Source organism: Bacillus rossius (assembly GCF_032445375.1).
Source record: "Bacillus rossius redtenbacheri isolate Brsri chromosome 9 unlocalized genomic scaffold, Brsri_v3 Brsri_v3_scf9_2, whole genome shotgun sequence".
Classification (NCBI taxonomy): domain Eukaryota; kingdom Metazoa; phylum Arthropoda; class Insecta; order Phasmatodea; family Bacillidae; genus Bacillus; species Bacillus rossius.
The window spans coordinates 13,458,524-13,602,702 of NW_026962013.1; the positions used below are offsets into that span (position 1 = coordinate 13,458,524).

Below are 144,179 nucleotides of genomic sequence, written 5' to 3' on the forward strand. Positions count from 1 at the left end.
GAGGGATGGTGGAGGCGGGATTGTCTTTATTTCTTTCAGGAAATTGCAATTATGTACCTTTAAAGATTTTGATCATGGAAGAGTCAGGGAAAATTTTTCCCACGGGTTTTTGTGTGGATCTCGTGAATGAAGATGTAATCTTATCGCGCGTGATGTCGACTAGACGTTGTTGCAGTTCACTCGAGCGAAGTGTTCCGAGAGGGGAGTGGGTGGGGGGGGGGGGGGGAACGGTTGTGAAACTGCCGTCAGTAGGTCGCGGTGACTCTGAGGTCGTGTCTTCAGCTCTTATTTATAGCGCCGGTTTGATGGGGCCGCTCCGCAACTCGGATCGCGGTAGGTTTGTCCAAGAAGTCGGCGCGTCTATTTAAAGCGGCCCTTTGAGGAAGGCGGCGCGGGTATATGCTCGCGGTCTGTCTCTCTCTCTCTGGGCCGGCACTTCCCTGCTCCCGACTGCGCATGCGCGCGGCGGGGGAAGGCGCACGCACCTCGCGCACCCTTCAGGCGGGTACGGGACGGTCAGTCGTCGACCGGCTGGCTCCCTGTTCCGAGCGGCGTCTCTGCTCTTCCTGTCGTCTCGGTCCCGAGCCAGTTCGTGAGCATGGCTGACAAAGCTCCCAGGAACAAAGGTACTTATCTGCGCCGCGTTCTACCACACCTGCTTGTGATTCATGCTTGCGCGATCCTTGTTTTACTCTTCCAGTTATCGTAACCCTTTTAGTCGCAATTTGTTAATTCCTCAGAGAGATATATATATTTAAACAAATTATATTTTGGATAATGTAGTAATATCTAATATTCTTAAGCTTTAATTATAATATAAATTTATTATATACAAAACTCATTTATTTCATTTTCTTAAAATCATGAATTTGAAAAGACAATTTTTTTTTTTACAATTTGCCTTCTTTAAATAATAAATAAAAAAATCTCCCCATTTTTTACTAGAGTGTATATTCGTGTACGTTATCTTCGCGAGGTTTAAAAACACTTGTACCCCACCAGAATAACAGCTGGAGGTTTCAACAATGCTCTTCATGAACGAGGATCTCGTCCCATGATCTCCGGATGCTGTGCAGAGAGAGTCTTGTGCGTGCGAGAGGGTTGAGAGATATGACCTTCCGTGACCCCTGCCCACCCCCCCATATTCCACCCCTCCCTGTCGCGCGCTCCCCCTCCCTTCTCCATCCGGCGTCCTTCGAGTCACCTTCGCGAATCGGGCGAGGCAACGGTTTTTTTTTAAGGGAGAAGGTTTGCGGTCGTCGTTCACCGATAATTTTCGAACGAACTAGTCCTTGGAAGTTGTTCACAAAACAAATTTTTTAAATAAAATTTCTACCATTTGCAAGACGAATTCTCTTTAAAAATATTTCCTACGCGTTCTCATTAAACGATTTATTTATCGTTTAGTTTTTCATAAGAGTGTCTAAGATTAAATACTTGGTTTATTGACACTTATTTTATACTCGATAAATTGTGCACTTGACACCAAAACTTATGTTGAAATTCTTTTGAAACGACAAGTCTTTGCTTTCCTACAGTGGTTCGTGGATTTAACTTCACATAAAGTTAAAATAACCAACTAAACCTGGGGGTCGTAGTTTTATTCAGAAACAAACGTTTTATCTTTGAATATTGTTTACCTGCCAACTACTCTAACCTCATGAATTCTATTTTCCACTATATATGTTGCACACATTTTCAAACACGTGCATGTATTTGGTTATGACTGTTTTATATTTGTTTAATCCACAGCTATGTAAATTCCTTTGAAATCTGGATCGCCTGCCAGTGCTCTATTTCAGCGCAACGAAGCGGTATCTTATCGGCTATTGTGTCCTCTCGTGTGGAACAGTAGATATGACGCAAGCGAGGTGCAACGCATTGTTGCAACTTCACCAGCTATTTACCTGTTATGTAGTTCTCCTTGCATTCACCAGCGCACGCGTGGATTTCTTCACGGGGGATGGAGGTGAAAGACCGTGTGTGGGGGAGATAACTGCAGTCCTGAATAGTATAAACCATATAATTCTAAGCAAAAGTGAGGAGAAAATGGATATTTTAACAGTAGAGTTAAGCATAAATGAATTATGTTGTAACATAAAAGACATTAAACACAGTTTTTTTCTTTTAATTTTAACTTCCGATACTTCCATGTAGATAACAATTGACTGTATCTAAGAATTTCAACGAACATGAATCAAAACTGATATAAGCTACCCCCTAAACACAGTCCTCTGTATCTATCCTCGGGCCGCTGTAACTATAAGACCGTCGAAGTATCTCATTCTGGAAGTGAGAGGGGTAAGGGGTAATGTCCCCCCATAATACGTTAGTGCCCGGTAGCCTTGGCGAAAGCTGAGTTAAACCCACATCTGGCACAATGTCTCGCAGGAGTCGTAGGAAGTCCACGACTTACGGTGGACATGGCACTATTTTTGGCCAGGAATCTGTCGCGGTTAATTTATTTCTAACCAAATGTTCAAATAATCAAGGGAAGAAAGGTTTCAAAATGTAAAAATGTCAACAAATAAATGATTTAAAGCTGCACTGAAAAGAAATTTTTAATTATTGACGTGTCATCATCTAAATCCAGGGGTTTAGTATTTTTTTCCAAGTATTTTTCGCTTTTATCGGAGCAGTTTTTCATTATATAGTTTGACCTTACGCTCTACAATTCGAATGATTCTATAGTCGACGTAGCTGCTTCGGCAGAGAATTCTAGCGGTGGATGCAAAAACTACGTGTGATTCGCGCCAATAAATGTTATTGAAAAAAAACTTTTTCGTATGTTTATCACGCTCGGCGTTATTTTTATAGAATTCTACGTTAAATTTTGTGTCCGAGTTTCGTATTATAAGTTTATTTGCAAAATGAGAACGTTTAATTCGCTCGTTAACGAGGTTAGATGTTCGCCCACCATTGGCGAGAACTGAAAGAGACGCGCTCACACTTCTTATTCGGTAACTTGCTTGAATCTTCTTTGTGGTTTTGTCAAAGCATAAATTTTCGTGTAATCATCTGTTCGAATAGTAAAGTATACTTTGGAATTTATGCCGCACCAAATCGCCATCTTCAAACGAAAAAAAAAAAAAATGGAGCGGTTTTCTAAATAAGCTCATATGATTCTACTGTATGCTTTTTTATTTGATACCGCTGTCACGACAATAGTGGAAATCGCGTGAAAATTTGTTTTCTTTTCTTGTGAATACCTTATCTCGCAGCTGTTCTGAGTTTGAGTGAAGCTGTTTCAGACGGGCAATGGTTCGAGGAAATGCACGTAATGTGGTCCTTCGAGTTTTCTGGGAAGCCATCCAACACCTACCTGTTGGACGAGCTCTCTCCGCCTGGAGAACGGGCTGATGCAACCACGTGAGCTGGCGTGCTAGGCGGGTTGCGGTCAGGACAGTGCTTGTAGACGATCCATTCATTCCTTGTCATTGCCGTTATTTGAGGTCCTGTTTTGTAATTTTAATACGACAGCTCTTTTGCGTTTTATATATCGTCTCGAATTTCTCAATATATATTTATTCACCTATATATTATCTAATAGCGCTAAAAAAAAGTCATGCAAGTGTTCTTAAGGGCCCCGCTTACGTAAGTACATATACGGTACGTACAGAGCTTCAGAAAAAAAAAACACGCGATTTCAAAAGTGATCATGATAGCCGAGTGGGGTTTCTTCACAAAGAGTATTTAAAAATATTCTGAGGGCGGGTGAGTATATCTGTTTCCGTATTTCGATTTTAAACTGTGTTTTTAGAAGTGAAAATGTTTAAAACGCGTGTTTTCAGAATAATTTTAGGCATGAAAAATCCGTTATAGATTCTTGAAAGTACTCAAGGGACTTGCAATACAGCTTTATCTTAATTTATTCGCCATTTAATGTTATGGTTACCATTCATATGTCACGGTTGTCCTATACACGACGAGAAGACTGCGCGTCAGTTCAGAACCTTGCGCTTAGAGGCGATACCGCGCTAGAAGCACCAGCGAGCGTCGCACTTATCTCCCCGGATCACCAACCCAATTGAACCTCTGGCTGGGCGGGCTCCTGAAGTAAATACTGATGAGAATATTTGTGACCCAACAACGATTGCAAAAAATCGAAATAAAATTTCAGGAAAATCCCTAAATAAATTATTGTAATGATAATAAAATGAAAACGTGTTAGATGATACCTCAATTTTTTGCCACGCTGTATTCACCTCGTAAGTTCGAAATGATACCCCGTCAATTAGGCCTGGCACTACAGTGCTGCTCGAAGCGTACGTAACGGTTTTCATAAACTATCGTACAGAACACCTATTCCGCCAATTACAGGTCAACTGCTTACAGTGATTGATGAAATATATTGTATTTACGTACATATATGCATTTAATGAAATTTTCATCTCGACGCTGGCGATGTCACATAATATAGCTGTGCCACCAAACTGCTCGTGTATACATACATATTCCATCGCGACAGAAAGTGCTGTTCACCGTCGTGATAGCTACACATGAACTGGTTAGAAAATACAGCAAATTTACGGACTTGCAAAAGAATAAATTACCTTAAACAAACGAATAGTTCTTCGTAATTCCAGATAACACCGAGTTCCAACAGACAAGTGCAAGGTAGACGGGCGTTCTTGCTTCTTGACTAAACAAGTATTTTAATTTTTTTTTTTTGACGTGACAACGTCTAATAAATCGATGAACGCCGGCTGCAAGTACGAAAAAGTGTCCCGTTACGCACATTGACCCGTTACGCTGTGTCCCGTTACGCTCATTGTACGCTTGCGCCGCATCTATCTCTCTTCCACTCGATTGGAACCACCATCGATTTGCCTTTTTCGAGGCACATTAAACTTGAAACTCCCATTCGTTTCCTACTTTTCCTATCATCGTCCTATCCTCAACAGAATAACACAGATTGGAAGAAGTTAAATAGCAAATATGTATAAAAGTTATAGTTAAAATAATCTCTTCGTTAAAGTAATAAACATATTTGAATTAATGAGTGCAAATAAAAGTAAATTTATCAATTAAAATGTAGATTTCATTTCACTCCTTTGTATCCATACAAAATAGTGATAATTCAATAAAAACGATTCAATTTTATTCATGAAAGTATGCAATCATTTCATCAATGTTTTATGACGTTGTCACGTTAAACTATCGTCCGTAAACCGACTTTACAGACAACCAATTTTTTTTATGGTATACCGATATTATTCTTGTAGAGTGAAATAATTGTCCGTTATTTCACGAAGATAACCGTACATCAACGAAAATCCCTGGATAATTTGTAATCTTTGTAATCAGCGTTCTTCGTAACATTAAAGTGAAAATTAGTTGATGTTTAAAATTGTAACCGTGTCAACTATCGGGCGCGTTATTTCGAAGGTGGAACTTGGTCCGTCTGGGACACGATACCGCGGACCTCATGCGCGCGCAGTCGAACGAAATGGAACTGTTTGTCGAGTCTCGGCGGCGTCTCGGGAGCTGACCCGCCCGGGTCGACGACAGGACACTCGTCACACTTGTCACACTTGTCACAGTTGTAACAGTCGTCACGCGGCCGGCGAGAGTGCTTCTCAACTGGGCGTGACCCAGTTACTCGCGGTTACTCGCGGTTACTCGCAGCTGCGACGAGACGTCTGCCCTGAAGAGGCACTGTTCCGTCTGGCCTTTGAATATATACACTGTAAAAGAAGTCGCCAGCCCAGGTTAAAATTTCTAATACGGTTTTGAGGTAGTTGGTTAATTCACGGCCGCAATCGCCACACATCTCTAGGGCATCGACTTGTGGTGGTCCCTAGCGGACAAGTGTCGAACTCTTCAAACACCCCTTCCCCCTCCCGTTGAACGACCTCGAGCTGCAGTGAATGATGGGTGGGGGGTGCGGGGAATGACAGCGGGCGACAGTGCTGCACTCTAACGTGTAAATAACAACTAAGACGATACAGGGCGTTACGGCAGCGCACTGCAGCGGTGAAGTTCCCAAGCTGCTCATCATACGCTCCTGAAAAACGTAGAGTAAATCCTATCCACTCGCGACTTCTATACAGTATATATATTCAAAGGTCTGGCCCAGGCCTAGTGACGGTGCTAGACTTTGTGGAGAAGCGCAGTGGCGGATCCAAGGACCAGGGACCAATGCCCCCCCCCCCCCCCCCCCCCCCGAAAAACCAGTTGTCTGCTACATTAACATTGCCGACAAAAATGATTTTTTTCTGAAACCAATAAAATATATTTTAATATAATGAATGCATTTATTTTAGAATCATAAAATCACGTATGAGTAGATTAAATACAAATTTAGTAATTTTAAGACATTTTTTTCTCTGGCTTCTCTGATATCCTAGAGTGCCCCCCTCCGAGGTGAACCTCTGGATCCGCCACTGGGTGAAGGGGGGTTATGAAATAGTCCCCCCAGAATAAGACTACATATTTGAAAGAAAGAAAAAAAAACTCTTCCACCTTTTCCTAACATTTCTTCTTCGTTTTATTTTAACTACGCCTTTTAAATATTTCACATTCAAATATTAATCTATAATCATCATCTATAAGTTAAACTGTGCTGAAAAACGTAAATGAATTTTATGCTAAAGGTCATCGTAATTGAGCGGACTTTGAACAACAGCTAAAGAGACATAAAAATTGAGACACGGGTCTATTTAGACCTTTTCCATTTAAAATTGGTTGCAAAGGATTTGCATAACGTATGTTTGTTTTATGAGTAAATGCATTTTGGGTGTTAAGGCACCAACTGGTTGGTTAGTATGATTTCAAAACAGTATAAGAAATTTTGTAGGCTTGCAAGCTAAAACGAACGTAATAATGTTATTCCCTTTTAAATCATAGTAACGTATAACTATTATATTATAAAATATACCACTATTAGACAATTATATTTTTTTCATAGCCATAAACTATAACATCGTCTAGACTGTACATGCACAATGATTCACATTCAAGGTTTGATAAACCCCATGTATAATTTACATATTGATTACCCAAACAAAGAATCAAAACTTATTTTTAAGCCAACCTGAAACTTAAATCCGATTATGGTATTGCTAATTTATATTAAGAAATGTTTATATTCATATTAAAATTAGAATGGATTGGATGTATATTTTATAAATAAAAAGGGTTAATGAAAAAAATTACAGCACAGATGCTGTGGTATCCATGTTCCACACTGGATAGGAGCTACAAAATTCTTATCTGTAAAAAACAAAAAACCTATTCTTCACAAATACTTTTGTAACAGGGGTATTTTTAACTTCACGCGTAATTAACCGTTTTGACGTTCGCCTGTGCAGTGACGCAACAGAGCCTCCATTTTCATCACATCGAAGTTCCGAAGAACAACAAACTCTCAGATCTCCGTCGGAATTATTGTGATCCCGCCGGCAAAGGAGGTGGCGGAGTTATTACGACAGTTTGTCACTTCATTCCGATACTTTATAAATTCCGCCAGCGAGTGTCCAAGTATAGAGTTTAGCAAATCTCTCTGTCGGAATCAAGCCGTTCCGACGGCGTCAGGAGCCAAAGGCGGATCCAGAATGGTCAGGTGTGGGCCAAACTAAATTTTCGAATACAATTTTCGTACATTTAGAATTGAAATATTTAGTTGGTTTTATTTGTAGTTCACAAACGCAGTGTTATCTGTAGCACTGCAGCAAAATAACACTTAAGTAAGTTTGGAGAAACTATGGTAAGGAATTAGGAGAAAATTAAATATATATGTATGTATTCCGGGTTCAGGAGAAGTAATGTATAAGCTATTATCAGGCAAACAAACCAGTGAAAATTCACTCTATTTATGAAGCCACTAATTTTGTGGTGTGTAATACAATGAGTTTTTGCATCTCCTACTCCTTTATTTATTACATGGCGGTTTATTACAAAACATCATTAAGTATTTTCGCATCGTTTAAACTGGTATTGCGCCACCAAGGAGATAACTTAATATAACCAAAAAAACGTATTAACTATTGTATGAAAACCTCTATTCCGATTTTTTTATTTGCTGGTAGTTATGGGCCCGTCCAACAGATAGCGACACGTGTCGCGTGAAACATGGTTTCAGTTTCCGCTGTAAGAGTCGCACTTCTTTATTTCCCTCCTTGTTCTGTGCCCGCCTAGCAGCAGCGGGAACACGGGGCGAGATAAGGCACGCGACCGCACGCAGAGTCCCCGCCACTTCCCGGCGGCGACTACCCACCACATCGCCGTGTTCCGAAGACGGCATCACGACAGCTCCCCGCACAGCGCCGCGGACAAAATACAGTTGTGTCCATAAAATAATGTCCCAGTTTCAATGGTATATCATAACAGTTTAATTTAGACTATTTGCAACAAACCATACATCAAATTGAAGGTAAACTAACCTAGTTTTTCCTTACAAATGTTCAATATGTGTACCTTTTAGTTATACGGCACACAACCCACCTAAAGTCCAATTCTTCCCACACGTTGGTTAATACGTCTTCAATTCTGTGTCTCAACTCCAAAAAACCAGGTAGCGGCGGAACGTAGACACGATCTTTGATAAAACAACCCGAAAGAGGAAAGAAAAAAAAAATTCGCATGGCGTTACGTTAGGTGAACGTGGAGGCCAGCGGAAAAAGAGCGCTTGTCATCGCTATCATCAGCGGAAGTTTCTGCCACGTGAAAGATTGCAATTAAAACTTCAAACGAAACGCACGTTGAACTGAGATTACGGATCCACCCTTAGCAAATTGCAGAACACAAAACCGCTTTACGCGCAGGAGTAGCCATTTTGCGTAGGTGGCGCTGTATGCTAGAAAACAACAAATATCTAAAACTGCTTGAGTTGCTTTTTAATTGTGACCTTGAACCAACACACTACAACGCTTACAGTTGATACTATTAAAATTTATAACCGGTGCATTCTTTTATGGACCTAAGTACACAACTTTTTTTGTGTACGAAATAGTTCAATTATAACACATACTCAAACTTTATTTTAAAATTAGTAATGTACAAAATGTTTGAATATCTAACATTTGTATAACTCAGGGACATGGCAACTATTCTGATTTGCCGGTGAGGGGAGAAGAACAAATTGTGATATAATTGAATAGTGTTTTTAGTGGGATTACGTTTACTTACCGGTGAATTACCCCCCCCCCCCCCCCCCTTTTTTTTTTGTGAAGTGAAACTTCTTTACAGCCTGTAGGGTAAGTTGAGATCAGAGTGTAACGATATACATCAACAACTGTACGACTACTTTCAGGTAATATTACATGAACATTTCTGTTCCTTTTACAAAAAAAAAATACTGGGTAAGTATTTGAAATTTAACAGTCGTGAAATGAATCCATGAATTTTTCCGGGCTCTAATTAGGAAGTAATTTTTTTAAGGCTTGTTGCAATTGTGAAAATCCGGTGTGAACCTGTATTGTACAAGTGATTTATTGACGCGTGAAGTTTCACGTCCAATGCGCGTGAGGGGCACATGCCGGTTTATTAAAGTGGCTTACTCAAATAATCAACTTCCGGTGTCCACAGATTTTCAATTCAATTCCTAGGCTGTGCGTGTAACTTGAGTGGAAGTATTTTAAAGCTGCTGCTGCTTCTTATCCAACATAACTTTCCCAACTCTTTTTCTCAGATATGTTTGAAGATGAACCTTTGGTGGTATGGCAGGGCTTTTTTCTAATTCCGGAGTAAGTAATTCTTGTATTTGCAGCGAGCTTCCGAGAGAACGAAGTTGCGTTCGTTGGGCTGGTCACGTCTGCCAGCTGTTCCAGAGGCGGGAGTGTGTGACCCCCCCCCCCCCCCCTCAACTTTCTGACCGAATACCCGTCCCCCTCCTTTGGCGTGTCTGGATCCGCCGACCAATGGGCGCCGGCCGGCGGCTCCGTGGTGACGTCATTGTGACGTATCCTCGCGTGCGCGCGCACCGCGCCGCCTCCCCTCCGCCCCCTTCACACACACACACATACATGCATAACCGCGTCAATGACATGCAGCTCAGCTGTTGGTGGCGGTGTCAAACGGCACAGCCTGGTCTGTGGAGGAGAGGGAGGGGGCAGGCTCAGGTAGTGGCGAACCTTAAATTTTTTTATTTACCTTTCTTTGCAAGAAAAAATGGGAGGGATAAAATCAGAGAATTTTATTTCGGTCTGGAAACTTTAATAAATAAATATTAATGCGAGTGTTACCAGACCTTATTTGCACCCAACGAAATCAAATAACTTAATGAAGAATTGTGTGTCTTATCATTACGACTAGTCAAGTAAGATGCAAACTACACCATAATTAAATAATAATAATAATAATTTCACTTCAACGATACGGGGTTCACGTCCTCAAGAAATAGTACAATCAAATTCACCTGTCCTATATTCTTTATCAAACCTGTTAGCTCGACAGGACATAAAATAGTAGCAACCAAGTTTTTTTTTTTTACGTTGTTACCGACTTAACTCACAGACACAAGCGTGTGCCAGAAAAACCGTGGGGGGGGGGGGATTCAAACAAGAGTCGCAACAAATGCACTAGGCCATAGCCGTTTATAAAAAAATATTTAATTAGTGGTTCAAGTTAGTTCTTATGCCTGATCAAACTATAAAATGTAATACAAATCCATATTGCAAGTTAACGTAGGCCTATTGAAGTCTATAGGGTGAATTATTTACAGAAATATAAACATGATTTTGTTAATGGCTACACATGTTAATAACTGTCCTAACATCCTCACACTCACAATCTCTTGAATCTAATTCTCTGGGAAAACCAATAAACAGAAACGTCCTTTAAAATTTGTATAGTAGTAACTCTAATAACAGTTGCGGACGCAGAAGGGGGATTGTAGGGGGTTAATATGGGGGATAATATATTTTCACTCTTCCCCCCACCTTCGAAGTTGGGAAATTTTTTTGAAAATACCAGTTAAGGCAGTATGTTATATTGGGTGATGCAAGGTGAACTTTTACAACACTTGAAATTTGAACTGTTTTAGAGTCAATAGCAATGTAAGTTTTTTTTTTAAATTCACGTGCTAATTTTTTTTTAAATTTATCCCCTTCCCAAAAAACTTCTTTATCCGCTACTGTCTAACAACATAGCGCGGTATTTTATAACTTTGTAGTTTACTGTGTAGTGTAGGCCCATTGTCTTCTGCGAGGGCGAAGGCATACACAGTTACAATACTTGTAAGTGGAAGAAGCTGGTTGCGGAATCGAACCACTGACCTCCAGATCGTTGGGAAGGGAGGCGTGTGTGTTAGAAGCGGCTCGTACTTTGCGTAACCACCGCATGTAGTTGCGCCCGCTGTCTCCCGAGGCAACTACAGTTACCGTTGCGTCAGACGCTGGAGTGACTCGACAGCGAACACGCGCTGTTTGTGGTATTGATTAAATTCCCCCCTCATTTTTTGAAGATGATTTTAGCTTTGAATATATATATTCAAAGATTTTAGCGACTTTGCCTTATGCAAAATGTCTGTGGAAAAAGGTGTGTGTGTGTGTGTGTGTGTGTGTGTGTGTGTGGGAGAGAGAGAGAGAGAAAGAGAGAAAGAGAGAAAGAGAGAGAGAGAGAGAGAAAGAGAGAAAGAGAGAGAGAAAGAGAGAGAGATTGAGCGAGAGAAAGAGAGAGAGAGAGAGAGAGAGAGGCTGCCTTACAAATTAACTTAAAGCCCGGAAAAATTCATGGATTAATTTCGCAACAGGTGAGATTTCAAATACCTACCCTGTAATTTTTTTTGTAAATGGAACGGAAATATGTAAAATTAGAGATATTTGTAAATTTGTACATTTACACGAAAACAATTGTATCGCTTAAAAATAGTCCTTGCAATATTATTACCCGGCCATTCATGATTTTTGTTGTCCCAGCACCGCCAATAGTTAAAAGTTATTTATCCCTGCATAGATTTCCAGTATTAACAGCGCACATTATTAAGCATAACGAAGCAAAATAAAATAATTGAATATTCTATTACCTTTTCGTGTTTTTTTTTTTTTTAAATTATTCTTGAATGAAACATGATAAAAATATAAAATTATGCGCCATTTTCGTAAGTGAATCGTAGGTTTCTCCGGAAGAGAGGTCTGGCGTCCCGGAATTCCGACACGACCGTCGCGCCGCCTGTGACGACATAGCGGGAAACACTCTCGACTGGTTTTCCTTCTTTGTCTTTTTCTCCTGAAAGCCGGCCGGTGGACGTGCGCAGGCACACGCGCGCATTCTCTCGGGCACCAGGCGAAGCAGCCGCGTTTCCCCGGCCCTCGCTCAGCTGTCTTCGAAATAACTCTTAAATACGCATTTTACTGTCAAGTGTAGTTTAATTTAAAGCCAAATTATATCCTGGTTGCGATAACAGTGTATATATATATATAATATATATATAAATATATATAAATGGTTTACGTGAACTAGAAAAGATCTTGTAAAACAACAAAAGTTTCAGACACATTCCTGTAACGTTGCAAAAAAATTTCAATGTTTCAACAATATCATAAAACTTTTTTTAAATGTATTTAAAAAACATTGAGTTCTGTGTAAGATTTTACACCGCGCGGTTTGGAACAAAAGCTTAACTTCCAGTTAATAGAACACCGCTTTTATTAAATCAAACATTACAATGATTTTTTTTCTATACTAGATATTTTAGTTACGGGAACCAGCAACGTATAAAATCTCATGGCTAGTTACCAACTATTAAAAATAGTTTAAATAAAATACCGAACGGGCACTTTCTTGCTATATACATTTCCGTAAATAAAAACTGGCTAACTAATTATCATATTTGAATTTAGTAAATTATTAACAGCGTTCAGTCTTTTTACAAATTACGTTTTAACTTAAATATATTTTTAAAACTCGTCGCGTTTAGTTTTATAATACAGTAACGTGATAATGTGCCAACGTAATCACACGTGCTTCACATATTATGTGCAGTGCGCGCGTAGCCCGTCGGGATGATGCAAGTAAGCATACGTATTGGGAGCGGCCGGCTTTGACCTTCGCTACCTCCTCGCCTCTCATGGCAGCCTGGTACCACCGCCGGCGCCTGAGGCTGCGCGAGTTGAAAGTAGTGATGGGTCGTTCGTTAACGATTCGTTCAAAAAGAACGAATCTTTGAGAGAACGAAATCTTGCGATTCGTTCGCGATGTAAAGAACCGGCTCTTTGAGAGCCGGTACCTTGAAAGATTCGGTAGAACGAAAATGCGGAGAGAACGAGAGAACCAACCGGCTCTTTGAGAGCCGGTACCTTGAAAGATTCGGAAGAACGAAAACGCGGAGAGAACGAGAGAACGAGATGAGAGAACCGGCCACGCGCCCGGTCTGATTCGTTCGTGAAATGATTCATGACGTCAGGAGTCTGAAGAATTAGTAATCACAGCGTGAGCATGTTCATAAGAGCAAACGATAACTGATCAAATAAAATAGGGTAACATGAAAAGTATCTATACCTGAAAATGTCAACTGTTAAGTAGTGGTTTAAAATTGCGTTTTCACATTCACATACACAAATTTGGGGGGAAAAAAACATGAATTAAAAATAACAGGGAAAGTAACTACAAATGTTCACACTTACCATTTAGGTGTTAATTAATGTACCTACTTCATTTTTCTCTCTTCATACTGAATCGCAGTAGTAGTATTCAATTTTTGTCTTTTTTTCTCTAAATGTGTTGGTCTACATGTAAACACTTTACTCTCTCTAGAGTGTAAATAGCCTGTATATTAATATTTGTAACTTAAAAAGTAATACAATATAAATAATCTTGTTTCATATACGCAACTGTGATTCACTGGCTACGAAAAGCAATGTTCAAGTACTAGCTATAATAGTGCGATTACAAATTAAAGTTAAGAAAGATCACTTTCGTACCTAACATTCTTAGATTTAATGCTCCCGTATTATATAGAATCACTGCATGAAGCATTTGCAGCGATCAACAGTCAATAATTTTATAACAGTCAGTATACAACTAGACGTTTGAAATTTCATTTACCCATGCAGAGTAGATAAAGATAACCACCCACGCGATCCAGCCTCCTCTCGTTATCGGGTCACGCGATAACGAGGGGAGGCTGGAAGCAAACACGTAGCCAATACTCTAAAGGATGAACGAGTTACGACACCTGATAAAAGAGCCAGATCCTATTCACAGAAAAGAACGAAATGACCGAGATGAACGAATCGTTCTGAACGAATCTTTCACGGAACTGATCCGAAAGTACCGGTTCGGTCAAAAGAACCGTTCTGCCCATCACTAGTTGAAAGGAGGCGTGGCGTGCTCGTTCAAAGCCCGTGTGTGTGTGCTCGTTGCGGGGCCGCCCGCCTCGCCCACCTCTCCGCGCTCGCTTCACGCTCGTTGCAGGGCCGTCCTGCCCGCCTCACCACGAGCCACTTACTACTTCTCCAGGCGTCGTCCTAAAATACCCCATTGCCCGCCCAATAGTCGACGCCGAGTGTGCGAGTTCAGTCAAGTGGAGCAGTGACGATTTCGTAGCGCCGCCGACGACAATGACGAGACAGGGACATCGCCTGGTGCAGCAAGGAGGGAGCACGTATGTTCCAGAAACAAACCGGCCTTCCTGGCTTGCAGGTAAACAAACCATTTTAAAACTTTCACGTGTGTTTCGCACTTGGCGCCGAGTGTTCATCTTGTACTTCCCGTTAAGCGTGCGTTAGTTACACTGGACGAGTTCAACGTGCCAAAATTTTCGTACGGTGTTTGCACGTGACGTCACAAGCTCATGGAGAGTAGATTATACCGGGCGAGTGTAACTCGTTTAGGGCCCGTCTACTGTACAAATTGTTTCCGGCGGACACTGATCGCTGATTGGTTTATGCGACCCTCTTACGTCATGGATGGTGTGGTCCGAATACATTGATCAACTTGAAGTTTTTGTCCCAATCTGTGTCCTTTGGTAGCATATAAGAACACTCGTGATATTTGCCGTTTCCGGTTTTTTTTTTTTTTTTTAGGTAAACAGAAAGGAACACACATTGTGAAAGAAAGCCAATAAGACCCGAGGGAATTATTAATTAGTGCTGTCCCTTTCCGACCGGCGCTTTTCAAAGGCCATACACACGAATTCATTGTTGCAGTGTGATTAAAATTAATTTATTAGCATTTACTTTTGCCTTACCGAGTAACTTAATATTATTTAGGTATAACTAATTACTATTTAGCTACCACAAATTTCACTCAATTACAATACATCAAAACAAAACAAACGCAATCGGAAAATCACATATTTTGGCGCTCTATATTTACTGCAGATAGGGCAGTTTTTCGTGACGTCTTTCACATTAAAATAAAGACTCTGATCGCTCACAGGTTCGGACCAGTTGAGCGGCGTTACTCTTTCATAGGAACTCAGCCCGAAAGTTATATTTTCATTCTTGAATAATATTTCACTCTAGATATTTTAATTTATTTAAAATTGTTAGTTTGAAGATAAAGGAACAATTCTGATTTCATTATTCATAATATATATATATAATTAATTTTTTTATATACGATGTTGTCTGTGCAACAAAGAACCGCACGTACCGCACGAATGAAAAAAAAAAGAGTTCTCATATTTGGAATGTTTCATTCGATTTATTTACCGTTAATGGATCAATAATCGATCTTTCGAATAACGAGCCTTGGCCTACTCGCAGGGCTTTTTCTACGGCGTGCTCGCGTTGACGACGGAAGTCAGCTGTGACGGAACCTCTTCCCTGGCGTTGTTGATAAGAGGAGCAGGGGACGGTGGGCGCAGGTTGTCTCGACACCGCCGCTGAGGGCGATAAGATTATAATATAGCAACGGTCTGGCAAAAAAAAAAATCACTCATAAAATATAGAGAATTTTTTTTTCTGTGAGTGGTGGGTCCACAAAAACGCGAACCACGCGATGCAACAGCAAAATATCTCAATATTGAGAACATGCGTTTCTTAACAGCGCAGCGTGACAAACAGAAACAAACCAACAACTAAGTATCTAAGTGCTCCATGCTATTGCGTTCGCACTACATATAGGCTACGTCAGTTATCAATGTGTGCAAGTTTGTTGATAAACTGCTTAAAAAAAATATTTCTGAACAATTTAAAAAAAATGTTGCAAACTAATATGGTAAAAAAAAATGGACATTGTAGTTATAATGCGCCAGTTTAGCCATCATTGGGAAACAAAATTCTAACGCTCATACATCTGTAACATCACCCCAGCGACACGGTGGAAATAAGAAGAAAAAAATATCGTAGCCTAATTTATGTCGCTTTTGCGAATTTTTTCAGCGCGCACGTCACAGCTGTGTGGAACATGATTGGTACAGAAAAATTATTTTTAGACGCTCTATTGTGATTCCAGAGTGAGACTCTGGAACAATGAAGCGATAAGGGCGAAACTAGCACGCGCATCGCCTGTGCAGCGAGACAATTACCTAGTGTGCAGATCGCATGTGACGTAATACCAACATAAAAACATATGTGAACTGTCCAGCCGCACCACACTCCTTGAACACTCGACCACTGCACACTTCAGCAAATATTTTGTACACTTTTGATTGCGCAAAGGCAAATCTCAGTGATACGCAAATCTTTTCCAGGGAAATATGTTTCGGGAAGGTTTGGCCTCGAACGCAGAGGTGGGGTCGAAGGAGGTTGAATAATCCCTTCACTTTTTTTTTCTGATCGCAAGTGACACAGAATTAATTTACATTTTCTGCAAAAAAAAAATTCGAGTCGAATTAGAAAAATAAATTGGAAGCTATATGATCCAGGCGTAAGAAACTCCAATAGTGCTCACAGTGCTACAGTACTTTTGACTTAAAGTAATACTGCTAACACAACATAAATTCTGGTAACATTTGAATTCAGGTTGAAACGAAAAGTAAATGCAATAACACGATATTAGGCTTGGAATATGTTCGCGACAGCATTTAAGCAGCACATGAACAGCACAGCACAGAAGTTGGACCCAAATTTACGTCTGTCAAAATTTTAAGATTTTTTTTTTTGCTTAAATACAAGCATTTAATTTCACAGTGTTGTTTTCAACGACTTGGAACGATTAACTACGGAGCAATGCCTCGCAGAAAATTATCATATTCAGATTACTTTTTTCCCTTGAAATGTACATATCGAAACAATCGTTATCTACTCGATACCACTTTCTATAACGTTGAACAGAAATGGGCGCACACCAGGTATCACTGTTACTGTTTTTTCCTTGGGTGTGCTGTTTCCCAATGTAGCAGTTGCTATCTGTCCGTTGAAATTAAATGTTCGGGCGTTTGTTGTTGCGAATGTAGCCCGAGCCGATATTTAAGGCAAGTGCTTAGTCTTAACACGGGATGCTCACTGACAGACAAAAGTTTATATTTATATTATGCCATAATCGTGAATCTCGTCATACTTTATGGTAACGCAAGTAGTTCGTTTATTATATCATTCGGTAGGTGTTGATATGATATTGCTCTTTTTTTTTTTTAGTCTGGTGTGTTTTTTGGTGCAGCCAGAAAAATTAAAAAAAAAATCTTTAAACACAAACGAATTCAGTACCGTGGCATAAATTAGCTTTACGGTAATTGTTCCTTATAGCGTATCCAGTTATAATTGAACAAAGATGTATTAAAATATAAATGCGTTTGTGATGCAAAGCTGTATAATTACCATAGTATGTTTCACTTTGAACATACGTACAAAACTTCGAGGAACATTGGTCTGTGTAACATATCAAACTGTTTTTAACGTAAAGAAATAATTAAAACAAAGTAGGGAGTAGAATGTGTTTGTGATGCCAAACGGTGCCATAACCAATATATTTTTGTTTTTGAAAATATGAATGATATAAATTGGATACGCAATTAGGAACAATTGCCCTACAAAACGATGCCCCTGTAAAATAAATCTTGTTCTGTTTAGTCAGTGAACTACGGAGCGAGGGTGTGAGGTTACCTTGGCCCTCGGCATGTATGAGCACTTGTATGAGCCCGCTGGGTATTAGGCCACGCCATCTTTGATTTTTACATATTTTCTATATAATTCTAATTTTGAACTATTTATATATATACCAATTTTTTTGCATGTCAAGGCATAAATCATATCTAATTTTGTACTATTTATACAAATTTTTGGCATTTAAGGCATAAATCATATCTCCCAGAACTTCTTTACCTCGTAGCAACCACACATTTACAGCTCTAGTCTGTTAACGCCGCGCACGCGAGCGACTACAACCATAGGCGTGCGCACGGTAGGTGCCACAGGTGCCTTGGCACCACCATTAGGGTTAACGTTATTTTATTTTTTACAAGCAGAAATAATGCATACTTACAAAAAACTTTATTATTTCAAAAATATATATATATATGTTTTCCAATCGTGTCGAGTTACAGATATGGGCTTGTGGTGAAAGTGAGCAAAGCCCTGCAAAATCCTAAAATAGACCTTTGTCAAGCAGTTGAAGATGTTGAAAGCCTGGCTCTTGCCTTGGTAGAAATGAGAAACAACGAAGAAGAATTTGAGGACATTTTCACCAAAACTAAGGAAATGTCTAACTTACTGGATGTTCAAACCCTACAGTTCGAAAAAGAAAAGTCTCAGTCATCTTAGAAGGCATTGTCAGTTCGTGCTCTACTACTGCCTTCTACGCAGAAACCAAAAACGATGATTTGAAACTGTTTACATTTCATCCGGTTTTGGACAGTCTAGTTCAAGGTATCAACTCTAGGTTTGCACAAGAAACCAAGAAAGTGATCTCTGCCACAGGAAAACTAATGGGGTTAAATTTGGGTCCTTACAAGTTAAAACGGTTATTACGTTTTAAACGGCCGCGCCGCTGTGACGTCAGGTGGGCTCAAGTTACACGGTGGTTGGTAGTCGCGCATGCGCAAGGTGATGGCAGCGCCACTGGTGATGGCAGCGCCACTAGCGGTGGTGAGCGGCGAGGACTGTTAAGGTGGCAGAAGAGAGACCGTGTGGTCAGGCGGGAGACGTTACGCGACGTGCTGGAAGTCTCGGCGAGCACACAGTGAAGTGCTAAGAGACTTGGAGGGGACAGCAATCGAGGGTCCCTCGGGCAGCAGAAACGTAACCGTTCGACAAGGAAGCTTGCAAAGGGGTGACCGGCTCTTCAGTGACCCGGCTATGAATAGTGTAGTAGAACGAGATGCTGCCGATTGGGCTGCGCTGGCGCCGTCCATCCATGGTGGTGGTCAGATTGGGGTGACCAAGAGGATGACGTCTCCATCAGCTGCAACGGCCGCAACGTTCCGCAACGTTTCGCAGGAAAACTAAACGGACGCGTCGGACAATAAGGTGGGAGAAAACTATCTAATAAAACTTTTAGGACGGAGCATTTCCCAGAGGCTTTTCAAAAGAGTAAACTATTGTTAACTTGTTGTACCAGTGTAATCGCGTACTATCAGTTCCATCAACGTAACTATAATAAAATTCTGGAGGATAAATGAAATTATTTTTTTTATTAAGTCGTTAAGTTCACCTAGGGGGCTTAAAGTGTGAAAGTAGTGACTTTGAAGTTCTCTCAAAACAGTTCAGAGTGAATGCTACGGAAATAGAAGCAGAAGTGAAGCTTTTGAAGACAAAGAGAGATATGGACACCGACTTTCCACCTAAAACTGTTTCTGACTGGATTGATTGGCTGTCAAAGTTTCAGCGAAGTTCAACCTACAAAAGCTTCAGTGCAGTAATGAATACATTTGCAACAATGCCTGTAACTAGCTGTACAAGCGAAATAACTTTTTCAAAGCTTACTATCATAAAATCAAAGCTTAGGTCTACAATGCACCAGGAACGCTTGAAAAACCTGATGATTCCATTTGTGGAGCAAAAACTGGCTGCTTGTGCAAACACAATTTGACGAATTTAAAAATATTGTTCCGTTTCATGGACGAATGGCCCTTTAGTAACACAGAGTATTATGTTCAGCAGATTTCCCTAAGGTTTTTTTATTTTTAGTTCTGGACTTGTAAACTTGTTTTCAAAAGAAATTTTGAACAATATTGTACCTAAACATATACTACTACTTAAAATACATTATACTCGATGACTTATATGCAGTCGCCGACAAAACATTGTTGTTGTATTCCAAAAGTTAAAACATTTGCCCACTCTTATTTGTGTATTTTTAATTTTTAATATATTTCAGGTATGTTAAAAAAACTCCCTTGATTTGTTGATTTTAAAACTTAACATTTGAGAATGTTTTTTCTAGCATTTAATTGGGCGTCTTCAGAAAACATGTAAGTACGGTTTTTCAAAGCCACCAGCATGAATTCTGTGCAAACAATTTGTGCAATTTACTTTATGGCTCAAAAAAAGCTTAAAACTGTAAATAGTTTAGTAGTTTTCCTGGCGATTATAACGTTCAAAGCCATAATTTGTCATAAAAAATGTTAAAATTTTTACACATGTGTATTTAATGTTTTTGTTCGGAAACACCTTAAATAGCACCATTCTGCGCTTTAAAATCCAAATTTTTTCGGGAGAGGACCCCCGGACACCCCGCTTTAGGCTCGAGGTCCGTGAATGATAGGGCTGTTGTGTAATCTGGCACCACCACTACTGAAGTCCTGCGCACGCCTATGACTAAAACTGTCATGATAGTTACACCAGTTCACAAGTGTTGACCTCAACAAGTAGTCAAAGCTAAAGCCTATGACATGTCAAAAAAACAACAACACGGAAGCTTTATTCCAAACGGTATCAAAATATTTTAAATTGTAAGACGTAGAACCTAATCCCTCTTAATAATCTGTACATGTGTGACGTAAAACGCTATCGAAAAAACTCACTTTTAAGTTTAGGTTACGAAAGGGAAATGTGGACCACACCGGATTGTTAAACGTAAAATTTGCACGATTAGGAGCATGAAGTTGCGTATTATAAACTAAATATGTATTGTAATGTGTGAGAAAACTGTTGAAAATATGTAGCGAACTTACACAGATTTACGCCAAGCAGACTTCTGTGTACCTTGAACGTGGCCCCTCGCTGCGCAGACTTGTAATAGCTGACAAGAAGCTGGTTTTCTGCATTGGGAACATTTTTGGCCTTGCGCCATCTGCTCCTAGTCGACTTACCTTGAGCTTCGTAGTTGACAGTTTATCGCATGCGTGTAGATGATGTAACAGGAGGCGCATAGGGTTGCGACCAGAGAATCTCATTACAACAAATTAAAAAGGTTTTTTTTATACTTAATGAGAATTTTTTTTAAATGTGAATATCAAGAGTATATTCCGTTCAGTGATCGTTGAGACGTAAAGTTTGACACCGCTCTCTATACCTGCTGAACACCAAATTACTCAAATTTACAACCTTGAACATTCTGCATTTTCGTCTCTCATCCCAAAAAATAGATTTAATTTTTGTAATATTAATATCGGATTCTTTACCTATGCGGTTGTTAATATTACAGTAAGAATACGTTGTGTGTATAGATAAATTGTGTTCGTCTGTGCTGCAAGTTTTTATTATGCATTATGATTCTTTTTACTGACTGTATATTTCTTCTGAGGAATTCCCTGTGCTCTAGGCATGTAACATTTTTGTCATCAGCTTATTCTTCGCGTTTTTGTGATTTCATCGTTCTTGTCCATTATTGATGGTTTTTTTCTATGACATAGTGTAAACCAGCAATTGAAATTGTTTTAAATCCATCTTCACCATTGAAAATAATTTTTCATAGAAAATAAAATACATTAGTCTTCTATGTATGCAAAGTATAGTTTCAATTTTCTTTTCTTTCTTATACAAATCTACAGTTTTTCTCCGATTTTGAAGAAATTTTGCACACTCGACTTTCGAAACACAAGGAAGGTCACTGTCTAGGTGAGATTTCGAGAGCACCATCCCATAAATCAGAATTCAATTACGCTTGATGAAATTTCGTCGTTGCATTGTTGATACTTTCTTCTTCATCTCCATGACTACGAGCTTATGCAACGACAGTGGCGCACCCACGAGGGAAGGGCATTTATAATGAGCAGCGCGAGTGTGTTCTGTCCGCAGACTGCCATGGTGGGGACTCCAGCTAGTAAATAACACATTTTTGTTTCGGTTTCGTGAGTTGGTGGGTAAACCCCATTTTCTCAGCGACGGACCCAGGCTTCACTGTTGGGAGGGGTGATGACCGGGTGAGGTTTAGGGCGCTGAGTTAAATGGGAAAACCGAAATTTAATTTAAAAAAATTGGTTCTCTGTAAAGTCGGTTTACGGACGATAGTTTAACGTGATTACGTCATAACAAAACATTGATGAAATTATTGCATATTTTTATGAATAAAATTGAATCTTTTTATTGAATAATTATCACTATTTTTTTATGGATACAAAGAAGGAGTGAAATGAAATCTACAATTTAATTGATAAATTTGCTTTTATTTGCACTCATTAATTCAAATATGTTTATTACTTTAACGAAGAGATTATTTTAACTATAACTTTTATGCATGTTTGCTATTTAACTTCTTCCAATCTGCGTTATTCTGTTAAGGATAGGACGATGATAGGAAAAGTAGGAAACGAATGGGAGTGTGTTCCAATCGAGTGGAAGAGAGAAAGATGCGGCGCAAGCGTACAATGAGCGTAACGGGACACAGCGTAACTGGACAATGTGCGTTACGGGACACTTTTTCGTGCGTGCAGCCGGCGTTCATCGATTTATTAGAGGTTGTCACGTCAAAAAACACTGAAAAGGCCAAAACAGTCACAGCAGCGGTGAAAAAATAATTCAACGACGAACAGTTTTTGGAATTTATTTCGCTTTATGCGGAGCGTGCGGACCACGTGTGTTATCTGGAGATGGTGTCATCGCCAAATCGCTCCTACCAGCAAGGCAGAGGCCTCGCAGGCACCAGCAGGGTAGCTCGTCCTGTCACGTGCTCCCGGCGAGACGCGGCGCGCAAGCCAACACTCCCGGGACGACAGACCTTACCAGGAGGCAGTGTGACGAGCTCGACGACTTGTTCTGTGGAGCGCCTCTTCTTGAGACTGCAGTGCGCATTTTATATCTGCCGTTAGCGCCGTCCTTGTCTCGGGGCGACTGAAATACTGCCCCTTGGAAGGGCAGCCCTTCAGGATTTTTCTGACAGTGGTTAGTTTGTAAAGCGACTGGAAGGCAGGCCTTCCAGTATCTTAAAATGTGTCTATTTTCGTAATTTTATAATACTAAATTGTTGCCCCTTGGAAGGGCAGCCCTTCAGGAATTTTCTGACAGTGGTTAGTTTGTAAGTGACCTAACCTAACCTAACCTAAACTAACCACTGTCAGAAAAATCCTGAAGGGCTGCCCTTCCAAGGGGCAACAATTCAGATAACCTTTCAAAAACACCACTGTTAAAGATATCCTGATGGGCTGCCCTTCCAAGGGGCAACAATTCAGCCCCTCCCCCCTTGTCCCGGTGTGCTCTCCTGCCAGACAACACGCCACGGAGCGTGGTACTGGACAACGCAACAACACGGACGCGCACGAGAAACCCAGCCGTGTGACGGAACACACGGCACGAAACAACGATAACAGGACAGACGAACACTTCCCAGAGACGAAGCAGTTGCTACATTTGGGAAACCTGAGACCCGTCCCCGGGCACAGACATGCCGTCCAAGGGCGAGTGACTCGGAAAGGTCGCAAGTACACGGCCTGAACTATGTACTTGGGTGCGCCTACCTGGAGTCGTGTCAATTTTTATTTTCCTAACCTAACTGAAACTAAGTGTATTTGTTTGGGAAGGGGTCTTGTGATAGGTGAGACTCCCAGGTCGAAGCCTATACTACTGATAATGCTGGGTTTCAGCCAGGCATCATGTGCTTTGTTCGGGGGTTGCCCAGCTGTAGGTAGAATTGATGCCATTACCAGATACCGGAAAAATTCGCGGATTCATTTCGTGATAGGCTGAAATTCAAACACGTGTACAATTCTGCTGGTTCTGAAATTGGCTCGCGGTTTAAACTGGAGCTCTCTTGGGCCAATGAGAGACCATCGACCAAAGAAGCGTCGAATCACAAGCTATAGCCAGTGGAGACGACTCACAATTCGGTAACCAATGGAACACGCGTGTTTACTTGAGAAGTGCAGAGGATAATGGAGGCTATCCAAGAGGTTATTTAATCCGCGAATTTTTTTTCCGGTCCCTAGCCATGACTAAACTCCCTTATCCTAGGTCTAGACTAGGCCCAGGTGAAACCTGGGCTCAGTCACGCGAGCATCAAGCAGGCAGGTTCAGCACAGGACAAGGAGGGATGGCCCAAACCCGGGTCGTGTCGGGGCGCCGGTGGTATGTCCTGACCTCCGCCGCTTGTCCGCAGGCCTGCTGCCCATGAGGTACGTGTTCGCCGTGCTGGGCTCCGTGCTGTTCGCCATCCTGTACGGCTACAAGTCCAACCTGAGCGTGGCCATCGTGGCCATGGTGAACCACACGGCCATAAGGCGCGCCGCCGCCCAGCACGCCGGCCCCGGCGCCAATAACGAGAGCCGGCCGCTGCAGGGCGTCTGCGACTTCGAGGAGGAGGCGGAGGTGTTGGAGGTGCGTGATCCTTGCCAGGGCCGGTTCAAGGTCAATTGGCGCCCTAGGCGAAAAACCTTAATGCACCCCCCCCCCCCCCCCCGGGCGGACACCCCAAAAAAAATTTCCTTGCCTCAAAATACATCACGTAAGCCCTAAGACTTTGTTAACAATCAAATTTAAGCAGGCTTGTGTCTTTTTTTACTTTTTTACTTATTGCGAATCACGAACAGGTCACCGTGGACTTTAAATAATTACTTATATCAATATAAACATTCCAAACAAAATATACAAAAAATATGGCACAAAGCGCCTCAAGCTTTTTTCTCATTTATACTAGTATTGCTTATATACTATTGTCATAAATTAAATTTTAAAATTATTTTTTACTTTTTAGTTTGATAATCTTTAAAAGCATGTTTCTTTAGTTTTTTAAACTATATTTATTACGTGTATCATTATAATAGTTACAGCTTACATATCCAAAAACACACTAAAATAAAAGTGAGACATCGATAAACTGAAATATACATTTGCGACAAAATAACTTTAAGAGATAACAAGTTTCAATTTTTTTATATATACATTTAGTTTGTGCCGATTAAAAAAAAATATTTTCAGTATACACACATATGTTGTAAATGTTCGCATGATTAACATTAACGTAATGTATGCAGTATGGACTAAAACAAGTATAATTACTATGTACTTATATACTATGGAAATTGAGCAGGACTTGGGATATTGATTTTGCCGCAGTACACTAAGTAAACTAAACGAAGAATACCTCAAGTAATCCTTTCCCGCCGTCACCGTGTACCAAAACATACTTTACCCATTTATTGTTCACATGCAGTGTTAGTTTCCCTCTGCTACAATATATTCCATCAACTGTTGCATTTGTACTTGTGTAATAGATTTTCCCACCAGATAGTTACTGAACGTTATTTTCGAGCTGTGAAAGAGTGGTCATTATTATGAACACTCAAAAGTACCTACATACAATTATTATGGACACTTGCGTAACTTTTTATTGCTATTAATAGGTGTTAAAATTATTTGACTCAAAATTACGATTTCCCTAAAATGAAAAAAAAAAAAAATTATAGCCTTAGAATATATTTTCACCAATTAAACAGTACACAGTACACAGACGAGTGTTTCTAGAATGTGTGTGTGGTGAGGCAAACTAGAGAATATATAAATTTTTTGATTGTAGTAATTTTCAAACCTTCGTAGATAAATAGAGGCAAGATTATATATATGGTAATTAATGATAAAACCTAAAACCTAAATAACTGCGAAATTAAGTCAATACACTGCCAAACACCAAAATGGAAGTCTGTAACACCTCATAACATCGAAATGCAGCAAAATTCACCTCAGTTACGCCATTTAAGCTATTAAAATATAAAGTTAATTTCAAAGCTGATACCATACAAACATGGGTAAAAGCCTACAGTGAAACATCACAAGGAAATGTATAAAAATTATTATTTTGGGCTTTTAACATTGCATACATATTTTTTTGATTATATCATCTTTTATTTTCAGTTCTTTGTTTAACTTTCACCAGTAGATGTAGCATTGTTTTATGTCAATATTTTGTGTCTTGCCACAAATCGTTGAAGCATTTTTTCAGTGTAAGTATGCTATATATGTACTTATTACATTTTATTTAATTTTAATGACTATAAAGACGATATCCGCAATTTTTAATGAGTAAATTAGCTTCTTTAAAACACCATTAAAAAATATGGTTCTATAGATAATACTCGGTAAATAGCTATTGAGAAAATTTGAGAAGAAACAAAAAAAAAACTTTACAAGAGAGCTAGCGTGATAAACATGCAGGAAAAAAACCCTCATATAATAGTTAATTCGAATTTACTTTAAAAAATACTTAAAAAAAAAAAAATACCAAAATAACTTCGCTACTGATCATCATGAGGTACAGTGCCTGAGGACTCTTTCGTAACTGGGCTGCATGCCACAGCGGGCGTAAACAAAAGAACCTCTAGCTGCGACTACAAATTACGAGCAGCCATTTGGTGCGCGGCCCCATCAGACCCGACATAACGTACTTCTCGACGGGTTGCGCGACGCGCCAGAGCTCCTGTGTTGGCCGAATGCCCGCCGAGACGACGACAACGGTAAACTGCTGGCTGAGTGACCGCGCGTCTCCAGTCTCCGGACTTGATCTCCGTGATGTAGGCACATTCGCGTCCGCGCCTATTTCCGGACTCTTGGCACGGAGTGAAGTGGGCTAGGTCAACAGCATACTTGTCTTTGCTATTATCTTTGAAAGATTTGTGCAGTGGGAGTGCATGACTTGATGTAAGCTTTTGGACATACGCCATTGCTAAGCACTTTTTCTGTAGAAGAAAACTAAAAAAATACCCAAAAGACAAAAACACAAATTAAGCAAAAAAAAATGTTGTTGTGGTGTTTATATCCTGTTGACAACAGCATTTTTTTTGCTTAATTTGTCTTTTTGTCTTTTGGGTATTTTTTAGTTTTCTTCTACAGAAAAAAGTGCTTAGCAATGGCGTATGTCCAAAAGCTTACATCAAGACTTGTCTCTGCGTCAACCAATACTTGATGGGGCACCGACCCCCGTAGTGCAGTTCACAAGTTATGAAAGCCACAACCCGAACCGTTCCGAAATTTGACCGAAGTAAAAGGCTCGGTCAGTGTAATAAAAATAAGCACGTTCTACAAGGCACGCAAAAGGAAACTATCTCCTGGAACATGTAACTATCGCGTCTCTGCTTCTTCCACAACGAATGGATCCGTAACAATTAGCTCGCTGACGATCATATTCATTTGTTCTCATGTTATTCATGTTCGCTAATAAACTTGTAATACATAACACGGACACGAAATTGAAAGTAGAACTCCATAAAATAATGCCGAGCGAGATATAGTCACCAGTAAAATATTGTGTTTTCAAGTACATCCCAAAATTTCTAGACGCGAATCACACACGTACTTATTGCGTCCGCTTCCAGAATTGTAAACGTTGCTTTCCGCCATATCCTGCAGATGGCAGCACAAACAAACGTTAAACTTTTATAAACGGCTCAAATAAAAGCTTAAAGACTTTTAAAAATCCTAAACCCCGGCTTTGTACCTGATTTTGTACAAGGAATATTACGTATTAAAATACTGCCCATTTTGTTAAAATTCACCTAACAGTAAATACTATAACGTTTTTGCGCACGTTAGATGTTATACTTCTAAATATGGCATTACTAAAATATAAATCTGAAACATTTTAGAACACAATTTATAACACTAAGTATATGTTTCCATATTCGTTTCTGCTTAAACAACAGAAATTAGTTTGTAAATGATTATTACTATCAAACCTTAACCTTATTGAACTGATTCAACATTATATATTATAATGTTATTAAAAAAATTGGTTGTCTGTAAAGTCGGTTTACGGACGATAGTTAAACGTGACAACGTCATAACAAAACATTGATGAAATGATTGCATGCTTTTATGAATAAAATTGAATCATTTTTATTTTAATAATAAAAGAATAAATACTTGAAATTATACTAATAATCAGATTTTTAAAATGTAAGAATAATTAACCTTTATTGCCGAAATTGTTGTTGTAATAAGCAATGATAACCACATTTTTTCACATCACTTTATAAACAGTCGACGAAACACTTCACGTGTCGTGCATAGATAGCGCGATTCGTTCGGTTCGCGTCCGTCACCATAGATAGCAGCACCGTAAGGGAATAATATTATTTCGTTTTTATAATACGATTTAATAACAAATACGCATCCCAAATACACCAAACGTATTTATAATGTGTTACAATATTTTTTAAAACATTGTGCAAAATATCCCGGGTGTAATTTGAATTATTATGTGTAACTGTAAAACACCATTGTTCGTTAAAAACGTATTTGAATATTCAACATTACTTTTAAATAACCGTACCGATTGTGCTGAAAATCGGTGGACGATCGTTAAATTACATAATATTAATAATTCAAACGACGAAAACATGATTGAAAAGTCAAATCGATTGACAGATCCGTAGTGGGACATCCGTAGTGGGACATCCGTAGTGGGACAATGTGCGTTATGGGACACTTTTTCGTGCGTGCAGCCGGCGTTCATCGATTTATTAGACGTCAAGTCAAAAAGAAAATAATTCTAGTGACGAGACACGAACCACGTGCCTTGAAGTTAACAAGCACACGCTCTATTGCTGTGCTACCGAGCCCATGGATATATTGCAAGGAGTATATTATGTATTATAATAATTGTAATTCCAGTTTTCTTAGGCATTTTATAACTTGAGATTTCTGTTACACTGACTATTTTAGTTTACCAAATATATTCCGGGGTAGTTTCATTATTGGCACACCAACACGTTCGATATCTCCTAATGTTAACGAAAGTTACTGTATACGGGTTAATGTTGTGATCTTCGTTCGTTGACTTCCGTTCCATTTTCACGAAATTACTCCTACTAAGTGCAGTATACCGAGAGATACGATTTTTACATAATCTCTTCCCCTGAATATATAATTGTAAGCCTTTATTCGTTAAATTTTACCAATTGACAGGGGATGTCGGGCCATGACGTTGTGGATTTATAAATAAAGAAGGTGTCGAGTGGGCTGTTTCCCGAGCTGCCCGCTGCTAGCGCTCTGGTCGTCACGCGGCCGGGGTCACGTGTTGACGTGTCAGGAGCACGCGCCGCGCTGGCCGGCTCCCAGCTGGCGTCTGGCGCTACGCCCCTGGTCGCATCGCATCTGGAGGGGGACGCACCACAACGCTAAATACACTTAACGCCGAAAAATGTCATTGCAGGACTGCCACAAAAGTTAGGTTAGGTTACACTAGGTTAGGTTACACTAGGTTAGGTTACACTAGGTTAGGTTACACTAGGTTAGGTTACACTAGGTTAGGTTACACTAGGTTAGGTTACACTAGGTTAGGTTACACTAGGTTAGGTTACACTAGGTTAGGTTACACTAGGTTAGGTTACACTAGGTTAGGTTACACTAGGTTAGGTTACACTAGGTTAGGTTACACTAGGTTAGGTTACACTAGGTTAGGTTACACTAGGTTAGGTTACACTAGGTTAGGTTACACTAGGTTAGGTTAGACTAGGTTAGGTTAGACTAGGTTAGGTTAGACTAGGTTAGGTTAGACTAGGTTAGGTTAGACTAGGTTAGGTTAGACTAGGTTAGGTTAGACTAGGTTAGGTTAGACTAGGTTAGGTTAGACTAGGTTAGGTTACACTAGGTTAGGTTACACTAGGTTAGGTTACACTAGGTTAGGTTACACTTGGTTAGGTTACACTTGGTTAGGTTAGGCTAGGTTAGTTTAGGTTAGGTTAGGCTATATCACGCTAGGTTAGGTTAGGTAAGGTAAGGATAGGTTTGATTGTGGTATTTCGGCGTTAAGGTACATTTAAGAAACACACACAAATTAATCCAGTTGTTATTTCGGCGTTGTGGTACTTAGCAGTTTTCTAGCTGTCGGCGTTGTGGTTAATTTTGACATTCGGCATTATGGTATTTCGGCGTTGTGGTAACGACCCCATCTGGAGCAGCGTCACTCGCAAGGCAGGGAGCGAGGAAGATAGAGAGGTCGCGACTCGAACATACAACTAACGCTCTTATGTTATTTGGAACATCAGAGATCTGTGTTTATTCTGTGTCTGTGCGGTATTTAGAGGTAAACCGTCCACCTGGAGTCGTTTAACTTTTCAAACGTAAATGTTTGCCAATCTTGATTTTTTTTTGCGGTCGTTCTTTACTAGGAATATTTACTCCATTGCGTTTAAGATTATTTATTTTTCTACATGGATCAACCAAAACATGTTAAAAATTCTTATTTTTCTTTTGGTTCAAATATTTAAAAAAATATTAACTGCGTGGTCACAAAAGTTTGAGCGATGAAAATAATAACCTCAGTTTCTATTGCAAAAAAATACTATTACAAAGCACACACAAGATTTTAATTTGCTTATTTCATTACAACCAATATTTTTTTACATTGATAAAAATTATTCCAAAGCATAATATTATTTCCCCATATCAATAAGCTACACATATAATCCACCATTAAATAAATTTTGAACTAAGGATGTTTGTAAAATTAATTTATTTATTTAAGTTATTAGGTTGAAGACATTTTAATGTTTTCATTATATTTAAAACTTAATTTTTGATGATGACATTTCTCAAACGCACTGTTTAGTGGCCCTATTCAACCTGTCCCGCTGCGCCCCCAGGCCGCTGGCGTTTTTTATTTGTATTTTCCTTTTTTCTCAGTTTGCTGTGACAAATATGGACATTAATGGGAAAATGAAGAAATACATTTGTATTAGTATGTATGCTATTTCAAGTGCTGGTCAATACCTTACGATTTCAAGTCAGTGTTCATGATTTCATTTTAGAAAAACTTTAAAAAATATTTTATTGGCTAATGATGACGCGATTTCACAGGAATTTGATCGTTGGAACTTACAAAATCAACCGGAGTCTAATTTCTCAGGAAAATAATAATTCAAATTTACTTAAAAGAAATTAGAAAATCATTTCCGCAATTTAAGTTCCAGTTTGGCTTAAAAATGTTGTTTTAAAGATCAAATTTTTCATATTTCGTTAGGGATGTTTATTACATATCCTCCTTATTCGGCCACCAAACACCGTGAACCCCGCGTCTTGCATAGAGCATTGTGCACGCAGGTCTGTCTCACGTAACTTCGTCTCAAACCAGTATCATTCGCAAAGCGACACATTATTTTTTTTTTTTTACCACACAAAGGTTTTTACGCACACCGTTGATAGAGCAACAATGGCGTAGAATGAATCTTAGATCATGGACCGCGATATTTGAGTCAAGAGACGTGACATAGGCGTGCGCACGGTAGGTGCCACAGGTGCCTTGGCACCACCATTAGGGTTAAAGTTATTTGTTTTTTTACAAGCACAAATAATACATACTTACAAAAAATCGTATTATTTCCAAAAAAAAAAAAATACGTTTTCCAATCGTGTCGAGTTACAGATATGTGCTCATAACACTATCAGTATATCAATTATCAATCGAACCAACTATACACACGGAAACAAGCCAGGTGCAATTACTTGTGTTGTACACGCGGGCCGCGGCTACGAAACTTCTAAAATGTAAATACTTCTCCTAGTTCTCCTCGAATTACATAGAATGCGCGCTCGGTGTCCACTGTTCACTCCACTCGGCAGGCGCACGGAATAATAGCCGCCGTCCACCAGGGTTTATTTTAAAAAAAAGAGAGAGAGTTTAGTTAGTTAAAAAGATATGCTTACTCGATGACTTATATGCAGTTGCCGATAAAACATTTTTGTTGTATTCCAAAAGTTAAAACTTTTGCCCACTCTTATTTGTGTATATTTAATATTTTAGGTATGTTACAAAAACTCCTTTCATTTGTTGATTTTAAAACTTAACATTTGAGAATGTTTTTTCTAGCATTTATTTGGCGTCTTCAGAAAACATATAAGTACGGTTTTTCAAAGCCACCAGCATGAATTCCGTGCAAACAATTTGTGCAATTTACTTTATGGCTCAACAAAGCTTAAAACTGTAAATAGTTTAGTAGTTTTCCTGGTGATTATAACGTTCAAAGCCATAATTTGTCATAAAAAATGTTAAAATTTTTACACATGTGTATTTAAAGTTTTTGTTCGGAAACACCTTAAATAGCACCATTATGCGCTTTCAAATCCAAATTTTTCCGGGGGAGGGCCCCCGGACCCCCCGCTTTAGGCTCGGGGTCTGTGAATGACAGGGCTGTTGTGTAATCTGGCACCACCACTACTGAAGTCCTGCGCACGCCTATGAGACATGACTCGGTCTGCAGCTGCTGGTGAGCATGTTGTCTGTACAGTTCAGCGATTGTTGATTTCTTACGCGAGGTGATTCACTGGTTTCCTCGCTCACATATATATTTACCCTGTTAGCTTTTTATATGAAATTCTCGAATTTTATACAATCCATGATTGATTTTCAAAGTATTCATTCTAACTTTTAATGAAACAATAAGAATTATTATTTTTTTTAATTACATCTTTTAGAAAGGAGGAAAGTATAACCGTATTCAACTTTACTCGCTGTCATGTCAAAAAGCTCTAGGTAATCAGTTAAGGTATCAGTAGATTTTAATAAAAACGCAGGCATACATTACTTTGATAGCTCAATGTTTATGCAGGGCACGAACTTAATTGAGTTTGGAATTTTTCTTTGATTCGTATTATGGCTTTAGACAACAACACTGTGTCAATGCTGTGATATAATTTTCATCACTGGAGCCGAACAAATTATCAGGGCTAGTCTTTTACAGGAGGCTGCGTGGAACTCGTTTGGAGAAAAAAAAATTATTTGAAGTTACGGAGTTCTTCGAGTGTGTGATGGTTTGGTGCTGTACACCTCTTAGAGCTCCATACAAGAAGGAATAACGTGGCGTTGAAACTTGAGAATTGGGTGGTTTTGTGCCACATCTTCTGACCACGTGTAAATTTGAAACTTGTGAACACACAGTGAACAATACGATGTTTGGCGAAGCTCAAGCTGTATTTTATTGTAAGCTTCGGGAATGAAACGTATAACGTAAATATCAAGGGCGTCGCCAAGGGTAGGGGGGATAGGGGGGGGGGGGGTAGTTGGCCCTAGATATTCAAAGAAAAAATGTAGCCAAATGCAAAAAAATACAAACTTTTCCCACAACTTGCCCCCCCCCCCCCCCTCCCCTAGGCCATCGGCTGGCGACGCCCTTGGTGAATGTTACCCTCGGAGGAACCTTGTTCTGATGGATGGCTGGATGGTTGTGGCGAGAGGTGGCTCGCTCGAAGCTCGGAGCTGTAAGGGTGCGGCGCGCGTGTGTCGCAGGACGGGCCGTTCGACTGGAACGAGCCCGTGCAGGGCCTGATCCTGGGCTCGTACTTCTGGGGCTACCTGGTGAGCCAGCTGCCCGCGGGGAGGATGGCGGAGCGCTTCAGCGCCAAGTGGGTGCTGTTCGCCTCGGCGCTGCTCAACATCGCGGGCTGCCTGCTCATCCCGCCGCTGTCCTACCTGCACTACTCGGGCCTGCTGCTGCTGCGCGTCGTGCAGGGCATTGGCGGGGTGAGCGCTACCGACCACTACCGACCACTACCGACCACTACCGACCACTACCGACCACTACCGACCACTACCGACCACTACCGACCACTACCGACCACTACCGACCACTACCGACCACTACCGACCACTACCGACCACTACCGACCACTACCGACCACTACCGACCACTACCGACCACTACCAACCACTACCGACCACTACCGACCACTACCCACCGGTTACCTAACAATATCTTCATTTAAAAAAAAGGGGGTTAGTAGTAAGTAATAGGGCATACTGGCCCTGGCTTCTGGCTGTGGTGCCGTGTGCCGACCGCCATCTTGGATTGTGACGTCTCGGCGGCCATCTTGGATGACCGTGACCGTGACCGTGACCAAAGTAAGACTTTTCGCTGTCTCAAAAGGATTTAATTGAAACATTTTGCTGTAAAAAGTTACAAAAATTTACGGGCAGCAAGGTTATCCTTAATTATTTCATTGAATTTATTTTAAGACAGCCACGTGTGTTTGCGGTGGTTGTATGAACTTCGTTCGATTGTACACAATCCTGACACTTAATGTTCCGTCGTAAATACTTAATCTATTATTTTCAAAATATATCAATTGTCCAGTTTCTGGTTCAAAGACTGCAAAGCACTTTTCAGTCCATTATAATTTCAACTTATTTTGTATTGATGAACCTGCAGCTAAAGTTCATTGGCTGAATTCATACTAACTCTCGAAGTATTTCCAAGTTTGATAATTTTACAATAAACGTAAACGCGCGTTGAAAAACAAATCTTTCTCAATAGAATGTTGCCGTAATGCCGTAGCAAATGACTCGCAATGTTTCAGGGCCTTTCGTTCCCAGCCATGCACGTGATGATTGCGAAGTGGGCTCCACCCCAGGAGCGCAGTGTCGTCTCTGCGATTGTTTATGCAGGTAAGAGCGTCTTAACGAACGTAGTCAGTAATATAATAATGCAAATGCACTATCTCAGTAACTACGCAATTCACCATACAGACGAATAACCGTATTGAAGGATTGATGACCAGCAATGACTAACCTTAATTCATTGTCTTTTTTGGCTCATCGAGAATTGTACGAGGCCATTCGCCCATCCTTGCCTCTTTATTTATGAGTCGTCTCTTCCCCAACACGAACATTTATTCTTCCCCCCCCCCCCCCCCCCATATTTTTTTCATGTGTTAACTCAAATTGTCTACTTTGTGTGGCAACCTAGCTCAATCTTAGAAGATACTCGCACGTTATTATTTATTACTCTAGCATACGATATAGAATTTGTAATTTTACTCAGTGTTAACACACAATTAAATTTATTTATGAATTATTTTTTGTCGTGGATTTAGCGAGCACGACATAGGGGTAACCTATGCTCAGCCATAGGATGTTTAATGTTCGTGGAACAGCTTGGCTCGTGATCTGACACATCTCTGTATAATCCCTTTCAGCAGGCGTGGCCTCGAATCAGAAGTCAAATAAGGTTGACGACTCTGGCCACGATAGCCTCCGATCCACGAAGGTCCGTAGCACAAATGAGAAACACTTTGGGGTTCAACGGGTCGAATTTTTGCAGGCAACAAGGGCGTACAACTACATAGGGGCCATGCCCCCTCCCCCGCCCCCCTAAATCAATTCATTAACCAGCCATTTTTATGTCCAATAAAACGTCTTAAATCAGCTTAAAATGACAGTGTGGCCCAATTTATGGCCACTGAGATTAGGCCAAATTAGAGAGTAGCCTTCGATGTAATTATTTATTAGGACATAATATCATAACCAGTGATATTGCAATGGTCTATCTTCCATAAATGGCACATTTTATTTAAGAATTACGGGTTTTTGAAGAAAAAAACACTTAAATATCCTCAGATATCCTCAAATAAAGCATTTTAAAACATATTTTAAAAACTGTTCCGGGTTATGGGAAACCCCCCCCCCCCTTACCCGGCATTATTGGTGGAGGGGGGTGGGTAGTATTCCATACTACTACCCTACCCCCTCAGAGCACCAGAAACAAGCATATAAAAACTCGTAGCTTCCTTCAGTATCCCATTTCCATAAATTCTGGCTACGCCCATGCGTTGGAACGTTGGACTCACATTCTCGAGAAGACAGTTTCCAATCATGGTCCATCCATCCTGATCACCCCAGACAAGCTGACTTGTGCAGTGGTCATCGCTCTCCAAAGACCAAAGACCTCGCCGTCGACGGAGAGTAACGCCAGGGATGTTGTCGCAGGCATGGCGCTGGGCACGGTGATATCCCTGCTGATGACGGGGGCCATCAGCGCGGCGCTCAACTGGGAGGCAGTGTTCTACATCATGGGCAGCCTGTCCCTCGTGTGGTGCGTGCTGTGGGCGTGGCTGATGGACGACAGCCCCGAGACCTCGCGCTTCATCGGCGAGGAGGAGCGCAACCACATCACCAAGTCTCTGGGCGAGAACGTGGCGTCGGAGCACTCGGTAAGTATTACCAAGGAACAACTTCTTGCTACCTGGTAATGAGCACTCGCTGGCACTCTCCCACGCACCACTCGACATGAGACCTCAGTAGTTCTCCCATACACCACTGGACATGAGCATGCAGTAGCACTTTCGTACACCACTGTAGAACTCCAATGCACCACTGGACATTACCACCCAGTGGAACTCCAATGCACTACTGGACGTGATCTCTTTAAGATGTTTATTTTCGGGTGTTCTCACCACCAGGGACGTGATCAGAGGGAGGCAGATGGGTCTTGTTCCCCGGGAGCAGCATTTGGGGTATAGTAAATTTTACGATGGATATTTACTTTAATAACATAGTGTTATAACACAAAAAAAAAATTGGACAGATGAACTGAATTATTTATTTATTGAAAGATACATACATGCATATCGTCAAATATTTAAAAACTGGTATTTCACTTGTATTATCCAACTTGCGATGCATTAAAAATGAAATGACTGCAATTAAATATATTTATTTACCTTCTAAGTTGAACACAAAATATTTGGAACAGTGGTTTTAATATGTGGTGGCGATATGAGATTTTGTCGGGAAAGGTTTTGGTTTGGTTGGTTTGAAAAAAAGTGCCAAGATTTTTTGCCCCTGGTGAAATTTAGTGAGTTACATTCCTGTGCACCAGGGTGACTCATGTTCGAATTGAATCCAGATATTTTTTTTTTTTCACAGACGGGAAATGTAGCAGAAGTTACCATAAGCCTCTAACTATACACTCTCTCAATGCTTCATTCTCATCTCATCACCACTCACCATGTCTAATGACCCCGATGTTGAAGACACAACAGGCTCTGGTTCATTCCCTCATTGCCGTGTGCTGTGGCGGTTCCACTCCTCAAGTTGTGTACTTAATGGACTGTTTTCACTTACAGAAAATTCACACATGTTAGACGATGGGAAATTAAATGCATCTTTTCCATGATCGAAGGAAAATTCACATAACAAATGCGAAATCCCATGAAGTAAACAGCAAAAGATTCGAGAAGTCACATACATGCCTATAGTGCCCATTTGTGGTGCCAACGAGCTGGGCTTCAAAATTATGGTTAATGTTTTTTTTATCGTGCAATATATATTGTTTTCGCTTTTAAAAAAATCTTAAATCACCCACTCTTTAATAAACAATCTTACCACTGCACCCCTGTGAAACTACCGCTATATATAGTTTATGTGTGTTACACCTAAAATTGATGTAACATAACCTAAGTATACTATCTACATTTAAGCACATTTGTTTTATTCCCACTTAACTTTTTACTACAGTATGTTCGGAGCTATGGTACTCTGTCACTCCTATTGTTGGCTCTTTTAATAATAATAACAACAATAATAACAATGAAGCGAGTGTTTTTTTTACTTTCTCGTAAGTCATTCTGATGAGCGTTGCTGATGAAGAGTGCTCGCTAATGTTGAATGTGTTTTGTTTTTCAGTCGCTGCCAGTTCCCTGGCGCAGTATCTTCACGTCCATGCCCTTCCTCGCCATCCTGGTGGCTCACTTCTGCAGCAACTTCGGCTGGTACATGCTGCTCATAGAGCTGCCCACCTACATGAACACCATCCTCAAGTTCAAGATAAATGCCGTGAGTGACAATAACCAAAAAAAAAAAATGGTTGTCTGTAAAGTCGGTTTACGGACGATAGTTTAACGTGACAACGTCATAACAAAACATTGATGAAATGATTGCATACTTTTATGAATAAAATTGAATCATTTTTATATGTGCCTCGAAAAAGTCGAATCGATGGTTGTTCCAATCGAGTGGAAGAGAGATATATGCGGCGCAAGCGTACAATGAGCGTAACGGGACACAGCGTAACGGGACAATGTGCGTAACGGGACACTTTTTTCGTGCGTGCAGCTGGCGTTCATCGATTTATTAGACGTCACGTCAAAAAAAAGTTGCATGAAATTTCTTTTGAAAATTGGAAGCGTGCCCTGGTGGGTGAATCCACGCAATATGAAAATTTTACTTGGTTTATATTTATTTTTATTTTTTTGCAATGAATTATACTAGTTGTATATTGTAAACAATTATAATTCAAACTTTATCACTTAATGTTTGGGAACACTGAAAAATTTAAATTTTCATTTGGGTAAACAGTGTTCCACTCATGACACTGGAAATAATCTACAACTCCTCAAAAATTCCCCATTTGTTTCTTGTTTCCATCTGATTAGAAAGTAAACATTCTGAAAATAATTATAAAAAAAATATTAACATTAGTAACTCTATTTTAGCTTCGCAGAATAATATCATTAAAATTAAGTGTGAATAAATTGTAGTAAATCATCTGCCACGTGTAACATCTGGTATCTCCCACCCTTTTATTATAGGGAATAAAGTAATAATTACTATAGCAATGATTAATTGCTTTATACTACGCTCTAATGGGATTATTACATTCAAAAATCCTCCTATTGATACATGTATTTAATCCAGGATATAAAATTAAAAAAAAAAAAAAAATTCCACTGTCTCCACAAGTGATGGATGGCATCAGATATGTATCAATGTCTTGCAACTTTAGAACTGTAAAAAAATAATAACAGTTTTATTCTTATTTTAGCTTTGTATTCGATATGAATTTTTGTCGATGAAGTTACGGAATACAAGCTTTTCTGCAAATTATAAAAAAAAAATATTTTGCGGCAGATATAAAAATGAATGTACACGTTCATTGGTTATCCTCCCCGAAGTTTGGAAAAAGTTTTTTTAAATATCAGTGAAAACGGAATGTGCAAGGCGAGCTGTTACAACACATGCAACTGCAACTGCAACTGTGTGAGAAGCCGCGTCGCCTATGGCTACTTCTTCTGTAGGTCCCATTTTCAGTGTTTTACTGTCTATAGTATGTAAGTTTGTTTGAATACACATGTTTAAATTAAGATTTTTTTTTCTTCAAATCCTCCTCAAATCGAAGAGAGAGAAAATTCCTGTATCTGCCACTATACACACCCATTCTCTTAATGTCTTCTTTATAAGTATTCTACCTGTTAGATGTGTAATTACAGAAGCATAAATGAGGAAGTGTGCAAAAAAACCTCATGGAAACATTACTGCCGTACATTGTTTGGGCCACTGCCAGCCACTGTCCACACAAGCCATGTGGCCATAGAGAGTGTCCTCGCCTGCCGTTCCAAGGCTGTTGCTACAAGTGGTGTGTGTGTGTGTGTGCGCCCGACAGAACGCGCTGCTGTCGTCCATGCCATTCCTGGTCATGTGGTTCTTCAGCATCGCGCTGAGCAAGTGCCTGGACGTGGCGCGCGAGAAGAAGTACATAAGCACCACCGCCGCCAGGAAGATCGCCACTGGCTTCGGTACGTCCTGTCCGACCCGAACACCTTCCCGTTTGTCCGCCAAGGCTAATTGCATGAGGGTCGGTCTCTCACGCCATGTCCATCTCGTCATTACTTTTATTTAGGGGGGCTATTACTGACATTTCAACTCGATACCTTACTTGCATTCACTCAAGAGATGATTATCACGAAGACTGCGTGCCTTTTTACTCCCATTTTACACTGTGTGAATATCTGTTTGAAAATATTTGTGCAGAACAAAAAATGTACTGGAGGTATAGAGTTGAAATATCATGGAATCCCCTTAAATAAAAGCAAGGACGAATAAACGAAAGAAAAAAAACCAAAATGGCGTGTGAGACCGAGCCTTAAGATGGGTTCAGCTCACTATATAATAATGATCCTCAGGCAAAGGGGCTTTACATTTCATCCCCTTCAAGTTCTCCTCTGTGCTGTGCATTAACTTAAGTTCAGCGTAACCAAGTAGGCCGAATCATCAACCATGTGCTGCAACCAACAAACTTGTCTTTATCAGCTTCTGATCCATTACTTACGTTTTTGTTTTAACCATTTTTTTAATCGTGGTCTTCGTATTTGTACTGTTTACGAGTGCCTTTTGCATAGCTAGTGTTTCCTGGCACAAGCACAAACAATGGTGGGCCTAGCTTCGAATTTTAATTTGATTGGAAATGGTTGGTAAGAGTAAGAAGGGTTCATAACCGGGAGGTTTTGGGTTGTGAGGAATACCTCCCAGTGAAATTTCTGACATCTTGGAAAGTCAACCAAAAGTATGGAGTATATTATTTTTTTGTTACATTTCCATCAGCCCTTCCATCCACAGGACAGTCACAGGGCACAAGGCAGGTTGTGATGGCTGTTGAACCGTCGTCGTCGTCTGTGCAGTAATTGACGGCCCGTGCTTGTTCGTGCTGCAGCCTCGCTGGTGCCGTGCGCGTGTCTGGTCGGGGTCAGCTTCGCGGGCTGCGACAGGACCGCCGCGGTGGCCCTCATGACCGTAGGCACCATGACCCTCGGCGGGATGTTCTCTGGCTTCCTGTCCAACCACATCGACATCGCGCCCAACTTCGCAGGTGAGAGAGACGTGAATGTACCTCTGACGAGATATCGGATGTGAGAGAGGCGTGAATGTACCTCTGACGAGATATCGGACGTGAGAGAGGCGTGAATGTCCCTCTGACAAGATGTCGGACGTGAGAGAGACGCGGGTGTACCTCAGACTAGATGTCGGACGTGAGAGAGGCGTGAATGTCCCTCTGACAAGATGTCGGACGTGAGAGAGACGCGGGTGTACCTCTGACTAGATGTCGGACGTGAGAGAGACGCGGGTGTACCTCTGACTAGATGTCGGACGTGAGAGAGGCATGAATGTGCCTTTGACGAGATGTCGGACGTGAGAGAGGCGTGAATGTCCCTCTGACAAGATATCGGACGTGAGAGAGAGGCGTGAATGTCCCTCTGACAAGATATCGGACGTGAGAGAGGCGTGAATGTCCCTCTGACAAGATATCGGACGTGAGAGAGACGCGGGTGTACCTCTGACTAGATGTCGGACGTGAGAGAGGCGTGAATGTGCCTCTGACGAGATGTCGGAGGTGAGAGAGGCGTGAATGTGCCTCTGACGAGATGTCGGACGTGAGAGAGGCGTGAATGTGCCTCTGACGAGATGTCGGACGTGAGAGAGGCGTGAATGTCCCTCTGACAAGATATCGGACGTGAGAGAGGCGTGAATGTCCCTCTGACAAGATATCGGACGTGAGAGAGGCGTGAATGTCCCTCTGACAAGATATCGGACGTCAGAGAGACGCGGGTGTACCTCTGACTAGATGTCCATCTTCTCGGCGACACGGTTCACTTACCCGGTTGCACAGGTGACAGGAACCTGCGCAGTATCTACTCGAGTCTTAAGACACTCGCGATTCCAAGACACACGAGATGTTCCACATCCTCCTCGATCGTATCGATATCCCAAGCAATATTGTGCTCTGAAACCGCTTAACGTTTCAGCAATTCATTGACACAGGCCTTTCAATCGAAGTAATAGTTATACAAATGTGCCGCATGGGTGACAAAAACTTATACAGTATTACACTCGACTCTAAATACACCCTCGATTCTAAGACACGCGAGATGTTCTCTTGTTTCCTCTCTTGCCACAGTGACACCATACAAAATTTCACAGGCAATCCTTGCGCTCTGAAGCTGCTTAACTTTTAAGCAATGTGTTTAGTTGTCTTGGGTAGTACCTACACACAGTCATCGGAATTTCAATTCGAAGTAATAGTTTTAAAAATGTACCACGTAGTTGACAGGGACTTATAAATATAGTAAATACTCAACTCAGACGCTGTGAATTTTGTGGCGCACCTATATTTTTGTCATTAGTATTAAGTACGATACTATTTAGTATTCGTGTTTAGTACTTTTTTTTATTTAAATGCTTGAAATATTGCATTTAATGATTTTGTTTTCTTCCCAACAGGAACTCTTATTGGTATCACTAACACGGTAGCAACAATTCCTGGTTTTCTGGTACCAGTGCTGGTTGGACAACTCACTCATGGAAACGTAAGTAGATGCCTGGAGGAAATAACATTGTTATTCAGTAATGCACCTGCATGATAAAACTGAACAATAAGGTTCTCAATGGAGTACTTAACTGGAGGTTCCCAGTTGTGACAAACCTAGCGATGAGAAACCTGCATAGGGTCTTTCTGTTGTCTGACTTATGAGTTTATCCCCTTCCCGTCCCCTTCTTAACCATCTTGTACCCCAATCCTGAGCGTTGCACCTTTCGTTTTCGTTCAGCTCAGATGAGTCGTCTTACTCTACCAGCTGTAAATAAATCAGTGAATCTTAGTTTTTTTTTTCTCGCGAGGGTCTCTCGTATATTGAAGTATGACCTCCAACCCAGACGCCAAAGATGCTGATCAGTAGTTGCGGGATGTGTAAAGAAATGTTTGTCTGCTGTCAAGTATAAAAGAGAATGCTTCCCTGATCATCATAATATAACTGACTCCATACTGAGGTATGCAATGTTCTGAGTGCCTAGTTCGTAAGATGTGATCATTTTCCTTCTTCCCCAGAGGTTAGGTACTGACTGGTAGCTGAGTGGGCGGTGAGTGTAGCCAGCCACCACTAGGAGCGTCAGAGTCCCTGCTTAAACAAATCCAGTATGGATTAAACATGTGGTGGACACTTTCCTGCCCCGCCCAACTCTTCATCCAGACCATCCTCTGATTCCTGTATTCTCCTGCACTTTTAAAGCATGCCCATTGCATCCCAGGTTTTACCTGGGCCATACTTGACATAGTTTTAATATAGATTTAAGATAGGGGAGTTAGTCGTGGCTTCAATAACTGCCATTGTTGGCCAATCCCCGAACAAGAACTCGATTCATGCGACCCTCTCTCGGCATGGCTAATCCCCAACACGACTAGGCGTAAAGGCTTCACCTAGGTCCCTCCATAACGTGGAACCCTCCTACAAATTCACACAGTTGTGGTTAGGTCAGGGAAATAAATCATGATTACGGTGTCCGCAGCAAACGATCGGCCAGTGGAGGATCATCTTCTTGATAACGGCCGGGCTGTTCCTGGCGGAGGCCGTGTTCTACACGGTGTTCGGGTCGGGCGTGGTGCAGCCGTGGAACAACCCAAACAACCCCGAGGTCGCCGCGGCGAACGGCAAGAAGGGCGAAGCTAGCGACGAGCGAGAGCGCGCAAGCCCGTAGACGAGTGACGCGCGCAGAGACTGGTGTCGCCACCTGCGCGGCGGATGTGTGTAGCTTGAGCAGTGACACTTTGTTTGTTGTGCCTGTGGGTTTTACGCGCGTGCAGTTTTTTCTCTGCCGAAATACAGAATTGCTTCCATAAAGGGCTACATCTGCACTATATGATTTGCTGTAAAATGTTATTTATAATATTTTTTTACTAATTGCTTTATCTTGTAAGTTTTTTTCAGATTTTAGAAGAAAAATATTTATAAATGTTTTTAAATAAGATGTTTTTAAATAAGATGTTTTTACATTGATAAAATGTAATATGATGTGTTAATGTATGTGTGGTATGGTATCTCAGTTTTTTGACATTTGAGTAAAAAACTATACATAATTACAACTAGATGAATAAAATTTATTGATATGTGTTACATAAATATTTGAAGCTTTTCTTTGCATTATAATGTACCTACCCTTTTGACTACGTAATGGTATGTCTCATCAACAGGCATAAGCAGTAGTTTACGCAGAATTTCCATGCGTATGCGCCGGGGCATACGGAAGAGGCATTTTTGCAAGTTACATAAAATATTATTAGGTTTATCAGGTGAGTTTTAAAGCAGCTGACAGCTAAAAATAAGACTGAACATTTTTTTATAGTGTAGCTTTATGTTTTGTATTCTATGCAGAAATTGTTTTTGGTATATGAGTGAAAAGGTAAAAATCATCCTATTTAGTTAAGCTCATCACTGACTTAATAATAGCGTAACGCTGTAGGCTTATATAATTTTCATTGCTCTTTGCTAACTTGTTCCTAGCATTGCTGCCGAGTCTGTGGCGCAAAGGTAATATTTTGACATTTTGGTGTTGGGTAAGCTATTTTCCTGCACATCATCGGTGTGTTAATTATCTTAATTGAATGATTCTGTGTGATAGTTGATTTGTATAATTTTGGATGTGAATTATTGTTTTTGACCATTATCTTCCCATATACATGACCATTATCATTCCATATGTATGACCATTATCTTCCCTTATGTCGTTCTTCGTTTGAATGATTGTCATAAAGTAGATTAATGGTCTTTCCTTGTTTTTGTTATCACTTTTATATACAATGAAATATGAAATACATATTTTATTGTTCAATATATCTTCACACTACCAACTGTATGTGGCTTTGTCACGATCAAGAGTTGCAAGGCAAGTGAAAGTGTATATTGAATCAATCAGAAGCAAAGAAGATTATTGAATCACCAAAGTTAATTAATATTAATATATAAAAATATATTAAAATAAATTGAATTTTCAATAAATATTTCGTGTATATTAAATTAAAGTGTTTGTTATATTCATCATTTTTCAACGGGTGCCTTACGCGCCATACAGCTAAATAAAATGATGAAGGAATTAAATATTACATTCAAATTTAATGAAATTTTTTTTAAGTTATACTTCGTTTGATGCATTCTAGAAATGTGAAGAGAGTGAATTTTTATGATGCGCGTGCAGCATGCAAAAAAATTGACAGGATGAAAACAGGCTACATACAAATTATACATAAGTGAGGTTTGTCGTCGTCCCTCCAAAGGCCATAAACCCGGCCTCCACCCGCCAGTACTAAACCCCGCTAACGGAACGCACCCCTAGCACATTTCACGTGAGTCAAGCGAGCCGCCGACGCCGGTGAGTGCCTTTCCAGATTACGTCCATATGCCAACACCACCAAACAGTTCTCACGCATCATAAATTGCTATGATTAATTAAGTGATTTTTAATTAACAGAACAACCCATAATAGTGAAAGTGCGTCGTAGGGGTGCAGCGGTTTTCCCCGTGGGAAACCGCAATTAATAAACGTCCGGAACGTCCCTTGCGGCTTTCCGCCAATAATTAACCACAGTGTTAACCAACCCAATTTACCCCCCTGTTTTTACTTGCAAATAGCCACCGGAGTAGTCAACAAGTGACAGACAGTCTCCAGCTTGACTTTTTATTTTCAAATATAATTGATCTAAATTTTGTTATGTATTATTATTATAATAGGCCTTCCGCCAACTAATTCAGACAGATGCTATTAAGATACGAGAGTCCTATAAATAATAATGACTAATTATGATTATAAAATTGCAATAACGGCACATTAGAAAGTTTGGCGTGTCATGACTCTTCCTCCCCTCCCAAGCCGGCACAAAGCGGCAGTAGAGTTTTACTCACGGGCCGGGGCGGACGTGTGATCCCGCAGGGAGACTTCAACTTTTGTGATCCTGATTCGTCATTCTGGTAACTATTATCATTCACTAAAACCTCTTTCCTCTCCCCGTGTGCCCCCATGCCCTTTTCCGGTGCAGGTCTTTACCCGGCCGCATTAATTTTTGCTCGTCGCGGAACAACGGTTCGCGACGCAGTCACCTTAGGCCCGTTGCACACACAGCGGATTTTTCCGAGCGGATCTTTTACCGTCGCCGCCGTTCCACTAGTAGCCCACTGTAGTACATTGGAGCTTGCACATTCGACGGAAAAAAAAAAACGATCGGTAAGTCTAACGTCAGCGTTAGCTGTGCAGCCGCCCGGTGCCACTGGAGCCGACGGAAGTTTTACCGTCGCTTCGAAGTAGTGGCCTACGTGATCAAATGCACGTTTGCACACACAGCGGATTATACCGCTCTTGTTTTGGGCAGTATGATTTTAACTCTCCTGCATGCACCGTACTGTTTCTGTTTCCGCATCGCGTATCCTCTCCCCCGTGTGTTTTGTTATAATGAGTGACGAAATTGATAATAAAATCCTTATTTCATTAGTGGAAGCAAAGTCTGTGCTATGGGATAAAACTCTAGACATTTTTAAGGACCGAAACGCCACGAAAATCGCTTGACATGCTGTGTGTGTGGAATTACGAAGTGATTTCGACCAGATGCCAGAAAATGAAAGAAACAATTTTGGTAAGTCAAGTCCATATTCCTTCTATAATTCAATTCACTAATAATTTGTGCCATTCTATCATTTTGGAATGGAATGGAATATATTTAATTGTAAAAAAGTGAAGTTATTATTTTACCTTTTTTATTGAAAATATTACATTACATTATTCAAAAATTTCACAAATTAAACACAGCGTGACAAGAAAAATGTTTAAACAATTTACACTTTGGACATCTGTCAGGAAATCCTTCCTACACTTGAAACAAAATATTTACAGAGAATGTTTCTCACATTGTTAGCTATCAGGCCTCCTCTTATCGTGTTCTCTCCTGGTATTTCTTCCATCCCTACAATTGAGGTTGCATCCTCAACTATGTAACCATCTCTATCCCTAACATAATTGTGAAGAACAATGCAGGCTTTAACAATATCATTAGCTAATTGTGGTTGAACATTTAAAGGTCGATGGAATATTCTCCATTTATTGCTGAGAATACCAAAAGCACACACTATGTACCTTCTTGCTCGACATAATCGATAGTTAAAGATTCTCTTTTCCTCTGTTAAATGTTTCCCAGCATATGGCCTTAACAGGTGTTTGTGTAGTCCAAATGCTGCAACACCAACAAAAAAATATGGCACTTTCGGACTTCCTGTACCTGGTAGGCACTTCTCATCAGGTAACATTTTTGAACTGCTTTCTATTGATTTCCACAGCTGAGTCTGTTTGAAAATTGACGAGTCACAGTCCTTACCATAACTACCAACATGCACAAAAATAAATCGGTACTTACTATCTGCAATGCCCATCAACACAATTGAATTATAGTCTTTATAGTTAAAATACATGGATCCACTTTCTATTGCACTCACGATGCGGACGTGTTTTCCATCGACGGCCCAATACAATGAGGAAAGTTTGCTATTTGTTCGAAACCGTCTGCTACTGATTCCCACATTTGTTTTGTAGGGGATGGTATGCACTCACTTTTCATGTCCCTCCACACTGCTTGACAAACATCTCTAACTAACACTCTTGCTGTTGAGATTCCTACTCTGAAGGAATAATGAAGATCGATGAAAGTACATCCACTTGCTAGATACCTGAAAAACGCACAAAAAATCATCACAAAAGCATAGTTTATATTATTTAAGAAGACATACATTTACTATAAATAAATTAGAGTGTTTTTTCTTTGTTACTTCCGAAAGTAAAAAAGCCTGGAATTCGTTTATGAATTTTAACCTAATAGAAACATTAGTAGTTTCTGCACATGCGCAAACAAATGTCACTCAAATTTTGCTAGGTACCAAACTATTCTGTACAACAGAGAAAGTAATTTATTTTATTTTTGCTTTTTCCCCAGGAAAGGAAGTGATGAAGCGTTGGAAACATCTACGTGACGCTTTTGCCAAGGCCGAGAAGAATATTAAAGAAAACAAAATCACTGGTTCCGGAGCTACCAAAAAAAGAAAATACGTATTTAATAACTAACTTCAGTTCCTGAAGAAAATATACACGAATGCGGAATTACAGCAACATAAGAATCCCCTCCTCCTTGTCAACCACGGGAAAAAAACAACAAAAAAAGATGGATGAAGTAGATTTGAAAATTTTGAAGATTTTAGAGAAAAAAGAACAACCTGACCACCAAAGGTCCTTCTTTAATAGTCTACTTCACCACACACAAACTTTCAATAACAATGAGTGGCTTCAATTCCAAGTGGAGGTTCATCGCCTGATTTCCAATATTAAAAATCAAAACTTTGCCACGCCTTACTATCAGGGATGCTCTACGCAACACTTTTCTCACCAGCAGCATCATATCCGCCCACCACACTATGATCCCCAACCTCAGACATTTCCACAGCCAACTCAGCCACATTTTTCTATGAACCCACAATATTCCCATCCTCCACAAGTGCCACCTTACGTTCCATCATTAATTCCCCAACAAGACGAACCACCTAAACCACCATGCCAGCTGAGACAAACATCTCGAACTAGCACAGATCTGGCTCCCTACCCATCACAACAGCACAAACCACAAGCCTCAGCAGCTGAACATTTTGCCGAGTTCGTTGGCGATGAAGATTGTGGAAGATGTTCTACACCAAGTTCACTTTCTTCAAATACAATGGACATACATTTCTAATTGTAAATTGATGTACGTTTATATAATTTATACTTACATATTTATTCTTTATATTATACTGTATTTTTTATTACAACAGTTTATACAATCACTGGCACAGATTTTTTATATTATATTACCCCGTATTATTATTTTTAACTTTCACATTTAAGAGTTATTTTCACTTACCTTAGTGTTATAGCCAGCATTTCTACTGGTTGAATAGTTTCTCATTTTTGTATTTCTGCGCTGAATTGTATATTTTAACCGACCATGTAGTTCGTCAAAGGAAGTGATTGACATCCTGAAATAGTTGAAGAATTTCTTGTCATCTTTCCTCAACTCATCGAACAATGTGTAGAATGCGCCAACCTCATTTCTTCGTTCATTAATTGGATGAACCCAAAAAAGTCGAAATTTTCTTCGTCTTCTCATTTGACGACGGAATAACAACAATGCTAGGAGCTGCTCTTGGTTCATTTCAGACTACACAACTGAACTGAAATTAGTTCCAGAACTACAACTGCTGGTACCGACGTATTTTTTTCCGTCCATTGCCGGCGGTGAAATATCCGACCATTAGCGACGGTAAAATATCCGACCATAAGCGACGGTGGGGTGTCCGCTCGGATAAATCCGCTGTGTGTGCAACGGGCCTTACGGTCCGGGCCGACTCCCGCGAACAGAACTTCACGTAATTCGTCGAGCATACGCCTGCCGACTGCAAGCTTAAAGACTTTGGCCCTTAATATTATCTTCGTGGGCCCGCGACTCACACAGGTGAGCCCGGGCACGAATCTATCTACAGATCATCGCGGGAGCGGCCGTTCATCCACCCGAACTCTCCGTCGACCCACAAACCAATGTAGGGATCTTGTTTGCAAGTGCCGCAACGTAACATCCACGTAATACGTAATTAGTTATCAGTGCGAGTGTATGTAGTGCCAACGTATTTTTTGTCCAGTAGAACTGTGTAACTTGTGCCCCCATCCACACTATGTGAGATGCGAGATTAAAAAACCAGCACCTAAAAACCGTTTCTTTATTTCGCAAGCGCCTCCTGAGCAATAAGAAAACAGTCCTCTATAGTGTTTAGGGCCAGTGTTTATTAGGAGTAGGGACTCCCTCCCACCATCAACAGCCGTCGATCCTAGTGGAACACGCAGGGGCAAAAACCCACGACCACCTCGGTTAATCCTCGAATTTACCTGGCGCCCGTCGGAGATTTCCTTTAGAGCCACTGAGAACCACTAGGACCGCCCCGGGTCTCGATCCCGAGACCGCGGGTGACGGCAGGTTATGTTATACTTCTGTAGGCATGTTATAAAAAAAAATGACAGTGAAGTTTTACGATGCGCGCGCAGCATGCAACGAATAATTGTTAAGATGAAAACAAAATTACATACAAATAAAAATATATTGCTTTTAAGTCATATACTTATTTTAGTGGATGATATTGAATACTGGTCCATATAATTAAAAAAAAAAATATTGTGAATATTAGTGATAGAAATGATTTTATATAAATACACTTGAAAAAATTTATTAACATGAGGTTCCCGTAAGTATTATTTATTTTCATTAAAATTTTTAAGTTGTTACATTATTATTTAAATTCAGTATGTTTATTGATTTTCATTAATAATTAAAATTTATCTAATAAATTTAACTAAATTTAGTGATTTAATTTTATGCACAGATTTATATTAATATTTAATGAGTATTGATATTTTTAATTTGATTAATTTTAAACTTTACCAACCGTATTTATAGTATCACTCCAGTCCTTTTTATTATTTTATTTCTGTTATTTGCTTGCAGAATTAACTAAATTTATTTATATTTTTTAATCAGGCGTAAAAGCCATGAAGCATGGAATGGCGCACCCACAAGAAAGGACAGTGGCGTACCACGAGCAGCAGTGGTGGACGTAACTAGCTTAGCAGTCGGTCGCTGACTTATCACACACAGTTAATTAGAATAAACATTTAGAATATCGATTTATTTTCATTGTTAATTTAAATTTATTTAGATTATTTTACTAAATTAAACAATTTTTTACTACATGTCATATTTTAAGAATTTCTTTTGCCAATGTGCAGCATTGTTCACATCGTGCGCCATCGAATAACTAATTGGATTTACTTAATTTAAGCATAAAGCAATTAAAATACCGGTTGCTTATATCTCCATTCACACAACTTCTGTGAGGGCATAACACCGGAACTGTTACACCATTTTGGAAACACGCATTTTCTTGTTTTGTCGTAAGATAAAAATTTATTGGATATGATAACCGTCATATTGGAAAGAGAAAATTTCCGGTCATTGCCTAGCAAAGGTCCGGTTTGTTTGGCTTTTATTTTCGTTAGCACATGCTCCATTTGGACTCTTCCAATATCTTTGGAGACAACAAGCTATTTTTGTTTTCTAATGCGATATGTATTTTTAACTTAACCACAAAACAAGGTAGCTATAACATACAACGAAGATTATTTACGTTAAAAGTTACAGTAATTGCTGCGATTTACTGTTCTATTTTGAATATATCATATTTCTTAATGAAAAAATAATCATATTGAATGTGTATAGTTGGTACAAAGTTTATTTGATTATATCAATACTATGAACAACAGAAATTAAATCATTAAATCCACGCTTCTAAATTCAAGCAAAATGCTTTTCGGTAAGTTAACCTGTTTGAAAATGCAACTTCACTAATTTTTATACTATCAAACTTAATTTTCCTATTATTATTTTTTCTTTTCAACCCTGCAAATAATCTAATTTGCATTTTATTGTAATTTATACACACGAATGAAACCAACCATACATCTATGCTTAATTCTGTTTAAATACACGTTATTTTCTGCATTTCCAGCGGTCATAAAAGCAGTGTTAATTTTTTTAACTACCCATTCGGTTTTACATTAGTTATGTAAGCCTAGTGAAAATGCTTAGTCATGCAAGTAACGCTATAAAGTTGAGTTGGATTTTTAAAATTTATAATTATAATTTATTGTGAGCTAGAAGTAAGTATACACCCCTTTTGACGCATAACTTACGTAACTACCGTAATTATGTCCCAGTTGAGAACCGTAACTTAAGTATCGTGGCATGGAAGGAAGTAAGGAGAAACTATAATGTTATGAATGTCTTAAATCACATGAGTGAAATATTTAGTCTCGTTTTTGCAAAGTTACATGTTTAATCGATGTACCGTGTTATTCGTCATAACGTAATATTGTTCATTAGAATCGAACTAAACAAGCTGAGTAAACTGTAGTCAGCCTGAATCTCAGGCTTTACAGACAGATATGTCCAAATAAATACTGGAATGTGACACAATCAAAGGAAATTGGTGAAGGAATCCAACATGGACTATGGTAAGAAAATATCTTAACATTTTCCTGGAGAGATTTCAGGGAAAACATGGAAAACCGAAATGACAGTTGCTCGATCGGAATTCGAACCCAGGCATCTGAATGTGAGGCCAATGTTTTTAACCTGTACCTACTCTTTAACTCGCACGGTTTTTGCAAGGTTGCATGTTCGTATCGTTCGAGTATGTAAGAACAGGGAAAAACTTCTAACGAGAACGTAGTTTAAAACCAACCATTTAATCATCAGCCATATAAACAGTAAGTTTATATCTTCGCGTAAAATGAGTCTGACCTGGGCCTTATTTCACAACATTTACAAGACTTAGTACTTTAAAAGTGAAGCTTGGTAATAAAAGTAGAGAATGCACCAAATAAATTAACAATGTCTTCCTAAATTTCCACCAATACTGAAATTTTTCTTTCGTTAATAATACTATAGGGTGGCAAATTTTACGTGCAACTTGCATGGCCGTCGTCAAGAGAGATTGACAAGGGCGCCAAAATCCCCGGGGTCCGGTAGAGTTTCAAAAAATATATATAATGCTTGAATTAATTCTGATACTATGGAATTACAAGCTTATTGTTAATATAATTCACAGGAAACCTTACATATAAGCGATACATGCAGATCACTTTTGCAAGTATGTACACGGTAACGCTTACAGTACATATTTACATTATATTTTAAACCGAGGCGCTCGAAAGGTTGTACATGAAGTAATACGGAGGGGGATCGACCAATTTTTTTTTGCCCCCGGGCCTTTGGTTTCTTTCGACGGTCTCGGCATCTTGTAACAATTCAAGCAAACAATTGTGTACTTATCGTTCAGGTACGTTGACGATGCTAAATTGTACAGGCTAAAAGTTAGATCAGTTCTTTAGTATAGTTAACCAAAATTTACAAGTAGGTACTTGTAAATCTATCACTGTCAAATCGTAACTTATGAACTTTAAAATTTAAACATTGTGAAATAGTCCCCTGGTGGGCAACAAGCAAACTTCGTACGGGCCCTTCCTGCGGGAACACTAGGTGGTCGCAATCAATCACCGATCTGAGTGTATCACAATATAACATCATAGTTTCTAGAGAAAATGTGGGATACATGTTAAGTGAAGGAAGTGGTTTTGAGTCGCTCAGTTACGCACGTAGGCTTCAGGGCAATGTGATCCCCAGGGTTTCAAAACACTCGAACACCGAGACTCTATGCTCGTAAATTCATTCACGTCATGGCATTGGGATTGAAAACCTTGACCTCCCCAGTCAACACGAGTTCAGCGCCTCAGCAATAACGGCACCGAGGACCCATAAAGCAGCTTGTAACTTTGATGGGAACTGCTGCCTCTTTGTATAGATTCAGCAGCTGATGTCTTTTGACTAGAGCTCCTTTGCTTCCCGAGTCTACTGGGGACCGCTGATGACTTTGTCTGATTCGGAGGCGTCGTGATTTCGGACACTGTGATAATGGCAGGAGTAAAAGAGTTCTGGCCCGTTTAGCTGAGATCTGGTGTTCCCCAGATGGCTCGACACTCAGTGCTGGCAGCAGCGAAGGGGAGTGTGGCTCAACTGCTCCGCTGGACTGTCCCGTGTGCCGACAGGGGTGCTGCCCATACGGTACGTGTTCGCCGTGCTGGGCTCTATCCTGTTCTCCATCCTGTACGGCTACAAGTCCAACATGAGCGTCGCCATCGTGGCCATGGTGAACCACACGGCGATCGGACACGACAGCAGACGTTCCGAAGACGGAGGCCCGCCGCTGGAGGGAGTCTGCGATTTCGAAGCTTCGGCTGAAGCTCTGAAGGTGTGCGCCATGGCGCGTCCCCACTCGTCTATAACATTCGGCATTTTTTCGGTCAGGGTTCACTTTCGGTCAAGAATGTCTTAAAATATAGACGCGACTTGTCCTCGATTTGTTTTCAGTCGGGAAAGGTGTGATACATATATGATATGAACTTTGAAAAGTTGTGGGCAGGAATTGTCATCGGAAGAGTCGATTCCAAATGCATGTATTAGCTAAAATGCACTTTAGCTATAAAGTCATTTCCTGGTGAAAAAGGGGTGAAAATGATAATGCTGATTTGATTTAACTTTTTTTTTAACAGTGCTAGTGCATGTTTATTTTACGTACCTATATTTCAAAGAAATCTGGTCATCAGTTTAAACTTAGGGTAGGGTGGGGCTATTTGAGTACCCTAACATAAAAATCAAAAATTTTACATCTTAAATCGATTTTAAAAATTAATTTTTGCTAAACATTGTAGGGGAAGGTGGGCGAATTCTGCGCAGCGGGTATTACTGCGCAGTGAGATTTCTCGGAATTGACGTACACTGCGTCGGTCTGTATAATGCTGCCACACGGCGGTGACACTGAGGACTTAGTGCAAGGAAGGAGACGCCATTGTGTGAGTTAGTTGGGTTACGACAACAGTGTGTAGGTTCAGATCGAAATTGTTGTTATTTTCGGTGAAGAATAAACAAAGGTATGGTACAATAGTCGTGTGTTTCTAGTAGTAAATTATATTTGCAACAATAGTTGACCATATATTCTTCCTGTTGAGCACTATAATAACTTTAACTGATCACTTTAAATTTATATTATTGCGAGCCTTAAATATGTTTGTGCTTGGGGTAATTCTGCGCGGAGATGTAGTGTAATAATGCGAAAGTGCGCAGAATTGCCCTCAATGTTTTCTATTGATAAGGCTTAGCTTTATTTGTTTCAGGTAAATAGTGCGTGTTTTAGGTTCCCAATGCATTTAAATATTGCTTTCAATTAATGTAAATGTACTTTTTAGTGATTTAATGACATGTCTTTCATACAACACGCTGATCCCATTCTGTTGATCCTGGACAATCACTCTAGCCACATTTCAGTTATAATCTAAAACTTTTGTAGGGAAAACGGCATCGTCCTTTTATCTCTGCCACCCCATACAACTCACAGACTTCAACCTCTTGATTTAATGTTCTTCAGTCCGCTAAAAGCAGCCTTCTACAGAGATTATTCTCATTTTTTGAAATCAAAAAGTAGGCTTACTTCCCAAAATGAAGCAGGCAGGAAAATAACCCAGTATGAACTCACCGAATTGTTTAACCGAGCATATTTAAAAGTTGCAACTATGGAAAAGGGGATGTCTGGATTTTCAGCAGCTGGGATTTCACCCATTAACCCTGATAAGCATTTGAACATGGAGTTTGAAGCCTGTGGTAAAGAAACTGAAATCGAAGTCGGCTAGGCTGAAGAGAACGAAGAGCAGAATAACACAAACAGAAGCGAAAGAACAAGGGATGCTGGACCTAGTCAGATACCTACAAAAGTGGCAAAAATTTCAGACATGTCATCTTCCGATGAAAGTGATGGTGTTCATGTAACTTTTATCTGTACACCTAGCCAGACAGGAAAAGAACGCAGGTCTACGGAAGGAAATGTCCAACAAGTGAAGGTGGCAGACATTTCACCTTTGCCTGATCCCTCAAAGAATGCTGCATCCCTTAGCACAAATAAATCAAAAGAGCCTAAATCAAGAAAACAAAAGTCAGAAGTCTTAACTGGAACACCTATGAAAGAAAAACTTGAAGAGATTGAGAAAGAAAGAGAAAATAATAAAAGGAAGAAGGAAGCTAAAATCCAAACAAGTAGTAGGTCTAGGCCTAACAAAGCAGACAAGAAAAACAGGAAGCTAACACGCAAAAGATGCAAGAGACAACTAACGTTATCAGAAAGTGAGTCTGAGACCGAATTAATCAACGAGAAGGATTTGTGTAATGACAGCAATAATGATAACATTGAGCCTTTGAATCTAGATGTGTGTTCAATTTGTGACGAATTTGGCCGCGATAATGAATTGTGGTACAGGTATGTGAAGTGTGGTGGGTGGACACATGAAGAATGTAGGGGCTGGGATTCACCAACAGACTACAAATGCGATTTTATGTGTCAAAGAATAACAAAATGTGTGTCACCTTAGTTTTTAATTATTTTTTTAACATCAATGATAAGGTAACTCAAACTTATTAGTGATGTTTTTATGTCTTGTATTAAAAATACTAACCCAAATATTCCATTTCGGAGACTTTATTGTTATAATCAACTCGTGTGTTTCTTGTGTCTATTTGATTGTTTAATATTTGGTGGTAATTGAATTTATTTTCGTTTATTTGAATCATCCAATTTTAAAACATTACTATCAATATGTTAGTTAACTTTGATCTGTTTGGTGTTTTAGTTTAAAATAATTAATTATGCACTAATATTTGTTTTTTTTTCCCTTCATATTTTATTGGTTAGGTCTATAATTAGTGATGCGCACAATTACCCATTATACAGCGCAGAATTACCCGACTGGGTGTGGTAATACTGCGCAGTGCAGCATTTCATTTCAAAATTTATATGATTTTTGGTTATTATGTTAGCGCTTCGAATCATTACAATGAATGAAGATTATGATACAAACAAACACCCTTAAAAAAACATTTCACCTGAATACATTATTTACGTATCTTAGATACGTCCCAAGTTAAGTGCGCAGAATTCGCCCACCTTCCCCTAATTGCACTTATTGAATTACACGTATCTCAGTTATAGAAGTCGTATCTATCAAAATGCATACTACAGAAATAAAAGTCAAACCCATTGTAAAATATGTCAATAATAGAATATGTGGGGCTATTTGGGTTTCGCAAGGAGCTATTTGAGTCGTTGAAATTATATTTAATTATGGAGTAAATGAGCTGTTAAATAATATAAATTGTGCTTCGAGGTTATCTGCAAGTCCCTTTAGGCAATCTTTCGCGTACAAATGTTTCCTACTAAATAAAATGTCCACTAATACCATGTTTGAAAAGTAAACAGAAACACGAGTTTCCATAGGCATTAAATGCATTTCCCACAAACAAACATTTTCTGACCGACAGCTCCAACACAAACTTCATGATACCAGCGAGCACATTGCTGACAAGCTATCCAGTCACCTTTCTTCAGCGATTCCAAGGAGTTATAACGTAGGCTACAAAAACTACACGGTGTGTTATCAGTTCCTTCGCAGTGCATTGATACTTCGTTTGGATCATCCTCAGAAGTTGAATTTGTAGATATTTCACGTAAATCTTCAGCTGGACAGTGAACACTTCTTGCACTGGAATTTTTCTTTAGTTTCTTGCATGGTTGTCCTTTCAATAGTTTTATTTGCCTCTTTTCTCTACAGTCAGAAATATTATCTTTTTATGTCAAAAGTCGAGATTTTTGTTTTCTGCTTCCTTGTTTTTTGTTACTATTTGTTTTAACTGGCGTTGAGAGAATCTGTGAAAAATCTGGAGACTTTGAAGACAACTGCTTAGTGGTTAAAGTTACAGTAGATATCTCGAAGGAATCACGATCTTTTTGTGTAGAAGCATATTCTCCAGAAAGTGGAGTCGATGGAATAGAGCTCTCTAGCTCAGGTGGTTCTTGCTGTGTGTAGAATAGTGTCGATGGTAAAAATTTCTCTTCAAGGACTATTTCAGGATTGTATGGATGTATTCTTGTGCATTGAAAACCTTTTTCTGCAAGAGCTGGCATTGCAGTTCTGAGCCAGGCCTTTTAGAACAGTTTCCCAAAATTGAACTTGCTGATTTTTCCACCTGGATGACTATGGATATACTGCGTGGCTTCAGCATGATAGTGTGTATTGAGAGTCTTAAACACAGTTCTGTCCATGGGTTGAAGCACATGAGTTGTGTGTGGGGGCAGACAAGGTTCAATGTCATTTTGTTCACAAAACTCCAAGAATTCGAGGGAGCAGTGAGAAGAATGTCCATCCATCACCAGAAGACATTTTCCGGGAACCCTAAAAACATTAAAATGTTTTAACCAAAAGAGAAATATTTCCTCGTTTATATATCCAGACTCCGACATTTTAACTACCATTACTGATGGCATGTGCTCGTTATACTCTTGTCGGAAACGAACACCCTTAAATATCACCATTGGTGGAATATACTGACCACTTGCACTGCATGCTGCAACTATTGTAACATTTTCCCCATGTTATAATCTGGTGATAGATGTTACTTCTCTTTTCCCTTTTGGAGCTACAACTTTGACTGGTCTATTGTTCATAGGTAGGCCACTTTCGTCAACATTATAAATGTTCTGAGGTTTACAGTTGACTCCAATTTTAAGAGTTAGTTTGAAGCAAAGAATAAAAGTCATTAACCGCACCTTTATTCACCCCTGCAGCACGAGACTTTGAAAGTCCTTCGGGTTTTCTCAACGATAATTCAGGATGTCTTTTCAAAAATGAAAGGAACCAATCTTTCCCTGCGATTCCAGATTCTCCCCATGGATGTTTTATACTATTTGACACAACATACTTGTAAACAGCACGACACACTCCTTTAGAATCACATCCTAATCCTCGGTGGGATAAGTTTATCAGTCTCAAAACAAGTTCCTTCTCTTTTTCGTCACTTAACACTGTTGGGTGGCCAATTTTTTTTCTTTCTTGAAAGATATTCTTGGAGGTGATGCTCACTGTGCGATTGTCGAAGTCTTTCTGTATACACACTTCTCCTCAAAGTTTCATATGGTATGCTGAAATGAACTGCTGCTGCTCTCACGCTTAAACGGCACTCCAAGACAGCTTTGGATGCTAAATTAAGCTGCTCACTTGTCCACTTTAAATATGCACCAGTCCTTTTGTAAGTGCGAACCATCTGAAAAAAAGTGAGATAAAATTACATAATATGGTGTGCAACAAAACTTTTTCATATAAATGTAATGTAATATAATAAATATTAGCAAAAACCATCTTTACATTTAATAAATATATACTTGGTATCACAACAATCACTTTTGTGTTGACCCAAATAGCCCCATTGTTGACCCAAATAGCCCCAGAAAAACTACTCAAATAGCCCCAATTACTTTAAATCACAAAATTAGCAAAAATACTAAATTCATTAAAAATAATTCTTGCTGTGAATATACTAAGAGACTCACAAATTCTTCTTCTTTCGTTTGACATATAACACTTACGATAAAGTTTCACGTTACACTTGGATATTACTATTTCCCCGGGTATTAAAGTTAGAGTTTAATATTTCAAGACAGTGGGACGATTACCTTGCGCCGTTCGCCGCCCGTCCGTACACAAAATATCACATCACGTCCGCACACAACATGTCCGTCTGCTCAGCACAACCTTCTCGCTTCTGAAGTCCAGTCCGTGCCGATGATGCGCGGAGTTATTGCGCAGTAGCCGAAAGTCTTATTTCGACTCAAATAGCCCCACGACCCAAATAGCCCCACCCTACCCTACTATTGATGCAATAAATCTCTACGTTCAGTAATATTAATTTTTATTATAATCTTATTGAATTCTAAGTTTTAAGGAGCGTATTTGAGCCCGCACTCCTTGACATGGCATCAACATAGTCGCGACAATATTCACAATGAAGTGGACGCGCTGACGAACAATACCAATTTTGTTCTACCAATAAAGAGCACGGTTACACGACACAGCTAAACTATGTTGCACGGCACAGCTGAACTATTCTAAACGAACACGTTAAGAGCCATTCGAGAGGTATAAAAAAGCAATCAACTGCACCCATGAGATATATTTTACTGTATTTTACCGAATGCTGGGGAACCCAAGGAACCTGAGGAACTATTTGGTTTTTCCCTGTCACATCATCTTTATTGTGTTTTTCCCTGTCACAGCATCTTTATGAACAACATGTCATGCAGGTCTGAACAGTCAAAAGTAAATCTTTACAAACTGAAACAAATACCCATTTGTCAGAGACATGTCATCAATGAGACATTCTGATATCTGATACAATTGAGCCGTCAGGAGTGTGTAGCAAAACCCATTAGTTCTTAAGTGTTTTGCTGTTTAACACACAAATTGTTCTGAAAAGATTTTTTTTACGTAGGAAACAATTTATTTTTCATAGATAGCAGCAAAAAAAAAACATGGTATTTTCATTTTCACTGAGATCCGTTCAAAGCAAGGCTTTTACACGCATTACATGTCCAACTGGAGTTAGATTTTGACTAGATTATCTCCAAGCTAACAGGTAACCAGAAGGACATGTATGATGATAAACCAAGGAAAAAATAATAGGAAAAAAAATCTTTTCGTCAGCTCTGTTCTTCAGAGTGTTGCCAAACAATATAGCATTTACTTACGAATGTATTTCAAAATACGTATTAGTTCATTTAATGTAAATTTTTCTTTGGATGAATATCTTAGGGGACAGTCGCGATCATCATTAAAGTTGAAGAGGACGTGTCCATTACAAACATTCATCCACAATAAGTATTGTTATTGTTATGGTATAGTCAAAATAAATACAGAACTTTTCTCGAGTGCTGGACCTAAGTTAAGTCCTCCTGCTTCAGGATGGTCCGTTCGTTTGGAGCCAAACCACCCGGGGCTACATCCTCGGTTCCTTCTTCTACGGCTACCTGGTGAGCCAGTTGCCGGCCGGGAGACTGGCGGAGGACGTCAGCGCCAAGTGGGTGCTGCTTGCGTCCTGCCTGCTGAACGTGATTGGCTGCCTGCTCATCCCTGTGGCCTCGTACATGCACTACTCGGGCCTGCTGGCGATGAGGATCGTGCAGGGCATAGGAGGGGTGAGTGTCCCTCGTTCGACACTCCTCGAGGGGGGGGGGGGGGGCTCACGTTTCAGGTCAGTAGTTACAGACATACTTGCAGACTTTTTCAATTGTTTAACTTTCAAGAAATGTAAAAAAAAATATATATATATATTACAGCGAATACTTTTTTGCATAGTTAGCTGCCAAAGTTACATTTTTTTTTTTAAAACTTATTTGGGGCTGTACAAATAAGGAGAATTTAATTTATTGCAGAACTGAAACTTTTTAGGTGTAACTGCAATGCCACTGGCTACTACTTCATGATTATGAATTGCATTTCCGTCTCGAAAAACTCATTTCACGTTTCTTGGCTGTCAAAATCGTAACGAATTTGAGAATTTTTAAATGCCAGGCAAAATTAATCAATATTTTCTGAAAGAAATTCAAACCATTATCAAAGAATTCTACGTTAAATTTCGTATTCTAGTTTCGTTTTCTCGTTGTATTTGCAACATGAGAACACGTGAATTTGCTCGTCACCGATGTTAGATGTTACACATCTCTGGCGAGTACCGAAAAACTAGCTCACAGCTTTTTAAATATTTATTTTTGGTTTTTATTATTGTTTCCAAACTCACTTGACTAATTTAACTAACACATGATGGCGAGTGGATGTGTAAAATATTAACTGACCTCATTTAAATGTTTTCAGTTTTATTGTTAAGTTCTGCGCTGCCAAGAACAGGTGTGATATTTTGTATATTTTGTATTTCAGGGCCTGTCGTTCCCAGCCATGCACGTGATGATTGCTAAGTGGGCCCCGCCCCATGAGCGCGGTTTCTTCTCCGCCATTGTTTATGCAGGTAAGGGCAGTTAAAATAGGTAATTACATTTACAAAAATGGGTGCGCGTACTTATTTATGTACGCGCGTAAGAAGTTATACTTACTTGACGTGATAAAATACTCTTTAGTTTTGCGTGCAAATAATCAATATAATTAAAATTTATATTTTTGAATGGAGTGATATTTTGAGTACGGTTGGTATAAATTATAAATATATAAAATGTATAAATGTAAAATGTATAAATTAAATTAAAATATATAAATAAATACCTACTCAGTATTGATTTAATATATTCACATGTATATGTAAAGTTAATTATTTTATATTATTAAATAATCGAGGTAAATATTAATTAATAATTAAAAACAATAAATATGCTGAAAGTTTATTTTAATTATTTATTAAATAAAAATGTAATAATTTGTAATGCAACATAGGGAACATATCTCACTTACATAAATACACTTGAAAAAATTTGTAAATACAATTTCTGTCCCTCATAAATAAATGATTTTAAAATTATGGACCAGCAGTCAGTATCTATCAATTACTTGAGTATAAGCCTTAAAGAAAAGAAATATTCAACAATAACAATTAAAATTGTTATCTATGGCATAAAAACAGTTGAAACAAATATGGCGATTTGCCGCAGTGGTGGGAGATGTTTCGCACTCTAGAGGGTCCGGTTTCAAATCCCGGCATATTTCCTTTCGTCAAAGTGCAAGAGGTGAATACGCCAGTTCTCGGAGTAGCTTGGCTTCTGGAGTAGGTAACTGCTCCCTGATGATGGACGACTGCAATGTCGACCGAACCGTCGGTGAATTATTCGTCAAGGACGCGGCTACAACTCAGAAGCCCAAGCTACTCCAGACAGTGGCCGTGAAAGCCTGCGGACATTATTAACCTCCAGTTCTTGGTTTGGACCGTGGTGGGAGTATTGAGGAGGTGTATCCGTCCGGCCTCAGAAACTCGTACCCTACTGCGCAGCTGCCTCTGACGTCACGCGAGTGGCGGTCCCACGCGGCCGTAAAAACTCTTCAACTAAACTCATCGTCAATCGAAAATCATTGAGTCAAATGACTTAAACTTTTTTTCCAATTTATTTACGAACTGTTCTGCCTGTGATGCTGTTAAGCTTTTTCCTTAAATTTAAATTATTTTACTGTAAACATATATATATATGTATATGTATACATATGTATATGTATATATGTATATATATGTATATATATGTATATGTATATATATGTATGTATATGTATATGTATATATATATGTGTATATATATATATATAACTTTATGCTGTTGACTATGGATATAAAAGTGCAGAGCAAAGAACAGCATGCGATTTTTTTTCCTTAATAGTAGGTGGATATCAGCGAATAAAGGAAAATTAAATATTAGAAACAACATTTATGTTCCCTTTTAAGAATTCTGACAATGGCTGTTCTTTTGGTAGTAAATATGAAACCTAGAATATTGTTGCAGCTTAGATCAGCGAACAGTAGGTACAAAACTTCTCCCTAGTAGCGGAGAAGTAGTGGGGGGGTGCATGCGCACGGTCTCACCTCCTCAATACTCCCACCACGGTTTGGACATCCCTGGAGGATGACGGGACCTGCCTCACGGGGGATGATGACCCGGCCGGCAGGCATGTCGCTGGGGACCGTGGTGTCCATGGTGTCGACGGGCTCCATCGTCGCCTTCCTGGACTGGGAGTCGGTGTTCTACATCCACGGCAGCCTGCCGCTGGTGTGGTGCGTGGCCTGGGTGTGGCTGATGGACGACTCGCCCGAGGACTCGCGCTTCGTCAGCGACGAGGAGCGCCTGCACATCGCGCAGTCCATCCACGAGGCCGGCGTCCCGCAGCACCTGGTACCGCTCGCCGGGCGGCCAGTGGCGTAGCAGGCGGGGGCCGCCGTTTCCGATCCTGGCCAGCGGCGGCAGCCACCACCTCAGCTACGTCACTGCCGCCCAGCCTCTGCTTTCAGCTGGGTTCACCCCTGGGTCCAGCCCTGTTTAGTTTTAAACCGTTCAACTATTGTTTATTTTTTTTTACAATCCAGAAAAAAAAACGTATCGATAATTTTCCATCCAATGAAACTTTAGAAGGTTTTACACCTACAGCTAATTATATGTTAAAATTTAAAAATAGATATTGTAGCATGTCTGCTACCCCTAGATTATTTATTTTTATTTTAGCTTTGTAAGCCCGGAACTTTTTATTAAATCATTGGTATTTTTTATGTTTAATTTAGTTTTGTTTCTAGTCTTCAAATATTTTAATTGGCCATTAGAGGCGGGCTGAAAGCCATTGTGTTAGTCAGCTTTAGAAAGTTTTGTATTAACTAATTAAGTTTTTTAATTTGTTTTACTATTATTAGTTTTATTTATTGCCTGGTTTATTTAAGTTTTACGTCGAGTGTTTTGGATTGGCATTCTAGACATTATAAACGGATTTTAGTTCCTTGAGTCGCCGCTAGAAATGCCACAGCGCTTGTGCGGACAGCGAGGCGGGGAGTCGGTTTTTCCGCTGCCATAGAGGCCGGTCGGCCTGGCACCGGTTGTGATGGCGTCACGACGTGTATGCAGTGTGGGGAACTTATTTTTCGGCCAAGGCGTTAACAAGCATGCAGCTTGGTGAATTGCACTGGGAAGTTATCAGTGGTATTGATTTTTTGAAGAAGCTACGTTTTTGTGATGTACGAGGACGATGCACGCCGCACACCGGTCAGCTGTTCGTCCTATTTGCCGGTTGGGCGTGACCTTCACCGCAAACGGACGTTTGCTTGAGGATTTGCAAGTTTATGCAAATGTACGGCAAACGCTTTTCAGAAGAGAATATCAAGTAAGTGCCCCTTGCATGTTTTTGGCACTGGTGTGGGAAATCTACGTATTTTTTTTTTTCAAGTTGACTTGTAATGTTGCGGCAGTCTCAACCTTTTGGTGAAACGTAAAATGAACTTAAAGTTACTTTTAAAGTTTACCAGTGGAAACAGGTATTCTCGTTACGTTTTATAAGCCTTCCCAACTTTAGTGCGCACGGACCTTTTTAAAAGGAATCACACGGCCGTGTACTTGAACTGGAACTTATAAAATTTTTTTTGGTATTCTATAATAGTAATATACCAGACTTAATTTTAAGATATATATTTTTAGTAGGCTTTTGCAACATGTTTGCTTCACATGGGAGCTCCTGGCGTATTTATTTGTAAATTTAATTTTTTAGTCTTAAGTTTTCCTTGACGCCAAGCAAAGGTTTGTAATTGTTATTAAATTTTTTTAGTAACGTATTTAATTTCTAAATTTTATGCTCAAATATTTTATAGTTGTATAAATATACGTTCCGGATAGGGAATATAGGAAATCTATTGTAGGAAGTAATGATATTTATATGGAGTGAGGCAATGAAGTTGGACTAAATATAATCTCATCTACTATATAAGGAATTTATGTATTGCCTAATACGTTATTGTAATTGGATCAACTTATTTATGCGACGTGCTTTACGTAATGTAATGTTTTTCTCAGAACACGTCATAGTTTGGCAAAGTTAATAATTTTTTTAAGGAAAATAAATTTTAGATGCTTATCTTTATTTCGGTTGTAATTTTTCTTAGCTGTACCAAACTGACCCTATTAATTTTTTTCTACTGTAAAGAATTTTTTAAAGCTTTTGAATTACTTTTGAATATTTTCTTTCAGTCTGCCCCCATTCTGATTTGTGGGTTTTAGACGTGTTTTTGGCTCTGGAACTGGTAGTATTTTTTTTTGCAGAGAAATTTTTCTGCATTTAGAGAAACTTTTTATACACGATAGTACCCAGCTGGGGGCGGGTATTTTGACCTTTGGCTGAAAGTGATGAGCAAAGGAAACAATATTAATGATAGCCGTTTAATAAAATTGGTGCTGGTAGTTATTGTCATTTGCGTGCGCTGTTTGCCAAGTAGTCTTATTTCTGTAGCCAGTGTCTGTGATTTACATAGATCCCTATTATATTTTTTTCTGTAACTATTTTCATTTTTTCTTTCTCTCAGTGTGTGAATTAAATAATACATACTCGCTGTGGTTGTTTTAAAGTAAAATAATTTTATAAATATAGCTTAGGTCGAACTTATAAAACAGTAACCGTGTTATATATTTTCAGGTTAAATAACATTCTAAAAAGAGTGTAGGTAAGAAATAACCATGCAATTATAATGTAGCACGTGACTGTAAAATTGAGGGGGGGGGGGGGGGGGTTCCTCCGATCCTGGGTCCAGGGCGCGTAAATCGAATGTGGGGGGACGTGGCTTTCAGAGACCCCACACGTGGTCAGTCCAGCTCCCAGTTCAGACTGCTCGTCCCGGACTGACAGTTTGGACTGAACTGAGTCCTCTTCTCCACACACTACCGGTCTTGTGGTTGCTGTTGGATGTATGGTTGCATCGTAGAACATGGAAACTTTGGATGTTACAGTCGCAGTTGGACCTTTAGTAAAAAAAAAAAAAAAATAACAAGGCAATTAAAGATTCAAACAAAGATGATTTGCCAAGACACTCAGCTGATGAACTGATTTTTTTGGACTGACAGTTTGGACTGGCGAGACGCTGTTCCCCACACACGGCAGTCCGGACTGAGGGTTCCTAAGCCCACAGTCTGATTTGATGGGAAGCCATCAGTTCGTCAGGGGTCGTTATCACATTGCCGAAATACCATAACGCGGAATGTCTAAATTGACCACAACGCCGACAGCTAGAAAACTGCTGTGTACCACAACGCCGTAAAACAACTAATGAATTTGTGTGTTTCTTAAATGTACCTTAACGCCGAAATACCACAATCAAACCTAACCATACCTAACCTAACCTAACCTAGCGTAATATAACCTAACCTAACAACCTAGCCTGTCCTAGCCTAGTCCAACCTAACCTAGTCCAACCTAACCTAGTCTAACCTAACCTAGTCTAACCTAACCTTTGTGGCAGTCCTGCAATGACATTTTTCGGCGTAAGTGTATTTCGGCGTTGTGGTATTTCGGCGTTGTGGTGCGTCCCCGTTCGTCAGTCTATCAGTTCCGACTGATCAGTCCACCTTCCTTGCTCTCATACACGCGGCAGTTCTGAGTGTTAAGTTCCGACTGATAAGCCTGAACTGACAGTTCAGCCTTCATACTCTCGCGAACCCGCGGACACAACATGCTCGAAGCTCTATCACGCCAGGGTACTCTGTCCAGGAACTAAAACTCGAGTAGTGCATTTGACGCCTTCACTGTATTTTTTTTGTAAGCGGAACCGAAATATTGCAGTTAAATTACAGGTATATGTGAATTTTTACATTTACATGAAAATAACTATCACAAAATAGTGTCCCAACACCTCGAATAGTTAAAAGTTATCTTAAAACCGTTCCTTGAGTAGCTTCCCATTATTAACTGCGCACATAATAAGCATGGTACTACAAAATAAAGTCAAATAGTTGACCGTTAGATTATCTTTTCCACGGTTTAAAATATTATGTTAGAATGAAAAACCAATTAAAATATATAGTTTTGCTGCAATTTTTGTATTTAATACTCGTATTTCATACATGCTAAAGTAACCAAAGACATTTGTTGTACAAAGTTACAATATAATTCTTGTTGTATTACAAACTATTTATTAGCAGATGGTTTCCAAAGGAATCTAATGTTAAAAGTACAGAATTTTTTTTTTATCCTGAGTAGCGAGTTTGTCGACCGGATGTCGTGTTGTGATCGTTTCCCTTTCCGTGACTGGACAACAGTTCTGTGTGCTGTCTCGCCGACTATTATAATATTTACATAATCCGAAATAGAATAAACTAACTATTGCTATAGTATAATAGCAAGTATTATTACATATATTTTTAGTGTAAAAAATTGGGTGTCCGTAAAGTCGGTTTACGGACGATAGTTTAACGTGACAACGTCATAACAAAACATTGATGAAATGATTGAATACTTTATGAATAAAATTGAATAATTTTTATTGAATTATCACTATTTTGTATGGATACAAAGGAGTGAAATGAAATCTACAATTTAATCGATAAATTTACTTTTATTTGCACTCATTAATTCAAATATGTTTATTACTTTAACGAAGAGATTATTTTAACTATGTATAACTTTTATACATGTTTGCTATTAAACTTCTTCCAATCTGTGTTCTTCTGTTAAGGATAGGACGATTATAGGAAAAGTAGGAAACGATGGGAGTGTTTCAAGTTTAATGTGCCTCGAAAAAGTAAAATCGATGGTTTTTCCAATCTAGTGGAAGAGAGATAGATTCGGCGCAAGCGTACAATGAGCGTAACGGGACATAGCGTAACGGGACACTTTTTCGTGCGTGCAGCCGGCGTTCATCGATTTATTAGACGTTGTCACGAAAGCTAATTGGTTGAATGAATTGAAAGTCTGATAAATAATACCCTTGCAATAACTTTGATCATTTTAAATTTTTCTGCCCACGTGAATTAAGTCGACTTATGCTTTGTTCTGCTGCCTTGTGCATCTTCGATGGGTTCTCACGCTACACAGAGGCAATTTCTTCAGCAAGAAGCTAGCTGTAGACACAGTGCTGAATCAAACTCTATTGACACTGTGATGCCTCAGCTCTAACAGCCCTTGGAACTGGAACACCACTAATAAAGTAATACTAAGCTAGGAGTTTCATGCCACGTGGTGGTCAGACCTTCTTCTTATTTTCTTTGTAGCCTCCGCTGCCGGTTAATGGCGTTGATTGAATTGAAGGGAACAATTTTTGAATGTGAACGAAATAGGCTTCCCAGCGCCGATATAAGTGACTGTTGGCTTAATAAAGTACATGTGGATAGCTACATTGCTATCCAACTCGTTATCTCCTGAGAGCAAGTCAGAAGAAAATAGTTACAAGAACAGACAAAGTTTAGTATATGTGTTGTTCTGGGTGAATTGAACCAGAGTCGCGATTAAAAATACAGCACTTTTAGTAAATAAGTCTAAGAATGAATAATGTTAACATACTTGATGTTTGCGTGAAACTAAGAAAAAAATTAGATATTTAATGTGATGTTTATATTATAAGTCTTTTTATTCCTTGTTTGGATGAAATGTATAAACCATTTTTGTTTTGTTTTGTTTTGTTGCAGCCGGTACCTTGGCTCAGTATATTTACGTCGCTGCCTTTCCTCGCAATCCTCGTGTCTCACTTCTGCAACAATTTCGGGTGGTACATGCTGCTCATCGAGCTACCCACGTACCTGAGCACCATCCTCAAGTTCCCGATCGCGTCCGTACGTGCACACTGACGTCATCAGTAGTACAAGCGACTGTCCTCCCTGTAGAGATACGAGTCATCAGTTGGAGATGGAGGACTGTATAAGCTTCACCGCTCTGTGTGGCCGTTTTGGAGAGCGACTAAAGACAGACCAGACGCCCCAGTTAACCAAACAAAAATTTGCGTGACTACAAAAAATAATTCGCATTTCTTCTGGGTTCGGATTCTTACCCGGAAATTTATGCATTGTTTTTTCCCAATACCTCCAGTAGTAGTTAAAGTTATCTTTGAAAGATTTGTGCAATGGGATAGCATGACGTGATGTAAGCTTGTGGACATACGCCATTGCTAAGCTTAATGAGCCTGTTTGCTGTTGGGATTTTTGACTGCGAGTCCCCTAGGAATGACTTGCCTTACTGCGAAATTTATAGAGAAAAGTCAAGTTATTGGAACATTGTGATAGATCCCCTCAATAGCTTTCCGGTATTAACTGTGCACATTAATAAGCATGATGAAAAAAAGTAAAGGCCAATTGTTGAATATTAGATTATCCTTCCCATTGTTTTAAAAAAAATTATGATTTTATGAAACACCAATAAATTAACAATTTTTGTAAGCGTGGCTAAATATATTCAGTAATGTTTCCAAAACGCTTTTTATACATGAAAAAATAACCATAGCAATTTACAGTATTTTCCTTATAATATTATAAGTTATATCTTATCTACTGGTTTCCAAAAGGAATATTTTGTAAAAGTACCAAAAAAATGTTTTCTGTGTAGATAAGTTCCTTCGGTGTTGTCAGAGATATCCTCATGCTGGTGTGTGTGTGTGCACGCGCCCGACAGAACGCGCTGCTGTCGTCCATGCCGTTCCTGGTCATGTGGTTCTTCAGCATCGCGCTGAGCAAGTGCCTGGACACGCTGGAGGAGAGGGACTACATCAGCACCACCACCATCAGGAAGCTGTCCACCCTGATAGGCGAGTCCGGTTCCCGCCCGCCCCCACATTACTGCACCAACTGTACAGTGATGTACCACCTGTACAGTGATGTACCAACTGTACAGTGAATTACCATCTGTTCAGTGATATACCAAATGTACAGTGAAGTACCATCTGTACGGTGAAGTACCATCTGTACGGTGAAGTACCATCTGTACGGTGAAGTACCATCTGTACAGTGAATTACCATCTGTACAGTGAAGTACCATCTGTACGGTGAAGTACCATCTGTACAGTGAATTACCATCTGTTCAGTGATATACCAAATGTACAGTGATGTACTAATTGTACGGTGAAGTACCATCTGTACGGTGAAGTACCATCTGTACGGTGAATTACCATCTGTGCAGTGATGTTCCACCTGTACAGTAAATTACCATCTGTTGCCGAAAACTGGCCAGCAAATTACGGACGTGGACTACACAAAATATATATTTTTATCATCAGCCATTTAATAATGTTTCATTAGTAGTAGATAAAACACTTAGTAATACATTTAGAATAGTAAATGGAGAGCAGTAAAAAAACTGTTTTTATTTGTACAGATTTGCCTCAATATAATGCATGTGCTGTTAGCCATAAGATTATACGGTGTAATAATGGAGATAAAGATGTAAAGCGAGCCCCTCTAGTGCTTTCAAGAATCTGTAAGAATCTAAAAAATTATTCCGAAAATTAGCAAATTTCACTCCTTAAACCACAGTTTAAAAACGAAACACGGAAACAGAACTATTCATATCCCTTCAGCGTATTCTTAAACGCTTTTCGTAAGCAGACCCCACTCGGATATCTTGAGCAGTTTTCAGTTCGGGTGGTTTCTTCAGAAGCTCTGCACACCGTGTGTGTGACCGGGTAGGTGGGGGTCTTGAAAAGGGATTGGACCTCAACATCTTGCAATTTCAAGTATTTTGATACCGTTTGCAATAAATTTTCCATTTTTTGTTTTTTTGTTTTTTTTGTTTTTGTTTGGCATGCCATAGGACTTAGCTTTGGCTACTTTTTGAAGTCGACACTTGTTATAGTTGCAGTCGCTCGTGTCGAATAATTAAGTTGTTTCCTCGCGGTGCTCACAGACTAGACATGTGGTTGCAAAAACAAGGAATAGAAAGTCCGGGAGACGTGATGCATGCCTTGAGATGCCGGAAATCGGGATGAATGGTCCAGAGTTACTGATGGAAGCAGGAAAGGCCCGTGCTTGTTCGTGCTGCAGCCTCGCTGGTGCCGTGCGCATGCCTGGTCGGGGTCAGCTTCGTAGGCTGCAACAGGAGCGTTGCCGTCGCCCTCATGACCGTGGGCACCATGGCGCTCGGCGGAATGTTCTCCGGCTTCCTGTCCAACCACATCGACATCGCGCCGCACTTCGCAGGTGAGCGGGCCCCCCTCATGGGTGTGTCAACCCCTCGCTTTGTGCCTTTGAATTTAAAGAAATAAATTTTGTGTTTATTCTCCCATCGCATGCGCGCGACCTCTGTAGGGGGGGGGGGGCTAACTGTCTGGCGACCGTACAAGGTCACCGGGATGCTGACCCTTGTCAGACGATGCTTGAGTGTGCCGAGGGGTGTGAGGGGGGAGGAGTTGATAGTGCACGAACATGTGTGGGTGCTGCGCGCGGTGGTCACTAACCTCGGTCCGGCTAGGCAGAACGCGAACTCCTTTGCTCAAAGAGCAAAATTAATTTTAACTTACAAATAATTTAAGAATAAAGGGGTCGTGCCAGTTTTAGGACTTACAATAATACTATACAACCAAAGTCTTAGAGTCAAACAAAAATTATTTATACCAAATAAAATTAAAGCATGCTCATAAATCAAACCAAAGCAGGCAGAAAGTAAACCATTCTAAATGCTACCATTTGTAGCAAAGAGCAAACCATGCTCTGCTACCATTTTGTAACATACAATGGGCTGCAGATAAACATTCTTAAATCAATAAGTAAAAAAAAATAAGGCCTTGGAAGCGTCAGCCCACAAACAAAAAAAAACACAACAATTATCACAGAGGTGCCCAGACATTGTACAAAGGAATTTACTTATTACTTACTAGGAACTCTAGGAGGCTATGTGGATCGAGGATGAATAATAATGAAATAAAAAAATGCTGGTTTGATTTATATAACTGCCCTTTTACTAAAATTATTTACTTAGCTTTTTCTTTTTTCTTTTTTATCTTTAAGCACACATGTATTAAAATACATTAATTATAAACAGAAGGGAGCCCCAGGGCGAAAAATACATATAAAAAGAAAAACCACCATATATCTTATAAATTTGATCCTGGTTTTATGTGACCTCGCAGGCTCAAACGAAAGATAATTGCATTTTTAATTTGCTTTTAAAATAAATTTAACCAACTACAATGTCCTGAAAACTGGCGGTCCTGGCACCAGATGTTTCTGGGGATTAAAGTCCAGAGGAAGCCGATTTATGAAATAACTTGTATGTCGACCGGTGTAGGGGGAAATCTTGTGACTCCATGAGCCCAATCACGGACTGCTAATTTTGGCGGTGAAGTTCCGTCCTAAATCTTGAATCTATTTCTTGGACCCCGTCTGTAACCAAAAATTCCAATTTGGTTAACAGACGTCTGATGCTGGGTGGAGTTAAGCCCAGGAGAAAGATTAAAAGGGAGGTGTGTGTGTGTCACTTTGAAGAACACACTTACCGATGCTGCGGGGTGTAGTCGAACAGGGCCGTCCCTAAAGTAGTCCAGGTGACGCGCGTCGCGGAAGAACGCCGTAGTCATGGTTGATATAAAGAAGTTGACAAAAAATTTTTAAAAAATGGAAACTGAACTATTCTGGGTAGCCAAGACTTAAAATTTAATAGAGAGCCAAACTGGCTATGCCGAGAGCCGAGTACATGCTGTAGCGAAACGCTTCCAGATTCTTATTCTCTTGCTTTGGCTCTGGACGCGGAGTCGAAATGTCTCTCTCGAGTGCTGCCCGGGGAATCTCTAAAAATGGCGCCGGGACGCGTAGTTAAAACGCGCTCCTCCGCCTATCCCGGGGGGAGGGGGCGGCGTCTCAAGCTCGCTCGCTCTGGCGAGTCGCGAGGTAACTACAGGTAAGGGCCGACCGCTCGACTAGGCATGGCTCGGGTGGGAGAGAGCCGTGCTGCGCTCTGGCGGAGAGAAGGGGGAAGCTGCCCGTTAGTTCTAGCCGCTCTCGCTAGATGTCGCGGGCATGAAGGACTGTTGGCCTCGAGTGCGAGACCGTTCAAACGTCGCGCCTCCTGATGGTGACCAATCGCGCTCGGACGGGCAGTCCGGGTCATCGGGGGTCGTTGGCTCCCAACACCTTTGGCAAGGGAGGGGCGGGGGGGGTGCTGGAGAGAAATGCTTACCCTGGTGAGAAAGGGCTTCCATCGGAGCCACTGACGTGCTTTCACAGTAGGGAACACGAGCAGCGTGGCTCGCGAGTTTCGCCGATGTCAGGCTGTTACTTGGAAGGGGTGGTGGGTGGCAGGTTGCCTTCCGCAAGCGTTTTGCTACACGACGGTGTTGGCTACCAACACCCGGGGCATGGCTCCAAGCGGGAAAAATATGAAGCCGGCTGCTTGGCTAAGACCAGCCGGAGAAAACTGCGGTTGACGAGTCAGGAAAGAAAAAAAAGGGGAGGAGTGCACTACACCGAAGAAGCATGGGTACGGCCGTACACTGGGCCGAAGAAGTATTTAAAAACTGGACATATAAGCTTAGATTAAAATATATAAATTTAGGAAATAATCTAAATTTTATTATTATTAGAAATAATGGTGCCGAAATGGCGCATTATCGGCACAGCTTGAAGGACCAGCGACAAAATCAGGCCTGTTTGCTTCCTACACCAGCCGTGTGCCCGACGGGAAAATGTCTGATCCTCATATTCGTTGAATTATCAAAAAAATATGAAACAACTGACTTTTTTTTTTTTTTTTTACAAACAGAAGTCTGAACACTAATTTCCACGTGTCTTAACTTCAAAAATTACAAACTTTCATCCCTTATTTTATCCCCTTAGGGGAAGAATTTTCGAAAATTCATTATTTATTGCTCACCTACGTTATATATCCTATGCCTAATTTCAAACTTATACACCCACCGGTTTAAGCTGAGCGTTGTCTGTCATTCATTAAGTCAGTGTTAGAATTTTATTAAGTACATATTATTATTATTTATTATTATTATTATTATTATACACAACTCTTTTTGAGCAACACTTAATGATACTATTGTTATTTTTGTCGTAGCAAATACTTTAAATGCCAGTCAAGACAAATTTACGAAATTTATTATTGGACTAAAACTAAACATCAACTTCCTGATAGCACTGGCTATTTACAAGTTGACGATTAAAAGTTATTATTTATTTAATCACGGACCTTCAAAATTAAATTCGCAATGAAACCATAGTTTGCTCTTTCTGTTTAAAAACCAAGCGTACTCCTCGACTCCAAGGCGAGTCCTCGAACTACTCGCCACCGAAGGCTGTGGCTAGCGAAGCAAGTCTGTGTTCGCCTTCTCTACAGTGTCGGTCTGTGTCTTCCCCCGGCTTCCCCGGCGGTCCACCATACTCCAGGTGTTGCGTTCCTCTCCCCAGCTCGGCTGCTGGTCTTGGCACCTATTGCAGTTGTTACTCGTTTTGACGTGACAACGTCTAATAAATCTATGAACGCCAGCTGCATGCATTGTCCCGTTACGCTCATTGTACGATTGCGCCTCATCTATCTCTCTTCCGCTCGATTGGAACAACCATCGATTTGACTTTTTCGAGGCACATTAAACTTGAAACACTCCCATTCGTTTCCTACTTTTCCTATCATCGTCCTATCCTTAACAGAATAACACAGATTGGAAGAAGTTAAATAGCAAACATGTATAAAAGTTATACATAGTTAATAATAATCTCTTCGTTAAAGTAATAAACATATTTGAATTAATGAGTACAAATAAAAGTATATTTATCAATTAAATTGTAGATTTCTTTTCACTCCTTATTTGTATCCATACAAAATAGTGATAATTCAATAAAAATGATTCAATTTTATTCATAAAAGTGTGAAATCATTTCATCAATGTTTTGTTATGACGTTGTCACGTTAAACTATCGTCAGTAAACCGACTTTACAGACAACCAATTTTTTTGACAAAAAAAATGTATTCCATCTGAAAAATAAAATTAACTAAAAAATCTTGATGCCCGTAAGCTCATGCGACAGTCGAACATAAATGTATCAGTTCTTTGTAATTTGATTGTTTCCCCAGATTTGTGAAAGCGTGAACCCGAGTTGTTGTTTCTTGTCGCCAGGAACTCTGATCGGCATCACTAACAGCGTCGCCACGATACCTGGCTTCCTGGTACCGTTCTTGGTCGGGCAGCTCACCGAGGGGAACGTAAGTCAACTTTCTTCTTTCGGAAATGTTTCTAAACGTACATGTTTAAGCACTTATTAAATCCTAGTGTGCACAATAGCTGTGACTTCAGCCTGACATTTTGTGTACAAGACGAACAGCAAAATGGTAGTTATTATCTCTTGCACGTTCTTTTTACAATGTTCCTTGTTGAACCGATCATGATCAGATGCCGCTTTGAGAAGCAAGTGAAATGAATAGAATTTTTTTAAAAAAAAATACGTATCCATTCCAACTGCCATAGATATAATAAAGAAATCGTTAACCGCTGTCGTTAAACGTGTCACGATTGCGAGGTAAGGGTCGTGGGTTGTGATCCGAGTATTCCGGCGTGACTCCAGTTAATGAGCACGGAGTCTGGACTCAAGTGATTAGGAGCATTTTATAATTGGGTAGGGGAGGGGGTTTGTCAATTATTTGTATTTACTAGTCGCAGTCATTATTAACAAAATGACGTATAAAGTGTGTGTACTTATGTAATATAGTGCTTCATGTTGATTTTTTTAAATTTATTTAATAAAATATGCACATATTTTCATGAAATTTCGACAGAGGCAAATGAGGAGAAAAACAGCTGGAAATTTTCGAACCGCTGTGCCGTGTGTGAATGTAGCTACGACGTGTGTGCGGCTGGCTGTGCTACTTACAAGCTGTTCTCGTGCTACCGCGAATGAAGCCTTTGGCTTTAGATAAGCGTTTTCCACTGACCTTTCAATCCGCGTGAAATAATACCTACCATAAAGTATACTCTTTGGCTTAGCTTGGCTTCTGGGTTGTAGCCGTGTACTTGGCAAATAATTCACCAACGTTTCGGTCGACATCGCATCAGGGAGCAGTTAGTTACCTACTCAATTATTCGCCAAGGACACGGCTACAACCCAGAAGCCGAGCTACTTCAGACAATGGCCGTGAAAGCCTGTGAAAACATTATTATGCTCTTTGGCTTTGCGAACTTTGGTTTGCGACACCGGCCACAGACGGCGGCAGACAGACGGTGGTCGCACATTCCACCAGACGCCGTTCTACCGATAGCTGAGGCATGGGCGTCGCAACCGGGGGGGGGGGGGGGGGGGGACACGTCCCCCCTCCTCCAATAATAAAAGTCTTCAATTTCGTCCCTTCCAATAATATATTTAGTTTCGTAGTTATATTAAAAATATGATTTGTGATATAACCCATATGTTGCGCATGGTGCATTTAGTCCAATCGTGGTAATGTGAGCACTTTTTAATTCGATCTTCGTGTAAAATCAAAATCAGGTCCGATACCGAATACAGATATGTTAACTGTGTTTTTACAAATTTGTTCTCTGAAAATATTTTTTTATAAAAAATAAATTATATATTGCAACCAACTATAATTAGAATATTTAGGAAAGAAAAATGCCTAAAAACCACCTTTCTGCAGCTTCAAACCCCAAATTTTCCCGAGGGAGGACCCCGGACCCCCCGCTTTCCCCCAGGGGATGGATATTCCTCAGCAACTAAATCCATTGAACTCCCCCCCAAAAAAATATATCCTTGCGACGCCCATGGCTGAGGCGTTGCGCGTCAGAAATGCGCGGTAACCGGACGTGTCCTGACGTGTCCTGACGTGTCCTGGCGTGTCCTGGCGTGTCCTGGCGTGTCCTGACGTGTCCTGACGTGTCCTGACGTGTCCTGACGTGTCCTGACGTGTCCTGACGTGTCCTGACGTGTCCTGGCGTGTCCTGGCGTGTCCTGGCGTGTCCTGACGTGTCCTGACGTGTCCTGACGTGTCCTGACGTGTACTGACGTGTACTGACGTGTCCTGGCGTGTCCTGGCGTGTCCTGGCGTGTCCTGACGTGTCCTGACGTGTACTGACGTGTCCTGGCGTGTCCTGACGTGTCCTGACGTGTACTGACGTGTCCTGGCGTGTCCTGACGTGTACTGACGTGTCCTGACGTGTCCTGACGTGTACTGACGTGTCCTGACGTGTACTGACGTGTCCTGACGTGTCCTGGCGTGTCCTGGCGTGTCGCGCAGGAGACCATCTTCCAGTGGAGGATCATCTTCCTGATCACGGCCGCGCTGTTCCTGCTGGAGGCCGTGGTGTTCACGCTGTTCGGGACGGGCGAGGTGCAGCCGTGGAACACGCCCGAGCAGTACCGGCGCCAGGACTCGCAGGGCTCGCAGGAGGTCGTCACGAACAGATGGACGCGCGACTAGCCCTGCGCGGCGAACACTCCCCCGCCTGGTCTGTGTCGCAATAAACACACTTGTATCCTGACCTCTGGTTGCGCTCAGTCAGTTATTCTCCCCGGGGGCCGGCAGTAAGTAACATCTGCGAGCGGGAGCCAATCGGCTCCAAGGGATGTCGAGAGACACTTAGGTCCCCCTCCACATTGCCTCATGTGCAACTTTTCAAAACCCACAAATTAAATTTAAATATACCTATATATACATATATCAGGGCCGGATTTAGGGGAGGGCAACCGGGGCGAAAGCTCCGGGCCCCCCACAAACGGAGCCCCCCCCCCCCCCCCCCCCCCACAATAGACACTTCGGAAAAAAATCTTTCAAATTCCGACAAGTAAACACTAGTAAACATCTTTTCCTTTGATATTCTTTTTTCGCTGTTTTACCTTTACCTACAGTACTTTGTACATCCATGATTATATTATTGTTAAATATTAACAGAAATAGTCATAACACTAAAATCTAATTTCATATAATTCTTGTCTCCAATAATATTTATGTATGTTTTTTTAAATACTAAGAGAATCTACTTGATTTCACAATAAATTATTTATTGGAAAACTCGACTGAAAAAAATTGTTCATTTTATTTGGAAAATAATTTGGGGCCAGGGGGCCTCCGCTCCTCTGTTGCCCCGAGGCCTCCAGACCTCTAAATCCGGCCCTGATATACATATATATATATACATACACATATATATATATATATATATATATATATATATATATATATAAAGACTGTAAACATTGCCATGGCCATAACTTGTAACATCTAACCTCGGCGACGAGCAAAAATACACGTGTTCTCATGTCGCAAATACGTTTATAACACGAAATTCACGAATAATTATTTAAAAAAAAAAAGGCCGAGTGTGATAGACGTGTACCCAAGTTGTGTTTCGAACTACTGTACATTTCTCGACGCGAACCACACACAGTCTCCGCACCCCGCCGCTAGAATGCGCTGCCGGGAGTCAACGTCCCTATGCATCGCTCTCGCAGTGTCGCGAGCAGGGCCGTCGACAGCGACCAAGATAATTGGGGGGGGGGGGGGGGAATGATTTTGTCGGGCCTCCTCCCTTTTCAAACCCCACAAAAACTGTCCAAATTTTACTGAGGGTCATGACTGCAAACGTGATCTGTGCATATCGCATTACTTGTAATATGTGTTGTGGATTCTGTTAACAATTGAGTTGTAATTTCTGGATTATCTGGGTAACCCCAAGAATTAAGGAAATCTCGAAACTCAACCAGCCTCTTTACCCCTCCCTACCTTCCCTTTTCTGTCTGTCTAGACGACCCTGATCATGGGGAGAGGGGGAAAGGGGGAGAGGAATCGTAAATGGCAACATTGTGATTTTAGGAGACATATTGACAAAACTAGTCCATTTATGATTTCATGGACACTTGAAATCAGCTATTGGAAAGAAAACAAAAATTCCTGTATGTAATCTTATCAAATTTTTTTTCTTCGCCAACTATATTCGCCAACAAATTTTGATGGGTAATACTGGACGAAACATGGGTTTCATTTCATCCATCAAATAGTTTGGACAGATAACCTCAAACATGCTTTAAATCCTGTAACGCTATCAAAGTTTATTTTACTGAGTTATCTTTTCAATTTTATCTTATTTTAAAATTGAAAAAAAAAAATTCAATACAGCGCTGGATGTAAATTTTGAACTTACGATTTGCGTTCGTTTCTTAATTATAAATCATATGCAAATTTAAAACACATTTAGTCGTTACGTAATAAAATTTTCGTTATGCGATCTTTAAAAGTTAGACACGTCTTTTTTTTTACAGATATATTAATTTACATACGACGTTCATACTAACATTTTTTTTAGCTGTCTTACCTTTATAATGTATCTAAACTCCCTTGTATTTTTCTCAATTTTAAATATTCCTTGAAGCCATTTCCGTTTCCGCTGGGCAAGATTTTGATAGGCTGTTTTACGTCAAACATTGTATAGCAGGGGCGCAACAACTAAATTTCCAAAGGGGGGGAATATACCTTTTTATAAAGAATCATAGATCCCCCCTATTGAAGCAGGGGGTCCGGAGGTCCTCCCCCGGAAAAATTTGTATTTCAAGGTGGAAAATGGTGCTATTTAAGCAGTTTCATTATCTAAAAATTGATTATACAGCAGTTTCTTTGCCCCCGTTTGCCCCCACTTCAAGGTTTCAGAGGGGGGGCAAATACCCTTGCCCCCCCCTCCTGTTGTTGCGCCCCTGCCAGTAAGTACTACACACCAAATATTTGATGGATAATAAAACCACCCGACTGGTGCGCTAGTGACGTATTCGGTGTCGTCATAAACACCACCACCCCCTTTCCACCCCCAACATTATTCGACCATTTTCATTGGAAGCTGATGGAAACGGAGGTTTGGAAGTGCGACGGGGAAGCACAGGATGCACGAAACCCAGTAACGGAACTCAGCTTCGTTCGCATGCCCGTTGTGTTCGAGCGACGAGAAAGTCACGGAGGTCGGGAGAAGGGAAAAGGGGAGGGTGGACAATAACAATCAAAACAAGAAACGAATGGAAAAATATATTTATTTTTTACAATTTTCAAAACAATCTCTGTAATTAAACAGTTCAACTTAAAAAAAAATTAAAAATATTTACAGGTAAAATTTTTTTTTGTGACATTTTCAAAATTATTTGTATTTTAGAGCTTAGAATTTGGAAGATATAATTCCTTAACCTCACGTCGTAATATCTTGCCGCTTGGGTTCTTCGGGATAGAATCGACAAACTGCACACCTCCTCTCAGCCGTTTGGGCGGCGATACTTGCTCTGTAGAGAGAGCGAGGAAAAATAAATCAAACGAAGACAGTATTTCGTAATTTTAGATATGGGCACAAGTTCTTAGATTCTTATTTAAAACGTTGCTGAAACGGATGGATGTAACATTAAAGTCAAGGATGCAGCCACAAAGAAGAAATAATATAATTGGTGTTACCTGCTCAAGTCTAGTATTATTTACAATTTAAAAACTCTTGTTTGAATAAAACCAAGATGTGCACTGATTTGTGGTTGAATAACATGTGCTCTATTCGCAAAGTTGAAATGTGTGGATATATTTTGTTCCCAAACCAGCGGCAGACAAGTAGATTGTTTCCGTTAGCTACAGACGGCCGTCGAGAGAAACCAATCCCATTACTTAACGTACAACGTCTCAGAATTAAAAAAAAAAAAAAACTGTGAATGTAATCTTTGCATGAACTTGTAAGCACGGCTCCAAGGAAAAGGCCGCAGGGATAGAGTAAGTATCCCCTCCACCAATTTAATATTGTTTTTAATATTAGACGGTATAGTATTTATTAAATACTATAAGGTCTAATATAAAAAAAATTAAATTATTTATGTTTCCTTTCATACTGACTTATACTGACTCACCCACTAAATTTAATCCAGCCCATCTACATTTTCAGCAGTCAGTCGCTAATTTAATTCAGGCATATCAATATATTACGTAATATGTCTTACTGAAGGCAAATTTACAATATTCAAAACCAAATAAAAAAAATCAATAAAAAAGTTGAAACCAAGATGGCGTTTTTCCGTTCCTACGTTCGTGAAATCGTACTGTTTCCGCTTAGAATATAACTATACAGTATGAAGTTGCAACTGCACCATGTTCATGCGACAGCCCTTCTGGAGAAGTCTTCCTGGGGCCGCCCCCCGCCCCCCGCCACTCAACCGGGAGGGGGGGTTTCAGGGACGTAACTTACTAGTTTCCACCCGGGACAAGAACTGATATTGGCGCTCCCCCCATTTTGTTTTCAAACCAACAACCCATAATCTTTCTCGGCAACACCTAAAGTCGTTACCAAATATTAATTCCACTTTACTATTCCAAATATTTTTGTGATTTAACTTAGATGGCAAATGAAAAAAATATATATTTATCTGCAGTAATTTCAATTTTTTTTTTAACGTGGCAAGTTGGATAATGCGCGAAAAATACCAGTTTTTTTTTATATTTGACGATATGCGTGTATGTACCTTTCAATACAAATAATCCAGTTCAATTGCCAAACAACTTTTTTCTTCTTTTTTTTTTGTAACGCTGCCATATTCAAGTAAGTATCTATAGTAGTTACTACTCTGGCAGTTCAATGCCCCCCCCCCCCTAAACGGGGAAGCCTAAGATGTACATCAAGTTCTGTCCCTGCCCGAACACGCCCGAATATTCACCTTCGGCCAACCTCGGGTTTATTTATATATTTATATTTCTCTGTTTATTTTAATGTAGCTATACTAACCTAACTAACCGTCCATCGGTTTTTTAAAGTGTTTTAATGCAGCTAACCTAACCGACCACTTTTAATATTTGAATTCATTTTTCCTGCGCGAAAATGAAAACAGATCCCGAGGTTGGCCGAAGGCGAATATTCGGGCGTGTTCGGGCAGGGACAGAGCTTGATGTGCATCTTAGGCTTCTCCCCTAAACGCGGCGCCCGGGGTCGGTGAGGCCAGGGGCTCGCTCGCCACGAGTCTGCACGAAGCACGTGGACTCTGTCACACGAGCACACGGCAGCCACACTGGATCCTCGAGTGTACAACACACATGCTGACATACCCTACATGCTCACAAACATGCAGAGACAAACACAATAAGCTGCAATGCTGGAGTAAAGTATGCCGGAAGCCTTTTAAATAATTAGTAAGTGAATCATATACACACTGTTAAGGATAAAGAACAGGACACTAATTTAAAAAATTCATGACAATAAAAAAAAAATAAACATGCGAGCGAGTATCTCAGTACTCGCCACAGACGAGTAACATCTAACCTCGGAAACGACAAAATTCATGTGTTATCGTGTTGCAAACACACTTCTGATACGAAACTCTGGCACGAAATTTTAATTGCTATAAATCACTAAGCAAATTGTTTTTTTTTTTTTTTTTTTACTACATTTCTTGACGCGAATCATGCGTAGTTTCTGCACCCACCTCTAGAATCCGTTGCCGGAGCAGCTACGTAGACTTTCGAATCGTTTTATTAGCAGACGGGAATTTTAAACTATACGGCTTCGATAAAAGCGTAAAAGACTTGAAAAAAAAAATACTAAACCTGAATACTGCCCATACTGTTACAATTCATTCATCAGTCAATACTATAAAGTTTCCCCGTCGTATCTATGAACTTAGGTTCACACCATGCGCCACAGATGGCAGCGCCGTGGTCACACACGTTCCAAATGCCGTGTACCGGGAGCTAAGGTGTTACACATTTAAAAAAAAATTGGTTGTCTGTAAAGTCGGTTTACGGACGATAGTTTAACGTGACAACGTCATAACAAAACATTGATGAAATGATTGCATACTTTTATGAATAAAATGGAATCATTTTTATTGAATTATCACTATTTTGTAAGGATACAAAGAAGGAGTGAAATGAAATCTACAATTTAATTGATAAATTTACTTATATTTGCACTCATTAATTCAAATATGTTTATTCCTTTAACGAGGAGATTATTTTAACTATAACTTTTATACATGTTTGCTATTTAACTTCTTCCAATCTGTGTTATTCTGTTAAGGATGGGACGATGATAGGAAAAGTAGGGAACGAATGGGAGTGTTTCAAGTTCAATGTGCCTCGAAAAAGTCAGTCAAATCGATGGTTGTTCCAATCGAGTGGAAGAGAGATAGATGCGGCGCAAGCGTACAATGAGCGTAACGGGACACTTTTTCGTGCGTGCAGCCGGCGTTCATCGATTTATTAGACGTTGTCACGTCAAAAAAAACTTGAGCGCACTGATATTTGATAGCGCGTCCTCCTGACGGGAGCCCAGGGCGCGACCTACTGGCGACGAAGTCCACGAGCTCGCGCTCGGAGACGTCCTTCTTCTTGACGACGAAGGCCCGCGGGAGCTCCCCGGCGCGCGCGTCTGGGACGCCGACCACCGCCGCGTCCATCACCGCCGGGTGCGACATCAAGATGGCTTCCAGCTCGGCCGGCGGCACCTGGCCAGGCGTCGCGCCGTCAGGGGAGCAGCAACAACCACCACCAAGCTGTCGCTTGTGTGCTTTGAATACATGTACTGTATAGAAGTCGCCAGCCCAGGTTAACATTTCTAATACGGTTTTGAGGTAGTTGGTTAATTCACCGCCGCAATCGCCACACATCTCTAGGGCATCGACTTTGGTGGTCCCTAGCGGTCAAGTGTCGAGCTCTTCAAACACCCATTCCCCCTCCCGTTGAACGACCTTGAACTGCAGTGAATGATAGGTGGGCGGTGCGGGGAATGACAGCGGGCGACAGTGCTGCGCTCTAACGTGTAAATAACAACTAAGACGATACAGGGCGTTACGGCAGCGCACTGCAGCGGTGAAGTTCCCAAGCTGCTCATCATACGCTCCTGAAAAAACGTAGAGTAAATCCTATCCACTCGCGACTTCTATACAGTATATATATTCAAAGCTTGTGTGTGTCAGCTGCGCATGCGCGCGGCACGTCGTGAAGCCGGGTTCCACACAGATAACTTGCTCCCCAGCTCAAAGTAACTCGGTGCTGTAACTAATGCTCTTGTTATCTTTGGAAATCAGCGAACTGGCAACCTAACAAATTAAAAGTCGATAACTTTTCGAAAGAAAATGTTGGCTACCTTGATTCGCCCCCCCCCCACCCCCTCGTCGTTCGTTGCTGGGATTATTCACCATAAATGTTTCAGATTGTCTATTTTCCAATACGGAACAATAAAAAAAACTATGTTAAAGTGCTTTATCTTTTGTTTCAAAACTAAAAAATTAAAATAATAAAAAACTGCATAGCCGCAAAGCATGAGTGTTGAAATAATAACTTGAGTTTCAATTGCAATAATCACACACGAGCGCACATGGAAGCCATGCATATTCAACTTTGTCATATATTTTTCCAAACTGTAATAGTTTGCAATTATACTCAATACGCCACCCCATTTATACACCATTCCATAAATTCTGAACTAATAATGTCTGTAAAAATACTTATTTTTATTTAAGTCCTTATTTTTAAGAAATTTCTATGTTTATTTTATATTTAAAACTTAAATTTTTTATGTTGGCAATTCTCAACCGCACAGTTATTTTTTTTTTGTGGCCATATTCCTCCTATAAAGCTGAGCCATCTGAACTTCAAAACCTTTCAAGGACAGTTAAACTGTTCATAAGTACAGACGATTTCAATAATAAAACTGATCATATTGATACACGAATTGAATACACAAATTTCTAATTTATGAATTTAAGTTTTGAGTATAAACCATGAAGGTGACAAGTAAGGTGTTTGGAGTGTGAAATCTTTAACATGTTAATAACATTAAGACAAAATGAAAATGAACTCATTTCGACTTCCTGTGTGGATAGCAAAATAATTTTCGGTTACAATGAAGTTTTAAGTATATTCCTTGCACATGTGTTAGTGTTAAAAAAAAATTTCACTATATTATGGCATAGACGTTGATTCGTGGGGGGGGGGGGGGGGGGGAAGCGGTTCGCTGAGGGGACCCGCTTGAGCTATCAAAATAGTGACTGAAATGGGGTTAGTAAACGTCAAAACTATGTTTTATGGAAAACTGTATGTATATTTAAAAAAAATTTCCGCCAGAATATAGGCAGTTTAAAACATACAAGCACCCTAACTAGAGATGACTTGTTTCGGTTAAAACCCAAGCGCCAAATTCTCTGGTACGCGCGGGCCCCATTTTGAAAATCCTACAGATTTGCGCCCCCTGCATTATGGGATCTTTACGATTCTTCGTATCAAACTTATAGCATATTAGCTTTTACACTGTTTTGATTAGTTTTGCTATCGCAATAGAGACCTGTAAAATTCGCGGATTCGTTTCGCGATAGGATTTAGAGTCCAAATACTTTTGACGTTATTTTGCTTCAGTGTTGGGCCACAAGTTTATCTGAAGGACTCTTGTGCCAATAGAAAAAAAAATCTTTAACAGAACAATTAGCGAATCACGATCATTCCAGTGAAACAGGTGTTACGAGTCGGTAACCAATCAGCAGGATGTAATTTGCACGAGTGCGTAGAGGATCATATGGAGTCTATCCTTTGGGGATTTGAAAATCGCGAATTTTACCGGTCTCTACCGATTGCCAACCAGTTGCCTTCAAACTCAGAACAGACTCCAGGGTAACACACAAAGAACACGGCTGAAGAGGCCACTCCAGTGTTTCAGGGGCACTACGCAACCCGCGTTAACCTCATAAGATTCAATGCTATTTTCATTTTGCTTATAACCAATTAACTAATATAGATTTGCGAAATGATGCTTGCTTGATATGTAAGACAACGATGCTCTTACCAAAGCCCCTTTTCTCCAAAAACGTGCATGAATTATGGTTCAAACCTAGACAATACACTTTTGCATATTAGTAAAGATTAGTATGAAACCATAATTTATGCACGTTTTTTTGGAGAAAGGGTCTTTGATAAGAGCATCGTTGTCTTACGTATCAAGCAAGCATCATTTCGCAAATCTGTGTTAGTTAATTAGTTATAAGCAAAATGAAAATGGCATTGAATGTTGCGAGGTTAACGCGGGTTGCGTAGTGCCCCTGAAACACTGGAGTGGCCTCTGAAGGCGAGGTGACTTGAACGCACGGGGCAGAGCGGCACCTGGAAGCCCTGGTACTTGATGAGCTCCTTGATGCGGTCCACCACGTACAGGAAGCCCTGCTGGTCGAGGAAGCCCACGTCTCCGGTGCGCAGCCAGCCGTCGCCGTCAACGGCCTGGGCGGTGGCCCTCGGGTCGCCCGCGTAGCCCTTCATGACGAGCGGCCCGCGGAAGCAGATCTCCCCGCGCCGGCCGGCCTCCAGCGCCGCGCCCGTCTCCGGATCCGCGATCTCCGCGCCCATGGAGCAAGCGACTGGAGTAGTTCTGGGCCCGCCCGCTAGATGGTGGCTTTCACAATATATACTATACCTACATTGACTGTGTTAAGCTACTAGCAGGCAAACAATCCAGTGAAGATTAATTTACTTAATTTTGGTAGCCACATATTTTTGTGGTGTGACATACCAGAAATATTGATTTCTCCTAATCATTCATTTTATTACAAAACAGTATTAAGTGTTTTTTTCTTTTCACAGTTCTGGCTGGCAGCCTGGCGGGAAACGACGATAGTCGCCCCCTAACAACCAGTTATGCCCAAAACCCCCAATCCCGACAAAAATGTCCAAGTGCCCGCCCTTGCTTAGTAGATATTTTCTACTCTTTCAACTATTCTTCCTGAGCCATCCTTCTATTCCCGTAGCCAACACGCATGTAATTAATGCATGAAATTTGCATCCCGCATGTAAGTGCCCAGGGTTTTCCCTGTGTCTATGAAGGTTTTACCTGGGCCCAACTTATCTAGTTTTTAACCTAGAATAGTCAGTGAGGGGAGTTAGTCATGGCTAAAACGTTGCCATAGCTGGCCAATCCCCTCCTAGCACATGATGCATGCTTCCTCTCCTGCATGGTTCATAACCTGCATGCTTAGAGCGAATAGGCTTCGGCCTGAGACGCACTTAGTCTTCCCTACCCAGACCACTCCCAAATACACTTAATTAATAGTTAGATTAGGAAAATTAAACGTAGTTAAATTATGATTATAAAACCTTCCCTCCGGGTATTTTTTTTACTAGTAGTTATGGGCCCACACAACAGATAGCGTCACATGTCGCACAAAACATGGTCTCAGTTTCCACTGTAAGAGTCGCACTTCTATCTGTGTTCTATGGTTGAACTCAGTTCCTTCTACCACGCCATAGCCATATTGTCACGCCCAGAACATTGAGAATGGTATTTGATAACGTCAGATTATTGTTAATAAGTACCAATTAGAATCTCCGTCGTTAAAAACGGTTATTTAAAACTTTTTACACAATGAAAACACTACATTTCAGCCAATTTTTTGGCGTCTAACCAATATGGCGCGACAATTATTTGAAGGGGGGGAAAAAAAGGCCTCACTCACATAACTTGAAATCATGTCATGGAGGTAACGTAAGGGAGTTGTAGTTAACAATCTAACTCTCTCTCTCTTGACGTCAAAATGAGAACAATCCATCATTCCCTTGTTCTATATGGATAGCAATTCTTTTTGTTCATAATGAAGTTTAAAGCTCATTATGGCAATTTTTTTCCTAGCAAGTTTCTTTAAAGTTTTCAATAAACTTCTAGCATATTATCAAAAATAGTAATAGGACAATAAGGGAAACTCTGGCCAGCTGGGATTGGTGAAGCGCATTGCTTTCAAGTTAATTACACTCCACGCCGCTAGATGGCACTGCTGTATCTAAAAAAACGAAGGTACACTCCACACCGCCAGGTTCGCTGACATCAGTTGTCCCGCGTATTCCTCAGCAGTTTACTCGTCTTGGTGACTGCTACCAGTGGAGATAAGAGCAAGGAGCAAGGAGCTAGGAGCTAGGAGCTAGGAGCTAGGAGCTAGGGAAGCCTACAACTCACATAGTTTCGGTTCCCTACCACGTTCGTGCAACTTCGGATTTCTCTCAAGAATTGAAATTAAAAAAATCGAAGGGTTAGGTTAGGTTAGGTTAGGTCAGTCAAAAAATGCTTGTTTTCATTGGAAACTTCTGATTTAGCGGCTGAAGTGGCGTTAATACCAAAACGCCAAACTTCGGAAATCTTCGGAAATTCTTGCAGGGAACCGAAACTACGTGAGTTGTAGGCTTCCCTAGGAGTTACGAGCTAGGAGCAAGGAGCAAGGAGCAAGGAGCAAGGAGCTAGGAGCAAGGAGCAAGGAGCTAGGAGCTAGGAGCAAGGAGCAAGGAGCGAGGAGCAAGGAGCTAGGAGCTAGGAGCAAGGAGCAAGGAGCAAGGAGCTAGGAGCAAGGAGCAAGGAGCAAGGAGCAAGGAGCTAGGAGCAAGGAGCGAGGAGCAAGGAGCGAGGAGCAAGGAGCTAGGAGCAAGGAGCTAGGAGCAAGGAGCTAGGAGCTAGGAGCTAGGAGCAAGGAGCTAGGAGCTAGGAGCTAGGAGCTAGGAGCAAGGAGCGAGGAGCGAGGAGCAAGGAGCAAGGAGCAAGGAGCTAGGAGCTAGGAGCAAGGAGTAGAAGCTAGGAGCTAGGAGTAGGAGCAAGGAGCAAGGCACTAGGAGCTAGGAGTAGGAGTTAGGAGCAAGGAGCAAGGAGCAAGGAGCAAGGAGCAAGGAGCAAGGAGCAAGGAGCAAGGAGCAAGGAGCAAGGAGCTAGGAGCAAGGAGCGAGGAGCAAGGAGCTAGGAGCTAGGAGCTAGGAGCTAGGAGCAAGGAGCGAGGAGCGAGGAGCAAGGAGCAAGGAGCTAGGAGCTAGGAGCAAGGAGTAGAAGCTAGGAGCTAGGAGTAGGAGCAAGGAGCAAGGCACTAGGAGCTAGGAGTAGGAGTTAGGAGCAAGGAGCAAGGAGCAAGGAGCAAGGAGCAAGGAGCAAGGAGCAAGGAGCAAGGAGCAAGGAGCGAGGAGCGAGGAGCAAGGAGCAAGGAGCTAGGAGCTAGGAGCAAGGAGTAGAAGCTAGGAGCTAGGAGTAGGAGCAAGGAGCAAGGCACTAGGAGCTAGGAGTAGGAGTTAGGAGCAAGGAGTAGAAGCTAGGAGCTAGGAGTAGGAGCAAGGAGCAAGGAGCAAGGAGCAAGGAGCAAGGAGCGAGGAGCGAGGAGCAAGGAGCAAGGAGCTAGGAGCGAGGAGCAAGGAGCAAGGAGCTAGGAGCTAGGAGCAAGGAGTAGAAGCTAGGAGCTAGGAGTAGGAGCAAGGAGCAAGGCACTAGGAGCTAGGAGTAGGAGTTAGGAGCAAGGAGCAAGGAGCAAGGAGCAAGGAGCAAGGAGCAAGGAGCAAGGAGCTAGGAGCAAGGCACTAGGAGCTAGGAGTAGGAGTTAGGAGCAAGGAGCAAGGAGCAAGGAGCAAGGAGCTAGGAGCAAGGCACTAGGAGCTAGGAGTAGGAGTTAGGAGCAAGGAGCAAGGAGCAAGGAGCAAGGAGCAAGGAGCAAGGAGCAAGGAGCAAGGAGCTAGGAGCAAGGAGCAAGGAGCAAGGAGCAAGGAGCAAGAAGCAAGGAGCAAGGAGCAAGGAGCAAGGAGCAAGGAGCAAGGAGCAAGGAGCAAGGAGCAAGGAGCAAGGAGCAAGGAGCAAGGAGCAAGGAGCAAGGAGCAAGGAGCGAGGAGCAAGGAGAAAGGAGCGAGGAGCGAGGAGCAAGGAGCAAGGAGCGAGGAGCGAGGAGCAAGGAGCAAGGAGCTAGGAGCTAGGAGCAAGGAGTAGAAGCTAGGAGCTAGGAGTAGGAGCAAGGAGCAAGGAGCAAGGAGCAAGGAGCAAGGAGCAAGGAGCAAGGAGCAAGGAGCAAGGAGCAAGGAGCAAGGAGCAAGGAGCAAGGAGCAAGGAGCAAGGAGCGAGGAGCGAGGAGCAAGGAGCAAGGAGCTAGGAGCTAGGAGCAAGGAGTAGAAGCTAGGAGCTAGGAGTAGGAGCAAGGAGCAAGGCACTAGGAGCTAGGAGTAGGAGTTAGGAGCAAGGAGCAAGGAGCAAGGAGCAAGGAGCAAGGAGCTAGGAGCAAGGCACTAGGAGCTAGGAGTAGGAGTTAGGAGCAAGGAGCAAGGAGCAAGGAGCAAGGAGCAAGGAGCAAGGAGCAAGGAGCAAGGAGCTAGGAGCAAGGAGCAAGGAGCAAGGAGCAAGGAGCAAGGAGCAAGGAGCAAGAAGCAAGGAGCAAGGAGCAAGGAGCAAGGAGCAAGGAGCAAGGAGCAAGGAGCAAGGAGCAAGGAGCAAGGAGCAAGGAGCAAGGAGCAAGGAGCAAGGAGCAAGGAGCTAGGAGCAAGGAGCAAGGAGCAAGGAGCAAGGAGCTAGGAGCAAGGAGCAAGGAGCAAGGATCAAGGAGCTAGGAGCAAGGAGCAGGAGCAAGGAGCTAGGAGCTAGGAGCAGGAGGCGCGAGGAGGCAGGTACCTTGAGCTCCATGCCGGGCACGACGGTGCCCACGGAGGCGTGGTTGTCGCTGCCGAAGGGCGTGAACACGGCGCCCAGCGTGCACTCGGTGAGGCCGTAGCCCTGCGTCACGTGCTGGACGTGCGGGAAGCGCGCGAGGAACTGGCGCAGCAGGTCGGCGCTGAGCGGCGCCGCGCCGCACGACACGCGCCGCAGCGAGCTCAGGTCGTAGTCGGCGACCATCGGGTGCTTCGCGAGGAACGCCACCAGGGGCGGCACCAGCGGCACGTACTCCACCTGCCGCATCCACTCGCATCATTTCAACCGCCCCCGCTGCAGATGTACTGGCACCGTCGTTGATCCGCGTCCCCGCTCAGTGCTGCAACTGAAGAAGCTTGGCTTCTGGGTTGTAGCCGCGTCCTTGGCGAGTAATTCACCGACATTGCAGTCACCATCATCCTTCCTCGGTAGGTAACTGCTCCCTGATGAAGGCGACTGCAGTGTCGACCCATAGAGTAAGTAAAGGGAGAGGCGCCACTCCCATAGGAATGATCGTTCGCTTAAATTTGTAAACAAAACCCTTGCGATCATACCATTTCTTTGCAACTTGACAACGAAAAAATTCCAGCCAAAAGCAGTAGGCCTATAGGCCTACTTTCACTAAAAATTAACTGAAATTAATTTAAAACTATTTATAATCAGAATATAAGTAATTTCTAGTACTGTAACAGCAACTTAGATTAACATAAATTAATAACAACTGGACATGTAATAAACTAAAGCGATCAAAACTTGTAATCTATTTTTCCCGATGTTGGTGAAACATGGTATGATCCAATTTTAAAGGATTCAGTTCGTCTCTTCTACTGTCACCCCCCTGTGTCGACCGACACGTCGGTGAATTATTCGCCAAGGACGCGGCTACAACCCAGAAGCCAAGCTACTTCAGACAATGGCCGTTGAAAGCCTGCGAACATTATTAATGATGTAACTACTAACGCTCTTGTTATCTATGGGAAATCAGCGAACTGTGCGGTATTTATAGGTAACTTAACAACCTAAAAGTCGTTAACGTTTCGAAAATAAAATGTTGGCCACTTTGGTTTTTTTTTTTTTGTGGTAGTTTGTTGCTGGGAATATTCACCATAAATGTTCAAGATTAATTTATTATTTTTTTGCAATACGGAACAACCAAAACACTTAAGTATTACCAGTTGCCTGGTAACTTTTTTTCTCTAGGTTGGCAATTGTAATTTAAATACGTTTTAGTAGCTGCTTTTAATTACTGTTTAATAATTTTAGTAATGTTAATTTTTTATTTCTCTTAATTTTAAAGACTAGTTAAAGTATTCTTTTCGTGCAATTTTTAAATAATTTTATGTTATTTTTCTTGTTGTAATTTGCGCTTTAACGAGGCACGCATGCTAAATATTCCCGCTTCGGTTGTTTTCGGAACGAGCCGAGTGCGCCCGAAGACGTACTAGAACAAACGAGCAGCCGGACGGGAGTGCGGAGGTCCGAGCTGTCTGCGGCGGACGAAGACGGCGAGGAACTCGCACCAGGAGTCGCGAGGGACGCCTCTGGACGCCTGCGTCGTGGAGTAGAGTAAGCTTGACGACGCAAAAATAGATTTAAGTCGTCGGACACGGAAAATACGCAAATTCGGAAGGGTTGATTTTATTGTGTCGAAGCATGCTTTTTGCTTCGAATGGGTCAGCTACAAAGATTTAACATGTGTAGATTGGTTCACGAATTTCGCTACGGACGTTTATATTGCTAGCGAACAATTATGAATAAGCTGTCTTGCAAACGGAATAAGTTAGATCGATTACATTAAATTATGATTTCCGCCTTTACAAATTGAGACAAAGTGGAAACAGTTAAATGGCAAGGCAGTGTCATTCGGAATTTATGAAAATACTGTGTGCACAAACGGTAAATTTTAGTAGGTATACGAATTAATGTAACTATTAATTACGAATTATGCGTAATTAAAGCGTAAGAAGGTTCGTGAAAAAGGTAATTGGGAAAACGTGCTAATAATTGAGTTTAACTTTCACGATGAACAAGAAAAGGCCATATGAACTTTGATACTGGGGCGCTCCATTTAAATTGTAATATTTTAGATAAAGTGTTTGATTACTATTTTGTTTAAACTATTTAACCTGGTGATGAAATAAGTTTTATTTTTACATCTCGTATTTACATTAACGTGAGATTTTTTTTTAAAACTGTATTGTGCAATTCTGAGGCATGAATTTTAGTTACAACATTGTTATCATTTGTAGGTATAAAAACTACATACATTTTTTAAATGATGATTATGAAGCATGCGAACTTTAGAAAAGGTTTAACATGTGCATAAAAATGCATTTTAAAGTATCTCGCAACAGTTACACGGTTGTAATTGAATTTAATAAACAGCAGAAAGTTAGCTTAAAGTTTAAATGGTTTTGTTTTCGTTTTTATTATCGCTACCCATCAGATGTTTTTGTATAATATTTTGATGATGGTGACGGTTTGGATATATTTTTGTAATCACACATCGCATTCTCAAGGGGGTGGGGACTCAGGCTTCGAGGAAGCGAGTGTAGACAGCTGGTTTCGGGCAGCTGTGTGATTGACCCTCTTGGCAGCGTGCGTGTGGGGGGAATCTTTGTCGGCCTTGACCGTGGTGGTATGTCAAGGTCGAGACATAAGTTAGAATGCTTTATCTTTTGTTTCAAAAATTAAAAAAAAAAATTGGTGTCTGTAAAGTCGGTTTACGGACGATAGTTTGACGTGACAACGTCATAACAAAACATCGATGAAATGATTGCATACTTTTATGAATAAAATTGAATCATTTTTATTGAATTATCACTATTTTGTATGGATACAAAGAAGGAGTTAAATGAAATCTACAATTTAAATTGATAAATTTACTTTTATTTGAACTCATTAATTCAAATACGTTTATTACTTTTACGAAGAGATTAATTTTAACTATAACTTTTATACATGTTTGCTATTTAACTTCTTCCAATCTGTGTTATTCTGTTAAGGATAGGACGATGATAGGAAAAGTATGAAACGAATGGGAGTGTTTCAAGTTTAATGTGCCTGGAAAAAGTCAAATCGATGGTTGTTCCAATCGAGTCGAAGAGAGATAGATGCGGCGCAAGCGTACAATGAGCGTAACGGGACACTTTTTCGCGCGTGCAGCCGGCGTTCATCGATTCATTAGACGTTGTCACGTCAAAAAAACCCTGCACAGTCTGAGGTGTGACCAGCTCAGGGAACGGACAGGACAGAGAGGAAGGACGCGCCGACCTTGTAGTCCTGGATGAGCTGCAGGAAGAGGTCCGGCTGGAAGGACGGCATGACGATGAGCAGGACTCCCTCCTCCAGACAGGCGGTCAGCATGGTGATGCCGAGCGCGTGGCTCATGGGCAGGTAGGCCAGCACTTTGTCCACGTCCGACGGGCCCCGTATCTTGTCGTACCTGCGCGGGACACATGGCGTAGCTGCTTCTCACGACATTCACAACTAACATTTTTTTTTTTTACTTATATTTAACATCGGATGAGCAGAAACTTTTTCGGGGACTACCTCTATACATCACTGTTGTAACGCCTCTGTGGACTATCACCGACCAAGGTTTTTCCACGAAAACATGCAGAGGGGTGTTCATTACAATCATGACCTACAGCGCAGTGTCTTGGTATCCTCGGTCTGGGCTACTGCATAAGAGGCGGCGCAGTCGGAGCAGCATAGTATCTTTGAATATATATACTGTATAGAAGTCGCGAGTGGATAGGATTTACTCTACGTTTTTCAGAAGCGTATGAGGAGCAGCTTGGGAACTTCACCGCTGCAGTGCGCTGCCGTAACGCCCTGTATCGTCTTAGTTGTTATTTACACGTTAGAGCGCAGCGCTGTCGCCTGCTGTCGTTCCCCGCCCCCCTCATCCATCATTCACTGCAGCTCAAGGTCGTTCAACGGGAGGGGGAAGGGGTGTTTGAAGAGTTCGACACTTGTCCGCTAGGGACCACCACAAGTCGATGCCCTAGAGATGGTGGCGATTGCGGCGGTGAATTAACCAACCACCTCAAAACCGTGTTAGAAATTTTAACCTGGGCTGGCGACTTCTATACAGTATATATATTCAAAGATAGTATGCAAGTTAGCAAGCGTGCAAGTTACCAAGCGTGCAAAGTAAACAAGCGTGCAAAGTAAACAAGCGTGCAAAGTAAACAAGCGTGCAAAGTAAACAAGCGTGCAAGTGAACCAGCGTGCAAGTATACAAGCGTGCAAGTAAACAAGCGTGCAAGTAAACAAGCGTGCAAAGTAAACAAGCGTGCAAAGTAAACAAGCGTGCAAAGTAAACAAGCGTGCAAAGTAAACAAGCGTGCAAAGTAAACAAGCGTGCAAAGTGAACAAGCGTGCAAAGTGAACAAGCGTGCAAAGTGAACAAGCGTGCAAAGTGAACAAGCGTGCAAGTGAACAAGCGTGCAAGTGAACAAGCGTGCAAGTATACAAGCGTGCAAGTAAACAAGCGTGCAAGTAAACAAACGCGCAAGTAAACAAGCGTGCAAGTAAACAAGCGTGCAAGTAAATCAGCGTGCAAGTAAATCAGCGTGCAAGTAAATCAACGTGCAAGTAAATCAGTGTGCAAGTAAATCAACGTGCAAGTAAATCAACGTGCAAGTAAATCAACGTGCAAGTAAATCAACGTGCAAGTAAATCAACGTGCAAGTAAATCAGCGTGCAAGTAAATCAGCGTGCAAGTAAATCAGTGTGCAAGTAAATCAGCGTGCAAGTAAATCAGCGTGCAAGTAAATCAACGTGCAATTAAATCAACGTGCAATTAAATCAGCGTGCAAGTAAATCAACGTGCAAGTAAATCAACGTGCAAGTAAATCAACGTGCAAGTAAATCAACGTGCAAGTAAATCAGTGTGCAAGTAAATCAGTGTGCAAGTAAATCAGTGTGCAAGTAAATCAACGTGCAAGTAAATCAACGTGCAAGTAAATCAGCGTGCAAGTAAATCAGCGTGCAAGTAAATCAGCGTGCAAGTAAATCAGCGTGCAAGTAAATCAGCGTGCAAGTAAATCAGTGTGCAAGTAAATCAGCGTGCAAGTAAATCAACGTGCAAATAAATCAACGTGCAAATAAATCAGTGTGCAAGTAAATCTCCTCTTCCGGTTCCCCCTCCTTTCATGCGATCGGAATGTTCGTAACGCTCGAGAATGTGTCCCCCCTCCCCTTGTAAACAAAGATGGCGGCACCTGCGCAAGGCGTTGCAGTAGAGCATGTTGGCGTGCGTGATGAGGACGCCCTTGGGCAGCCCCGTGGTGCCGCTGGAGCACATGACGAAGGCCACCTGGTCCTCGGGCCGCGGCACGGGGCGAGGGGCGAAGCCCGGGGAGACCCCGACCGCGGCAGCCAGCGGCAGGAGGCCCGGGTCGCCGTCCAGCACCGCCACCAGCGGCTCCGCCCCCGCCGCCTTCACCGCCTCCACCGCCTCCCGCACGGCGTCCTCCGTCAGCCGCGAGCAGAACACCGCCTTGGGCCGCGACAGTCCCAGCGCGTGCTGCAGCTCCCCTGCGACCACCGACCCCCGCCCCTCTGTCTGGTCTCTCGCCCTCTCTGCGCTAGTGCTGAGCCGGGGGAGCTGAATTGTTGCCCCTTGGATGGGCAGCCCTTCAGGATTTTTCTGACAGTGGTTAGTTTAGGTAAGGTTAGATTAGGTTAGGTTAGGTTAGGTCACTTTGCAAACTAACCACTGTCAGAAAAATCCTGATGGGCTGCCCTTCCAAGGGGCAACAATTCAGACAACCTTTCAAAAACATCACTGTCAGAAAAATCATGATGGGCTGCCCTTCCAAGGGGCAACAATTCAGTCGTCGCCCCGTTGTGCCCAAAGCCTGCCCGGACACACATGCGCGGGTTGAACATCAGAGTGGTGTCCGTTCACGAATGATATGAGGGCGAATGAGTAGTTCTGTTCACAGTTTTAATTTTTAAATTGCATTTTTAAGAGTGTCTTTTAAAAATATTTTTTTAAGCATTAACTCCCGATAGATATTCTTGAAAGCACTCAAAAGGACTTGCATTACATCTTGATCTTAATTTATGCGCCATGTAATGTTAGAGTTAACCCTCGAATATCGCAATTGCCCTATGCACTAGGAAAAGACTTGCGTGCCAGAAGCATCGGCGAACGCCTCACTAACCCACGACGCAGACGTCCCCCCTTAAATGATTCTGGAATGAATGTGTGATGGATAAACGTCTCGTGTCGAGATTGGAGCCAGTAAATTAAAAATACATATTAGGGCGAGATGGTGAACTGGAGCTGCGACTGAGTGCTCTGGTGGAGGGGGTCACGACCACTCCACCCCACTTGCTGCAACGCCAGGAATCTAATCAGGATGGCTTTGGTGGGTGGTATGCAAAGTTGAAAATGTAAACGTTTTAAAAAGTCGCTTATAACATAAATTTTGTGTGAAAAACTGAAAAACATTTACGACGAATCTGCATGTAGCCATAATATTTTATTGTGATTATATATATATATATATTTTTTTTTCTGCAAAATTGTATTTTATACACGACCTTGACTGATTAAAGGAAACACCAATTCACTCATTAAAAAAAATTGTTGGGTGAAACCATTCTCGAAGGATTAGTTACATGCCTTGAAAAACCGCTTACTCAGTAAGGAGCGAGGTGTCGCAGTGATAAAGACATTGGACTCTTCATTACAGAAATCCTGGTCCGACCGTCCTATGATCTCGCGTTTTACGTGGTTTCCCGAAATCCCTGAACGTCTTGGACGACTCGTGGTCCGTGCTGTGTGTTTATCGACGAGCAGAGGCGGATACAGGATTTTGGTTTGGGAGGGGCTTGACCCAGCTGAGGCTAGGCTTTATCGAGGCAAACACTAAAACAATAGTGGACCCAGATGCTTTTGGAGGGGGCTTGAGCCCCTTAGCCCCCTCCTCTGGATCCGCTACTGTCGACGAGAGCCGAAATGAAAATGAATTTTTTTTAAAAGGGCCCACTTACTAGGGGTGTAGGTGGCGTTGAGCGGCGCGCACACCGCGCCCAGGTACAGGGCCGCCAGCACGGGCAGGCAGTACTCGAGCGAGTTCTCGCTGCAGACGGCCACGGTGTCTCCCGGGAGCACGCCCCTGGCCCGCAGGCCCTCGGCCAGCCTCGAGCTGAGCTCCAGCAGCCGCCTGGCCGTCATCTCGCGGCGAGTCAGTCCGTCCACCTGGGCACAGGCGTCCGGGGTGGGTATACTCTTTGAATATATATACTGTATAGAAGTCGCCAGCCCAGGTTAAATTTTCTTATACGGTTTTGAGGTAGTTGGTTAATTCACCGCCGCAATCGCCACACATCTCTAGGGCATCGACTTGTGGTGGTCCCTAGCGGACAAGTGTCCAACTCTTCAAACACCCCTTCCCCACCCTCCCGTTGAACGACCTTGAGCTGCAGTGAATGATGGGGTGGGGGGTGCGGGGGAATGACAGCGGGCGACAGCGCTGCGCTCTAACGTGTAAACAACAACTAAGACGACACAGGGCGTTACGGCAGCGCACTGCAGCGGTGAAGTTCCCAAGCTGCTCATCATACGCTCCTGAAAAAACGTAGAGTAAATCCTATCCACTCGCGACTTCTATACAGTATATATATTCAAAGGTATACTTGCCTCGACACGCGAGACCCAGAGGCCGGAGGCGGAATTGCAACGGGAAGCCTTCATTTCACAGACGAGAGAGAGAGCCACAACACCCGGAGTTCCCCGAAGTTCATGCTCGCTTTTTTTTTCTTTGTTCTATCTCAAAACCGGTGTGGCATTAAATTTTGCGGTCGATTAGGATAGGTTAGCTGCATTATAAATACTTTAAAAGATTGTGGATGGTTGGTTATATTAGGTAAGTATAGCTACATTAAAAAATACTGTAAAATCATTTTATGGTTGCTTAGCAAATAAATTTTTAATATGTAGCTATCCAGGGCTAGGACACCGTTTACATGATTTCACAGTATCTTTAATGTAGCTATCCTAACCAAACCACAATGTTTTAAAGTATTTACAAGGTAGCTAACCTAACCTTTTACAATGAACCAAAAAAAAAAACCGAAGATGCACGATCGGGAGTTCGGCTCTTTCGTCTGTGAAAAGAAGGCTTCCCAATTGCAATCCGTCCGTCGGTCATGTGACCTGCTGCCTGTCTGATGGCCCGAAGCTGGGAAGCGCCCCTTACACCCAGGGCCGCAACTAGGGGGGCGCAAGCGGGGCATACGCCCCGGGCGCAAATCTGTGGGGGCGCCGAAATCGCAGGCTTGCATTGTAATTCCTACAACAACTGGTAGTGGGTCCATACATGGAAGTTACAGTAGCACAGAAACTGTTACATACCTATAGGTATGGAAAATGCTTAAATAACACAATTTTTCCGTGGAAGGGCCCCCGGATCCCCCCGCTTTATTGGTGTGGTATGTGCAAAAAAAGAGGGGGGGGGGGGGGCGCATGAGTCCATTCATGCCCCGGGTGCCAGAGACTCTAGTTGCAGCCCTGCTTACACCAGCGGATATGCTCGCCGACTTGGCTCCTTCTAGCATGCCTGCTAGTGTAGCGAGCCGTTGCGTCGGACTGTAGTTCCCTCCGAGCCGGGCCCCTGAACGAGCATATCCACCGGTGAGTGGCAGGTCCCAGCTTGCTCGTCCCGAGTCTACAGTGAATACGCGGTCTGTTGGAATAACATATCACTTTTTGTACTTAACATCGTGTCTTTTAATGACAATAAAAGATTTTTTTTTTTTGGAAGGAGTTCACTCTTCGGCCAGCGTGTTATGGTCCAGTTCTCCATCTAAATAATTTGTTTTGACGTTAATACGTCTTATTAATCGATGAACGCCAGCTGCACGCACGAGAAAGAATGACTCATTGTCACGTTCCGCCTGAGCCGAGCGTGCAAGAACCGGCCAACCACCGTGCGAGAAAATCTTCTATAATATCAAACAGGTTAAGGCGGGCTCTTTAACTAATTGTTCGTGATTATATTTATACAAATTATTTAAATAAAATTTTCAAAAACTTTAAATAGTATTTGAAAATTAAAAAATATGCAATTTTTCATTAATGTTTTCTTATGACGTTATCACGTAAAATTATCGTCCGTAAACCTACTTTACAGACAACCTCCCCCCCCCCCTTTTTTTTTTTGCCTATGCTGCGGCAGTTCCTCTCGAATCTTCTTTCCTTTGGCAAACAATAATTATATTTCTTTCATACAATACTGTTTATCTCTCACAGCTATTTATCATTCTAATTTCTAGACTAGAACAAATGGGGTTTAAGCTTATATATAGCATACACCGACAAAGTTTAAGCTGCTGACTTGACTTCCTTAAATCAGTGACTTCAATGCATGTCAACAAACTATGCATGTCTGTCAACGTTGCTTTAGGATAAAACAAAAATAAAATTTAGTAGGATTTCTTTTTCTTGATGAACGTAACAGAGATAAACTACACAGCAGTTCTGACGTAAACTGATTTTTTCAATGTGTGACAATCTTTTTTCTTGTAGAACTTATGGTAGTAAATCCTTATAATAACTGCATTCTAGCTGGCTACGTACCATAACTGTCTTGTCGCCTTGCTCGAGCAGGTTTCTGTAGAGTTTCTCTCCGAGCGACGTGTCCTGGACAGCGAGCCGAGGAGGACCACGGACGATGGGGGATGGCATGGCAACTGTGAGGGGAGAAAAGTGGATTCGTTAGTGTGCAAGACACACTACAGTGACGCTAACACATGGCCCCCATAAGGGTGGGGACAGGTGGACAACTGGGTCCAGCTCCGTTTATTTTTATCTCAGTGTGTGAAATCGAAATACATACTCGCTGTGGTTATTGACGTGGCAACGTCTAATAAATTGATGAACGCCGGCTGCACGCACTAAAAGTGTCCCGTTACGCTCATTGTACGCTTGCGCCGCATCTATCTCTCTTCCACTCGATTGGAACAACCATCGATTTGACTTTTTCGAGGCACATTAAACTTGAAACACTCCCATTCGTTTCCTACTTTTCCTATCGTCGTCCTATCCTTAACAGAATAACACAGATTGGAAGAAGTTAAATAGCAAACACGTATAATAGTTATAGTTAAAATAATCTCTTCGTTAAAGTAATAAACATATTTGAATTAATGAGTGCAAATAAAAGTAAATTTATCAATTAAATTGTAGATTTCATTTCACTCCTTCTATGTATCGATATAAAATAGTGATAATTCAATAAAAATGATTCAATTTTATTCATATAAAAGTATGCAATCATTTCATCAATGTTTTGTTATGACGTTGTCACGTTAAACTATCGTCCGTAAACCAACTTTACAGACAACCAATTTTTTTTTAAAGTATGTAAAATAAATGTATAAATAAAGTTTAGTTTGAACTTATAAAATAAAATTTTATATTATTTATTTTATAAAAATTTACCCATGAATTTTCAGGTACAATAACATTCTAAAAAGAGTGTAGGTACGAAATAACCATGCAATTATAATGTAGCACGTGACTGTAAAATTGTGTGGGAAGGGTTGGGGGGGTGGCGTCTCCTATCCTGGTTCCAGGGCCCGCAATCGAATGTAGAGGTCACGCGTTAACATAAGGCGCGGTGCACACCAGAGCGATACGATAGACGATGCGATAAACGATACGACACGCGTCGCGACGTGAAAACGACATGGTTCCATGGAATGTGTTGCAGCTATATGGAAGCAACGTAAGTAGGTGCACACTAGCGGGATAGCGATACGATAGCGATACCGATCGGCGTCGTATCGTGGAGGCTACACAGCGTGCTGGTCGCGCCAGGCAACAGTATCGCTTCGAGTTCCCTTCACGAAACATGGCGAGTTCGCAGAAAGATGTTGTTACGATGATTGCATTTATCAAACATGTAGAAAACAAGCCTTTTTTTGTGGAACTACACCCTCAAAACGTATTCTAGGAGAGATGTGACTAGTTTGGCATGGAAAAACATAGCAGAAGAAATTAAAGACACAGGTAAATGACCCATCAGGGTCAGGAAAAAAAACCCTATTACCTTGCAGCACATCCTGCTTTCCTCCGTCCCTATATGAAGGGAACGACTACGTCAGGGAATGCAACCGTACAAGAGGGGGATTACGACGAGGAATCAGAAAATCGTCATGCATGGCAGATAGACAGTGATTCACAACAATCAACAGATAGTGTCATGGAAGAATCATTGGGTATGCCAGAGGGTACACATTAAGACGTGGATTCTGAAATTCTTCAACAACCCCACGTGTCAAAGAAGAGGAAAGTGGTAAACCATACACACGACATTGACAAAGCATTTGTTGAATGGCTTGCCTCGAAAAAAGAAGAAAGAATTAGGAAACTGGAAAACGAAAACGAACGAAATGATTCTGACTGGCTGTTTTTAAGGTCGTTGCTGCATGATTTCAAGAAATTGGATGACAGGCGCAAAAGAAATCTTCAAGCGAAACATATTCTACAACTTAACGAACAGTTGAATGATGCTGAGAGAGAAGCATCAGGCATGTTTTCTTCACAATGTGATACGTCTGCTTACAGTACTCCACATGAGATACATTGTCCTATTCCAACCACTGTACTCTCAGCCAACAATGTTCACACAGTTTCACACACTGATTGTTTACCCAATAACATCGACACAGTTTCATTAACTGTATTGCGTTAACATTTGTATGATGCAAGTGGTGTTTTTTCTTTGTTTTGACTGTATTGTATTCTCTTCTTTTGCTATACATAATAAATGAATGTATACACTATATACCGCAACTTACTCTATGACCTCTTAATTGCTAATGACATAGTTTACTTACCTTAATGTAATAAGTAATTTCTCAGCAGGTGAAACAGCAAGCCTGTATTTAGTGTCTTGGCTTCGCAGTTCCTCTGAAACTAGCTGTTCCAGAATGTGAAACGTTTCTGTGCTCATCCTATACATTTCATGAAATTATTTTTCGTTTTGTCGGAGTTCTCGGCCAACCACAGCCGAACTATGTTTAATATTCATGACATTATACGGATGTACCCAGTACTTCCTTGCCCTTTTCCATTTACGAATTTTTAGGTACCTGTAAGCCACTACAACATCCTCGTCAGAAGGACTCATAATTATTACAAATGAGGCCTTTATCGCTTTCTGTATTGCCTATAGCATTGCTCTGGTGTGTACCTGAGAGTTGACAAGATAAAAGTTGCGTCGCGCAAAGCAATCCCACGCTTATCGCATCGCCTATCGTATTGCTCTGGTGTGCACCGCGCCTAAAACAATCTGAAACATCCGTACCACAAATTAGTTTCGTTTAAACCACATTTGTAATTTGCTGTTTTTGATCCACATTAAATTGCACGTTTGAACAGTGTGTTGTTACTCAACATTACTACCATAAACAGGGACCTATAATGCCAACAGTACTCACGCCGATGACAAAAAAAAACAAAATCACGCTGTTTCAAGTGTTCTTCGCCACGTAAGGAAATTACTGAGTAAACTTTAAAATCTACCTGACATCCGCAACGTAGCTGGCAGAAATACCAGCTAATGGTGCAAGATCCTATGGATTTATTGTTGGGCAGCAAATTCATTGAATAGATTTTTTTTAAAGCTATAAAGTGTCATGCAAGTGAACATAATTATGAAAACTTTGGTGACTTTTTTGCCGCTATTACGTATTGTAAATATCCGTTGAAAAAATTTGAAACTAAATATAAAATTCAAGAGAGTTATACAGGAAAATTCCTCCAATAATATAGTAGGCCCTAATGACAAGAAAATGAAATAATCAAAAAGTGTGCAGAGTAGCAATTACAACTTTTATCTCAAAACTTGCTTACCGAGAATCATACATACATACAGATCGCGGCTTGGGTCACAAAGCAACAAAGTTACTAGTTAACAACCGCACCAAGTGTTCATTGTGGAAGACGGTCGAGAAGTATTTTTTCTCTTCAGTGTGAATTTATCACACCAGTCTTTTACAGTGTTAAAACTTTTTTTAAAACTCTTTATCTATTTCAATGTTTAATCACAAATTACCAATGCGCATTAGCCTATGATACTGCAGAGTTAAAAAAATCCCAGTGAAGCAGTCTGCATTATAGTTAATTATACTACACCTTATTGTTTGAAGTAAGATTCGCAGTTTCAATTTTGGAGTTTGTTATATTCTTATCATACTAGATTCCAAATCGATATGCATTCCATGACACTATACCCACCTAGTAAAATATGTTGTTAGTTGTTCACTACATGCACAATGCAGCCTAGGAAGACAACTGACTAATTCACAGAGAATTGAAAGATGTTATCAGGCCTAGTCACTATGAGATAAGGAGCGCTTAGTGTTGTAGATAAAAAACCACGATGATAAAACAGTTGCGTGTTTTCACTTTTGACATCGTCATTGGTGTAGAATGATGAAGTCGGAGGGGGGAGGGGGAAACGCGTTTCTGAGCTATACCCTAACAAAAATTTACAGCAGAAATCAACAAAATACAGCAGGAATCCCAGTGTTTCCTACTGTGTGACACATATGATTTAAGTGTATTTTATCGGATTCTGTTGTTAACACAATGGCTTTTTGGGTTTCAGTGGTTTCTATTGGGAGCAATTAGCTCATAAACGAAAAAACGAAAAAAAAATATAAAAAAATCAGTGTATTCTATTGGTTTCTGTTGTAAAAAAAAAAGTATGTTGGTATCTGTTGGTTTTTGGTGATTTCTGTTGTCTGGTATTCTATTGATTTCTATTGTTTTATAGTGTTTTTAATTGTATTATGTTGGTTTTTGTTGTTTTCTGCTGCAAGTCATTATTTAGATTTCTAGTGTTTTTATTGTATTCTATTAGTTTCTGTTGTAAGAATCTGTGGTTTCTAGAGTTTACCATTGTTTATGTTTTTGTTGTTTTCTGTTGTTTTTTGCTGTAGGGATTTATGTTGTATCGCGTTTATTTTAGTGGCTTCTATTTTAAACTTTTGCAATCACCATTCAAAATTTTCTATAATTTTTTATAATATTTTATTGTATTAATTTTTTTTAATGATTTCTATCGTACGAATCGCTGTTGGGTTGTACTGAATTTTCGTGGGTTTCGTTGGATTATTATACGTATTATTGTTTGTATCTTATTTTAACGATAGCTACAATACCTAATAATAAGCTAAAATAAAACAAATTTATTATAACAAAGAAAATTCTTACTGATTCTATTGTAAAACTTGTTAAATAAACAACTCAGCAAAACCAAGAAAAACACAAAAAAGAATTTAAACAATAAAAACCTAAAATATTCAAACTAAACTCATACCTACTACCGAGACAAAATCTTTGGATCTGATGAGACACATTAGTTTTAGATTAAAAATATAATTTGAATTCTGAGCAGTCATGCCCCTGTAGACACCTTCATAACATGGTGGGCAGTACTATGACACATACATTCCCCGTGTTTTCCGGTCTAGTTCGGTTGGCCAGTGCTTTGCATTTTCACTTCCATCAACGTAAGGACTTTTCTGAGATTTCAAATCGTAAGCATGGCGAAGCATATGGATAATAATTTTTGTGTCGTTATTTCGCCGCCAAATGCCCGACTAAGGCTAACCGTACAGCCAGAAATCAACATCAAACCAACATTCAAAAATCTAAAAATATTAATTTACATAAAGGAAAATAAAGCTAATGCTTTTAAAGGGGGAAAATTTACCACGCGTTTTGACGTTGGCTTATCGGAGGGACATGCATGATTAAAATTCACTAAATCTTAAACCTATATAAAAAAAAAAAAACAATATTATTAGTTTATCTGGAATTCGAACTCGGAACATCGAATATGAAGTTTTCGTCTTCAAATCTGGAATGAGAGAAAGGATAGTGACCTACCTGATATCCAACAGCACACAAACGCAACTCCGTTGTTATCCAGTGAAGCTAAGCGAGAAAAATTAAACGGAGGGGGATGCAAACGAGGCGGCGTCATATTCACTCGTAACCTTCACGATAAACATTTACTATGGCTCCGGGAAGGGTAGAGCGAGAGTGTTTGGGTGCTGCGTCAGATGCTATGTGGGCACTTACGCCACGTGTGTCAACATAGCGTCGCGCCGGTAACACCAGCCGAACCAACTATCACTTGTGCGCTAATGCTCGCAGCATTTGTAGATACTGCCAGTTCCGAAGTGCGTCGTTGCAAACCCTTCCTAGAAACTTCAAGGTTCTGTTCTGGCATTTTGATCCCAGGTGTTGTAAGGTTGCCTTACGTTTAAAGAGGAAAAAAAAAAAGTTCCTTATTGCGTATCGTCGTATTTCAAAAATAATATATTAAAATAAAGAATGGAGTTGGTTGTATTTGTAATGCAATGCTGTATAGTTACCAAAATATATTTAATTTTGAAAATATGTATACAACGTAAAATAAAGTCAACAGTTGAATGTATTTGTGATTTGAAACAGTACAATTACCAAAATGTTTTTGAGTTTAAAGATAAGCATTATAAGGTTTCGATATAAACTGGATACGCGTTGTATTTTAACGTAAAATATTAACATAAAGTAAGTTTGTAATGCAAAACTGTACCATAACCACAAATATTTGATTTTGAAAATATGAATTATAAAACTTTGATATAAACTGGATAAACAATAAGGAACAATTATCTAACATATTTTACTGTTGTTTTTGTTTAAGTATGAATGAATTAGTGATTGATTTTTGACATCGTGGTCGTGAAAGGCGGACGAAGAATCAAGAGGATGAGTTTCAAAGCAGTCCAACATGTTCCTCAAACTTGCGAAAAATCAGGTTTGACCCCATCCGAAAAAAAGAAAAAAAAAAAACTCTGGTCTCATTTATGCTATAATTTTTACATCTTGGCAACCGACACTACTTGCTTCTATTTGTTAACTAAATATAAAGCAGTAACTTTTATTCAGTGTTTAAACCTAAACAGTTAAAGGATTATAAGCCAATATTGGTAATAAAAAAAATAAGCTATGCAAAAATCGCCTTTCGTTATAAAATAATATTGAGAGAAAAAATTAACATAAAATCATTTGCAAAAAAAAATATTGTAACAACGCAACAATCAAACATGACTTACAACAAATTTTCCGCCAACCCTACGCAAAACGCGTGGCTAATTTCTCCTACCTTTCTTTCCAAGGAACTGTGTGGTAGCAGTGTTCACAAGTCTCCTACTCAAGTATTCAAAAGTATTTTCACTTTCTTTATCAACTGAAATGATGCAACACTTATTCAAGGCCATTCGCCAACAACATTATCTGAGTTTTAAAATTGAGTGCCACTATAGCAACTCGACATCGATATTTCGCATTACAAAAGTCACCAAAACCTAATAAGCTAAAATTCTCTATGATCGCAAAGACAAGCGGCTATTGGCAAACAGCGGTTGGCGTACTCCGTAGTCCGTACTGCGCGTTAGCAGTAAAATAATAAGTTTATAACGTTGCAGATTTACTGTAAATTGACTGTAAATCTGCGCATGCGCTCACGAGACAGAATATGTGCTTAATTATATTATCGAAAATTTTGTCAATAACAATTTCATTTACCACAAGCACCATCACGAGATGAGCTATGAGATAAATGATGGTTCATACCATAGATTAAATGTGGATATAAATCACGCATGCAAGCTGTGTAGTCAATTTTTTTTTTTAATTATTTAAAAAATTATTCACCCACCGAAAAAAAAAAGTACTAAATGTGTCATGGCGGACGGCAGTTGGTGCGCCGTTGAAGGTATAAAATATCGTTTCATTTTGTATGCCCGTGGATCAGTACAGTATGTGTTAGTAACAAACTACGTATACTACATTAAACAAAAAAAATGTCAAGAATAATGTGTATTTTTGGTGTATCATTTGAAAACAAACCATCATGACTTTGTTTACATTAAGTGGTTTTGACAGTTCTGTTGGCAGATAATTATAAATGTAATTTTTAAACGTAAGGACGATACAGGTATTTGGAAAAGTTCAGGTGGATCATTAGTTAACTAAATTGAAGCCAAACAAACTAGACCGTTGCCATGCTAATACCGGACAATATCTCTTACCAATTTGGTGATTATATCCAATCAATGCTTTTTATTGCAAAAAAAAAAAATATCCGACGACAAAATTCCTTGCTATTGTTTAAACGTAAACTACTGTAGTAGGGTTATGTGTATGTATATTTGGGAATTTATAAAATGGTTTACCTCTGAATATATAAGAATCAACAGAGAGAATGTTGTGGGCTCCAACATAATAAAAACATAAATGATAGATTCCTAGAATGAATGCTCTTAAATTAATTCTGAATTTTTTTTAGTACTATTTGCCTCTTCAAAATAGTGTTAGAGTACCTATTTTAGTTGTAGCTTACCTAACATAACCAATTGACCAATTGTTAATACCAACTGTTCATGCAACTGTCATAAATGTGGATAATGTATCCTAACCAACTTTTCAAAATGGTTAACTCCTTTAAATATTGCATTGCTGCTTTATATAATCATAAAATATAATATACCATTGGTGCCTACAAGGGGGGGGGGGGGGGGGGGGTGACGCAGACTGCGTCATTAAAATTTCAGGGGGGGTTTAAAAGACGAGAAAAATGTATATATTATTTACATAATTATAGCTTCTAATGTGAAAATACGTTTCTGGTGCTTTGATAATTGAAAGGGATCTTGTAAATCAAATTGGCAACCCCGCACTTTCCTCAACAAAAGCAGTTTGGCATCTGTCGGTTCAGGATGGAAATATTACCCGATATGACCAAAATTATTATTAGAAAATCAGTTTTAATTAATGCAAAATGTGATAAAAATATAATACTAAAAAAGTATAATATTATAAAATAATTGAGTAAATCATTGAGGAAATGGCATAAAAAATTTCGGGGGGGGGGGGGGGGGGGGGCACCTCTGCATATACCACTTTCATAATTTCATTTTAAATTATTTAGGAAGAGCATATACTCTTGGAAATTACCTTCATTTGCAGTAAATATGTTTTGCATTGATGAAAACATTTTTATTTATGCATGTATTAATTAGTCTGTGTATTACCCTAAATTACCACTAAATACAACTTTCATTGCATCTGTACCTATTTAGCCAGTGCGTACAAATATAATTTGTGCATGTGCTTCTTGCTGGCATGCTGCTGGCCCCAAGATTAAAGTTGGCCATCTGAACTGTAAAATTACAGCAGGCCAGAGTTACATCACGTTCAATCAGATTACAGAGTTGGGATCAGCACGTAGCAACATTTTCAAGGACTCCTCTTATAGTAGCAGGGTCTTAATGGTTAACTCACCTTAAACTGTAAGCACAGGGGGACAAGCCGGGTAATTACCCAGGACCCTGCGAGTAGCAGGGACCAACACCAGCCCTTTCCACTTTTATTTAAATTGTTTGGCTGGTTTTCTGTAAAAATTATGGACAGTTAAGGAAAATGAATGTTAAGTGGTGGTCAATAAACTTTCAAATTCAATTGGGATTTAATGATATTGTAATAAAAGCTTTCAAAAATACTGCCTTGTATGACATAATTACACGAGAATTTGATCGTTAGCATTTATAAAATAAACATGAGTGTATTTTATTAGAGAATAATATATAAATATCCAGAGGTAAATTAGCAATACCAATATGATATTGTAATAAAAGCTTTCAAAAATACTGCCTTGTATGACATAATTACACGAGAATTTGATTGTTAGCATTTATAAAATAAAAAAGAGTGTATTTTATTAGAGAATAATATATAAATATCCAGAGGTAAATTGGCAATACCAATGTCAGAATTTAAGTTCCAGTTTGGCTTAAAAAATGTTTTAAAGTTAATTTAAATCTTTTAGGGAACAGGGAGGGTGAAAAAAAAATTTCCTCTGGTGACACTTCTACACCCCCTCCCTGGTAAGGCCTCTCTAAAAAATATCAGGGTCCACAAAGTCTGGGGCCACCACTGAGCATAGGGATAGCACGAAGCTGGAAAAATAGCAGCATTCTACATAATTGAGTAAAGTAATATAAGATATTAATAAAATTGTTAATATTAAAAATTATTTAACATTTTATCAAGTAATGTTTACACCATTTCTTGCTAACAAGCAGAATAATTCCAACTGTAGCAGCCACTAACTATGGTGGTTTATTTTTAAGCTGGTAGCTCGAGTGCTGCACCTAACAATTTTTTTTTTAAAAGATTGTTCTGGAATTTTTTAAGGAACAGGCCTATACATTTTGTTTAAGATAGTAATGCGAAAAATAAGTTAAAATGAATTTTTAAGAGTACTATATGAGGTGGAAATTATTTAATACGAGTCTCAATAAAGAAGTGTGTGTGATCATGGCTCAAAGCTGTTGACAATATTATAGAACAAAATGTAGCTAGGCCCGGTCAAGGTTGGACACTTCATGATGATCCAAGACTTTATTGTTGCAACTGAATTAGTGTCTCTTGCACTTGGCAGCAGGTTTATCTTGTGAATCTGGGTCCTTGGTGGGCGTAATCGCTGACGATTCATGCTCATGTCGAAAGGAACCCAACACACCGACATGACTAAAGTTTATGAGTACTGAATTGTTAACCAAGAGGTTCCAGCATCTTTATCCTCTGTGCATAACGTGCTTACATACATTTAAAATACTTTAAAATAGCATAGTCTGTTGTTTAGATTAGCTACATTAAAAATACTATGAAATTATTTCAAAGGTTGGTTAGAAACTGACAATTTATAATGTAGCTAATTTAAGTTAACCTATTGCACTTATTTATTTAAGATTATAATAATTTTTAAAAACTGCCAGGAAGTCAGGATGGGCTACATCACACACAACTTGTTTTCTAAAGATACTTTTTTTTTTTTTTTAATAATTAAGTAGCAAAGAAAAAAATAAAAATCATTCATTAAATACATACCATTTTATTTCACTCTGACTATTTTACAGAAATACATTGGTCCAAAGTTTGCAGGTAGAAATGGCAGTACCAAATGGCCATACTTAAGTCCCACGTTGTTCCCTAATTTGAATAACACCTGGGTCTGTTGCAAAGCCGGAGCCAAATCACTGAAAGAAAAAAAAAAAAAGAAGAAAATACTTTCACATGATACAATCTTGCACAACGGCTGATGGACAGCATGTTTATTCAATTCGACCACACACCTGACGACCAGCTCTATGTTGGTTTCCTGCCAGATTCTGCGCAACGCCATGTGCACGACACCATCGTTCTGTATGGGCGAGAGCGAACACGTTGAGTAGACCACCGTTCCACCAGGGCACACTAGCTTCAGTGCATTACTGAAATAACACAACAGCACATTAGGTACATTACATCAGATGTGCACTAAAACAACAGACCATGCATTACTCATTTGCACTAAAAAGAATACTTAGTTTTATTTCCATTAAATATCATTTTTAATGGTCTTACATTGTTTAATTACAATATAGAAAAATAATTTAACAAAATTAATGTACTTTTACTCGTGTATCATCTAAATCCTATATACAATATTAGTATATATCATACGATAATTTTTTCTATTTAGCTTATGTTTTATACTTCTTGCACCATCTAATCCGGTGCTTGGAGCAGGCACCCCTAACCCTCCCTGGCTATGGCCAGTAGCAGCTTTTGTTGAAGTAGAAATATTAATTCATAACATTAAAATTGCAATATTCATTTACTAAAATAAATCATCATAAACTTGAATTTATATAATCAACTGATCTACATGATTTGTTAAAAACTTTGAATTGAATCTTTCTGATGTCAAAAGTTTGTTATTGCCAAAATTGATGAATAATTGAATGACGTTCTGAATTAAGTTGCATAAGTTACAACTTGTACCTACACGTACATAGTAAAATAAAACTACTTCTGTGTATATCATAAACCTATTTAGCTAAACATCCCACTTATAATAAATTTATTATTTACAGTGTAAAATGCTGGTACGTAAAGCATTCACTTGACAAAAACGATTAGCCAAAGGTTTTTACCATAACAGATCTGCTTGTATCTCAGGCAGCCGTAGCCTTTCCTTGATTCTTGTTGACTTAAATATGTTGTTATCATTTTCATGTAGTACATGACGATCTGTTGTGCATGGCACATCAACAAGTATCTGAAAGAAAAAAATATATATATTTATTTGACTTTCATGGCATAGAAAAAAAACCTTTTGTTTTTTAAAGTATAATTTAATGATAAAAGGGTACTAGTATTTTATATTTAGTTCAACATTCTACAAATCTATAAATACAGGATATTTCTGAACACTACCAACAATACCAGACAGGTTACATAAGATGAAAACATACTTTAAAAAATTTCCTCCAAAAATGATTAAATGATTATTACTGGAGTTAAGAGTTACGCACAATTATTAATCAAAATAAAAACCATAGATTTATTTTACTATCAAACATTTGAAACTACTTGTAGTTAAGCAATAAATAGGAGAATGTTTCTTACAATAGCGATCTTGCAGTGTACCCTTTACCCTCAACAGGTTCACATGCATTTAGAATTACATTAATCACCAAAATATTTTGGAACTGCCTCATTTTCATCAGGTGATCTCATGACCCATGGAGACTTAGTGTTACCATCTTGTTCCAGAACTTGTTCAACTTGTCTTCCTAGTTACTATTTGTTACTGTCTGCAATATTTTAAGGATAAATTCTTTAAATTATTTTCTGAAAAAAAGAATCTCTTGTTGATTATTTATGTTCACATTTTAGTTTTTGTAAGACACTTTTGCAAATGATGGGCACATTTTTTGGAAACTAGAAAGTCACTTTTTGCACTATTTCAAGGGAGGTAAACTACTTTGGGGCCGGCAATCACAAAAACCCTCCTCTAGTTCCAATCCTAAGGTTAGAGGCATGCAGTCACATATTCTTTCATTCCTGATTCATAGGCGTGCCCAGACATTTCCATTAGGGGGGGGCCTTGCTAAATTTTTAAATCAGAAGCTGAATTTAGAATGTTAAATAGCCTAAATACATTCATTCATTGCCGTGTTTATATTGTTGTGCAGTATCAACGAGATATGTTTACTAGTTAATATTTATATCCGTATAATTTTAACAATCTTGAAAATATGTTTTTTTTCCATAGACAATGTTTAAAGGGTAGGTACCTACTTACACATTTTTCCCTCTCGAATTTTCCAATAGCTTGGCCCAGATCTACCTTGAAATGAACTTCTTTTTAGTGAATGCAAACACAGCAATTCAGACAACAGAACTTTAACAAACCTCTTAAAATTTTTTTATTGCTTGGCCATTTTAAGGGACCTCATGTTTTAAATAAACTAAGGCGGCTGTATTTCCAGAACGATAAAATGTTTAAAAATATTGTTAATTAGCACGTTGCAACACTGAAAAACAGTTTGAGTGTCACAGTGCCAGGAATATACGAATATTAACGAACGCATTAGAGAAAATGCCGATCTGAGTGATTACGTTAGGGGGGGCCATGGCCCACCTGGCCCCCCCTGTAGGCACGCCTATGTCCTGATTTACTGATGTTGATAAAGTAATCTTCCACATCCTTTAACCAAAATACACTTAACACTACGGCATTCCAAAATAATCTTAAAGCTGGCACCAGAAGCGAAGCGAGGACCAAAATGCAGCAATGTACCTTGTTGTAAACATCCTGCTCATTTATACACCTGCCGTCTTCCTGAGTTATCCTCAGTCTGTCCTGCCACTTGGGCAGATCGTACAAATACTGATCGAACACCGAGCGGATTCTTTTGACTCGGGACTCCTGGACATCGTTGCACACAAGAAGTTCTGAAATGGCAAAAATATTGCGAAACTGCAATCACGTGGCATAATAAAAAATAAGTGTTAAACTAATCAAAACTATTTTTCAAAGAAAATCTACACATAAAATTAGATGTTTGAATTATTTTTGCTAAGATAAAGATATTTTGATTGCACTGTCAAGATTCTATGGCAGCAAAAACATGTTAAGAAAAAAAATTAAATCACCGGAAGCAAATTTAACAATGTGGTTTAGATAAAAATCTTTATTTCAATAGAGAAAAAAAATTTTGTAAGGTTTCAGATTTTATGTTTAATGGTAACAGTTTCAAATCCTGAAATAATAAATAACACTAAAAACATACTTTAGTGATAATGAAAACAAAAGAGTGGACATTAATAAAAATCTACAAAAAAATAAAGCTTGGTCTTAAAAAAATTTCATGTTTGAAATATGTTGAAAACCAGTTCAGGGACCACACAGATTACGGTGTCTACTGGATTGCAGTGAGAAAATTCACATTACCTTGACCTCTTTAAGGAATAAACCAAACTAAGGCTCTTTAATCCAGCATGTTCTGGACCACAGCCATTCTGGATTAATGATTTTGCCAGAATATTATACCTTAGTTTTAATGTGAATACTCAAGAAAAATTAATTTAATTTACAAATACATTTAAAACAAGTTGTAATAAGTTGCTCTTACACTGTATGTACATCGATGTAATATTGTGCAAAAATATGGAAACCGCAATCCACCCGAAAAAACTGAATGTGAGCGACCTCAACAATTGCAGAACGTGCAAAATCAAAACAGGCCGGATTGTACTACTTAGCAGAGAAGCTTACTGAAGCTTTTGGGGCATTCCATATCAAAGCAACCAATAAAAGAATTATTTTATACTTTGAGGTTTTATTTGATAACAGTATGACCAAAAATATAAAGTAAATTTTTTAAAAACTATATTTTACCTATCTGTTTTGATCTATAAATTTTTTAAAAATAAAAAAAAAAGATTTGTACGATTGTTTTGAAATATTTAAAAGCATGTATCTCTAAAACAATTTGTCCTAGGAAGCTCAAATTTGTACTTTTCTCTTTAGAATGACAAGGGCTATAATTTGACATACAACTTGAGTACATCACATCACTTTATATTTTTTCCAAAGAACTCCAAAATGTTTTTTTTATAAAACACAAAAGTCTGAATTTTTAATTTTGATGAAAAATATATTTTCTACCAAACATTATTTTTAACAAAACCTAATCTTTTATATTTAAACATCAAATCTGACACTTTAGGCTAGCCGACATCTAAACCACCGCTGTAAGGTTTCAATTAAATTTTTAAATAATATAATATACAGAGTGTAGACAAAACTGCAGGAAGAAATGTCAACGAACATGTTTGCAAATGATTAGTTTATTGGTAGGGCCGTTACTATGTACAATGAAATACGGTACACTGGATTCCCGTTACGTGGAACACCACATTGCACATGTCAAATGTGGACCGCGAGGTCGGAAGCTGCACCACGCGGGCGTACCTGGGTACAGGGTCTGCAGGACGGCGAGGGACTTGCCCCCGGGAGCCGCGCACATGTCCAGCACCCGGTCCCCTGGCCCCAAGCCGAGAGCCAGCACTGGCAGCAGGGAGCAGCCAACCAGCAGGTAGTAGTCTGGCCAACCACACACGACCATCACCCTCGCCGGCCCACATGTCCAGGTCACTAACATCTCAGATCAAGGGAACCAGGGAAGGGATAGGCCGTAGCTTATATTAAGGAACCAGCACAGCATTTGCCTTCAGTGGTTTTGGCAAGACTATGGAAAACCACAATCAGGACGGCTGGTCTGTCCTCTGGGATGCGAGTCCCAGAGAACCTAGTGGTTCTCAGGGTCTAACCCAGTGGTTCTCGGTGTCTAACCCGGTGGTTCTCAGTGACTAACCAGGTGGTTCTCAGTGACTAACCCGGTGGTTCTCAGTGTCTAACCTGGAGGTTCTCAGTGTCTAACCCGGTGGGTCTCAGTGTCTAACCCGGTGGGTCTCAGTGTCTAACCCGGTGGGTCTCAGTGTCTAACCCGGTGGGTCTCAGTGACTAACCCGGTGGTTCTCAGTGTCTAACCTAATGGCACTGGTGGGCCCTTTAGTATCCCAGAGAAATATGTCCAGATATAAAATAATTATAATTACTCTATTATACAGTTTCAATTAGGATATACCGCTCATTTTGTTAAGACATCATTATTATATGTTACATGAACGACTTTCCATTATTTGCTCAAACACTGATTTAGTTCAGTAGGGCACTGTAAATAAGCCTTGAGTTGACTATCAATATAAATCTGAGGCATTAATTATTATTATTGTTATTATTATTATTACTACATTACTCAAAAAAATGTACATTGTGCATGCAAGTATTAGTCAATGGAGTGGGTGGTTGTTCTGAAGTTTAAGTCAACTGGTTATCAATTGGATAGCAAAACAAATTTAGCTGTATAAAGCAAGTATGCTAGAAGTTTGTTTAATAGTGTGTAATGAACTGGCTAGAAAGAAACTTAAGAATGTCATCATGTAGCGAGTAACGTTAAACAAGCATGACAGCAACACATTTGCAAGGAATTAGTGTAAACCTAATTATAACCAAAAATTGTTCAGCTATTCTTGTAAGAAAGGGGGGGGGGGGGGGGTGAGGGGTTGTTTTGATTTTAACTTCAAGTATTAATACGAAAAAGATTGCACACAACAACTCCCTTATTTCTTGCCTCCATGACAGTGTGTGTCTTCAATTATTTGTAGAATTTTGAATGCACACTGACTTCAAAGAGTTTGAGAACCACTGCACCACTTTGCTCCATATGTTCCGGTGAACCACCTAATGTAGTCCGTTCAGGCTTACGTGCAAACTTTCGCAATTACCTTCGAAGAAAGTTTGCTGCCCGTCACTGCGTACATTTGAATGCAAATATACACCCTGTCCAGTAGGCAATAAATCAAAAGATGTAGTTCCATGACATAACAATGTAATGAAAAAGCTACAATAAAAATGGCTGACCAGTGAAAAATGTTAAGGAATATTAGAGTGAGGTTTGGTACAAAAGTAAAATACATAAATATTTTATGTCCAATTCCTTTATCACTTAAACATATGTTTGTGATTCCTAGCTATGAATTAAATTAATTCAACTCTTAAAAAATAAAGCATTTTCTGTTGTTGATGTCATTGTTGATTAGTTGGCAAACTGAAAAAACATTCAAATGGCAAGGAAAGGAAGAATTTTTTTTTCCCCCAAGACAAGGGTGCCAACAGACACATAACTACGAACATTACATACCTTCAATACTTTGAATACACAGCGTTAGCCAATACTAACATGCAGTGCTAGTGTTCTAGCACACTTACATTTTATTTTTGCATACAATCCTATTTGAACAATCTACATCTACGGTATAGCAGCGATTGTAAACAAAAACACATGAAAATTGTAAAGTAAACAGTTTCACATGTTAAACTTCTCAGATGGGACAAGCATTTGAATAGTTAGGTTTTTAAAATACTTTTTTAATATATATTAAATTTAAGAAAGCAAACATTATTGTAGGAAATGTACCATTCATGAAACATTATAAACAGGAAATAAACACACTGTTCTTATGAGGGAAATTTTAGGACTTAAAAAAATATGTTTTAAGCAAGAAAACATTATAACAGGGTTCTACTGTATGATGTATTATCTTTCAAAAAAATTCTAGGCATTGTTATATACTGTATTACATACAGAAAAACATAAATGACTATGCACTAAAGAACATTCTTTTATAAGTCAAGATCAGAAATTAATGACTGGGGTCGGTGAGATGTTCAGCTCAAAACATTCAATTTGATATCTTACGGAATGTTTGGTTGGGGGGGTACGCAATCTGATCTATTCACAAATCTGAAAATTAACTAAAAGACACATGCTCCACTCACTGAAAACTCCAGTAGAAGCCCGTCTCGGCGAGGGGAAGGATGTGATGTTTCCCCGCTCGTACGCCAGAACCTGCAGGTACGGAGGAAATGGCAAGATGTGCTCCTTCACGGACTTCACGGGGAAGTCCGCGTCTTTGCTGTAGTACCTGTAGTGGTCCGACTCTGGGATCATCTCTTCCAGGCCTTTCAGCTTCGTGGCAGGGACAAACTCGTGCAGGGTGGACGCCGACAGTCCGACGGAGGGGTCTATCAGCCGCTCCACGTCGAACTCCGCCTTGCTCAAGATCGCGGATAGGGACAGCGGGTGGCTCTCTGATGTCTCCGAGACGATGTCCTCCAGGGCAGGCTCGGGATCGGGCGAAGACTCGACGACCGCGTCTCCGGAATCATCCCGGTTCGCTTCCTCTTGCACTGTCTTCAGGAGCATGGACTCTGTCTCCTGGTCCAGCCGGTGAATTATGCCCATTTCCTTCTGCCTCATCTTCAACCTTCTGTCTTCCTTGATCCGGTCATCTTCCAGTTCAAACAAAGATCTGACGTTCAGGGCGCCTTGGTTCTAAAACAAAACTGTCCTCATAAATAATTATTCGACACTTAAAACAATGACCATCTACATCTTTAGGCTCGGTCTAACATGCCAAGTTTGATTATTATTTTTGTTTTTCCGTCATTACTTTTTTTTTAGAAATATTTCTAAAAATTTTAACTCGATACCTCCCTTCCATTTGTTGGTCTGCCACAAATATTTTCAACAGATATTCACTTTTCTAGTTTAATATCATGATATATACATGTGTGTGTTATGTGTGTGTACACATACACACGGGATGAGTCTGAATTCAAACGACGAACTTTGACTGTCTCTTTATCACGACAAAATAAGATAAAAACAATTATATTACTTATGGTCTAAAGTGCTTCTGAAGGTTGGTCTACGTCATAGAAGTTGGAGCTGAACTACATTTTTATTGTAAAAATAGAGATGGTATTTAAGATGAAACACTAAGAGTTTGGATAATGTTTACTTGAACATACTTCTAAAACCACTAAGAAATTTGTCACTGTCATAAAATTATTTCATTGTAATAATTGGAGGTAACATCTGTATTCACCGTAAATTTTTGTGATGTGCAACAACCCTTGTTAATTTACAACTGCAATTTAAGCCCGGAAGTAAATTATAGTTAACTACAAATAGATACGTACTTAATTTAATTGATGCAGATGTGTTATCATAGGCCTTATTCATTAGCCACCACTGAATAATACTAGCATACTGACAGCAAAGTCATACTAAAAATATACAGCTGTAAATGTGAGCTTTACAACTAACCTGAAAATGTTTTAAAATATCTTCTGTATCACCAAAGTTGTTCACCAGAGCACAGTACTTGTGGGGTGAAAGCAGTGCCAAACGAATTGAGGGCCACTTTTTCCCATACACTGTTTTGTAGAAGTCATCAAAGTGCTCGAGAGCTTTGTCTTTGGGAAATTTCTTCTTTGCCAACACAGACTGTGAAAAAAGAATTCCACCAGAAATAGAAGATTACATTGCTCATTTGTTACATTCCTGTTACGTTCAGCATGAATTGAAAATCTGTACAAACTAAATGAAATTCTGAAACTTGTTATCTCTCAAAAGAATGTATATATATATATATTTTTTTTTGCAAATTTATATTTCTGTTTAGCAATGTCTCACTTTGACTTTAGTGCACTTTTGGATATATAAACTGTAAATATTACTATGATTCATGTACCTACAAATTATGTGTACCATTGCCTTATGGTAGTTGCCATATTCATAAGCTCAATGAATGAATAAAGAAATACCTGCCCCCCTACTCTACAAAATTACTCATACACCAACTCTTGCAACCACTTTCTAATGTTTTTGTCTCCTTAACTTCTAACATCAGCCCATCAAACTCATTCTAAACCCTCTGTTCTCAACAGAAAAGAGTGCTTTTGGTAATCATCTAGGTATAAGAGTAGTGCATCCAAGAAAAGCAGAAAAAAATATGAAAATAAGTTAATTAATAATTTTTTTCCAATGTTATATTTTACATGTGTTATTGATTCTTGCTAAAAGAAAGATTTGTAGAGTTATTTAGCCTTATTAATAAAATTTATTTAATACTTGATAAATACATATGTAATTAATGTAGGTAGCTGATATATAACCTAAACAACCATTCACACAAACGTAAAGTATTTTAATGGTAGATCCCCTAACCTAACAAACCATTAACATTAAAATAATTGGAATATTGCAATGCTGCTTTATAGAATGATTAAAAATATACAAGAATAAAAATAATTTTTTATTTAATTTTTTAGATGTGTCCATTTTCCAAGATACTAATCCTAACTTAACATTTAAACAGTAAAAAGCCGGTAAACTAATTGGTTTGATTTCACTTGCAATTGGGCTTTCCCCAAGTCCTCCCCTTTCTCACTCTCCTTCCTTCTTTATTCTTTAGTCTTCTCTTCAGATCCCTTGCATCTCTCACCCCAGCATTCCTTCCACAGTAAAAGTTCCATATCAAATATCCAAGTTTATCCCTTGATCCTGATGGCATGATCCTACATTTTGGACTTGTTTTACAAGGAATAATGATTGTAAATTGAATTCAAAATATATAAATATATTTATTTATATTCAACTTAGACCATAATTTACTGTTACATCACAAGTTTTTGTTATGTGCAAGCTCTTTTGACATACTAAATTAAAACAAGCATCATGTATTACAAGATCAAAATGTACAGGATCATGCCATCACGATGAAGGTATAAACTTGGATACGTAACCCGGAACAATTACTCTTTCCACTCCCTCCCGTCCTTACTAAAAAAAAAGCATGCATCCCTCTTTTTGCTTGCCTCCATTCCCTCTGGAGCTTCCACCCACGATCTCTCCATCCTCTCTATCCACCTCTCTGCAATGTCGTTTTGCACACTAATAGGCCTAATAAATTATGTCCAAGTAAGAAAATGCATAATTCAGATATTTTTGTTTTTCGTTCGGATGGAATCCTCTCCTAAGTATTACCTTGCTTGTCCCATCACACCATATGCAAGTATCCTTATGGTACCCTCTTCACACTCGAAGAACAATTTCAGTAGCCTACTTCATTCACAAATTTAGATATAGATTATAATAAATTTTTATTGCACAATAATTAACTTACCCAATGTGTACTGCTTCTGTTCTTCAGTCGTTTCTGCGTATAAACTATGACTGCGAAATTCATACGTTTCCCAAAACTGTTAAATATCATTTTAATTATTTTTTAGCTCACTCTTGAAGCATTTAAGTTTCCCAAGCTTTTAAAATATATTTTTTTATCTATTTATGTGTCCCCATTTAGGTTTATTTAAAGATTTAAATTTTTCGATGCAGTTAAATTCTACAAAACTAACATAACCAAACAATAAAACAAAATGTTTACATTTAAAGAGCCCAAAACAAAACAAGAAGCATGTCCAAAGAGTAATCCAAGGTCTGACTATCGCGTATCGCCAATAAGGATACAAAAGGTCTTTATTTTAAACTTAAATTCTCGTATTCACGTCCCAAAAACATAAGTTGAAAGAGAGTTAAATTTACGTTTTACGTAACCACATCGAAACATGCCCCCAATACAAAAGTTTTTCCTGATTGTACTTTTGTATAATTAAATATTTAAACTCATTATTTGTTTCTCCTCATCCTCTTCCTGTACTTTGTTCTTATTCTTTACAACGAATATTGGCCTACATCTCCGTTGCAGCCATATGCGTCTGGTACTCTGTAACTGTATTCCACAGTAATAGCGAAGCTAAGATTTCTTCTCAGAAGTAGTACAGAAGATTACAAGGATGATGCAAGAATGATACAGATTCTGTAGCGTTGACCATTACGCCACAAGCCAGAAGCATAGTTAATAACCAGGGTAGGTTACAAAAAGCCATCAGTGTTTTAACCTCTTTTTTCCATGCTCCACACTGGGCACTTAATGTACACATTCATAAATGATTTTCTGAATCAAGAAACACTGCATAACATAGGTGTACCCAGGGGGGGTGTTTTGGGGGGTTCAACCCCCCCCCCCCCCGAAATACGGCAAGAAAATTATGAAGAATCATGTCATTCAAGCTCCATTTCTAAACACAGAGCAACGAGAGAAATAACGTAACCAAGTAGCCCAATTGGTAAGTAAATGTAAACAAATTTGAATTGCAGTGGTTGGTTCATGATAGGTCAGTCTAAATTCTCAAATCGCGATGATTGGTCTATTGAATAATCAGTTCAACTCTACTTTGATTATGTTTTAGATTTCCTTAGTAGAATTTTCTTAGTAGAATCACAGTAGTGATTGCGACCTAATTCCATCCAAAACTATAAAACTCTTAAAAGGGGGGGGGGATGGGACGTTTTTTGGTCGTTTTGACAAGTCAGGTACTTTCATTTAAATACTGTACATCCTTACATATAACACGAAGAAAAAAGTTTGATTATCGCAAGGTGCGTAATTTTAAACGACTGTTACAAACATTGAAAAGTTGAAATGTAAATTTCTCGCCTCAGATGAAAGGGACCTCGTTGAGTGCAACGTGGTGTGAAGGTATGTTTGAGTCAGTAGCTTAATGGCCTCAACTTAATGTGTAGGTATTTTTAGCAAATATTGTAATAGAACAATATAATTTAATATATATATTTATAATATACTAGCTGCCCGACCCAGCTTCGCACAGCTATACTAATGGGGAAAAAATTAGACTAAATATCCCATTTACAGTAATAATAAATGAAATAAAATGCATTTAATTTAGACACAAATTTATTACAATGCTTTGTAATGTACCGGAGAGAAAACTAGTAGCTCCGATGGTTTCCCGATTCTCGAGCACGCAATGTACAACTGATGTACCCGTACTTCGCTACGGCAGTCTACAGGCAGAACACTTGCGCCGCTCATTATACATGCCCCTCCTTGTGGGTACGCCACTGCCGCACCTCGAATGGAAAAAAAATCAAAGCAATGCTCATTGCCATGGAGATGCAGAAGGCATAAACAATGCAAAATCCCGCTGTCCCACTGTTGCCCGGGCTTAACCACCCTTCGGAGTTGATTTTCGGAAAACGTCATCCTGCATAACATGAGGAACATTACTGTCAAGTTCAAGTCTGTAGGATATAAAATTGAAAAAAAATGGCAATTTTTGATATTTAAAGTCCCCGTAAAATTTCAACGGTGATGAGGACTGCACTAACAGTAAATTAGTTGTTGCCAAAGAGACGAATGAAGCATCAACAAAGCAACAGCCATTGCCATGGTGATTTTCTACCAAAAACTGGAATTTTGATATTTTACACCCCCAAAACTCCCTTTGGGAGTTGGGCATAAACAATGTAAAATCCCGTTGTCATGGAGATGGAGTACCCACTGTTGCCAGTGCTTAACCACCCTTGGGAGCTGATTTTCGGAAAACGCTGCCATTAATCGAAATAAAATGTAGCCTATATATAAAGTTGGACAAAGTTACAAATATTTGTGCGAAATTTCATTAAAATCAATGCAGTAGTTTCGGAAATTAGCCCGGACAAACATCGTGACACGAGATTTTTATATATAAAGTTTTAATTCTGTTTTGCTAGACTTGAATTGTCAAGCCTGAAATAGAACAGCCCGTCGCATCCGTCCGTCAGCCTCCAAGCGATATACAACTTAACTTCACTTCACTGCTTGGATTTTGGCCTTGAGCGGTATCCGTTTAGCCAGAAATATCAATTTCATTATTCTTTTTCATCATCTTTTATCACAAGTGTATATTTTGAATAAGTCTCAGTTTTACTCCCATGCCTTACCCGGGACTCGAACCCAGAACCTCTCCCACCATAAGCTGGTGTGCATCCGACTACGCTACGGAGGTCGGCTGGCAATTTACAACACTCCGTTCGTCCGTCATAATATTTCTCCATGTCAATGCTGACAACTGTTGAGAAAACTTAACAATTTGGGGGGAAAAATTATCATATGTAATTATATTACTTAAACAATTATGTAAAGTAAGTACTTGAAACTCATTAAACTCAGAGTGTTTTTTTGGTATGTATTTTCACATTTCCAGAGTTATCATACGTTATTATAATACTTCCGTGACTTAGACCATTTTTGTTTCAAAAAAGAGCTTTCGAAATGTGTCTAAACGTTAGCTAAGAAATGATTTTGGATTCAGCTAAACAATTAAACAAACTTTAATACATTTAATATAATATTTTATATGCAAACACCTAGAAGACATTAGGAGGTTATAGTTTAATCCGTTCACCCGTCAAAAGTATAAAGTTACCAAGCTTTAGACGGACGAGTGGATGACATTTTTCAGCCCATCTTATTGGGTACAGGTCACGTAATTGACAGACGGATGACGGATGGACGGGCTATTGTAATAATTCCGGCCTTAGTTGCTAACACCCTTACAATCAAACTATACAGCAATTATTCTATTGTAATGCCGTCAACTTATTAGGAATAATTTTGTAAAGTGCGTACGTAAATTCGTTAAGTTAACTAATTATATATATATATATATATATATATATATATATATATATATATATATATATATATATATATATATATATATCTGTGTGTGTGTGTGTGTGTGTGTGTGTATAATCTTTTTGGGGTTTTTTGTAGGTATTTTAATATTGTAATGTGAACTTAAGTTAATTGAAAGAAAAATTACATACAAATTACATATCAACAATAGCCCATGTGAAAAAATGAAATTTCAGACTATTATTCTATTTATTTACTCAAGAAATAATTAATTTTCGGTGTTTATGCAGTTTTTCTTTAAAATCTGGAAGAACACCCCCCGAAAAAAATTCCTGGGTACGCCTATGCTGCATAAAATTTATTTTCACCTCAAAGTATACACAAAAATATGATACGATTTGGAGCCAATTAAGCAGAAACTATAAAATAAAAAAAAGGTGTATTTTTATGTGATATGAATTTTTTAATAGTAAAAAAACGCACGAATGTAAATATTCTCATAAATATTCGTGTTTTTTCCTAGTACCTTTTCTAAAAATAAATAAAGTTGGCATTTGCATTACACAATAGTAATTTTCCTTGCTTAAAACATTTTTTTTTTTATATATAAGTTAAAGAATTTTCCATTTCTCGTGCGAAACTTTACAATTAAAGTAATTTAATTTAATTTAATATAATATATAGCTGCAATTGGGTACAAAGTGCCCGGTGGCAAGCATTCTCCCTACTTTCCCCTCACTCTCCTTCTGAACTGGTCCACACTCCCAGCCGACACACACTCCTCCTCCAGCCTATTCCATTCCCCTACTGTCCTCACGACCATCGCATTTTTTCCCCTTTCTGTTCTCCTCCTCTCTTTGAAAACCTTCCTAGTATTTTCCTTCCTACTTCTAGGCATTCCAATTTTGACATTTCCCCCCAGCTCTCCCCATCCTCCCACTCCACTCAGCACCTGGTACATCTTGACCAATCTCTCCTTCTGTCTTCTATCCTTTAAGCTCTCCTATCTCATTCCTATCATCATCTCTGTGATACTGCACTCCCCCTTCCCTTCTCTGACCGTTCTCCTCCACTTGCCCTTCACCCATCTAGCTGCTCTCCTCTGCACCCCCCCAAGAAATTATTTATTATGTATTTATACATATAACTTCCACATCCATCAACTAGAGAATAGAGCTGAACATAATGAAAAAAATTAACATAAGTACTTTCATGTGAAATGGTCCTTCCCAAATTCTGATTGTCCATCTACCAGTGATGTCAACACAGAAAGAAATGTTGCCACACTTACATAGAGACTTTTCGTCAACCCGTCAATGTTGATCCCGATAGGCTCTATATCAGGTTCAAAAATAGACATTTGGTTGTCTATCGTCATGAAACTAGCGGAATTTTTCCGACAGAGTCAAGATAGGTTCGAGTCCCGGGTAAGGGGTATGGGTGTAAAAATTAGAATGCAAATATTTGATTGATAATGCTATAATAAAGAGGTTAGAATAAAGAAAAATTGACCTATGGCCGTTGGCGCTAGTTCTATGCCACATAACACATAGCACCTAGTGACTAGTACACAGAATTCTATGAATCATAGAGTATTGGCCGAATTGGTAAGCTCCGACGGCTTCTTGTTTCTGTAATGTTTTGCTCTTCCTTTCTCCTATTTCCAGTTTTTTTTTTGGTAATTGCTGCGGACTGTTGACCAACATTTGCTGAATGTAGTTAGTAATTTTTTTTAAAGCAGGGCAGCTGTGAAATTAGGATTATTTGAGTAAACTTTGACAGACGACTACGGAAAAGGTTAGGAATGTAATTTTTTTGAAAATAAATGTTAAAATGATGTCGGTAAACACGTCAGGAATGTGGTAATGTTATCTGACGTATATGCAGTGGCAGGTAATTAAATCGAATTTAAAGTTTTTAGTTATTAATTTAGTTCATCTTATAAATTGTTACTGCGCATTTAATTTAAAAGTGATTAATTTTAATTTTAGTTGATTTAATGTAATTAGCATGTTTTAATTTGTTTATAGCTCAGGTCAGTTCATTAAGATGAGGGAACTACTGTTAAAAAAGAGTTGAATTGAATTGATTATTACGTTCACAATTGGGCTTTAACCGATGGTTGATTCTGAACTGAAGCTGCAATGCTACATTAGTTAAAACTTAGTATTTTTATATGAATTCATTGTTAAGAAACCTCTCTTATAAATAGGTTAAATTGTATTGATACAGTTGATAAATATTGAGAGCATTGAAAAAAAAAAAAGCAAACATGAAAATCAATTTTTTATATCCTTACCTTCTTCCTAAAATGGTATTGTGATAGTCCAAGTAGTTTTATCATTAATTACAGTTTTCAAGGTTAGGCCAGTTACAACAATTCAATCCCGTGTATTGGTGTATGGTTTGTATAAAATTATTGTATACATTACCTGTAATGTAAATATATTGACATAAATTTTTGTTGTCCTTTAATAGTATAAGTGAGACTGTTTCCCTCGAGAGATATCCCTGATCCTGTTGTAGCTGCCCTACTGTTTACTTGATATTAGCTGCAACTTGATTGTGTGGTTGTTCAGAGAGCCTTAGGAATATACATAGTGTATTTGAGGCTGATTTAAATAAGATAGGGAATTATATCTGTATGCTATTACTGCAGCAAGACTGTTTTCCACCCTTACTTGTTTTACATTACAAATGAATATAGAACAATATAGAAAATAGAAAACCAGTTAGGGTGGAAATCCATTTTGCCCCAAGAAGTAATGTACTGACATTATAATCCGTGTCTTTTTAAAAACAACTTCAGCTACGCTATATTCCTAAATATCTGTGGAGAACCACAGGATCAGCTATATCTCTCAAGAAAAACAGTCTTGGCTATGCTATTATAAAGCACAACACAATTAATTATAAGTCACTATTTTTACATTATAAAAATATATATATACTATAAAAACAAACCGAAAATTGAACAGTTCAAAATGTAGACTATGTATCCCACTCAAAATGTTAACTTTTTTTTCACAATATCAAAGTATTGTGTAAAATAAATTGAGGTAAATAAAATAATTTTAAAAAAATTTAAGATTGTAGGTATAACAATGATTAGCGTAGTTTCTCAGATACCTATCTGTGGCACAATTTCTCCTACAGTTGGCATAACAGCTTACAACTAGTAAACATCAGTACAATAATTAGGCTATTAGTTTATAGAAAATATTTAGCAGTCTGATTAAACATGAAACTACAGGTCAACTTCGTACAGTATTGCATTTGCATTTTATAGAATGACTAAGAAAAAAAAGTTAAGAACTAAAAATAAAATGCACTTTCAAATTTCAAATGATATGCAAACATCTTGTTCCAAGAATTCCAACATGGCGAAAATCATATTGTTGTGTGAACATGCTACAATAATATAGTTATGCTGTAGCTAATAAAATAATAGAAATATCACAGTGCCATTTTACATAGTATATGGAAAAATTTAAGGCTATAAAAATGCATTTTTAAATTTTTGTTTGCATTTTTTTGATATGCCCCTGTGCAATTTGTATATCATACAAATTTTTATTTTGAAAATAAAGAAATATATTTACAGTACAATATGGATGTTACCTGTCACTTTCGCTTTTGTTTTTTCAGGTAATTTACAGGATGGTACTTGTTTAAGTATCAATGTGTATCTTATGTGAAGAAGAAATATTAAAGCTAGTATTAAAACTTACTGAAAAAAATTAGTAGGTGTAATTTATTTCTAGATCTTATACTAACCATCTCGAAATGATCTGTGAAGCCCCCAAATGGACACTGGCAAAAGAGGGCGTTTCCCCGCGCCCTCAGACTCTGATACACACAACCTGGATGCTGTAAGAGCGTTGCATCAAACAGTTGTCTCATTGCGTGCAGCACTTGACAAGTCTCGTGCTGAATTGCAAGAGTTACGTTCCAAAGTTCAGTCACAAGTAGACACATCCATCTATCGAGACACAATAGAAAAACTATCTCTTGAAAATCACATTTTGCGATCGAGAGTACTAGCCAATGGCAAAGTTGCAGAGTATGTTGATTCTTTAACTGACATACTACTGAAACCAAACTTGTTACCTATTGAAAGCAACACAAAACACATGGATCAGTCTAAAACTGTACCAGATGAGTTAAAGGTTGGTAACAATGATAATGTGAAGGATAGTGCGAGACCAGCAGTGAAAACTGCTGAAGATTTGACAGTTTCAAACGTGCAAGAAGTTTCTGCAAAAGAAGATGCTAATGAAGTTAACCAATTGCAACGCAGTACTCTAGAAGAAAAAGAAGATGAAGGAGGCGGAGAAAATAAGATTTGCACAGAGAAACTGGAACACAGAGAGTCAAGCATCAGGTCAGAAGATGGCGACCATTCTGTGGGCAGTGAAACAAGTCAGCAGGATGGTGGGCCACAGCAAGTGGCTAAGACGGCAGGGGACTCTGATAACGAATCTGAGGAACTGGATGATATTGAGCTTATATTCACAACTGAAGAGACAAAAGAGTTGGGTGTTTTGCAGGAAGATCTGGTATCCATCACAGAGACCGAGGTGTGGCACCCAAGTGGCAACGCAACTCTGTATAAGCACCCCAGGGTGGAAAATGTTAATGAGGTAGCAGAAGAGGAAGATGATGATGAAGTGTTTCCAAAAGATGGGGTTGATGAGAAGGAAGTACCTCCATCTAACCTCACCAAGATCTGGACACAGTCTGTGCTCGTGGAAACTGATATCTCAAAGTGTGGTGTTGTGGATGATATAGATGTTACTATACCATTGTCTCGGAGAAACACATTGCCCAACCCTCTTATGTACCACACAGTTCTCCCCAGAGAACCGTTGGCAAACAAGGTTTCGATCGGCCCCTCACCCTTGAGTCCTCGGCCATTTGCAGTGAAGTTTGCCGCTTCATCGGGAGGTCCCCAAAGTCAAAGGAATGGCAGGCTAGAGTTAACAAAGTCTGCGGTAAGACCCATTCTGATCGAGAAAAATGCAGTGAAGAGAGAGTCGGAAGCTCAGACGGACATTACCGCGCTGCCGTCGCAGTGGAAATCAGAAAGCTATTTGGCCCATAAAGTCTCGCATAACTTCACAACTCTACCTTCCAAGTTTGCCATGCCGATACAGCAAATGGTTCACCCAAAATATTCATTACGACTCTCCGAGAAGACCCAAGAGGCTCGTAGGACATTGCTGTCGGATATCAACTTCACGAGCATGGTGCCGGAGCTGTCACGCAGTGCAGACCACCTGTGCCAAGAAGACACGGAGCAGAGCATCCAGCCCGCCAACATGGGGCTGTGCCGCAACTACCCCAGGGCGTTCTCGTACATGAAGAACGGCGAGGTGATGTCGCCGAGCTACGCCCATTCGAGGGACTACGGCAAGGACCCGTGGTCTCCGTGCAGCTGCACCCAGTACGGGGGCAGCCAGCTGTACCACCGCTACCAGGGCTCGCTGTCGTCCATGTCCGGCCCGCTGAGCTACGAGGCTCTGGACCCTCGCAGGAGGCACTCGTGGAGGCCGTCCTACGACAGCTACCAGAGCAGCACGCTGTCGCAGAAGCCCGCCTGGGGCTCCGTGCCCTCGTCGCCCACCCACGGCCGGCGCTCGCGCAGCATGCAGTTCGCGCAGACACCGTGCTCCGACGTCAACTTGTACTCGTGCGCCAGCGGGCGAGAGCTGCAGTTCAGCTCCTCGTCTCTCCGCAGCGGCAAGCTGCAGCCGTCAAAGAGCAGATCTCGCAACAAAGTCACATTTGAAGGTTGGTAACTACGTTCCTACTGTTCCTACTGTTCCTGCAGTAGACCTGAACAGAAAAAAAACTTTGCAATTTTATGTTTGACTAAACCCGCTCTAAATAACTTCAGAGATTTATAAATATAAATTAAAAAAAAGTTTAAAAGTTGTATTTCAATGTTTTTCAGATATAACTGAAGGCTTGGTCTTGCACCAAGTCAATTTTTTTCATTATTACTTTAAATTAAGGGCTATTTATAACATTTTAATTAGATTCCTCACTTATAGTAGCCTAATATTATTGGTGTAAAAAGACGTACAAGTCTTTGTAATCATCACTTGCGTACATTTTTACAGCCATGATATTACACTAAATAAATATGCAAAAGAGGTATCAAATTCAAATTTTAGAAATAGCCCTTAAATAAAAATGATCATGAAAAAATCAAAATGAGTCAATAAGCAGCCTTATTGACAACAAATTGAACAGTTGCATGGTAAAATCAACTTGCATAGGTACATCTCATGGAAAACTGATATGGCTAGTATTTACCCAGGGCCGGCGCGTCCATGCAGGCGAACTAGGCAACCGCCCAGGGCGCCAAGTAGCTGGGGGCGGCGCAGCACGACACATAACAGCTGATATAATATGTTTAATGATTATTGAAACTAGATGAAAATGGATTTTTGTAACAGTTTGGAATTCTTATATTGATGTAAGTAATTATTTAAAGTCCACGGTGACCTGTTTATGATTTGTAATAAGTAAAAAAGTAAAAAATACACAAGCCTGCTTACATTTGATTGTTGACAAAATCTTAGGCTTACGTGATGTATTTTGAGGCAAGGAAATTTTTTTTGGGGTGTCCTGCCACGGCGGGGGGGGGGAGGAAGGGTGGCATTAAGGTTTTTCGTCCAGGGCGCCAATTTACCTTGCACCGGCCCTGTATTTACCCCATAGTCTAGCAGGGATCTACTTCACTGTGCCCCAAAGTGGGTCAGGAATCACTACAAGTAAAAATACTCACGGAACACAATCTGCTAGTGTTTATATTTCTGTATTGATCGCAACACAAGCATGCATTGACAGAATAGGAGTGGTTATCTATTATTATGTTATGCTTTAAAAAGCAGATTGTTTAAAAAGCATGCTTCTTTTAATAATGCTCTATTACAAAAAAAAAGTAAAATAAGCGGGAATGGAGGTTGGTGGTGGGTGGTTGCTGATAGTAAAAAGTCTATACTCTTCTAAGATAAGAACTAGTCTGCTGGATCCAAAAAAAAATATTTAGCTGCCACTCACTATTGGAAGGCTGGCCATCCATGCATTGTTGTGTTATGTTCTTGCATCGTATGGTCCAGCGAAAAACTTGTGACAGCCGTGTTAAAAGGGCACAGTAGTCTGACCTGAGTCAAATTGAGTTTACTAATGTTTCTGTGTGATCATCTCAATTCAGCTTTGTAGGATCTGCATAAAAACTTGTTATTTGTAGTTTGCATTTCAGGAGACTGTTGTAAACTTCCAAGGGTAAAACTTGGTACTATATAGGGACTCAGGTTCTCTTGATACTTGAACCACTTTCGCGATGTTATGAAATTTCTTAATTCTGCTTAACCAAAATTAAGTCATATTGATTGTGGTACAGCCTGCATATTTTAATTAAATAGTTGGTAATCTATTTGGGGTGTGTGTATATACTCTGAACAAAAATCGCAATGACCAGAAATTTGTGTTTTAAGTAAATACTACAATGTGTAGGGTAAAGATTTGGTTCCAACAAATGCATTATTAATAGAAATAATATTAAATTTTTACAATCCATTTAGTCCAAATATTTCCTTTCAAACTGCAGACAAAAAGAAATCAGTTGTATTTTGGATGATAAAGATTTCAAAATTTAGTCACTTGAGTTATTCACTTAGGGCTTAAATGGTGTATTAACACACAACTCTGTTTTTTATTGCAGTTTACGTATGTGATTCTTTCAGACAGGGAAAACTGAGAAAACTTATGGAATTGAAAGGTGTCTTCAAAACTTGAAAAACACAGGGAAATAGCCATATTCTTGGTTATAAAACAGTACCAGTAATTGTAAATTAGTATGTTCCTTTAATATTTTAATACCCATCTGTATTTTAGTCACAAATTCCTGGGTAGTTGAAAACCAATCTGTTTTCATCAGTCATTAAACATAAAGAAAAGAATAAACTGTGTATATCCTTCGTGAGCTGATCTGGTTCTAAGCAGTGGGATGAATAAATTTGGTAAAATATTTTAGTAATATTATTTTTTATTCTTTGAGTTTTGTGTCTGTTACTTACAGGTTTGTGTGTCACCAACTTTATGATAAGTTGCGTGTGTTTCTGTGTTGACCACACTCCTGCGGTCAAGTGAGAGCAATATTCTCTGTGTGCAGAGTCTTCCTTGCGCCGTGTGCCGCATCCCGGCCAGTCGCTGCCCGATCTCAGGGCTGACATTGATTTCGACAGCGGTAACTCTACCGACTCCCTCATAGATGAAGCAGAGGAGTATTTGCGACGTTCGATTGATTCCATTCTGACTGGAACAGATTGGAGTCGGGTTGGGCGTCGAAGACAGGCCCGCAAACATTCAGAACCAGACCAGATACGAGGTAAGGAACAATGTTGAAGTAATTTTTTTTAAAATTAATATCTACAGTTCAGAAAATGGTTTAACTTAGTTTGTAAGTTAAAAAATGTAGCACCTAAATGAATGACCTGCTTTCAGTTTTTTTTTTCTTTCATATGTATTGGTGACATTTTTTTGCTGTAAATGCCCCTTACTCATTAAAATATTGTGTTTTAACTTATGATCGCCAATATGAATACACTCCACATAACCTGTAGTAATTAAATAAATTCACAATATGAGACATAAATATACTATCGTTGTCATTATTTGTAGTATGATACATAAGTTATTCATTGTCCTAATAATCACTAGACACTGAACATTACGAACAACGCGGGAAATTATCTCGCTGAAACAACCAGCAGACAACTTGCCCTCGCAACTCTTTTTTTTAAAAAAAAAAAAAAAAAAAAAAAGAGTGAAACGAACCTTTTGGGTTGATACTCACATCCAAACATTTAAATTTTATCATAATTTTTTTTTTTTTTTTTTTTTGGGAATTTACTAATTTGTTGTGTACTGGAGCCAAGTTGCTGTATAAGATAAACATCTGAGCGAGAAAACATGAGCTATTGCAGAGGTGCCCCCCCTCCCCTCCCCCCAAACACTATGACTCACTCTCCCTAACCTAATGATGAGCCCCCCCCCCCCCCCCCCCCCCCCCCCCGAAATTTTTTATGCCATTTTCTCAATGATTTACTCAATGATTTTATAATATTATACTTTTTTTTTAGTTTTATATTTTATCACATTTTGCATTAATTTAAACTGATTTTCTAATAATAATTTTGGTCATATCAGGTAATATTTCCAGCCTGAACCCACAGATGCCAAACTGCTTTTGTTGAGGAAAGTGCGGGGTTGCCAATTTGATTTACAAGATTCCTTTCAATTATCAAAGCACCAGTAACGTATTTTCACATTAGAAGCTATACTTATGTAAATAATATATACATTTTTCTCGTCTTTTAACCCCCCCCTGAAATTTTAATGATGCAATCTGCGTCGTTACCCCCCCCCCTCCCCCCTTGTGGGCACCCCTGGCTATTGGCTGCACTGACGGATGAAGTAGTATTTTAGCTACACGGTGCTGTTGGGAGGTAGTGTGACGGACGGAAACGAAGGGCTGTTCCTTGCTTGTGCTGGAACTAAGTGGGGTGGTTCCAGAGCTGGTGCCCCCGCGGTCAGCCCGGCCGTTCCTCCCGAAGATACCGCGAGACCTCAAGCTGGACTACATGGTGAAGGTGATCTCGGCCGAGGGGCGCGTGATGATGGGGCGCGTGCGGTACGTGGGCGGCGTGCCCGGCCGGGCGGAGCCCCACGTGGGGGTGGAGCTGCCCCGGGACTCCGGCGACTCGGACGGCTCCTTCCAGGGCCGGCGGTTCTTCGACTGGTGCGTTGCTCGTAGCTCCCCCTGCCTTCTCCGGCCCCCACCCTCTCGCCGAGGTTCCCGGGCATTGTCTCAACCCCTCGTCGTTTCTTATGATCCCGCTTGTTTACCAGCTCGGCGTACATGGGGAAATTCTGCCATCCACAGTGGGGCAGTATCACTGTGGTGGTGGTGGTGGTTACCTCATAACTATTCATTAATTAATTCAGGTTTTGTAAAACAATCAAGAAAGGAAGAAAATAAAGGAGAAAAAACGGGTACTAGAAAAAGAAACTGAAAATTAAAAAAAAATACCAGGTCACTTAAAAATTATGGTAGAAAATGGTGCAAAAAATTTGTCATTTGATGATTCAATTTTTCCTCATTTGTCATGAAACCATGCATTGTTGATGTGGGACGGCTTAAGGGCCGGGCGACCGCCGAGCTGAGGGGGGAAAAAAAAGTTTTATGTTGTTTTAAAATACCTTTTAGAATTAAAAAAAGAATTCCAAGATTACGATTTCATGATTTATTACCCTTTTGGGTAAAATAACCTGAATAATTTTTATAATTTGAAGTGCTAACATTGACAATGAGAGATATACACCCTGTTGTGGTTATCCTGACTCCGCCACTCCAGGCACGGACTCGCCCAACCTCCACTCCGTCTAGACATCTAGGCACTTGCACACCGTACCATAAGCATCAAGTCACTATTGTTGGCTTGGGTTATAAACAATCTTTGTATACAGCGTGGTGTGTTTTAAAATCATAAATATAACTTACTAGAGACTTTTTTTTTAAATGCTGAACAAAGCAAAGCCTTCAGGATCATTTTTGGCGGAAAAAGAAGGCTTAGGTGATTGTTGAAGTATAGAAACAAGCATCTGCTCTATAAATATTTATTGCAATTAGTCCCTGTAACATTTTCATGCTCCTAGTACTTCGACATCAGAAGAAATTGAAAGTGATCAGGAAGATCTTAAAGATGCAAGTGCAGAAATTCACTCACTTGTGGTTGCTATGTTGATGTCTACTACTGGGGTAATCTTCTATAAATATAAAAATTGATGTGTGTATGTATGTTCCCTATGGACTCCATAACGGCTGGACCGATTTTGATGAAAATTTCGGGCAATCTTAAAATTAGCCCAGCGGGTAATCCTGTAAAGTTTGGTAGCAATCGTATCAACATTTTTTTTTTTTTGCAATTTTGTGTCATATTTTCAATGCAAATTAATTTTTTTTTACGATTAAAAGTGATATTAGGGTCACTAGTCTACTTTAATTATTTAATTTATTTGCTGTTTTCACTTTCAAAAAACTACAGTTCGAAAACAAAATCTGGAAACTGGGCTACCATTTTGACCTCTATATACTTGAATGCCTATTTTTAAAAAAAAATCTTTTGGATATCTGTCTTAAAGAATTTTTAAATTACGCAGGTTATTCTGAAGCTATGCACACTGTGTGTTTACCCAAGTAAGGCAGGAACCTTACAACTAACTTTATGGCGGCTATGCTTGGAGTCGGGGTATGGCAAATTTGCTGTATTTAAAGTGAAATAAGCATGGTTGTGGCAGTGTGGCTGCTGAAAATAATCTGGCTGACTGATGTTTTCCAGTGACCCAGGCAAGGCGATGTTTGTGCCCTTCAAGAAGGTCGTCATGGCTTGGAGCACCTGAACCATCGCAGAGGTGTTGCATCCTTCTTAGAGTGTCCCCAACTTCATTTCCTCCCCCTGCCCCCTCCCACCCGCCCGTGTATTTCTGACCGGCTCCCGTCGTATTGTAAACACCCAGAATCTCTCTTGCAGGTATGTTGTTACTGTACTGTCTACTGCTGCCTATCACTTAGTAGGTAGTTGTATGTATATGTATTAGCTATGTGGTGACATAGTCCTTCATGTTCAATAGGTTCTGTGTATATAGTGGATACCCAAAATATATAACAAAACATTTGGTGTTTGAAACCCATTCCAATCAAGATGTAATCTAATTTTACGAATGAGTATGTTATTTTATCATACATATTATGTGTTGACATTTAAGATTTTACAGTTGTGTGACACACATATTTTATGGTTTTGAGAATGAATCTCATAGGGATTCTACCTAATGTTATTTCGGTTTTTTTGGTTTACCTTTGTTTTTTTTTTTTAGTAAAGATGGAACTTAGATCTATTTTATTGGTGCTGTTCGATTTTAAGTATGATCTGCTTGATGCTGCAACAGTCCGGGATCTTGGGGCGAGAGACACAATGCATACACATGCAGTGTGCGAGTGATGGAGGCGCGAGTGTTTTTGGGTGACGTTGCTACTGGAGTGGTGAACGGTAATGCCTTCTCTCTTCTGGTATCCAGTATCAATGTCAGTTCTCACGTATTATAATACTTAACACCCTACGTGAGTTTCTGTAACTATAAATGTTATCTAGCTTAGTACCCTGTCACTCTGCAAACTAGCACCATTTGTATTGTTACTTAAGTTAGTTCTTTAATTTAAGTGAATTAACTTTACTCAACAAGTACCAATTGCCTTGATCTGTTACTCCTTTTTTTTTTGTTGTAAATGAATGTGTGATAATTTTTGTAAAAGTAGGCTTTTATTTCTTTAAGTGTGCAGTGAAGAATGTTTGTTGAATAACAAAAAAAAACCCTGCCTCTTTGTGCAGTAAAGTGAGTGCAACGGAAGGTTATTTTTAACTGTGCTGTAGGTAAAATGAATTTGCCCTTTTAAGTTCTGTGGTTTATTATGGTTTATTAAACTGTCTAGGTGAGTTTGCGAATGCTATTTCTAGTTGAGAGCTTTAATTTGTTGAAGTTTTTTTTTTTTGCAAGATATTTCAGACAAATCACGATCCAGTTGCAGAAGTATTACGTTGTACACTGAATTATCAGTTTTCTCATAATTTATCATTCCCTTACCACTAAATGTGACTCAGAGTGGTGTTGTTACATAATGTGTGTGTCTTACAGTTATCTTAAGAAGTTTTTAATAAATGTTCCCCTCGATCTGTGTTCAACACCTCAGTGTGCTAAGTGACTTGTGTTATCAAACCAAAGTATGCTCTTCCCCTACTTCATACGTTCCCCTAACTCTCAATAGTCCATTGCAGAGTGCCACTCAGGCATTCATATTAAACTATTTGTTGATCTGTGAATGGTACTATGATTATGACATTTTCATCTAATATTTTATGAATAGCAAGGTGTGTATGGTCAGTTGTCTGTTGATGAGTATAGATGATTCTTAAAAATGTGTTTTAATTTCTTCTTGTTTACACTGATGCAGTTTTCATGGTAGCTTTAGTTTGCATGTCCAAAAGTTGCAATGTTATATTGTGGTTGAAATTTAAGTTGTATCATATTTTGTTACTGTCTTATCTTGATCTAGTCATAAGGCTTATTGAGCATCAGTTTCATTTTGTGCTGAACCAAAGTTATTTAATATGTATCTTATAATTTGTAAAAAAAAATATTGTGCTATATACTCATAATTCTATGTATGTGTTAGTAATTACATTACATTTTCTTGCCCAGTAAGAATTGCATATCACTTAAAATGTAAAAGCTAAGTCAACAGTGATTAATAATTGCAATACTGAAAAATCAAATTGTTAAAGAATTTTGAGAAAATTTATTAATATATATTGTTTTCTTTGTTGGAGATTTTAGTGTGTATAATCATAACATTAATATTGTGCAATTTAAAATTGCTTCTATTTACATATTTTTAACTTATCTACAAAAAGCAGTGCAGTTTTTTGTCATTTTAAAGTGTAGTTTAAAAAACTACGTACAATAAAATTTGCATTTCAGCTCATAAAAAATCATTACTTAAAAATTAATTTAATATAAAATTACAAAATTTAAAATAATTTTTAATTATTTAATGATGAAATAATTTAATAACAAGTGGTTTTATTAAGTTAATTGCAATTTAATTTACTTTTAAAAATTCCCACTAAGGAAACTTTTCTACCTAATAGGTTTTATTGATTTTTCACATGGTGTATACATGTAATGTTATAAAATCCTTTAAAGAAGTTTTCCTGCTTAAATTAGGATTCGACACATCACTAATTATTACGTCATTGTTTTTGTTCTGTTGCAATTATTATGGAAGTTCAATATGAGCATTGCATATTCTTTTTTTGTACTAGATGTGTTGTTATCTATATGTTATCTGCTATTTGTAATTGATCGGGAAAATATTCAATACAAAAACTTCTTGCTGACTTAATGTATCAAGGTCGCTCACCAGAACATGGTTTTCGGTTTTTTTCCACAACTATGTAGGTAATATTCGTACAATTGTACTTCTACAGTCAGTATTTCAAAATATTACAGCTTACAGCTTGGTTCAAACACCGTGATGATTTTTTTTTTTCATTTTATTGTAATTACTTTTATGTAAAACTCTTTCTGAATGTCTAATCTTTACCTTGTGTGCAATTATTATTCTGGCACCAATATTTTCAAGATATTCACTATGAGTAATATAATGGGTGTAAAGTGTAGCTCAAGTAATATAATTGCAAACATTTGTGCAACTTTTTACGCCTATTATATTACACTAAGTGATTATGTGTGGAAAATATTTCTGACAGAACATAAAATGCAAGGGAGGTATTGGGTTAGAATTTCAGAAAAAGCCCTAGAATAATAGTAATTATAAATTTTTTTTTTAAAGAAATGCAATGTGGTGGGTGAAGTGGAGCCTTGATACGTTGTAATGCTGTTATTTCTAAAAAGTATGGATAAGTAAACACTTTCCCCGTTGTCGGTTCTTGAACAAGGGGTGTCCCAATTCTCTTAGAAGCTGTTTCCGATTCTAACTGCGGGTTCAAAATTTTACCAGTGACACTCCGGTTATTTTAGTGTATTGCTGTAACAGATAAATAAATAAATAGCCAAAATTGGTGAATTAAATAAAAATTTTTCTTAAACATGCATCCAATATAATATTGAAAAGTGGCATGTCAAGGTTCTGCAGACCCCAAAATGGTGAAGGAAAAATGGGTGTTTATTGCAGCTTGATGCCATGAGAATTTTCCTTCTTAATGCTCTGCTGGTATAGTTACGTGGAATTTACATTTCCGCAAATAATTGCCAAAATTGGAATATTTCAGTTAAATATTTCCTTTTTATAAGTTATTGATTGGGTGAAAATTGGCTGATTTTGATATCATGCCTGATGCTTCACTCATCCCGGCAGTTCAAACTACTTAAATTGTGTAGTTTATCAAAGTTTCGTGAAAATTACTGCAACTTGCTGATATGAACCAGTACGGTAGTACACATTGTGAGCTCACCAATCATTGATAGTAGCTATGGTGAGATCATTGTCTCACACTATGACTAACTGCACTGCATTGTGAGGGTACTTGTAAGTAGTGATGGGCAGAATCAATGAAAAATAATTCATGCATTAATTTTTGCTTTGTAATGTATGCATCAATTTTTAAAGGGAAAAATTAAACGTGTGTGTGGAGTCCACATGTGACAGAAATGAAACTTCTTGCTTATTAGGGATAGATAGAGATAAATTATTAGTACTTTTTAATTGAACAAGAGAGAATAATTGAGAATAGTAAGAATGCGGCTATGATCTCAAATGAAAAAATGCAATTTTTCCGTGTCACGTACTCTCGCATTCATTCACTGGCACTTTTTGGCACTTCTTTTGATTGTTTATTCCCACGTTGCTTTTGATAATGCCTATTGCCTGCTTCTGATTTTTTTATTATTTTTAAGCATGATGTTAAATCACAATCTCCAGATGAATAAAATGAAAGAACAAAAAAAAACTCCAATTTAACATAAATTACACTTATAAAGTCTATCTCACAAGTCTACAAGTCCATTTGACTTTTCAAATCACACTGTTCACATAAAAATGAATGATACTTATAAAGTTAATTGCACAAATTTATAATTTTTTTTCACATGAATAAATAAATTGTGGATACTTCAAATAAAATAAATATGGTAGCAAATATCGTTAGCCGTTATGAAAAATGAGCAGACAAGCAAACACACGCAGCATTACGAGAAATTTGTAGCATCACTGCTGTGTCACATCTACCTCTCCCCTTCCGGCCGTTACAACCAGCATATAGCATGCTACGCTACGTACCTTTCCCTCCTCTCCCTTCTTGTCGTCTTCCCATTCGACCGCTAGTGCGTGCGTTGGAGTGGCGTTGCCGCTGACGCACTCTCTTCTACCATTCCCTCACCACGTACCTAACTATTCCCCTCATGCGATCGAAATTTTCTTAATAGTAGAAAATTGTAGCAAAGAAGTTTCACTTCAAAAATTGGTTTATTTCCCTACAATCCAAGCACGGTATAATTAGTATACAGTCTTTGCTGATACCACTGTTACACACAGTAAATATCCTGCATGCAGTCGGATAATTAATCGCTGCAAGCAGGCACTTCGGATGACCTTTCAAGACATGAGAATGCAGTCATGCATATGGGGAGGTAGAATTTTGTAATTTACTGTGATTTTTATTTTACCCACCATTTATTATATTTTCATACTAGTTTTTATTTTAATGGCTGGCCATTCCTAATTAAAAAAAAAAATAATTATGTAGTTTCCGTGCATGGGCATGTATTAAAAAAGCAAATAAATACCTAAGTTTTAGGATTTTGTGAGCATACGTTTTGCCTCCTTTGAGTAAATTTTACAACATTATTATTCATATCATACGATTTTGCTCATCACACTTTTAAATATGCCATGGTTGTTGTGAACCTTGTTAGTTGCTTCAATGTAACTATTCTTTTCTATTACAGGAGTCAGTTAATTCTTACAAAATGTAATTACATATACTCCATTCACAGTATCTTCACAATTTTCTGAACCTTTGCGTAAGTTCTGACTGTTATGCTACCACTTCATATGCTTCTGCCATGTATGAACACAGTGCCAAATGACAAAATGTAACATGATGAAGTTCTTCTATTTTGGAAAATGAGATTTTTACCCTACAGCAATTTAATTTAGTTTAAGGCAAGTTAAATGTGACAATGCTTATAAGCCTGCAAACATATTTAAGACATGTTGGGATGATGTTGCTTGATGTTTAAATGTGGCTTTTAAAAAAAATTGCTGTTTTATTTTATATTCAAGTGTGTACGTTTTTCTACTGGCATTAATACTACATAAATTTTGGCATTATATGTCTATGATTGTGCTCTAATTTTGCAGCATGCAAACTGCCGAACTGTTCGTACAAAAGAAAATGCACTGTCAGACAAATGTATATTGAGTTACTAAACTGACAACCAAGATCAAATATTTTCATGCATAACAGTAAAATGTGTGTCTTCAGTGTTACTTGTGTATGCAAATATGACTGCACTCTGCTAATAGGTACATATCCAAATTCAATATAATAATGTTTTTCAAATATGTTGGTTCCATTTTCAACATACTGTTACTAAAGTATTTTTTAAAATCATATTACGAGTATCAATTTAAAGCAAGCAGCAAAACAGCTTTACAATAAATAAGTTTTCTTAGGAACCAACTGGAAAAGTTATTAGAAAATATCAAAATTATTTTTCTAAGGTTTGATTTAAAAAGTTGAAGATACTGTGATTGTAATATCTACCTAGGTACCTATTTAGATGAGAAAATTATTGGAATAGCTACTTTAGAATGAACCATTTAAGTTATAATACTTGCCAAATGATGCTTAGCGAAACTTTTTATATGGCTCACAGTCTTGTTAAGTGTGGTTCAGTTATTTATAAATTATATATATAATACAATTTCTCATAGGCAGCCAACTAAATTGTTTATTTACAGAAAAAATACATATTTATAATTTTGTGGTTATGATTGAATGTAGGATTTATATATATATATATAATATATTCTAATATAAAGTTTATGATAAGCTAATACTGTGAATAATAGTTACTTATAAGTAATAATTGTCTGGTAGCAATAATGTTCATTATTGTTAAAATATATCTGTAATGTCCCAAAAATAATTTTATTATTGTAGGTAAAAATTAAATTTTTTATTTCTTAAGATGCACCAAAGATTAGCCTTCTATCATTGCACTATTTTAATAGTCATGAAAGTAATTATGATACTACTTTTTATTATTTTTTGTTAAATTGTAAAAGAAATAAAAATTTTAATACTAAATATGTTTGAAATGTGTATCGTAAGTCAACTAAAGTAACTTTCTTTTTTCACCAATAAGGCAATAAAATAAATATGGTTAACTCTCACCAATCCTTGACACTTCTACGTATTAAGTGGCCAGCTTTAAATTTTTTAAAAACAATAGTTTTCTGAGTAATGAGAACAATATAAAAAAACCTCTTATTAAAACTTAACTAAAATTCTATGTATAAGCTTTGCTAAGTGTATGTAAGAAAGTGACGTAGAATTGACTATGTAAACTTTCTAAATGGTTCTTTGCTGCACATTCGTAACAAAGGTGCCTGCACATGAGAACTAATTTCTCACGTCTAGCTCTGACTATCAACCGACTAAGGTTAAGTTTTTTGTTGTGCTTGTGAAGACCATTAAAAATACGGCATCTCACAAAATGAACTTTAAAACAACCAACGTTTTCACTGCCGCCATCATTGCTACACTGGAAAAAAACATGATGAGTCACGCATGTCGATAAGCCATTCCTTTGGCAGCTACGATCTTGAAACACTTACACGGTCCAATACACTCAAGTTTTGTCTCAGCTATCTTTTCAGCTATGGCGTACAGCAAATAAAATTATATAGAGATGTGGGTGGGAAAATTTTTAGTCCATTGCCAATATAGATTTACGTAATTTAAGATAGGGTGGTATACATTATACAATAATTTATTTTCTGCACATTAGTAGTTACTGTTTAAACAATTTTTTTTGTTCCTCTCAGTAAGAGGTAGTATGGGTCCTACCAACTCTCAGATGTCAACAAAGAACAGTGAAATGTATTTTCCTGTCTACTCAATTTATTTTTGTGATCTGAATCTGAATATTCTGGTGTCTGCAATCAACATGCGTAAGCAACCTACTTAGAGAAGTTGAGAAGGAGCTAGGTTTAAATCTGTACAGTATTTCTGTTTTATATATAGTAATGGGGAATTTAAGACAGTTAACAAAAGAAGTGAATCTTTAGTTGGTAAAGAATGACAAAGTATAAGTTTCATTTGGTTCTGTTTGTGTAGAAAAGTCGATAACAATTTATTTGTGTTTTACTGTAAAGTATACTCGGAAAATTTTCCATTTTAGCAAAAAAAAAAATATTGAAAACATTTTCTTAAATGATGTATATATTTAAAAAAAAGTTTTGTTTACTGAAAATCTAACATCTCTTGACAGTATTTGACATCAAGCAGTGTAAGCTGGGAGTAAAAATTGATTTATTACAGCCCTTAAGGGACTTTTGGGCCTTGGATTGGTGAGAGTTAACTGTACCATAAAAGGTACAAAGGATCGGTGGTAGGTAACATATTCACTAACAATTTTAAGATTGATTTCTATTGCAATATGCCTGTTGTGTTGTTTATGAAATTTGCTTGATATTTTTTAGTATTTAAATTGTTTCGTACAGTATTATGTTCCTTAAATTTATGTATTTGTGGTTGTTTTTAAATTAAATTTTATGTATGTACTTCATATATTCAATTGAAACTACCCTTTCTTGCCTAAGTGTAATCTCATCATTCATATAATTGCCTCAGTGGTGGTTAGGCATTATTTGGTGAAATACTTATAAAACTCTCAATTGCTGTGGTGATTTATTTATTGGCAAGAAGTTACATACTTAATTGTGATGGAGAGAAAATTGTACTCATTACAGAGATCTCATTTTGGTAGATGTTTGTTTCGAACTAAGTGGTATAACTTACTGTCACATTTATTAATTTTTTGTATGTAGTATTTAGGTGCTGAACTAGGATACCGAAGAGATAATGAATGATGCATGCATTTGAAAATATTGGTATACTCATTTAATGAATTTACATATCAAATAACTAGCATGTTCGATTAAATTCAATTTTTAACACTTAAAAGTAAGCAGTTGAAATATTCAAGCACAATATTGACCAAGAAATGCTCTTTGTGAAGTACATTATTACTTGTGTGTATACCTGATAATTGTTCAGTATATACAGTAGAACCCCGATTTTGCGAACACGGATTTAACGAAAACAGCGATTTAACGTAAAGGTTTTCAGGAACCATCAAAAAAACACCAATTTATTAAAATAATATAGATTTCCAAAAAATGAAAGTAAATAGTAATGGAATCTTATTAAAAATTACACTTTGTGGTGTCAGTAATAGAATGGAGGTACTATATATTAATATGTGCCTTTGCATCATCTGTCCAATTACGAAAAAATTAAAAAAGTTGTTCAAATTGCTTAAAAACTGCGGGCGCTGTAACTGAATTGCGTAGGTGCGTGCCATTGCGCGCGCCTGGATAAATAGACTGTCCGCGACACATTACGCCATGAAGGGTTTCTTTGTCCGCATCCCCCTCCCCCTCTTCTATGCCTGGCTTGACTCACCACGTTATCTTCCAAACACGCCCGCATAGTAACAGTGCTAGCCAATAATCACACGTTTCCAAATATTCCCTTTCCCATCCTCCAGGTTTTTTCAACTTGTGACCACGTCACACCAATACGCCATTATTATTATTCTCTAGAGGTGTAAAAGTAACGAAAAAAAGCGTCCCCGTATGTATTCGTTACTATAACAATTAGTACTCGTTACTATTGTATCACGTTACATTACTCGTTACTTCTGATACCGCATAACATGCTATGTTATGTTGCAGCAACGAATCGAGTCGTATTGCGTACGCGTACAGTATGACGTCGCGTAAATAATAATAAATAGAATATAAACAATTAACAATATTTGATAATTAACAGTTTTTGTTAACCAAGAAACAATTAAATCTCATTAGAGCGGCTTTTTTATACTATCTCTTTTAAGATAAGAACAAAAAAAACGTGAAAATACGCGATAATAAAAACATATTTCTTACGTTGTTTCTGTTCCAATCTCAAACTTAGTCTACACACACAATACCTTTAATAAACAGTAAAAAACTTTGACGACGAATTTCCAAATTATACTTTACTTAATAAACAAACATC

General features: G+C 39.3%; 5 protein-coding genes across 14 annotated transcripts; 3 read left to right on the plus strand and 2 right to left on the minus strand.

The window, feature by feature from the left end:
• Positions 1-258: 258 nt before the first annotated feature.
• Positions 259-43,628, plus strand: LOC134543205 (sialin-like). Of its 2 annotated transcripts, none has more exons than XM_063388107.1 (10): positions 259-626; positions 24,298-24,515; positions 33,415-33,648; positions 34,482-34,569; positions 35,890-36,113; positions 37,588-37,737; positions 39,344-39,476; positions 40,391-40,546; positions 41,956-42,041; positions 43,018-43,628. In XM_063388107.1, exons 1-10 carry the CDS (start codon positions 599-601, stop codon positions 43,204-43,206), a joined length of 1,506 nt encoding a protein of 501 aa, XP_063244177.1. In that variant the 5' UTR covers positions 259-598; the 3' UTR covers positions 43,207-43,628. The 2 variants fall into 2 exon arrangements, with proteins under 2 accessions (XP_063244177.1, XP_063244176.1); XM_063388106.1 differs by lacking the exon at positions 259-626 and adding an exon at positions 14,249-14,583.
• A 1,778-nt stretch (positions 43,629-45,406) lies between these two features.
• On the plus strand, positions 45,407-76,949 carry LOC134542934 (sialin-like). Of its 2 annotated transcripts, none has more exons than XM_063387544.1 (10): positions 45,407-45,470; positions 53,224-53,426; positions 60,012-60,245; positions 60,985-61,072; positions 62,707-62,930; positions 68,184-68,327; positions 69,160-69,292; positions 70,524-70,679; positions 74,598-74,683; positions 76,706-76,949. In XM_063387544.1, the coding sequence occupies exons 2-10, from the start codon at positions 53,301-53,303 to the stop codon at positions 76,886-76,888; spliced, it is 1,374 nt and encodes a 457-aa protein (XP_063243614.1). In that variant the 5' UTR covers positions 45,407-45,470; positions 53,224-53,300; the 3' UTR covers positions 76,889-76,949. The 2 variants fall into 2 exon arrangements, with proteins under 2 accessions (XP_063243614.1, XP_063243612.1); XM_063387542.1 differs by lacking the exon at positions 45,407-45,470 and adding an exon at positions 50,461-50,930.
• Positions 76,950-79,466: 2,517 nt separating this feature from the next.
• On the minus strand, positions 79,467-106,352 carry LOC134543302 (uncharacterized). Of its 6 annotated transcripts, XM_063388224.1 has the most exons (10): positions 106,049-106,064; positions 101,721-101,803; positions 99,457-99,569; positions 96,870-97,077; positions 95,087-95,402; positions 93,129-93,300; positions 89,838-90,113; positions 85,559-85,786; positions 82,752-82,911; positions 79,467-79,725 (listed from the first exon to the last, which is right to left on the minus strand). In XM_063388224.1, the coding sequence occupies exons 3-10, from the start codon at positions 99,562-99,564 to the stop codon at positions 79,598-79,600; spliced, it is 1,596 nt and encodes a 531-aa protein (XP_063244294.1). In that variant the 5' UTR covers positions 99,565-99,569; positions 101,721-101,803; positions 106,049-106,064; the 3' UTR covers positions 79,467-79,597. The 6 variants fall into 6 exon arrangements, with proteins under 6 accessions (XP_063244294.1, XP_063244291.1, XP_063244292.1 ...); XM_063388221.1 differs by lacking the exon at positions 101,721-101,803 and having other exon boundaries at positions 106,049-106,349; XM_063388222.1 differs by lacking the exons at positions 101,721-101,803; positions 106,049-106,064 and adding an exon at positions 104,782-105,258.
• A 3,472-nt stretch (positions 106,353-109,824) lies between these two features.
• Positions 109,825-120,493, minus strand: LOC134543303 (5-methylcytosine rRNA methyltransferase NSUN4). The gene is made up of 8 exons (XM_063388228.1): positions 119,878-120,493; positions 118,017-118,196; positions 116,684-117,239; positions 114,254-114,385; positions 112,577-112,731; positions 110,925-111,049; positions 110,082-110,219; positions 109,825-109,985 (listed from the first exon to the last, which is right to left on the minus strand). Exons 1-8 carry the CDS (start codon positions 119,965-119,967, stop codon positions 109,841-109,843), a joined length of 1,521 nt encoding a protein of 506 aa, XP_063244298.1. The 5' UTR covers positions 119,968-120,493; the 3' UTR covers positions 109,825-109,840.
• A 4,387-nt stretch (positions 120,494-124,880) lies between these two features.
• On the plus strand, positions 124,881-136,694 carry LOC134543304 (uncharacterized). 3 transcript variants are annotated; one of them, XM_063388229.1, is made up of 5 exons: positions 124,881-125,127; positions 126,883-129,027; positions 131,420-131,635; positions 132,823-133,048; positions 134,649-136,694. In XM_063388229.1, exons 2-5 carry the CDS (start codon positions 127,041-127,043, stop codon positions 134,707-134,709), a joined length of 2,490 nt encoding a protein of 829 aa, XP_063244299.1. In that variant the 5' UTR covers positions 124,881-125,127; positions 126,883-127,040; the 3' UTR covers positions 134,710-136,694. The 3 variants fall into 3 exon arrangements, with proteins under 3 accessions (XP_063244299.1, XP_063244300.1, XP_063244301.1); XM_063388230.1 differs by having other exon boundaries at positions 124,881-125,031; XM_063388231.1 differs by lacking the exon at positions 134,649-136,694 and having other exon boundaries at positions 124,881-125,031; positions 132,823-134,043.
• Positions 136,695-144,179: the final 7,485 nt, after the last annotated feature.

Bases quoted from the DNA above. Each gene is read 5' to 3' on its own strand.
- LOC134543205 (XM_063388106.1), top strand. From the start codon at position 14,502: ATGACGAGACAGGGACATCGCCTGGTGCAGCAAGGAGGGAGCACGTAT. The intron at 34,570-35,889 runs GTAAGAGCGTCT...ATGTTGTCGCAG, and splicing joins CTCTGCGATTGTTTATGCAG to GCATGGCGCTGGGCACGGTG. The intron at 42,042-43,017 runs GTAAGTAGATGC...CGGTGTCCGCAG, and splicing joins GACAACTCACTCATGGAAAC to CAAACGATCGGCCAGTGGAG.
- LOC134542934 (XM_063387542.1), top strand. The intron at 60,246-60,984 runs GTGAGTGTCCCT...TTTGTATTTCAG, and splicing joins TCGTGCAGGGCATAGGAGGG to GGCCTGTCGTTCCCAGCCAT. The intron at 68,328-69,159 runs GTACGTGCACAC...CGCGCCCGACAG, and splicing joins TCAAGTTCCCGATCGCGTCC to AACGCGCTGCTGTCGTCCAT.
- LOC134543302 (XM_063388221.1), bottom strand. From the start codon at position 106,163: ATGGCCTTGAATAAGTGTTGCATCATTTCAGTTGATAAAGAAAGTGAA. The intron at 93,301-95,086 runs GTGCCGCCATCT...TGTCCCGCGCAG, and splicing joins TACTGCAACGCCTTGCGCAG to GTACGACAAGATACGGGGCC. The intron at 90,114-93,128 runs GTCGGCGCGTCC...TGGATGCGGCAG, and splicing joins AGCTCATCCAGGACTACAAG to GTGGAGTACGTGCCGCTGGT.
- LOC134543303 (XM_063388228.1), bottom strand. From the start codon at position 119,967: ATGATATTTAACAGTTTTGGGAAACGTATGAATTTCGCAGTCATAGTT. The intron at 118,197-119,877 runs GTAAGTTAATTA...CTTTTTTCACAG, and splicing joins ACAGAAGCAGTACACATTGG to TCTGTGTTGGCAAAGAAGAA. The intron at 117,240-118,016 runs GTTAGTTGTAAA...GTTTTGTTTTAG, and splicing joins ATATTTTAAAACATTTTCAG to AACCAAGGCGCCCTGAACGT.
- LOC134543304 (XM_063388231.1), top strand. From the start codon at position 127,041: ATGGACACTGGCAAAAGAGGGCGTTTCCCCGCGCCCTCAGACTCTGAT. The intron at 129,028-131,419 runs GTTGGTAACTAC...CTCTGTGTGCAG, and splicing joins CAACAAAGTCACATTTGAAG to AGTCTTCCTTGCGCCGTGTG. The intron at 131,636-132,822 runs GTAAGGAACAAT...GGGTGGTTCCAG, and splicing joins AGAACCAGACCAGATACGAG to AGCTGGTGCCCCCGCGGTCA.